The 122,088-nt window shown below is 39.4% G+C and overlaps 1 protein-coding gene across 1 annotated transcript; it reads left to right on the top strand.

Annotated features, from left to right (window-relative positions):
• The first annotated feature begins 13,233 nt into the window (after positions 1–13,233).
• LOC134211394 (organic cation transporter protein-like) lies at positions 13,234–118,463 on the top strand. The gene is made up of 7 exons (XM_062688201.1): positions 13,234–14,039; positions 71,072–71,285; positions 71,444–71,702; positions 116,024–116,216; positions 116,278–116,711; positions 116,774–117,122; positions 117,247–118,463. The coding sequence occupies exons 1-7, from the start codon at positions 13,582–13,584 to the stop codon at positions 117,446–117,448; spliced, it is 2,109 nt and encodes a 702-aa protein (XP_062544185.1). The 5' UTR covers positions 13,234–13,581; the 3' UTR covers positions 117,449–118,463.
• Positions 118,464–122,088: the final 3,625 nt, after the last annotated feature.

Raw genomic sequence — 122,088 nt, 5'->3', positions numbered from 1 at the left:
TGACCGAACACCATTTGGCCGAATAGTTGGAATATGTTTCCGTATTAAGTTTGTGGAGTGAGAAGTGAGATGTTCGAAGTAAGAAATGAGATGTCAGTAATGAGTAGTGAGAAGTTAGAAGTGTGTAGTGGGAAGTAAAAAGTGAGAAGTAACAAGTGAGAAATGAGAAATGAGAAGTGTGAAGTGATTAGTAAGAAGTGATGTTAAGCCAGTAGAAAAATTTAAAGCGAGAGGTAAGAATTGAGAATGAACAAGGAAGAAGGAAGGAAGTAAAAGGAAAAGAAAAACCCTAATTGATCCACCTAGCGGTGTTTGTGCCTTTTTCGTACATTAGATATACTAAAAAAATCGAGTGAGAATTTCTCAGCGTGTTTTGCCTTTCTCGTATACTGCCGTTCTACGCATGCTTGTACCAAATTCAAAAAACGACAAATGAGAAAATGGCATTTAAAATAAACACTAATTTTCATTGCTGGCGTATAACCATAATGCAATATAAGATTATTACATCACAGAACCATTCAGAAGACTTCATTTCATAGAAATCATTCTTATTTTTCACTCACAAATAGAATATGCGACAACGATCATGAAAATAGTTTGGTGGGACAGTTATGCCGAGAAATAGAGCACTTGTTTTATGGTTTCTACGCATATCAGCCTCGTTCAATGCATGATTTCGTGAATGACTACTGCGATTGACATATGTCTCCACATGCTTTATCTATGGAAGTGAACCTTCCACGTGGTTGAAGTGATTATGTCGCTTAGAATGAGTATTGTACAAATTTCCCCCATTAAACCAATGCAACAGGCTAAGATTGCAAGATCTAAACAGAAAATGCTATTTCAATGTGTGTTGCTCCATCAAATAACAGAATCCACCATAATGATGAATTTAATCACTGCGAGACAATTATGCGTAGAAATTAAGCAATGGGACAAATAGACTTGATGTTGTTTTCAATGATTTTCCGAACAAAGTTCGAAATTTGTTAGAGTTTTCTAAAAGTATACATCATAATAGACAGCTCTATGGTGAAAAGTCAAAATCCACAAAAACTAACATGGGACAACTATGCGTAGAAGGGCAGTATACCAATGTAAATAAATACTAAGGTATGGAAATCCATATATTGTGTACGTGCCTTTCGTGTATGGCGAAAAAGCTTTCACTACTACATTCGAACGAGCTCCCATAAGAAGCCGTGCAAATATGTACGTCACCATTTGCTGTTTACATTTTCCATCATCCACTAATACATTTGCATTTGGTCTTCTTCCTCACCTTCTATCTATCCTCATTGCTCGTATACTAAGTATACGTAAAGGCTATATGATCGCTCCAAAAACAAACATTTTATAGAAGGCCCGGAGACCCATAGTGTTATATACCGATCGACTCAGCTCGACGAATTGAGATGATGTCTGTGTGTATGTGTGTGTGTGTCTGTGCGCACCCACCAAAAAAATGTCACTCATTTTTCAGGCACTTATCCTTAACCGATTTACTCGCAACAAGTTGCATTCGACGCAGAATACTTTCCCATTGTTTTCTATTGAAAATTGGCCAGATCGGACCATGGGCTCAGGAGTAATAGCCAAAATACTATTTTTATAATGCACGAGAAAGGCACCATCACTGCTAGGTGGATTAATCAGGGTTTTTTGTATATAAATCGTATTTTGGCCATAACTTTTGATCCCATAGTCCGATCTGGCAAATTTTCAATTCCCCGTCGAATGCATTTTATTGCAAACAAATCGGATCAAGATAAATACCTAAAAGATGAATAAGTTTTATTCTGCGCACATACATACACACACGCACACACAGACAGGCATCATCTCAATTCGTCGAGCTGAGTCGAAATAGTCTTGGATGTGAATATATAGCCTTTTAGGTACACCTTGGTATACGAGAAAGGCAAAAAGTGAAGACATAGAGTGCTTTGAAATGCGCGGCACGAGAGGCATCCGTAGGACTGTCAGGTTGGCTTCAATGGTCAAATGGCAGCGTGCGTGGGACATTTCCACTAAGGGTAGATGGACATATAGGTTGATACCGGAGATAGGTACGTGGGTCAAGAGGCGCCATGGGGAAATCACTTTCCACCTGACCCAGGTCCTTACAGGCCATGGTTACTTCAGACAGTATCTACACCGGTTCGGACACTTGGCCTCGCCCGAGTGGTCAACCGGGCGGGTTCCGAGCCCGAGGACGGAAAGGGGTCCTCGTTAAGGCTGGGGCAGGCGTTGGCACCGCGTCGGCAAGTCCCTCTGTCGCAAGTTGACCTTTCCCACCTTCCGAGGACATAGGGCGTGGTAAGGCCACCTGGAAAGCCGACAATGCGCTGGCACGATACCATGGTGTTCTTCTAGAAAAGCGAGTCACGAAGTTTGATGCTGCAAGGACACGCAGCTAACCTCGAGGGTGCGTTGTGCACTGCCCCCCCTTTGAAGCATTACTTTCTGCTTGTACCGAAGGGACGATGGGCTTGGTGGCAATGGAAACGGTTTCGCGGGTCGGGGATGTAGTCCTGCCTCCCTCGTTTGCCGTTGGAGGTGGCTCCTAACCTCGCAATTCCTGGACAACCCAGGATGTCTGTTGAGCAGATTCCCCTCTATTGCTTAGGAAGAAAGAAAAACAGACAAACATCATCTCAATTCGTCGAGCTGAGTCGATTGATATATAGCACTATGGGCACTATATAGCACTATGAACCTTCGATCACAAAATCGTCTTGTATGTGAATATATAGCCTTTTAGGTACACCTTGGTGTACGAGAAAGGCAAAAAGTTATTAACGAAGGAGAAAGATTTTTCCGAAGCACTCATGATAGGTCGAACTCTCGAATACGTGCAGAAACAAGCCAAAAAGTATAGCAATCCTTTGCCCTCCGGACTAGAAGGAACCTCTTTGGTTCAGAGAGTTGCTGATCGACAAATGCCTTCCACATCTTCCAAAACTTTTTCGAGCAATGAAAATAAATGTTATAATTGCGGCCGATATGGTCACATCGCAAAGAACATTTACAAATATGCTGCAAAAGATGCAAAATGTCACAATTGCGGAACTAAAGACCACTTTAAAATGTGCTGTCATGAAAGGAAGTCGACGGAGCCACGAGAATATACGAATCCCAAACGTAAAGTTCACGCAGTTCTGAAAGAAAAATCGGAAGAGGTACCGGAAAAGGGATTTTTTTGTAAGCTCAGAAGCCAAGGACGTCGTATCCGAGATCTTAACTTTCTATGTCGGGGGTGTGTCTACAAAAATGGTTGTGGATTCTGGATCGCCCGCTAATATCATGTAAGAGTCTACATATAAACAGCTCAAGATATCTGGGGTACAATTTTTAACCGACCCTCAGTTTGAAGCATTTGCGTCAACGGAGAAAATTTGTTTTTTCTAGTACATTCGAAGCAGAGATCAAAACACCGTAAGATGAAACCGGAGTATGGGTCCGTTTCCTTGTAGCACCCGGAGGACAAACTGATCTGTTGAATAAGTCGCATTTGCACTTGGAGTTCTCAAGATTGGATACAATGTAAACAAAATCGAATAAGCTGGCCTGAGGGCGACTGAAGAATTTCCGAAAATAAACGAGGTACAACTGAGGATCCAAATTGATTCGTCCGTCTCTCCCGTAGCACAGGCTGGAAGCTGAGGTAGTGAAGGTAAGTGTTCTATAACATTAACGCTCTATTTATTTTATTAATAAAATAATAAAAAAATCAATCAAATAGATCATTGAAGAATTGGTATAAGTGAACGAACGGACGGTCCGCTGACATCGGTTTCCCTATTAGTTCTTATTCGACAATTACACTTTGTGTCGATATGCAAGAAGTGTTACAAGAAGTTTTGAATCTACTCAATGACTTGAATTTAAAAAAAAAAATCAATAATGAAAAATCATTGATTGGTGTAAGCGAATTGACGTTTTTAGGTAATTTCTTATCGACTGAGGGAATAAGACCAACTGACGATAAAGTAGAGGCAGTACCAGTTTTGCGACCATCATACAACTTGACATCCTATGGGTATGATCAACTTTGTTGGAAAATTTATACCTAATCTGTCCATATTGACAGCAAACATCCGGAAGCTTATTATGATTAAGGATACCTAATATGCTTGGCAACAAAACGCAATCACAACAATACTGGGTAAAGTTGGATCTCTGGGGTTTTACGATCCTAAGGACGAAACTCTTTTGGTCACGGATGCTAGTCCATTCGGGGTTGAGCCGTCTTATTGCAAGTGGAAAATGGTGCTTCTCGACCAGTAGGGACACGGCAGGTATTTCCGTCCATCGTCGTAGGGGCTAAAACCAACGAAAGCAACGTACATTTGCTAGAACTACACTATAGCAGAACGTTTCTCCTGAGCCACAGAGAACAGACTTTCATCTTCATTCGCGTGCTTGTGTAAAGTTTTTACTGGTCATTTTGAAGTATGTCGTTATGCCCCCGTTGCGCGGTGCTAGTGTGCTGATAAGTATGGTTAAAATTTGCCGTGTTTTACTTTATAGCGCTAGTGTTCATTCCGAATTGCTCCTAGGTGGAAGCACTACATTGCTTATGTAGTGTATGCCAACGCCGTCACTTAGTGAGATTGAGTTTTTATGTCGGGCAGCCTGCGTTGGCGGCGCTGAAGTGCGATTTAAATCTTTACACACGTTTTTACCGAAAATTTGTTCGAGCATCCATGTCTGTTCTCTGTGATTTAAGTTTGGTTCGTGAAGCTATTTTACCAGGAACGTGGGATAACGTCCCATTGCAGTACAGAACAACTACGATCAAAGATGATTTAAGTGAGTACGGTAATATGATATTGAGAGGAGATAGAATAGTGATTCCACGGAGCCTACAGGAAAAGACTGTTCAGTTAGCTCATTTAGGACATCAGGGTACTACAGGAATAAAAGCTGACCTCAGATTAAAAGTGTGGTTCCTTGAAATGGACAAGCTGATCGAAAAAGAGGTGAATAATCGCAAACCTTGTAAAATGACTCCACTACCGGATAAACCAAACCCAACTATTCGACGAATTCTAACGCAGCCCTGGCAAGATCTACCAATGGATTTCAAAGAAGGGTTACCTTTCGACAAATCCGTGTTTGTTGTAGCGTGTTACACGAGCCGATTCATTCGAATAGAGGCAATGAAACCAGCAACACCTCAGTGGGCAAGTGGGTGCAAATCTTATTGAGCGTCTGTTCTCCATGTCAGCATCGGCTCACAACAGCGTCTGTTCTCCATGTTAGGGGCGGCTGATCATCGTCCGAGTGCCAGCGAGAGACTCTAAGTGAAACTGTGCACCATGGTCCACCGGAAATAAGGAGGAATGGTCCTCCGGAAATTTAGGGGGTTTGGTGTCAGGCCCTGCAAGCCAGCCTTTAAAAAATCATAAGCAACGAACAATCAACAAGAGAGTACGGACCGGAACCATCGGCGAAGACCACTGCGACGAAAAGGGACTAGCGATTGGAAACTCGGTTCGTGGAACTGCAAATCTCTCAACTTCATCGGGAACACACGCATACTCGCCGATGTGCTCAAGGACCGTGGATTCGGCATCGTAGCGCTGCAGGAGGTTTGTTGGAAGGGATCAATGGTGCGAACGTTTAGAGGTAATCATACCATCTACCAGAGCTGCGGCAACACACACGAGCTGGGAACAGCTTTCATAGTGATGGGCGATATGCAAAGGCGCGTGATCGGGTGGTGGCCGATCAATGAAAGAATGTGCAGGTTGAGGATCAAAGGCCGGTTCTTCAACTTCAGCATAATCAACGTCCATAGCCCACACTCCGGAAGCACTGATGATGATAAGGACGCATTCTACGCGCAACTGGAACGTGAGTACGACAGCTGCCCAAGCCACGACGTCAAAATCATCATAGGAGATTTGAACGCTCAGGTTGGCCAAGAGGAGGAGCTTAGAACGACTATTGGAAAGTTCAGCGCTCACCGGCTGACGAACGAAAACGGCCTACGACTAATTGATTTCGCCGCCTCCAAGAATATGGCCATTCGCAGCACCTACTTCCAACACAGCCTCCCGTATCGGTACACCTGGAGATCACCACTGCAGACCACGTTCTGATTGATGGACGGCACTTCTCCGACATTATCGACGTCAGGACATTTCGTGGCGCTAACATCGACTCTGACCACTATCTGGTGATGGTTAAACTGCGCCCAAAACTATCCGTCATCAACAATGTTCGGTACCGACGACCGCGGTACGACCTAGAGCGACTGAAGCAAACTGATGTCGCCACTGCATACGCGCAGCATCTCGAGGCAGCGTTGCCGGAAGAGGGTGAGCTCGAAGGGGCCCCTCTTGAGGACTGCTGGAATACAGTCAAAGCAGCCATTAACGACGCAGCGGAGAACAACGTCGGGTATATGGGTCGAAGTCGACGGAACGATTGGTTCGACGAAGAGTGCAGACAGATTCTGGAGGAGAAGGACGCAGCGCGGGCGGTCGCGCTGCAGCAAGGTACTCGGCAGAACGTGGAACGTTATAGACGGAAGCGGAGACAGCAGACCCGCCTTTTTCAGGAGAAGAAACGCCGCCTGGAAGAAGCGGAGTGCGAGGAGATGGAACAGCTGTGCTGTTCTCAAGATACACGCAAGTTCTATCAGAAGCTCAACGCATCCCGCAAAGGCTTCGTGCCGCGAGCCGAAATGTGCCGGGATAAGGATGGGAGCATCTTGACGGACGAACGTGTGGTGATCGAAAGGTGGAAGCAGCACTACGAGGAACATCTGAATGGCGCTGAGAGTACAGGCAGTGAAAGTCAAGGCAGCGGAGGAGATGACTACGTCAGTTCAGCGGACGATGGAAGCCAACCAGCCCCCACTTTGAGGGAAGTTAAGGATGCCATTCAACAGCTAAAGACCAATAAAGCAGCTGGTAAGGATGGTATCGGAGCTGAGCTCATCAAGATGGCCCCGGAAAAGCTGGTCATTTGCCTGCACAAACTGATAGTCAGAATCTGGGAAACCGAACAGCTACCGGAGGAGTGGAAGGAAGGGGTTATATGCCCCATCTACAAGAAAGGCGACAAACTGGAGTGTGAGAACTTTCGAGCGATCACCATCCTTAATGCCGCCTACAAAGTGATATCCCAGATCATCTTCCGTCGTCTGTCACCATTAGTGAACGAGTTCGTGGGAAGTTATCAAGCCGGCTTCGTTGACGGCCGCTCGACAACGGACCAGATCTTTACTGTACGGCAAATCCTTCAAAAATGCCGTGAATACCAGGTCCCAACGCACCATCTGTTCGTTGATTTCAAGGCGGCATACGACAGTATAGACCGCGTAGAGCTATGGAAAATTATGGACGAGAACAGCTTCCCTGGGAAGCTTACCAGACTGATCAAAGCAACGGTGGATGGTGTGCAAAACTGTGAGAAGATTTCGGGCGAACACTCCAGTTCGTTCGAATCGCGCCGGAGACTAAGACAATGTGATGGACTTTCGTGCCTGTTGTTCAACATTGCGCTAGAAGGTGTCATGCGGAGAGCCGGGTGTAACAGCCGGGGTACGATTTTCAACAGATCCAGTTAATTTATTTGCTTCGCGGGTGACATGGACATTGTCGGCCGAACATTTGCAAAGGTGGCAGAACTGTACACCCGCCTGAAACGTGAAGCAACAAAAGTTGGACTGGTGGTGAATGCGTCTAAGACAAAGTACATGCTTGTGGGCGGAACCGAGCGCGACAGGGCCCGCCTAGGAAGCAGTGTTACGATAGACGGGGATACCTTCGAGGTGGTCGAGGAATTCGTCTACCTCGGATCCTTGCTAACGGCTGATAACAACGTTAGTCGTGAAATACGAAAGCGCATCATCTGTGGAAGTCGAGCCTACTACAGGCTCCAGAAGAAACTGCGGTCGAAAAAGATTCGCCACCGCACCAAATGTGTCATGTACAAGACGCTTATAAGACCGGTTGTCCTCTACAGACATGAAACATGGACAATGCTCGAGGAGGACTTGCAAGCACTCGGAGTATTTGAGAGACGGGTGCTTAGGACCATCTTTGGCGGTGTGCAAGAAGACGGTGTGTGGCGGCGAAGAATGAACCATGAGCTCGCCCAACTCTACGGCGAACCCAGTATCCAGAAGGTAGCTAAAGCCGGAAGGGTACGATGGGCAGGACATGTTGCAAGAATGCCGGACAGCAACCCTGCAAAGATGGTGTTCGCTTCCGATCCGGCAGGTACGAGACGGCGTGGAGCGCAGCGAGCGAGATGGGCAGACCAGGTGCAAAACGACTTGGCGAGCGTGGGGCGTATCCGAGGATGGAGAGATGCGACCTCGAACCGTGTATTGTGGCGTCAAATTGTTGATTCAGTGTTATCTGTTTAGATGTAAACTAAATAAATGAATAAATGAATCTCAGTGGGCGATTTGTGCATTACTTAAAATGTTTGCCATTTTAGGTGTACCGCGCTCTAAGATAATGGCCCGCAATTCAGGTTGACAGAAATGGAACAATTCTGCAAAAGTTACGGCATCCATTTGAATCTCTTTATTCCTTACTGGCCGGAACAGAATGTAGCAGCAAAGCGCCAGATGAGGAATTTGGGGAAACGTGTGAAAATTAGTGTGAACCAGGGCACAGACTGGGAATCTAATCTGCTGTTTATTTGTTAATGTACCACTCTACACATCAGGAAACAACAGGTGTCTCACCAGGCCACATATTGTTTGACCGAGAGTTGAGAAATGCAATTCGTACTGTGGAAAAATCCAATGTTTTGGAATGGGAGGAGACGAACGACCGTGATATGATTACGAAAGAGAGAATCAAGCAGTATAGTGATGAGCATCGTGCTGCAAAACACCATTCTTTAATGCAAGGAGATACTGTCATTTTGAAGGATTGTAAATTCTCACCTTCCGAGGACATAGGACGTGGTAAGGCCACCTGGAAAGCCGGCAATGCGCTGGCACTATACCACGGTGTTCTTCCAAAAGTCACGATGTTCGATGCTGCAAGGACACGCAGCTAACCTCGAGGGTGCGTTGTGCACTGGTCCCCCTTTGAAGCATTACTTTCTGGTTGTACCGAAGAAGGTTGAGCAGATTCCCCCTCCATTGCTTAGGAAGAAAAAAACACATACACACACAAAGACATCACCTCAATTCGTCGAGCTGAGTCGATCGGTATACAACACTATGGGTCTCCTGGCCTCCTATAAAAAGTTCGTTTTTTGGAGCGAACATATAGCCTTTACGTATACTTTTTATACGAGAAAGGCAAAAAGGAAGAAGATGGCAGGAAGAGGGAAGAGGAACGAAAGAAGAAGAAAGATGGAAACAGGAGGAAGGGAAAGAAAGAATTAAGAAATAAAAAGGAAGAAGGAAGTAGTAAGAATGAGGAAGGTAGAAGAAATAATGTAGAAAGAAGAGAGATAAGAATAGGAAGAAAGAGAAGGACGAAGAATGAAGGAAGAAGGAAAAAGAGAGAAGGAAGAAAGAAGTAGGAAGAAGGAAAAAGGAAGAAGGAAGAAGAAAGTAGGAAGAAGGAAAAAGGAGGAGAAGGAAAAATCAAGAAGGAAAAGGGAAGAAGAAAAAAGGAAAATTGAAGAAGGGAGAAAGATGAAGGTATAGAGAAGAAGCATGTTGGAAACAGGAGGAAGGAAGAAGGAGAGAGGAAGAAGAAAGAATGAGGAAGCGAGGAGGAAGAGGAAGAAGGAAAAAGAAAGAAATAAAAAGGTAGAAAGAAGAAAAAAGAATGAAGAAGGAAAAAGGAAGAAGGTAGAAGAAAGATGGAAACAGCAAGAAGAAAGAGGGAAAAGAGCGAAGTAAGAAGGAATGAGGTATCAAATCTAATAAAAAATCAGAATTATTCAGAACTAATTAGAACAAATCACTTCCCCCGGTTTAGGGTCATTTGAAAGAAGAAAGTTGGAAACATGAGGAAAGAAGAAGGAGGGAGAAGGAAGAAAGAATGAAGAAGGAAGGAGAAAGAGGAGGAAGGATGGTAAACAGAAGAAAAAAGAATGAAGAAGGAATAAGGACTAAGGTAGAAGAAAGATTGAAACAGCAAGAAGAAAGAAGAAGAAGGGCGAAGTAAGAAGGATTTCTTATTCCTTCTTATTAGAGAGAAAGAAGAGTGAAAAAGGAAGAATGTACAGCTTTGTTCTTTATATGCACCAAAAAACCGGGGAGACAAAAAGCTCTACGCTATCAAAGTTGAAATAAGCATTTTTTTAAAAAATGCTTATGGTAGCTGCATCTTTAAAAAAATCGCTGTGGTACCGTCATCTGGGGGGAAGATGATCACTTTTAAGACAAAACATGCAATGACAATGTGTGTTTACATTTTAAATCGAAATAAATCACCTGTCATAAGACGAGTTTATACAATCCCATTGAATTCCACCACTTAATTGTATCTTGACAGATACGTATTTCGACCTCAAAAGTAAGGCCGTCTTCAGTGTCTCGTACTTGACTCGACTCGAGTCGACTCGGCCTTACTTTTGAGGTCGAAATACGTATCTGTCAAGATACAATTAAGTGGTGGAATTCAATGGGATTGTATAAACTCGTCTTATGACAGGTGAAAACATTCCACTAAAAAGCTCAAAATAATTTTCTTATCGAAATAAATATTTTAAAATCATGTAGTGCTATACGTTGCAATAATCAACATATTTAGTTTCCTGAAATGCGTTCGCATTTATTAAAATAAATTAAATGATCACAATTTTTTTAGTAATCTGGTTTGGGGTGAAGTTGATCAAGACAACTCAACTAAAATTATTCTGACCTAGCCGTCAAAATACACTATATTATTTAAATACATGTTGAATTTACCACGTAAAGAAGTCTACTAAGTCAATATTAACGAAAATAGCGTCATTACAGCGAACTACACTTTCATGATTATATTCGAAATACTCGTATTTCTACCTAGCGGTAACATCATTTGAACAGATAATATGGTTGACCTACTAGAACACCGTTTCATAAAAAAAGGCAATTTCGACTGACATATCAAATCTCGTTTAACTTTTTAAAAGGACCTAACTAACATTTTTTCATGAATTAATTTGAATATTGCAATCAACAGACTAGCTTGAACTGCTGCCTCCTTGAGTAAATAAATAAATAAATAAATAACAGCTACACGTTATTTTGTTCGTTAATTGGACAATTTTTCAATTGTGAGTTGTTCTAAGTGATATTATAGAAGCAATGAAGAGCCTTCTAAAAAAAGACAAATGGACAAAGCATGTATATGAATGAGTTTATCATCCGCCGGTCACCCCTATTTCAAAGTAAGTGAAAGATCAATTTGATACGTACCTCACGAATATAAAATCGTGCTTCCGGTCGGAGACACGGTAAACGACCTTTTGAATGTCGAAGTGTTTCAACTTTGACCACCGCAAATAGCACATAGGAAATGATTGTCCCCTTACTGAATTCGTTTATGATTAATATTTATTTCGACAAATATAAAATTCACATTGTTCCCAGTCTGATGGTTAGAAAGGTGTAGTGCTAAAGTCATGTCACCCATGAGCAACCTTGCCGAAAGATAATCTTCGAGGAGATGGTTGGTCTTTAAAACAAACCTATGCTTTTGAATTTTTATTTTGTTTTTTTTTTTTTTTTTTAAATCGTCAGTTGCAGCCAAATTTGCGTGTAGAACACCGTAAAATATTGAATTGGTTACGGTGTATGTAATGCAAAAGTACGACTTATAAAGCGGTGATCATGACGTTCAAATTTAAACGGTGGCGATGGGTGTCTTCCAAGTACCAAACCAACAGGAAAGAAAGGCTCAACCCACCTGGGGTCATTAGTCCTTTTTTCATGTAGGGTAAATCTGTATAAAATGTTGGGGAAATCTGTATAAAATTTTATCACCTAATTTTTTTGTAGAATCGAAAGCGGCTTCTGGCTAAAGATTTCTTCTCCATTTTAATCACTTAGACTGACGCATATCCAAGCAATTATGATATTTCTGTTTCGACATCATCCATTGACTTATCACCATTGGATTGACATTTTAAAACGGTCGTCGTACGTAATGTGTTTCGTTTATCTGTTTCAATTCAAGGTTTATTTGTTATAGTGAGATAGAAATTGGAACAGTCGCCTTATTTTGTTTATCATAATTTTTTTTTTCACTTTTGCTAAATAAGAGTAAATCAAAATGTACAAACGCAGTCCTTCGTTACCAAGCGTTGTTTAAACAAGCTCACTCTTAACTACTTCCCGGCCCGCTGATTTGTACCTTGCATAATGAAAATACATTTTTAACGACTCATCTTCCAATTTTAATCGAAGGTCGTTCAGTTTTTGGCAATATAACTTTGCATTGGATGAAAATACTACACGAAATATAAACAACGCATCATTGGGGGTGAGATAGCACCAAAGTCTCATCTTCATAATTCGGCACGTGTGTAAAATAGTTCCGAGATGCTCAATAGACGTGTCGGGTCTAATCGACTCAGAAGCGCTGAATCACAGTACAACGTATAGCCTGTTCTATATATAAAATGATCCTATAGTCACTATCATTATTATCGAAAGTTCTGAAGAGTGCAATGCAATTCAACTTATTTGTTCCACCGAAAAGCTCACTTCACTGAAAGCTTTGAAGAAAATTTTCTTGCTGCTTGAGAAGAACGACTGAGAAACAAAGAGCATAAAAGCTCTCTGAAACTTTTCGTGAGAGACGCGTCTGAGAGCTCCAGCACGTGGGCATTCAACCGACGCGACGCCATGCAACGGCCGATCCGCACCGCACGAACACGATCACTTCTGGTCTGGCAAGAAGGTGCAATTTTCCTACGACACAGGTAATCACAACATAAACTAATAAGTAACCAGTGCCGATCAATGGTGGAACGAGTGAAGAAGCATATACTTGGTCGTCTTCAGCGTGTAATCGATCGATATATTATAGTGAATTCATGTTCGAGACGAACGCGTGGCTTTCGCCGCACAAGAGGTCCTGTGAAAATAGTTCCCTCTCTCACTGATCGAGGCGACCGGACCCTCCTTCTCACCTGGGGAGCGATCTAAGTTGTTGGCGCCGTTCCTGCGACTTTGTCACCTAATTATTCTCACGAACGGATGCTGTGATGGGAGAAAATCTCAGTAGGCGAGATCTGCTCTCCTGAAGCCGTGCGGGCGCGCGTGATCGTATCTATCCCTGGCTCCTAGATTTTATTATATATTGATGTGATCGACGACGGAGGACTTCAATCTAGCGCGAACAGTAGTTTAGGACCGTTGAGTTCTTTTTTGAGAAGAACAAGGAAACCGGCGCTTGCGTCCTCCTGGAGAGTGGAACGAAAAGCAGCCATCTGTGTTTAACTTGCAGAAAAGTTTCAAACGGTACAATTTGTCAGGGAACATGTGCTCAATCCAACAAGTATAATAGAAATCTAAATTGGCAAATCCTGGGTAATCAGTGTGTCGTGTGTTACTAAGTCAGTGTCAGTGAACCAGAAGTGATTACTACAATTGAAAAAGTGAAACAATCGATTCATCAGAAAAAGAAGAACATAATTAATATCGCCATGACACCGAAGCCACAGGAAAGTATCCCAGTGGTGCACGCTGGAGAAGACCAAGATATTCCGGGTTCGTTGAATAACGCCACCAGCTTGGGTAACCTGAGCAGCAACCTCAAACTGAACGGGTTGATCAATAATGGTTTCGTATCGGACTGTCCGGTCCAGTCCGCCAGCAAATCCAACCAAACAAAGGAACTAGAGCTGAAAGGGAAGAATAATGTCGAGAACACCAGCTTGAACTCTAGCGGTGCATCGGTGCAGGAAAAACCGATCGTTGACTTCGATGATCTACTGCCGCATGTAGGCGAGTTTGGACGATATCAGAAGATCCTCTTTCTGCTCATGATCCCGTTCGCGTTCTTTGTGGCGTTCGTGTACTTTTCGCAAATTTTCATCACTATCACACCCGAAGAGCACTGGTGTTGGGTTCCCGAGCTTGAACACTTGTCCGTAGAGGAAAGGTAAGTCCGTCACGTAGTTTGCTATTGAACATGCGCTATCGTCGATCAATGTGTTTTTCGAGCTTTTGTCTGTAAACTAAATGCATCATTGTTTCTCAACTTGGAATCGGAAATTTACATTTGATTTTTTCTACGAGGTTTTTAGAAGTGCTATTTTGTTGAAACCAATACATATTTAAGGTTGAATATTTTATTTAAAGGTTTTCTTATTATGTGATTGGTTATGAAACAAATTAGTATCTCAATAAAGTTTCAATATTGCACTAAAGATCCATTTTCCATTTACAGAATGTCGGTGTGTTCCCCTCTAGCAGAAAATATCACAAAGATAAAAAAATACAACAACCGGCTTTTTATTTCTTTGTTTTCAAAGAACGTGGAATATATATTATGAAGAATCGGAACAGTTATCTTATATGGTTCGATAGATTAATTTTCTGTAGAAAACTTTTATGGATCAATATCAATATAATTTGATTAAAATATTTCGAAGCTGCGTTTATTAACGCATTTGCCTAAAATTACACGCGGGAAACGACGCACCGCACTTTTTGCTGCCAGTATACTCGATTCTTATGGGGAGATAACACTGCGGCGTTTCCTAAGGTGCGGTTGTTCCTTTCGACTATGGAACGCCGCGTGGAATTTGCGCTTTTGGAAACATTACAACAGCCGCGCGGTGTATCGTATTGACAGCACCCTACAATAACGTTTTTCCATGCTTTTACCTTTCTTGTACACCAAGGGCAAGGTAGAGTAAACGCAGTTTTAATTGAAGCGTGTAGCCTTTTTTGATAGCTAACCGAAGTGATCGCAAAAAATTTTGTTCGACCCGTCATCACGATAAGATGCGATCCCTTGCGCTATTTTTCGTATAAACATATATAAATAGGGGTGATCGGGGCAATATAGCCCACTTAAGGAAATCGTTCTGAAAAATGCTGAATAGCTAAAAAAATCATCATTCAAATGTAGCTTACTTATATGGCGTAGCCAGAAAACTGGTGTGGGCGGGAGTTTTCTGAACATTTTTTTAATTTGAGGGAGTTCAAAAAAAATTTCTTCTGGAAATTTTGTCTTGGGGGAGGGGGGGGGTTTGGTTTCTAGGTCCAAACCCACACTTTTGCAAATGCATTGCACTTTTAAAATGCATTGATTTCAATTTGTGTTCCCAACCATACGGGGCAATATGAGCCATTATTATTTAATGTGACCAGATGTCCCGCGTTTCCACTATTTGTCCCGCGCTGAAAAGCGTCCCGTGAAACGTCCCGCATTTAACTTATTCCTAGATAATGCCCCGCGAAATAGAGAAAAATAGAATACATAATCAACTATTTCTCAGTATTTTAAAGAAATATTAGATTTTTTAAAAATATACGATTTTGACTAAAGCATACGTTTTGTATGGATCAAGTCAAGTCAGAAGTCAAGATTAAAATGTGGATCTGTGAGGTAGACAAAATTATATCTATAGTTTGTTTTACTCAAGCCTTGTAGCAGTGTTGGGAAAATTCAAATTCTCTAATTTCATCCATGATTCAAATCAGGTGCGAGTCAAACCTCACCCCACTCATAGCCCAGAGAATCGGTAATCGTTCATGTTCGACTGTGTTCATCAAATTAACTTTCATTGCTTAAAACAATGGATAGTAAATCTATACCTAAACATAAAATACTCTTCGATTGGGTTTTGACGCTTTTTGGAGCGAAAGCATTTTTCGGCAAATAAGCGAAACGATGCAATTTTGTGTGGAAAACTCAAGCTCGATGCTGATTGGATATTGTGACTGTGAGGCATGACGAGCTCGGTGGTCTAGAGGCTACCGCTTCTGCCTTATAAGCAGGAGGTCGTGGGTTCAATTCCAGGCTCGTCCCTTTCCTACTTTGTATTTCTATCCTAGTTCTTTCTGTGTTTCACGTTCTACCAAAACGATTCCTACTGTTATAACCTCCCACACAATCCCAAAAACCTCCCGTGGCACCTATGAGAGGTCGTAGAGTTCTCTGCATCTTTCTTAAGTAGATGTCCAACTAACCATCCTTCCCCTTCCTCAGCATTCGCAAGGACGTGGCCAGGACAGATCTCGACTATTGGAGAGTGCATTGCTTCCATCTAAGAGATAGTGATTAGTCCCAAATCAATATCTGTGGTAACGGATGAAAGTGATGCTACTCTCATACAATAGTCTTGGCTTGTACCACCTACGAATTTGTGCGAATTGCTCAATGCTAATGCTAATGCTAATGCTAAAACTCAAGCTCGATGCTGCCTACATATCACAAGCGTAGCCACAGGGGTGGTTTTGGGTATAACCCCCCCCCCCAAGACAAAATTTTTGGAAGAATTTTTTTTGAAAAAAAAAATGTTCAGGACCCCCCCCCCCCAGACCTATTTTCTGGCTACGCCACTGGTGTGGATTGTTTTTGTTTGAAGAAAAAACAACTTACGAAAATGTTGCTTTGACAGCAGCGCTAAACTTTGTTCCAAAGGGGGTATCAATAGATTATGTACTGAAGCGACGATTTTATTACTGGGTACCGAAGACCGTTCATGGCTAACGAAACTGGAACCACAAAAAAATCTCCAGTTTCATATTGATTGTTGCTTATACCATGAGAATCTTTTCATTAGATTTTGTTTCCATTTTTTTCTTGCTGCCTGATGGCTTGGATTTCGGCACGGAACGTCCAAAATCCCACTCCATTTAAATTTCATGCGGACCAAAATCTTGCGGAAAATTTACCCCAGAGTGCTGATTCATTCATTTCATTTATTTAGTCTGCATCTAAACAGATAACACTGAATCAACAATTTGACGCCACAATACACGGTTCGAGGCCGCATCTCTCCATCCTCGAATACGCCCCACGCTCGCCAAGTCGTTCTGCACCTGGTCTGCCCATCTCGCTCGATGCGATTCACGTCGTCTCGTACCTGCCGGATAGGGAGCGAACACCATCTTTGCAGGGTTGCTGTCCGGCATTCTTGCAACATGCCCTGCCCATCGTACCCTTCCGGCTTTAGCTACCTTCTAGATACTGGGTTCCCCGTAGAGCTGGGCGAGCTCATGGTTCGTTCTTCACCGCCACACACCGTCTTCTTGCACACCGCCAAAGATGGTCCTAAGCACCCGTCTCTCGAATACTCCGAGTGCTTGCAAGTCCTCCTCGAGCATTGTCCATGTTTCATGTCCGTAGAGGACAACCGGTCTTATTAGCGTCTTGTACATGACACATTTGGCGAATCTTTTTTGACCGCAGTTTCTTCTGGAGCCCGTAGCAGGCCCGACTTCCACAGATGATGCGCCTTCGTATTTCACGACTGACATTGTTATCAGCCGTTAGCAAGGATCCGAGGTAGACGAATTCCTCGACCACCTCGAAGGTATCCCCGTCTATCGTAACACTGCTTCCCAGGCCGGCCCTGTCGCGCTCTGTTCCGCCCACAAGCATGTACTTTGTCTTTGAGGCATTCACCACCAGTCCAACTTTTGTTGCTTCACGTTTCAGGCGGGTGTACAGTTCTGCCACCTTTGCAAATGTTCGGCCGACAATATCCATGTCATCCGCGAAACAAATAAATTAACTGGATCTGTTGAAAATCGTACCCCGGCTGTTACACCCGGCTCTCTGCATGACACCTTCTAGCGCAATGTTGAACAACAGGCACGAGAGTCCATCACCTTGTCTTAGTCCCCGGCGCGATTCGAACGAACTGGAGTGTTCGCCCGAAATCTTCACACAGTTTTGCACACCATCCACCGTTGCTTTGATCAGTCGGGTAAGCTTCCCAGGGAAGCTGTTCTCGTCCATAATTTTCCATAGCTCTACGCGGTCTACACTGTCGTATGCCGCCTTGAAATCAACGAACAGAAGATGCGTTGGGACCTGGTATTCACGGCATTTTTGAAGGATTTGCCGTACAGTAAAGATTTGGTCCCAGAGTGTTGATATTGGATATCAATAGTAATAGATCCGACCTTTTGATTTCGGAACTTTTATCCCTAACCCGCATATTTCTATACGTGTGATCATTTGACCAAAAATGCCATTTGGTAAAAATGGTCGTTTGGCCGAAAAAGTCGTTTGGACGAATGAGCATTTTCCCGGAAATGCCGTTTTGTAGAAATGTTCGTTTGGAACAAAACCATTTGGTTTCTGCAAAACAAACATTTCGGTTAAACGGCATTTTCTGCCAAATAACCTATCCGGCTCAACGTTTTTTTTCGGCAAAATGACCAATTCAGCAGAACGACACTTTCGGCTGAATGTCCATTTCGGCCACATGCCCCTTTCTACCAAATGAGCGTTTTCGACCAATTGAGTTACTCGGCCTACAGATTTTCTAAGCCAAATGAACTGTTCGAACAAATAACATTTTCGGCCAAATAACTTTTGGCTGTTTACTCGGTAAAACGACATATTCGCCCTAATAATATTTCGGCCTTTTGGCCTATAGCTAATTATGGCTACTGCCAAACTTAGTTCAAAAATTGCATTTCAACGAGAACTTCTTTGGATTTAAACGGGAAATCTCTCGGAATTTCCAGTCGAAGTTTTTTTTGCCTTTCTCGTACACCAAGGTGTAACGAAAAGGCTATATTTTCACTTACAAGACGATTTTGTGATAAAAAGTTCGGAGACCCATAGTGTTATTTACCAATCGACTCAGCTCGACGAATTGAGATGTCTGTCTGTGTGTATGTGTGTGCGTGTGTGTATGTGCGCAAAATAAAACTCACTCATCTTTTAGGCACTTATCTTAATCCGATTTGTTTGCATAATTTCGACGGGGAATCCTGTCCTATTGTGTTTTAGTATATCTAATGTACGGGAAAGGCACAAACACCGCTAGGTGGATCAATCAGGCTTTTTTTTTGAGGAGAGCTTTTAGACATTTCAATGGAAAATTGTATGTAATATTTAGAGAAATCATTGGGTTTTTCAACAAAAAAGATCTATGGAGTTTCAAAATGATGTTGTGGGGTACAATAGGGGAAAAAATAAATCTGCGAACTGTCGTTTTGAAATTTGGTATTGAGCCAATAAGTTGGAAATTGGGAATATGATTCAAATCTATTAATGAGCCTATCATAGGCTAATCCATTGTCGGTCAGTGTCCAAGTAAGGAGAACGTAGGGACGCATTCTGCCTTGCCAAACAAAGCTACCAGGTAGCTCCAACTGAATACCTTAAAGAAATACTAAGAAAAATTCTGTGGACTTCCTCAAATTTAAATCGGGGAGGAAAATTATAGAACAGCAGGTATAATTTTTAAACGGTGGCGCGCCGATATAAACATGTTGGCGGCAGCGCACACCTCTACACTGGGCGACCAGAAGCAGCCCAGTTGATTACTAATATCTAAACGACTATTTTTTCGGTCGCCCAGTCACCTACTCGGACATCCACTTGTGATACTTGCCCGAAGGCTAATCGTACGCAACATACGTAGCTCAGGCACAACTGAGGCTCGTGCGCTGCAACACTACTGGTCTGAGTGGCAAATTTTTGCAATTCCACTCAGCCACTCCACCGCCATCCATTATGATGCGAAGTACGGTATCGCTTTTGATTGATCGTTCATATCTTGCTTGCTCAACCATTTACCATCGTCGTCATCTGATGATTCTACAAGGTGGAAAAATATAAACTATGAACCATTCAACTTCTTAAAAGCGAAGCCTTTTACTACACTGATACTAAGGACTATGGCGATGGCGACAATGGCTCGGTATGCTCAACTGGACTGCAAGTATGTATTCAATCATTGATTTGATACGATTGCACACGCGAGCTTCCCAACGATTAAATTCAACACTATACTCACCGCACGCAGATCGCGATCGAAGCCTTGGCAAGGAACTGACCAGTCTTGATCCGACCGGGCAAGGCAAAAAAAGCGATGATGCATTCCTTTGCATATGATGCAAAAAAAAAAAAAGCAATTCAAGTAGATCAGGACGGTTTTATTTGTGACGTCAAAACATAATTTTATATGGTTTAGTGGGCCTTCGGGGACCCTGCCTATGTGCTTACTAAACGGGCTGGTTAGTCACGAAAAACTACACTAATTAATTTTAGCGGGTCAATGGAACTTCTACTCGAACCAAACTCACGAAACCATTCACTACCCACCTAAGCCGGTCGCGTTGAATGTATCTAGATAATGCTTTGCACCGTTGATAGAGGAAGCTAAATCAGTTCTAGAATAGCTTTGAGCCAGACGCAACAATACGGGAAGGCAAGGTTTTCGATGTCATGCTTCGTCGAGTTGTCAGAAGCAGAACTTTTGATGAGGTGTGTGATCGCTCAGAATATTGTTCTTTTGTATTTCCGCATGGTAGATCTAGAATGGAAGATATGATCAGCAGATAAAAACTATGTGTGATCCTATAAAATAGAGTGGACACTTGGATCGTGAAGCCTTGCACCTAGGTACGATTAGAATATGTGTGATGTGGTTTAATATTAATTGTGTCGCACGGTTGGCAAATGGGGCACTACTGTTGACACGCTTACTAAGAGGTTTAAAACGAGATTTTCTTCCTAAATTTGAAACATCTTTAGGACACATTTTGTCACATGGACTCTGGTTTCAAAATATTGATAAGTGTATTGCCTTTCTCGCCAAAATTTTTGGAACTTGGCATTGTCCGGATTACTCGCAACAGGTTTTATATGACGGGGAATCCTGTTCCATTGTTTGCCATTGAAAATTGTTCAGATCGGACTATGATACAGAAGTTATGGCCAAAACAAAAAACACTTATTCATATTTTTTGTATTTTTGTGGGGTCCGCGACGTGCCTAATGCCTTTCTCCAGAACTCATGAAAACGCCATGCATTTTGATAATTTTCCATCTTTTCCAGTCAAATTTAACAGCTCTTAGTGTATATAAACACAGCTGAGCTCAATGCGAATCGATTTGTGAGAAAATCTTGCAAATTGATCCATCCGTTCGTGAGTTATATTGCCTCAAAGGAAATGTAAACTCTAGAAGATATACATCCTGTCATTTAGTGATGATTGGGGCTGTATAAAATAAGCACTGGATCAGTATTTAAAACATATTTATAGATACATGTTAAACAATCAACTAAAAATCAGCTGACTCAATCAACTCAATCAGATAACTAATATAGTTTTTTGCACTATTGATCAAGATGGAAAAATAATGAACAAAAAGTTCTATTAAAAATGAGCTTTTGAAAATTGTTTTAAAAATTTATTATTTTTAGCTTGATTTTTGAAAATATGCTAAGCTAAATTTCCAATGTGTTCATCAAGCGCTTCCATAGTTATAACTCCAGGCTTCTAAGCCAAGTTACAATTTTTGCATTCGTATATCACGACGATACCAGAGGGAAATCGAGCCTATTTCTTGTCTTGGTCTTTGTAGCAGCGCATCGGACCACTACTAGGCTAAGAAGGACGACAGAGTAGACGCGATTGAAAGTAGGGGAGAACGGTCCAAAATGCACTCCTTAAGATTTTTCGATGTTTTCGCCCATATAAACAAAAATACCCAACCATTTCAATGTATAGGTGCGAAATTTACAAACCCAGCTACATTTTACAATGATCTCCTGTTCAAAACAATAACGTTTTTTTTATGGCTTTCTAACGCATTTAAAAATGTTTTAAAAATAGGCCTGGTGCAAAACACTCGAATGGTGGTCTAAAATGGCTCAATTGCATGTAAAATGATGGTGAACGCATGGTTGTTTGTTTTTTCTTAATGGATACATCAATTTTGTTAATTTAAGTAACGATGTTGTAGATGTAAATTCATTGAACTTTCACTTGGACGTTAATTTTTAAATTTGTAAACTCTTTTAACTGTTAATGAACTGACAAATAAACTGAATTTTAAAACACACAAAAAGTGGGTTGAACTACAATCTTACGGATGTGGTGGTAGAGTAAATCGTTAAATTTGAGTGAATATGAAGGGATTTTGGTATTTTTTTTCCAATGGAGCTCAATGATGGATAAATAATTATTCATTGTAATTTTATGAGTGAGGCCATTTTGCATTTATAGTTATTTTATGAGTGAGGCCATTTTGCCCCAGTGCACAGTGTGCAAATTCGAGCCAAAAAACGGACGCAATTCAACCACGGTATGTACATATCTGGAGATTACCTTAAAAAAATCTCAAAAATACAAAGAATCTGATGGTGCCGACCCCTTTGCCGTTAGAATACTGGAAGTGTCCTATTTTGTCCAATTTCCCCTACAAATAGAGAATTTTGCTAATGCATATGTTCACATCAATCGAAAAGACAGGGAAAACCTTGACTTGTGTTACGGAAATATCATAGTGGGCCTCCCATATATTGTTAAACACGGATAAGTGTCTAATTTTGTCTAATACCCCCTATAAAATGATTCAGATGATACAAATTTAAAATTCGAGGAGATCATCAAATGAGTTACTGTCAGTTATGGAATTCCGGACAATGAAATAGTGTTATCCTCGGACTATTCACTGGGAATATGTTTAGTGTCTGTTTTTGTCTGATGTCCCCTATAATTTAAAAATATTTTCAAACAAATCAATTTCCATTTTAGGAAAATGTACTGAGATCCTTGAAGACTATTGTGGGCATATCAAAAGGCTATTCCTTTTTTGAAGTGTCCCTCCAGTGTCTCGATTTGTCCAATATCCCTTATACGTTGAACCGTTTTTATTCAATTTATCAGAACACACAAATTGAAAGCTCGAGCAAATTTTGAGAAAATCGGCGAATTATCTGGAGAATGAAATGTGACTTTTCCTAGGGGGTTGAATAGTATCTGATTTTGCCAAATATCCCCTATAGTTAAATGAAATTTTAAAATAACATAGAGCAAATCAATTTATAACTCTGAAAATTATATTAATTGGGAAAGCTTCGATCACCGCGTGACTTTATCGAAATTAATTTATTGGTTTTTTTCGGTGATAATTATACTACTCAAAGCGAAAGGAGTAGATGAAAGTAATGAATGTTCTCTCATATGGTCGTTTGCTAATCTTCAGTCTCTATTCATTTCACCTTTGCCGCTCGCTTGCGGTGTCAATCGAATTTGTATTGTCATTACTTTCATCTACTCATTTTCGTTATGAGTAGTATAATTATCAACGAAAAAAGCCAATAAATTAATTTCGATAAAGTCACGCGGTGATCAAAGCTTTCCTAATTATAGAATCCAATTGGCGAAAAATTGATGAAATACAGTTCGAATAAGATTCAATTTGGGCGAAGTATGGGCTTGCGAGAGTTATGCGTGAAGAGATTTATGGCCCGTTTACATATGAGCTAGTTCTGGCGGACAATGCACTATCGGACAATACTAGCGCAAAATTAGATTAATGTAAACGCTTATTAGCTAGGACAATTCCTGTTTACATGATGCTAATATCGTGCTAGTATTGTCGGACAGTGCGCTATCCGCTAGAACTAGCTCATATGTAAACAGGCCATTAGCGCGCTCTTGTATGAATTTCGAAAATATGCCACGAATCAATAGAACTATTTACGCTTGCCGAACCGCATATTAGCGGGTTGAAATCGCTGCTATTTTGCCTGTCTTGGTACAGTGATCACTACGTCACTATCCAAGCCGTTCTCGGGTGGACGTTATGCAGCATAACAGCGGCTTCAACAATGTTTCATTCTCTCATATGGTCCTCTGCTAATCTCCAGTTTCTATCCATTTCACACTTGCCGCTCGCTTGCGGTGTCAATCGAATCTGTATCTTCATTACTTTCATCTACTCCCTTTCGCTTTAAGTAGTATAATTATCACCAAAAAAAGCCAATAAATTAATTTCGAGAAAATTATATTAGCATCCTTGCTTACTTAGTGGACATATTAAAGAGAGTTTGAAGGTGTGAACGATGGATGGTTCTCCCAACAGCTGATGCAACTCGTGGTTCATTCGCCTCCTCCACGTACCGTCCGCCATAGATGGCACGCAGCACTTTCCTTTCGAAAACTCCCAGTGCGCATTGGTCCTCCACGAGCATCGTTCAGGTCTCGTGTCCGTAGAGGACTACCGGTCTAATGAGCATTTTGTAGATTGTCAGTTTGGTACGGCGGCGAACTCTATTCAATCGGAGCGTCTTGCGGAGTCCAAAGTATGTACGATTTCCAGCCATTATGCGTCTCCGGATTTCTCTGCTGGTATCGTTTTCGGCAGTCACACAAATTCGTGTACCTCCTCGATTTCGTCACCACCGATGCAAACTCGCGGTGGGTGGATCACATTGTCTTCTCTTGAACCTCTTTCTATCATGTACTTCGTCTTCGACGTGTTGATGACTAGTTCGATCCGCTTGGCTTCCCTCTTCAGTCTGATGTAGACTTACTCCATCTTCTCAAAGTTACGTGCCATAATATCTATGTCGTCGGCGAAGCCAAATAGCTGAACGGACCTTTTGAAAATTGAACCACTCGAACCACTCGAGCCGGAATTAATGCTCTTCGTATTACCGCTTCCAAAGCGATGTTGAATAGCAGACACGAAAGACCATCACCTTGCCGTAACCCTCTGCGGGTTTCGAAGGGACTCGATAATGCCCCTGAAACTCGAACTATGCACATCACCCGATCCATCGTCGCTTTGATTAACCGTGTCAGTTTATCCGGAAATCCGTGTTCGTGCATTAGCTGCCATAGCTGGTCCCGATCGATTGTATCATATGCGGCTTTGAAGTCGATGAATAGATGATGTGTGGGCACGTTGTATTCGCGGCATTTCTGCAGTACCTGGCGAATGGCGAACACCTGGTCTGTGGTGGAGCGTTCGTCCATAAAATCCGCCTGGTACTGCCCCACGAACTCCCTTGCAATTGGTGCTAGTCGATGGTCACCTTTGGATCACCTCACGCTCGTTCGTAAGAAGGTTCCCGTTTATGTCCTTACACATATCAGGCTGTGACACGTGGCCCTTACGTGAACGGTTTAACTTCTCATAGAACTTTCGTGTGTTATTAGCGTGGTACAGTTGCTCCGTCTCTTCACGGTCTCGATCTTCCTGTTGACGCTTTTTCCTCCGGAAAATCGAGTTTTGTCTGTTCCGCGCCTGTTTATATCGTGCCTCGTTCGCCCTCGTGCGGTGTTGCAGCAATCTCGCCCATGCTGCATTCTTCTCTTCTACTAACTGCTCACATTCGCCGTCATACCAGTCGTTTTTCTGATCCGGGGGCACCGTGCCAAGTGCAGCGATAGCGGTGCTACCAATGGCAGATCGAATATCTCTCCAGCCATCTTCAAGAGACGCTGCGCCTAGCTGCTCTTCCGTTGGGAGTGCCACTTCCAGCTGCTGCGCGTATTCTTGGGCTAGTCTTGTAGCCGCCCAATGTTAAGCCGCGGCGTTCGACTTCGACGCGTGTTGTATACCGTTAAGAGTTTTGAGCGCAGGCATACTGCAACGAGGTAGTGGTCGGATTCAATATTCGCACTGCGGTAAGTGCGGACGTTCGTGATGTCGGAGAAGAATTTACTGTCGATTAGAACGTGGTCGATTTGGTTTTTCGTTTCTTGGTTAGGTGATCCCATGTGGCCTTGTGGATATTTTTGCGGGGAAAAAAGGTGCTTCGGACTACCATTCCGCGGGAGGCTGCGAAGTTTATGCATCGTTGGCCGTTGTCATTCGATACGGTGTGCAGACTGTCCGGTCCGATGGCCCGTCTATACATTTCCTCCCTTCCTACCTGTGCGTTCATGTCACCGATGACGTCCCGCAGTGGGCATTCATCGTATGTCTGCGCCAGCTGTGCGTAGAACGCTTCTTTCCCGTCGTCGGGTCTCCCTTCTTGTGGGAAGTGCACGTTGATGATGCTATAGTTGAAGAAACGGCCTTTAATCCTCAGCTTGCACATCCTTGCGTTGATTGGCTGCCACCCAATCACGCGTTGGCGCATCTTACCCAGCACTATGAAGCCGGTTCCCAGCTCGTTGGTGGTGCCACAGCTTTGGTAGAAGGTAGCCGCTCGATGCCCGCTTTTCCACACTTTCTGTCCTGTCCAGCAAATCTCCTGCAGTGCCACGACGTCGAAGTTGCGGAGATGTAATACATCGTAGATCATCCTGTCGCAACCTGCGAAACCTAGTTCCATGTTCCAAGCTTCCAATCGTGATCCTTTATTCGTCGCCTAGGTCTTTGCCGATTATATCGAGTCGCATTATCTCTTACATTGTTCGTAATTATTTGTTTTCTAGGCGGCTTATTGGGCTTGCGCAAACCTCCTGTCTCGTCGGAGGGCCGTCGTGTCAGGGCTGTTTAGCGTCCCACCTAACACCAGGACTTGGGCTTGTGCTCTTTGAGCGGCACACGGTCGCTTTGGTGGGGTCTATTTGCGGATACATGCAGCTTTTTATAGGAATTTAACAGGGCCCACTGTCAAACCCCACCACATCCTAGGCAAGTCCCACAACTCGCAGATGGCCTGGGGATGGATCGTCAAGCCCTTGGACATAGTCCCTGCTGCCCGCAACTTAGTATACGAGAAAGGCAAAAATACGAATGAGATGAAGGCCATATTTTTTTAATTTCTTTATTAAGAGCAGGAAAAGCTCGATTGACTACAGAAGTAATTGCTCTTCATTTAACGGGAGACAAAACCTCCTCAGTATTTTAGTATCAAATCAATAGATTACAATTGAATCGTTTGATTGACAAACTGCATATATCCATTTTACACAATTTAGAGAAAACAACAAAAAACTGGTTTTAAACAAATTGGCACCGAATCTTTTGATGTCTTCGATACAGATCAATAGTTTTTGGCAAAACTCAACACCCCGGGGCACCTCCAGAACGAAATCTGTAAGCAGTACTCCATAATTGCTCTTCAAAGTGCGTGCACATATGTAGTTTCTCAAACAAACATATTTTTCATACATTCCCGAACAAAAATGTTCGTTTTTCTTTTTTTTTTTGCCAGAATACGTATGTTTGGACGAGGATTCAGAATATGTATATAATAATCTTATTTTGGCCAAAAGTGTTTCTCAGTTTCTCAAACAAACGCTTCAATTGTATCCTAATGACATATACAATTTAGTCCTAAATTTCGTCTAACTCTTATACTAAATTCCCTATGGATAGATCCATTAATTACATTACGAAAAAAAAACCCCTTCCCCGTATGTCACGCTTTTTGTATGAAAAATTTGAATTTTTTGATTGTAACACTTTGGACAACCCTCCTCCCTCCTCAAAGCGTTACGTAATTTATGGATGCTCCCTATGCTAATGTTAAAATTGTAATTCATGCACAGACAAGAAACGTGCCAAGAATAGTTCGAGAAATATGGAAGTCGAATTCGAGTGGACAGATTTCGTTTCCGCCCCTACGTAGAGTGTGGTCGACCCAGCCCCACTTCCGATCCCGAATTTCTGTTGCTATCGGCCTCTGGTGAGAACGACGATGGAGCTCGTTGTTTGAGATCCAGTTGTGAGGCCACCAGGCCCGAATTATATACCGCAGGCATCTGTTAATGAACACCTGCAGCCGTTGAGTGTTCTCCACTGATACACACCATGTTTCGCTAGCGTAGAACAGCACAGATTTCACGTTAGAGTTGAAAATTGTATTTGTATTGTATCTGCCTGTTTTTCCCGATATGTCTTAAACTCGCAAAGGCAGCCCTTGCTTTCTTTATCCGTGCGCCTATGTCGATCTTGGTACCGCCGTCTGACGCCATTTGGCTACCAAGATATTGGAAGCTTTCAACATTCTCCACTGGTTGCCCGGCTACTGTGAAACTGGAAGGAGTCACCGTGTTTACATCCAACGATTTGGTTTTGTTGACGTTGTAGACTAAACCTGCCGAAGAGGAGCGCTCGGCAAGGTCGTTAAGCTTACTATGCATATCAGAGCACCGTTGCGCGAGGAGTGCAACGTCATCAGCCAATTCGAAGTCGTTTAGGTGCTCCATGGTTATAGGCTGCAGCCCGCGGTTTGGTTCACTGTCAATCGCATCTACCAGAATCTCGTCGATTACGATGAGGAACAGTAACGGTGATAGAATACATCCTTGCCTCACACCAGCTACAACCCGGATAGGGTTGGACAGGACCCCATTGTGCAGCACTCTACACGAAAAGGCCTCGTACTGTGCTTCGATGAGGCCGATGATTTTCTCAGGAACCCCTTGCGTCTCAGGGCACTCCACATATTATCGTGATTGAGACGGCCGAAAGCTTTTTCGTAGTCAATGAATACCAAGTAAAGGGATTCTTGGAATTCGTTGACCTGCTCCAGAATGATGCGGATTTCGACTCGAAGCCTTTGCGGGATGCGTTGAGCTTCTTGAACTTGCGTGTTTCTGGAAAGCAGCACAGCTGTTCCCTCTCCTCGCACTCTGCTTCTTCCAGACGGCGTTTCTTCTTTCGAAAAAGACGGGTCTGCTATCTCCGCTTGTAGCAGTGATGCTCAACAGTTTGGGCGTTTTTTTCCTTCTATCTATAAGCTGATGGTATTAAAACAATTATTGGTGTTAAAATCGCTCTAGACTTGATGAAAGTTATATTACAGTGCACCTTTTTTTTGCTTTGATCGTTTCGTGATTTTAGCACCAATATCCGTTTTAATACTAATTTAGTTGAAATCAGTCCAGGGAGTTGACAGTTACACCGAATTCTCCGTCTTTTTAACAAAAACGCCACGATATGTCCTGACGTCGATAATGTCGGAGAAGTGCCGTGGTCGATTTGTCATTCTGTCACGCCTTTGCATATCACCCGTCACTATGAAAGCTGTTCCCAGCTCGTATGTGCTCTGGTGGATGGTATGATTACCACTTACCAGTTTTATGGTTTTTTTTCGTATTTGGAAATTTTCTTATTTTATTATTGCTCTTTATTGATTATTTTGTGGAAATTTTTAATTTTTTATGGAATAAAAATTGTAGAAAATTTTCTTATTGTTTATTGATAATATTGATTTATTTATGGTAATTTTGTATTTTTTTCGTGGAACATTTTGATTTCTTTATGGAAAATTCTTCTTTTATAATTGCAATGCTTACTTTTAAAATTAATTTATTCTAGCTTTTTGGAAAATTTTCAATTGTTTGTGGAAGTTTTGCATTATATGTGAAAATTTTATATTTTTTCATCGCTCATACCCTGATTTCTTTATTGGAAATTTCCTAATTTTGACATTTTTTCGTGAAAATGTAGTCGAATTTCCCATAAAAATCCATTCGAATTTCCGTGGAAGTTCAATAGTTTACTCTGTTTTCCCGAATTTTCAGTGGAAGTCAAATACAATTAGTGGAAGAGGCTCCAAAACGCCGTCCGAGTATTACCTTATATTTACCGTGTTTGTGATAGCAGTGATAAAAATAGACCTCAAATTATATAGGTTAAAAGTGTAAAAATAATATAGAAAGGTAGGAAAAACCGAAATATTCCACATTTTGATTGAACATCTAACAGTTTGGCGAGGCAATGTACTACGCGTTTTCACGCACTGTCCATACCAGAATGCTGATTCGTCCACGCATGGTGCGTTGTTCCCTGAGAGCTGCCAGCTAAAAGGTATTTTGCCTCATGAGTATTCCGACAAAGAAATATCACCACTTTTTTAAATGTGAATATCATCATATTGGCATCCGCTAGCTATATTGTTACAGCTAAGACAATAATGCGGTCTTTGCTTAGCATATTGCCCCCCCCCCTTTCTCCTAATCATTCAAATACAATTGAAATTCGCATGGAACTAGTTTCCCATGGGAATTCAATCGAATTCTTCACGGAAATTCAAAAAATTGAAACGACATTCAAGATCAATCGGTACAACTAATTTAAATTTTTCACTTTCTAATATCTTCTTCAATCGATAATTTTCTCTTCAACCTCAACACTACACATTGATAAAAAAATTACTTACATTGACTGAGGACTCCAAGGTCGAACCGGTTGTATAAAAACTGTAGATATCTTTTACCGTTTCGATCCACACGCCAATTAAATTGTTAGTCGACACATGGTACATAGTTGGTGAAGTTGACTGTGGAAATCCTAACCAACAGCTCTAACAACTCGACCATTAGTTTACGGTTGAACGATTGGTGGACGGACGTGGGTCACCTGCTACACACCAGTGCGGTCAATCCATGCAAAGACCACTTATTCAGGTTCAAGAAGTGTGCCGAAGCGTGGTTTGTCGCACTTGCCGACCATCTATAATTGCGTTAAAGTATTTATACATACTTTGGCAGCATTGCTACGTCAGAACTAGGCTAGGCGTTTACTCGCTTGTTAATTTGCGGTGGTTGTCACTAGAACAGCATTGCAAGCTAAATAGGTAAGATAGACAGATGTGCATTGTCTATGTAACCATATAATCAGTAATCTTCGAGCTCAATGCTGGATTTGCAAGCGTTGAAAATTGAAATATACCAAATAATCAACAAATGCCTATATAATAAATTCCATGGATCGAAGGTTTATAAATGATCGCCAGTTTTGACATTCCGTTCCAAGCTGGTAGCGCAATGTACACCAGTAACACAAGTTCCACAAGCTAACAACATACTAATGGACCTGTCTCCTGTACGCTTGAAATTGTGGGTTTCATGCTGAGCTGATGAAGTAGGACCAATAAGAATATAACCGTTACCAGATACAGAGCATGGGTTCAAACAGTCTAATTGAAAGAACTTTTATAAGGTAGCCTCACGTCGTCATAAATAAGATATTTACATGGGGGTATCAAAATTTACATGAGCGCCGGTATTGTAAATATTCGTACCACAACCATTTGAATGGACACTGAAGATCTGTTTCTAAACTGTTGTAGCGATGAGTAGATTACTCCTGTCAAAAAAAAAAAAAAAAAACAAAAAGCATGATTGAAAAAATATCTAACTGTGCTATGTTTTCTTCTTTCAGGTAATTATTGTATTCAGCTCTACAAAAACTGGATGGTAATCGTGAGTATTTATTTGTTTTGCAAATCATGCCAATTGCATGATTAGATGATTCTATTTAAATACATATAGTAATTAATTATTCTACGGTTGGAAGATTCCATTGGAAGTTCATCAGTATAGACAAAAAACGTTTGTATTTTCGCACTAGACATGACATTTTTCCACTCATGCACCCATCTCGGAAAAGGCCAATGTCAGTGTTCATTAGACCACATCAAACCGACACTTCGGGGCAAACATCACGAAGGTGATGCGCCAACCGTGCAAGGCTCGATGACCACAATGTTGATATATGGGAGCTCAATAAAATAGCTCCATCGCATCTATCGGGAAAGTATCCTCAGTGTCAGTGCGGATGCCCATCGAATCGATTCTCGCACTGTCATGCCGTGATGAGCCGAGTGCATCATGACTTTACTTATTTTAATTGCTAACTTTTACGCATCGTGTTGATATCAACCTTCTTTTGAGACTTATGAAGGCTTGAAGGTGGCCGCTGGTCGATGTGATTGAGTGGTATATTCGCATTATAGGTTGCTTCTGCTTCTAATTCGCACCAATGCACAATGGTTCAGTAGCCATATCTGAGGTGACAAAAACATGTGCGCTAAATTGTTAGTTTTGGATGTGTAGGAATTGTCTATCAGAAAAATATCTATGAGCATTGAGCAATGTGCAGTATGTACATTATTTGAAAAACAGTTATAGTATTGTTTTCAGAATATGTAAAAATGTTATTTTGCCATAAATATGGTATTTGTATTAAAAAAATGCGCAAACATGTGCCGACAAATTAATTTGAAATAAATATTTTTAATAAAATAGTGATTCTCCTATCCTTGTATATATGTGCAGTGTGAACTCTTCCAGCTCCAATGTATTTTACACAAAGCATTATTCTATGCATTTTAAACATTATTTTAAACAACATTTCCAAGAATTTATGTAATTAAATTCATACATCTAAGTGAAACGTGAACCAATGTTGGTTCATTCATATCGTGTCAGCACACCAACCAATGATGCTCGTCACTCCGCATTAGCGACATTCTAGTTTAAACCGTTTTCGCAGCATGGAACTGGTTACCAACTCACTCACTATCAATGCACCGGAGTGTGCAGCGACATGACGCATAGATGACTTGTTGTCTGCTGGTTGGTAAGGCGGGCGTATTCTCGATCATAGTCAGCTAGCTCCGTTGATTTGGGTCAAGTAGAAGTGCGATCACTCCATGAGGTGTAGAAGGGTCCGCGCGACGGCCAACTCAGTGGTAGCAGTCGCTCGTTGTAAAGCACCCCACTGATAGGCGCGCGACCAAGTAGAATTGGATGTGCTTCGCCGTTTGTGCAAAAGGTGCATTTTACCGCTACCTTATACCCACCTATCTAACTACCTTTATGCAAGGCACAATTCGTAAACGTAATTAGTCTGACCACTACCAACCGGCTCACATAGAGCAATCCCTGGAGAATAATAATTGCCATCGTTGGAATAACATTGCAGAAAACCTTGCACGGGTGTTGCATGCATCGAATCCTGGTTCATTTGATGAGTGGGTTAAATATAAGTAGGCAATAGCGACGTTCCGATACTTCCGATATATCGGAATATCGATATTTTTGTTTCGATCTTTTGCTTTCAATATATCGGTCATATCGATATTTATGCTTTCGATATCGATATATTGAATCAGAACAAAATAACACGAAAATAACAATTGCATTGTATTTCGTGAAAAAAAAAATACTTCCAAATGGATCTGAAATGCCGTATTTTTTATGGCTAAGATGATTTTTCTCTATAGCGCAGATGGTGTTTGATGTGCGCTGCCCAGTGGCGTGGCCGCGGGGGTGGTTTTGGACACAACCCCCCCCCCCCAGGGACAAAATTTTTAGAAGAATTTTTTTTTCGGATGAAAAATGTTCAGAAAACCTTCCCCAGACCAATTTTCTGGCTACGCCACTGGCGCTGCCACAAATAGTTTTGGCAACTCGACGCTTTGCATTGGCACGCCGTTGTGCAACATCGGTCATGCCGCTGGTCCTTAAATCCTTACCCGAATTCAAATTAACCGTTTGTTTGAGTAGGTATAGTAGGGTAAAATGCCCAATAGTGGACCCTCAACCAATAGTGAACCCTCCAGGCATTTTTCCATTATTACAGCACAATGGAAACATTTTGCTATGAAATTCCATCGGGAGAACCTACCTTACAGTCCTATGATTTGATTACATGCATTGAAAATGCTATGGAAAGTAAAATTAGATGATTTTTTACCATTCTATAAAAATAAACACGAGAGTGTCCATTGAAGGAATATTTTGGGGGGTCCATAATAGGGAAGAAGAACGTCCCGAAACGAAACATGAAAATCAAATGAAGTGCCGACTATAGGGGAGCAATTTCCTATTATGGACCCTCAGGGGGTCTACTATAGGGCAAATTCAGTCCGACTTTACAATGTTAATTTCAAAGAATAACGTCGAGTATTTGAGTGTTTTATGTATGTATCGTGAAGAGGAGATGCAGAGCTTGATATTAGATATCACGCAAAATTAATATTTTGAAAATTTCCACTCCTTATGCCAGGAAGAGCAAAATTTCGCTACTAGGGGGTCCACTATTGGGCATTTTACCCTAAATTAGATAAATTAACTTTAGAAATTAGGAAGAGATTTGTGGAAATGAGAACTTTGAGTGAAGAAGAATTGGAAAACATATGAAAATTTCCTTCAGAAATTAAAAAGAATTTCCTTAAAATAATTCTACGGGTTTGATTGAAATTTTTGCGTAAATTTTGAAGAATGCCCGTGAAAATCGAAAAAAATTTCCAGCCGGAATTCCAGGGAATTCCATGTGAAACATAAAGATATTTTTTTATGAAATTTTATGAGAATTTCCTTTGTATAGAACATTCCAATGGTTTTTTTCGTGAAAATTCTGAATTTTATTTGAAAATATAATTTAAAAAATACTTCCGTGTAAATTCTGAAGAGATAATTGTCTTCTCCAGTCGATTTTTTCGTGCAAACAAAAAAAAAACGCCGCCGCTACAGGTTGAAACTACGACGAACGCCACCGCCGATGACTGCTGGACTGGTATGTAGCAGATTGGAGTAAGTAATAGGAAAAAAGTAATTTCCAATCATTATTGTAGAGGGGTAATACGGCAATACGATAGTAATTGAATAACTACAACTAATATATTCCAAATATTCTCATTTCTGAAATATCATATGATTTTCCGATATATCGATATTTTCATTCCAATATATCGGAGATATCGATACTTTGATTCGATAATCGTATCGAATCAAATATCGATATTTTGAAGTATCGGAACGTCCCTAGTAGGCAATTGCTTCATATGCCGGTAGAGCGCTGATCTTCAGAATCGTGCGAATTGTAATTGATTCAAAGCCCCTCAATAAAGGGCAAAGTTATGTCCCAATGGAGTTTTTAGTTCCATATGACAACCATGATCTGCGAAAAATATATAGAATTATAAATCGAAGCGCAAATATGTAACGAAGACGGCCGGCGACTTGGTTCGCACAAGGCAAACAATTAAACGGCGCTTCCTGGATAAGCGGTTGAAGGAACTTAAGGGCCTTACACTAATTACCTTACTAGTAACGGTACAGATTAGGAATAGTAATCCTTATGCTTTTGTCATTTTCGTCCTAGTTTTTCGTCTAGTCTACGAAGTAGACCTGTGCGCCGCCGTGCCGCGCCGCCAATGGTTTTACACATGCCGCCGCCGACAAATTTGGGTCATAATTTTTCCACGCCGATGACTAATCGCAATAAAAAAGTTTAGTTAACTTGAGTCGAGTCGAGTCAAATATGAGACACTGAAGACGGCCTTACAGTTAGCATTAGCATTAAGCAATTCGCACAAATTCGTAGGTGGTACACGCCAAGACTATTGTATGAGAGTAGCATCACTTTCATCCGTTACAACAGATATTGATTTGGAACTAATCACCATCTCTTACATGGAAACAATGCACTCTCCAATGGTCGAGATCTGTCCTGGCCACGTCCTTCCGAATGCTGAGGAAGGGGAAGGATGGTTAGTTGGACACCTACTTAATAAAGATGCAGAGAACTCTACGACCTCTCATAGGTGCCACTGAAGGTTTTGGAATAGTTAGTGTGGAAGGGAAAATCCTTCGCAAACCACAAAACTTCTTAAACTTGGTTGTGAAGTGCACAACAATCAATTAAGAATGTTCATTTTTAACCATAATTATAAGAAAATTCTAGGAACAACTAATGTTCCCCTAACGCGCGCTAATGGAAGCCGAACATTCGAGTTCGCGTTTCTAGAAATTGGGAAAATCCTCAAGAAATACGGAAGAAATATTATTGCATTGTCGACAGAGGACATTTTATTCAAAAACTTATCCCTGCATGCTATAAAGGAAATCGTTAACACAACCATTTCCAGTTATCAGTTAATCATATTCAAACCTCCAACAATTTTGTCGAAGCAGGAAGATATAAATCACATATTGCACCAACACCATGCTACTCCGGTAGGTGGACATGTTGGACAACATCGTTTGTATTTGAAAATTAGAGAGTTATATAAATGGAAAAACATGAAAAACGACATCGCAACGTATGTTAGGAATTGCGAGAAATGTAAATTAAATAAAGTAATTAGACATACTAAAGAGGCAGAAGTCGTTACCACGACTCCTTCCAAGTCTTTTGAAGTACTATCAGCGGATACAGCTAGTCCCTTTACAAAAACTCACAACGGAAATAGATATATCCTTACCATTCAATGCAACCTGAGCAAATATTTAGTGCTCATACCGATAGTTAATAAGGAAGCTAATACAATTGCCAAGGCACTTGTAGAAAATTTTATTTTGAAATATGGACATTTTCTTGAATTGAGAACAGATCAAGGAACGGAATACAACAACCAGGTACTGGAACAAATTTGTAGGATACTTGAAATTAAACAAACCTTCAGTACAGCCTATCATCCACAGACTATCGGTGCGCTTGAACGAAATCACAGATGTCTCAACGAGTATCTGCGTTGTTTCGTTAATGCTCACCAATCGGACTGGGATGATTGGGTGAAATATTATGAATTTTGCTTTAACACCACTCAGCATACAAAACATGGTCTAACTCCATTTGAATTAATTTTTGGACACAAAGCTAATCTCCCACAAAATATACATAATAACTCTGTGATTGAACCTGTCTATGATATCGAACAATATTTCAATGAATTAAAATTTAAAATTCAAAATTCCAATGCAATTGCGAAACAAAATCTAATCGATAATAAATCAAAACGACAAAGTATAGCTAATAGAACAATAAATCCGATTTCACTAAATGTAGGAGATAGAGTTTATATTAAAAACGAAAATAGAAAGAAGTTAGATTCATTTTATATAAGACCTTTCATAGTAGAAAAAGTTGAAGATGTAAATTGCACCATAATACACCCGAACACAAACAAAGTATCAATCTTCTATCTTCTTCTTCTTCTTCTATATATATAAAAACCAATCTATGTATGTATGTTCGCTAACTACTTCTGAACCACTTGGCCGATTTCAACCAAATTTGGTACAGACATTCTCTATCCTCAGAGGAAGTTAACAAAGGGGTGGGATGGTCATGTAGAAAAGGGGAGGGTGGTGGGAGGGTTTTGTTCAGAAAACGAACAATTCTGTGTAACTTTCAACTCCCAGGACCGATTTCAACCAAATTTGGTACAGACATTCTCTATCCTCAGAGGAAGTTAACAAAGGGGTGGGATGGTCATGTAGAAAAGGGGAGGGGTGGTGGGAGGGTTTTGTTCAGAAAACGAACAATTCTGTGTAACTTTCAACTCCCATGACCGATTTCAACCAAATTTGATACACACATTCTCTATCCTCAGGGGAAGTTAACAAAGGGGGTGGGATGGTGATTTGGAAAAGGGGGAGGGTGTGGGAGCGGTTTTGTTTGGAAAACCAACAATTTGTGTAACTTCCAACTCCCAGGACCGATTTAAACCAAATTTTGTACACATATTCACTATGAGGAGACGATCATATGGGAGGGTAATTTGGAAAAGGGGAAGGGGTCTGGAAGGAGGAGTATTGTTCAAAAAACGGGTAATTCAGTGTAATTTATGAATCCCTCTACCGATTTCAACCAAATTTGGTACACACATTCTACATCATAAGGAAAAGATAACAAAGGGGATGGGATGGTCATTGGAAAAAGGAGGGTATAGGGGAGGTGTTGTCTTTGGAAAACGAGCAATTCAGTTGAACTCCCAACCCCCAGGACCGATTTCAACCAAATTTTGTACACATATTCACTATGAGAAGTCGATCATATGGGAGGATAATTTGGGAAAGGGGAGAGGGGTCTGAAGGGAGGGGCATTGTTTAGAAAACGGGCAATTTAGTGTAACTTCTGATCTAGCCGATTTCAGCCAAATTTGGAACACACATTCTCTATCCCTAGGAGAAGATAACAAAGGGGTGAAATGGCCGTTGAGAAAAGAGGAAGGGTAAAGGGAAAGCGGTTGTCTTTAGAAAACGGGCAATTCAGTGTAACTCCTGACCCCAGGACCAATTCTAAGCAGATTAAATGATTAAATCATTCAACTCTATGCTTAAAGCTTATGATTGATGAATTATAATTTTTTGAAAATGATGACTGATAATGATTAATGATTAAATTCATTTTTGACAATAATTAACGATTATGAATAATAGATGAAAAAAACCGTTGGATTATGATTAACGATTACCGATCGTGATTAAATGTTGACACACTATGTGTATGGTTAATGATTAACGATCGATATGATTAATGATTGATGATTATGAATGATCAAATTGCATAGTGATCCATAATCGAGTAACCTTTATTCCAAATTTTAAAAGGTATGATAATTATATGATAATGATTCAAGATTAATAAATAAAAGCAAGGTATGCAATGATCCAATGTTCCAGCATAACTTCTGTACCCTTGCCCGATTTCAACCAAATTTGGAACAAACATTCTTTTTCTTAAGAAGGCGAAGATGACAGGGATCGATCAACTCAACACTTCATCGAAATCATGGTTTGCCCAGAGAAAAGCAATGATTAAAGTGTTTCCTTCTGGACGGTAAATGTGATCATTTCTTTAAAAATAGACGTTTTTCCGGAATAAGGCATCGGTGTATGTTTTTCCTTCTTTAGAAATAGACGTTTGCCCGGAATAAAGCGATTTTGGGTTTGATCCCATTTTCAAAATCAGTCAATGTTTTCAAATGTAATCTACCTTCTTTTAATCAAATGATGAAATATCAATAAGAAAACACAATTATCCTTTTGACCTATTCCAATTCCGATGGTGAAAAAAACTGCGAATTAAACTGGCAACTCCGAGCAAGGCCGGGTACATAAAGCTAGTAGTACATAAAAATAGAATAGTAAAATCAGAATAGTCCTGTAGCATTTAAATCTTATTAAACGAATGGTTACACCATTCTTCCAAAAGGAGGGAGGTGTAGTATCCCACAATTAGCAATTATCCTTTATACGAAAATATCCATATAACACACCCGTCATTAAACAATAAATCAGCATCTAGCAGAAAAACCCAAAAACAGCATTTAGTAGGAAAACCCACTTAACCTTTCTATAGCACAATAAACAAATAAAGATCTGCCATGTCAGGCAGAAATCTCACCTTTCTTCATGACCGTCCTAAACGGTAAAACCCAAGCTCAGCGGCATCCAATGCCAAGAACAGTAAAACACTAACATCACGCGAACAGGCACAAATTATTATACATCAGAAGTAAACAAAACATCTACCTAGCGTAAGAGAAGACTGTAAACTTACTATATAAGAAAGAAAGGTAAATAAAGACAGAGGAGTATTTTATCAACCTCACGACACGGTCAATGTCTCTTTAACCGAAAGTTACCCCCTGCATACCTCAACAGTAGGAATCGTTTTTGGTAGAACGTGAAACACAGAAAGAACTAAGATAGAACTACAAAGTAGGATAGGGACCTGGAATTGAACGCACGACCTCCTGCTCATAAGGCAGAAGCGGTAGCCACTAGACCACCGTGCTCGTCCACTTAAGACGGCCTTACAGTTGATGCCAAAATACGTAATACATCGTGGTGGAATGAATTGGAATAATACTATACTCGTCATAAGACAGTTCATAAATGTTGTTAAGGTGGAACTCGTCAGAATTCAATTTCAAATCTAGCTCTAGTGATGGCGTCTCTAAGTCGGTGTACTGACATACATTGTCTTGGTTAATAAATAGATTGCTTGATTAGTTAGAGATTTTGAATGAGGCTTTATCTAGTAAAATAATACTATACCTCGCGTTTAGTTTCATAGGAGCGTAACTGTATTGATCGATTTCTGTTAATCGATTTTATATTTTGTTAATAACTCAATTGTTTCAAAAGCTACAACCGTTATTATTTATTCTGGTGCAAGACACAAACATCCTTTATCACACCAAACCATTAAATCATCGACAAACTAGCCCAATTCGGTACAATAATAAAAAGAAAACATCGACGAGAAGAAATTGATCTATACAGTTACGCCCCTATGAAACTAAGCGCGAAGTACATTGTTTAACTGAACTTTGGGATTCGTCTAAAACAGGGTCTCATTCAGTCGGAATTCTCAACTTATTGGTGACTCGAAAAATATGTTTGTTGTGGTACATAAGCCTTTGAGGGGGCCCGCTCCCATTCTTATAGGATCTGGCATTGGTTTGGGCAAATCATTGTAATTCAGAAATTTCAAGTTTCTTAAAGATTTCCTTAGAAAATCTACCGAAAATTGATCAGGAAAAAAATAGATATTAAATATTTTGAAATTCCTCCAAAAATTCAAAGAAGTGATTCTAAGAACTATTTCAGAATTCCCTTTAGAAATCACTTAAGATTTCCTCTAGGAATTCTTAAGGAAATTCCTTTAGAAATTGCTTAGGTAATCCCTTTGGGAATTGCTTCATAAAATCCTTTAGGAATTCTCTCGAAATTCTTTCGGATATACTTTCCGAAAATTCAGTAAATTCTTTCCTAAATTTAGGAAGAATTATTAATTATCTTGAATTCTTGGATGTTTCCCTCACAAGTTACTTCACAGCATTCTCCATCACTTTTGATTTTTTTTTCGGGAAGTTATTCAGAAATTCATTCAAATCTTCTTTGAAAATTCCTTCGAAAATTGCTTCTGGGATGCATTCGGAAATTCTGTTCGGAATTCCTTTGAAAATGTCTGTAGGGATTTCTTAAAAACTTTCCCTCAAAGGTTCTTTCTGATTTTTCTTTGGAATTCTTTCCGTTCCTCAAATTTTTCCGAAATTTCCTTAAAATTTTTGGCCGGAAATGCCTTCAGAAACTCTTTCCGACATTAATACCAAAGTCCTTTAGGAATCTTTAAGAAATTCATTTAGAAATTCTTTGGCTAATTTAGGTATATTCATTTCCTTCTTCTATTTACGAGAAAAAATGTTATGATGTAACTGAAATACTTTGAACATCAGTGCCCAATCTTTTCGATGAAATGGTTTTTCGTACAATTTGCATGAAATTCCTGATTTGACCTCGGAATAGACGGTCTGAAAAGGGTCACTGGAGCTGCAGTAGAGCTAACACCTTCTAATCCTTATAATCCTTATTAAAGACAGCTTTTTTCCATAATACCACTGACGGACAGTGGGGGTTAGATTGAAGATACACACACACACACACACACACACACACACACACACACACACACACACACACACACACACACACACACACACACACACACACACACACACACACACACACACACACACACACACACACACACACACACACACACACACACACACACACACACACACACACACACACACACACACACACACACACACACACACACACACACACACACACACACACACACACACACACACAATTTGCATGAAATTCCTAATTTTGATCATACATATATACATATATATATATATATATATATATATATATATATTATGTATTATATATATAATAATCGCTAGAACTTGAAATGAAATCCGATTTTTTTAGGAGTTATTGCCATGCATTGAAATAAATACAAATGAACGTAAATTTACTGCTGAAAAATAGGATCTATTCACAAGATGCTATTTTAACCTTCCTGATGTGAGTTAATCGTTTATAGACTATTCAGATTACGCCAAGCGGGCTTGGTAGTCATATGGCTACTGCTTCTGCCTCATACGCAGGAGGTCGTGGGTTCAATCCCAGGTCCGTTCCATTCTCCTACTTTGTATCTTTCTCTATATTTCTCATGTTCTAGCAATCGCTAGAACTGGGAATGGACTTCCAAACCGTTTCCATTACTATTCTAATACCTTCAACTTGAGTATTCTAACAGTAATCTGCTAGAATTGGAAATGAACTATAGAGCTCGTTTCCTACATCCAATTAGAAATTCCATCAGTTGCTTTCTCCTATCTATCACATTGGCAGCTCGTTAACCAAGACGGACCTCTGCCTCTCGAACCTAACCCTAAAATTCCAACAAATTCCGCATGAACTCGTGGCAAATGCAGAGGTATATTCGGTTTGCAGTGGGCGAGTGATTGCAACATCATTTCCTCCCCCTTCCCTACATTGACTTGCATTCTGACGTGGCAGGCGCCAGTATGACCTAACAAATGAGATCACCAGTACTTATACATTGAAGATCTAATCCCAAGCAAACATCTGTTGGTTCCCTGTGCAAGAACAGCTGATCTGGTCATAATGGAGTAGCAACTACGAGCAGTCAATCAAGCTCAAGCTCAAGCTTAACTGTCACTGTCACAAACATGTTATTACAAAACTGTAACAAAAAATAAAATCATTTTGAAGAACCAATTTGTTTTCTAGATAAATTATGTATACGCAACAAATTGAATAAAAAAAAGATCAATTTTTGGCGAGACAAAGCCGGTCAGCTAGTTTTATATATATATATATATATATATATATATATATATATATATATATATATATATATATATTCATTTTTGCATAGGGGAAGTGCACCGATTTTGTCCACCTTAGTGCCTAATTTGGCCAACCCTGGAAAATACATATTTTTCCAAAATAATCGATCAGTTTTAAACAGCGTAGAAGCATGAGAGATATATCTCTTGTTGGAACTAATAAAACCGTCGCGAATTGCTTTATTTTTGGTGTTATTCGCAAAATTGGCCAAATTAGGAACATGGCCAAAACTGGTACAGTTCCTCTATTTCTACATTTTCATATTTTTATAATTAGGTATTTTATACTTTCATAATTTTACAACTTGATGTTCTAGTACTTTTCTATCTTCAAATTTTCATATTGTTATGTTTTTCTATTGTCGTATTTTTATTTTACCATATTTTCATATAAGATTCGTACTATATATTTAATATTTTTTGTTTCAATATTTTCAAACTATGTTGTTTTCATATTTTCGTATCTTCATATTTTAAAAATGTTACGCCTTCATATTATTATATTTTACACCTTCATATTATTTTAACTTAATACTTCACATTTTCGCATTTTTATATTTTCAAATTTCATATTTTCGAACTTTTGTATTTTTTTTGGAATAGGTATATGTTTATCGTTATTTTTTCCTGTTATCGTATTTTCATAATGTTATATTTTAATTTTTTTCGTATTTTCTTCTTTTCATTTCATTTCTTTTTTTAAACTTTTATATTTTTTATTCTAATTTTTTATATTTTTATACATGCATACTCGCATATTCGCATATTTTATTATTTTTATTTAATTTATATTCAGTACAATCAAAATTATTTCCATATATTCCGGGCATTAGCCACCTGGAGTGGAAATTGATTACTATGTCTAAAACTCGATTTGTAGAATTGCACAACATGTAAAGATTTAGTTCGAAAAATGTATTGGAGGGTAACCACTTCCTTCGGTGGGGTTTGATCCCACGAAACCAGAACGCTAGGTAGGTGCTTTCCCTACTAAGCTACGAAGGACCTCCATCGCCCTCCGCAGCTCAGAAGGCTACTGATTGTGCTTTTCTATCTTCTATCTATATAATAAAAATGAAATGACCTGTGTTCGTATCCGCATAACCCGAAAACGGCTGGATGGATTTTCTTCATTCCTTCAGCAGATACGTTCGTTATAGTTTCCGACGGGTTTATAAGATATTTCCTTATGTAAGAATTACGAGTAGGGTTGAGAAAATAGTGAAAAACTAAAATAAAGATTCGTATGGAAAAATCGAATGCAGTTCACAACCAGAATTTTCGCCTACTATGCAGGACAACGTCTGCCGGGTCGACTAGTATTTTATAATTTTCAAATTTACAAACTTTCCAATATGTTCATGCTTTTATGTCTTTAAGTACACCCGATTCTTTTTTACACGAGGGATGCGTTCCGTGTAAAAAAAGTTTTCAGTTCAAAATTCGAAAATCCGTGTAAAAAAAGTTTCATAATTTCTCGACGAATCATGCAAAATGGAATAACTTTGCAAAAAATTTGTATGAGATTTTTTTTACACGGCCGTGTAAAAAAATCCATCTAAAAACAGAATCGGGTGTATTCACATTTTTGTATTTTCATGTTTCCATATTTTTTAAATTTTCATATTGCCATATTTTTATACTTTTATTACACCTTTTTGGTTTCCATATTTTCATGCTTTTATATATTTATCTTGTTGTAGCTTTGTATTTGTATCAAACCTGAAAGCTTCACAACATGCTATGTTACTTTTATGCAGACGATGTCCTGGCACATGCCCTGCTTTCTGATACTAATAACATTCTAAATAATAATTAAATTCTTTACATAATTTCCAGCTTCTTCTTCAAGAGATGTACATCCCGGCTTAACTTCGCCTCCAAGTTGATGTTACTTCCAAGTTCCATCAAATAGTCTCATGTTTGCTAGGATTCCCTATATACATGGGACAGTTATGCGTATAACAGCAGTATACTGCCGTTAACCGCATGTCGAGCACATCTGTATATGGGTCTCCATATACATATGTGCTCGGCTTGCGGTTAGCGGCAGTATAGGTATATCAAATTTGAAATAATTTCCTATTAGGGGTGATTCAAATATGGCGTCCACTACTTTTTGAGATTTTTAGAACCCCCCTTCCTTTGTCACGCTTTTTTGTATACCGAGTGTACGCACTGTCACAAAATAATGACCCCTCCCCCTTTAAACTGTGGACTTCATTTTTGAACGACCTCTTATTTTTTTAAATTTTGTTGTTTATTTTGGAGGCTCAATTGCCGTGAAGCGTTACGGAGCCGAAATCAACCGTCTAAGACGAATTAAGTACTGTCCATTTAATTCCACCAGTCGATTTTCGTTATCTTTGCAGATACGTATTTCGACCACAACTGTGTGGTCGTCTTCAGTGTCTCGTACTTGACTTGACATTCCTCGACATTGACTCGACGGTTGAATACATTCCACTAAAAGAGCTTAATATATTTTTGCCGAAATCAAGTTTAACGACTACTTGAGCACGATACATCTCGAAGATTCATCTATGCGGAAAACACAATGCAGTGGGCCTGGCCGCTTTGACGTTTATTACATAACACTGGTATGCTGTAATCCTCAACATTGATAAGAAAAAAATGTTGGTCTTCATTTAACTCAATTATTTTCTAGGATGCTTTCTTTGTTTTGGCTGCGTTTGTGTTCGATTAGATCAGATAAGGTTAGTAAGTAGAAGAAGAAAACGACATTAGCAAAAGTTGGGCTGTCTATTCTTGAGTGATGCACTATCGTACAAATGCCAACTTTGTTTCACATACAGACCCCATTCGTTTTTGGCAACATTCGATCTTAAGAAAACAAAATTTTTGATTTTGCTTATAGGTAAAAGTATCGTAATCCTCGTAAAAAAATTGGTTAGACTCCTAAACCGACGAAAAAACCGCATAACAAATTTTAGTGTAATCGTTTAGATTTCAAAATTCGCGTAAAAAAGGGTCACAGTGTGTCTAGCATCACAAAAAGTGAAGAAATATTGAAGTATCATGAGAAAACAAAAACCATTCGATTTTGGCAACATAAATGTTCCGAACGTGTTACCAAAATCGAATGGGGTCTGTATATAGAAAAGAGGTCCATGCAAAACCATGAAAATTTTACGAAAAACCATTTCATCGGAAAGATTTAGTTTTGATTTTCAAAGAATTCAAATTATGAGGACAACATTTTTCCTCGTAAATAGGAAAAGAAAACGCATATAAATTAGCAAAAATAGGGCTGTCCATTCTTGATTGATGCGCGGTTGTACAAATGCCAACTTTATAAATATAATAATGATAGATAGATAGATAGATAGATTGATAATGACATTCCAGCCCTGTACTGCTAACCGTTTTTTTACCAAATTGCTTCCAAATTAAAAAAAAATCTTCTCTCTTCCTTTCTTCTTCTTCCTACAACCTTTATTCATCAATTGACGAGTCAAATCTCGCACGATTCTTTGGGCCATAAATCCGGCGGGTTTTTACTCGCACCTGACTCGAATTGTCACTGCAGTGTTTGGTGTCGAAGCTCCATGACTTTCAACATAGCACGCGCTCTGAGTCGGCAAGGCCTAGTGTGAAGGGATGTGGGTGCATAAAACATCATCTTTACGCGGGTTTTTACCTCGTTGACGTGACTAATTAGAAATGTAAGTCACATGTTCAATTAACAAAACACCTGGCGCTGCGAACAGTAGTGATCAAATCATGATCAAATTTACAATCGATATTTCTTCTTGTATTCTGCACAATTAGGGTAACGGTACCGATAGTGGAGGTATTAGTAGATCAACAAAAGAAAATATTTTTTAAAATTTGATAATTAAGGGAAATTTACTGCTCTAATATCTTAGTCAATAGATAAACTAATAAACTTGCTAACAAAAATGAGATAGATGTCATATAACATCAACAATTACCAAATATTGCTTGCACCACTATGGGCACACTGTTCCTTTAGTGGCGGTAAAAATTAATTTTGGTTCCTATAGTGGTGCTATCCATTGATTTCTTATGAGACTCGCCACTATTGGTACAGTTGCACCACTATAGGTGCAAGGGAGTCAATTTTGTTAAGGAAAATAATTGTTTTCATAAGTTTTTCAAGCAAAATCGTAAGATAAGTTGCATTTAACATGATATTTAAGCACGACGCATCAACTGAAACCATCGTTAAGTGTATAATTATGATAAATCTCATTAAAACCCCACTAAGTCCACTATTGGTGCTACCTCCACTAAGGGTACGGTTACCCTACCTAGGAACATTTTTTAAAATTTTTTTTTCATCATAAATTTTTAAGACCATGAAAATAAACACGGAATTCAATTGCGTATTGTTATTGCAATTAGTGTTACCAGATGTACTATTTTAATAGTACACTACCCCCACGGTTATGAAACGCTTAACGACTTTCTCAGTATTCAATTACTTCTAACACGCCACAAAATCGACCAATTGTAGATATTAATACATACAATTATTCCTACAATTATTCCTTACGATGGTGGATGTCGACACAAAAAATGATTGAGAAGCGATTAATACAAGAAATGCTAAACTGTTTCATAACTGTGGGAAAATTTGGCCGTGGTCACAATTATGTAACACTAATCATTCAATTGTTTTCGAACAAATCAAATTTAGAGCATTTTGAGCATGTGAAGCAGTCAAAATCATGATGGATTGCTAGGTAGATATCTAATATTGCTGATAGAAATTCATTTTCCATTGGAAGTAGTGAATTTGATTGGGAAATTATTACTTTTTGGCAAAAGTGGTCCATAATTGTGGGGGAGTGTACGTACATGTACTCTTTTCGAGGCAGAAAAGTCACTCTTTTTTTCTCAAAGAAAAGGGTTATTTGTACATTTCACAATATTGATTAAGGTGGCTCAAAAAACATTTTTTTCAAATTTTTTTATGGGTTGGGTAAAATCTTCTCGTGGTTTTCAGCATAACAATTCTGCAAGACCTGAATGAGTATCATAGTTCTTCGTCTTCGTGGGAACATCTAGCTCCAAATTACTGTTTTCCAAAGTTTCACCATACATTTTTCTATATAAACTTCGAATGAGTTTAGCACCGCCCAAGCGTTAACCGATTTGGCTGAAATCTTGTCCCAAGCATCAGGGCATTAAAAAGAACGGAAAGGGGGGATGGCACATTAAAAAATTTGAAAATAGTTTTTTTTTTCATACTAATTTGATATTAGCAATTTGATTTTCAATCTTAAAATTGATTAGTTAGTTGATTAATCTAAGAGTATGTTAAGATTTAATGTCGTGACACATTACTTTTAAGCTTACCTTTCGAATGTGAATTGATTGGCTGCCAGATATTTTAATTTGAAAAATTTGTAATTTTGTTTGTGAATCTCGAATTTCCTTCTAACAATTGAAAATATTGAAAATATTTAGTAGTTGAATGCTGTATTTTTATGTGCTGAATAAGTTTCTAGAACATTGTTACCCTCAAAAATTCGACCATGCAAAGTTATTCATTGTATACCAGTTTTTATAGGGTTAAATGATCTATTATCTAAAATTGAGTCATATTTTGTTAGTTTCAATAGTTAGTTCAATAGTTTTTCTGTACATTATTTCTGACAACTTTCCCAAAGACGCCTTTTTGTTTCCACAAATTTTGAAAAAAAAAAATAAAATTCCTATCTCACTTTTAGGTGAATTAATCAAAAATAAAATTTTCTCAAATGATACCCCATGATGTATGCAACATACTTGCTGAACATACTATGCCATTTAAAACACGATTTCATACCGAAAAAGCTGACGATCACGGTTTTCGGGATTTCAACCACTGCGAAATGGTCCTTTCTGCCAAATGACCAAATGGAAATTTCGGTCACAGACCGGTTGGGGCAAACGGTTTTTCGGCTAAATTACCAGTTCGGCCGTATGACGCTTCCGGCCGCATGACATTTTCGGCAGAATCTCGACCTAATAACCGTTTCGGCCACATGACTTGGCTTAATGTATTGTTTGGCCAAATTCAAGCAAATGGTGTTCCGCCGAATGAACTTCCCTTCCTCTTTTTTGAATAATTTTCCGGGAAACTTCCTGGAGATTCTGTGAAGTTTTAAAATTTCACATAGAAAGTCTGAATATTTCCAGTGGAAATTCCGGAAAAATCCCCATGAAAATTCCGAAGATCTCCTCATAGAAATTAACGAAAAAATCCCGCGCAAATTGCAAGGAATGTGCAACTTCAAAATATTTTTCTTGGAAATTATGAACAATTTTCCTTAGAAATCAAAAAAAAATCTTCAGGACATTGTCGTGAGAGAGTTTGGCTTAGCTTAGCTTTAAGGAGAAGCCTCTCGGAATCCAAAATTAATTTCACTCGCGTTTTCAAGGGCACCACACTCAATACAGAAGCAACACCAACTGTCATTTTTATTTGATTCAGCTGTGTTGCACCGCAACGCAAGAAAAAATAGTTTTGGATTCTGGGAGGCTTGTCCTTAACTGAATACACATATATATGATTGTTACTCTGTGACTGATCAGAATCGGAGAAATTGCATAAATAATCAAGTGCATGGATGACTGGGATTGGTCAAACATTCTCATTTTGAAGTTTCAGTGACTCAAACGTTCAAATGATCAATAACGGCGCCGGACACGTCCTTGTAGTCTGCTAGGAAGATGGAAGGAATAATAGTACGTGATTTTTGCTGTTTGAAGACGTGTTTACCTCTGCGTCTGCACAACAACCCCACGGAAACAAATGCATACCCGCAGGCATAAATAAAAAATAATGAAATCTTGAATCAGGTCAGTTCATGAAACCATGATTATAATTCATGATTTCAGGAACATTATTCATGGTACTAGGCAATCCTCATCAGTCGACAGTATGCATAACCGGTTATGCTTTGAACACTCCATTTCCAAGAAATAAGAACGGCGAAGAGGTAGCACGCCGGACTCTCGCTCAGTGTACTCGAGTTCATATCCCCTGTTGAACTTTTTTTTATTTTGTCGATTTTAACAATCAATTTGTAACGCATTGCTTGCGTTACGCGAAAATAAATCATGAAATAGTGATTTATATTCATGGTGTATTTTCATAGCATAGGAATCATGAATTATTTTCTCATTTCTGGGAACGGATTTTTACCCGTGACTGGAAGGCATATTTGTTAGGCATCACCATGATAAGTGTGATGCCAGTTTATTTCTCTACTACGATTTTAACGAAGGGGCTGTCCATAAACCACGTAGACTCTTGAGGGGGGAGTTTCGAAAAAGTCTACGAAGAAGGACGGGGGGGTATACCAAATGTCTACGTAGACTATTTTTTATTTATTTTTTGAAAACGATATATACAGCAGCTTTGAGCGGAGTTCACTAGCTTGATTTTTTTTTAGGATTTTCCGTTATTTTTGCATGGCTTGACCGAAATAATCTCTTGCGTTTCTCCATAAAAATGTTATGAATTTCACTAAAGTAAAAGTCTGAACTACGGCTTAAAACTATCAAGAATTTCACAAGGAAGTTCTTCTGTGTTGAGCAGAAAAAATCTCCAAAGTATTCTATAAAAACTTGGAAATTATATCGTACTTCCACGGATTTTTTTTTAATTTACAAAGGAAGCATTTTGGAATATCCCAGAAAAAGTCTTTAGAATGCCCAAAAGATATTATTTGGAGCTTGTAAAGGGAATTCTCCGAAATTTCCGCTAGAAACCCTTCAGAATATTCACTGGAAATTTTCTGGGAAGTCCTCGATTTTTTTTCTTGATTTAGGAATTTTTCGGAATTTTCGCGGGGAATTCTATTTTAAATTATTCAAATGCCCGTGGAAAATTCTTCGTAAATTTCTTCGGCAGTCATGATGCAAATTCTTTAGAATTATCGATGGAAAATTTCCGGAGTTTCTAAATAAATTTTTGAAAACTTCTACGAGAAATTATTTTAATTTCTCACCAAAAACAATTTCCACAAAAAAAAATGCAGTTTTTGTAAAAAAGCCTTTCTTGTTTTCATGAAAATTTATTCGATTTTTTACGAGATGTTCACAAAAATTTCAACTGAAAATTCTCCAGAATTTCCGCACAAAAATTTTTCAGAAAATTCTTTTGAATGCCCATAAGATTTATTTAAATATCCTAAAGAAATTGCTTCAAATTTGCAAGAGAGATTAAAAAATATCGTAGAAAACCATTCTAAATTCAGAATGTCCGTTTAAACTTAAAATTTTCTCGGTAAATAATTCTTAATTTTCAGGGAAAATTACTCGGGGTTTTTTAACGGGGAAACTTCTGGAATTTAGAAGAAAAATCTTGGGATTTCAACAGATGAATATTCAGCGGGTTATTGCATTGAATTTTCAAGAAAAGCATCGGAATTATCACAGAGAGTTCTTTGGAGTATCTCAAGGTCCCTTTCGTTCCAATTTGGAAAATTTTACGAAATTTCCACGCAAAACTTATTGTAATGTAGAATTGACATTGTCGGAATTTCAACTCGAAATTTTTCCAAATTCTGAAAATTCTTCGTTTTTCCCAATTTTGAGCCGGCGCGGCGTTGAGAATTATAGGTTATAGGTCAGATGCGTGACAGATTTTGTCAGTGGCGCGCCGATGCACAAGTGTTGGTGATGGTGGCGCACACCTCTAGGAGGAATTGAGTTCAACAGTAATTAAATTAATTGGCTTTGAGATTTGATTTCAGAAGTTATGGACAGAGGATTAAATTTGATTTCGTTTCAATTTGATTTTTGTTTTGTTGGATTTTGTTCAGTTTGATTTTATTATGTTTGAAATACGAACTTTGTTGTAATGTTTACATGGAAATAAAATTGAATAGCTGAAATGCTTAAAACGTGGTTGATTACCATATTTTTCCAATCACATGAGGTTTTGTAAAATTTGGAAAAGTCTACGTAGACTTCAAGGGGTGGGGTGAGGGGTTTCGGAAAAGTCTACGAAAGTCTACTAGGGGGAGCGGAGGGTTTGAAAAGGTGAAATTTCGGTCTACGTGGTTTGTGGACAGCCCCGAACTACTTTGAATTCGCGTTGCCTGGTTGTTTCTGAAAACTGCGAAGAATCGCGCTTCTATCGATCGAAACGACGCGCAATGCAATCGCAGGGTCCAACAAGCACAGAATAATAACTTTCACTAACCCGTGACGAGAAAAAAAACCCACATCACGCATGCCGGATGGCGTAGGCAAACTAATCGTGCTTCTTCTCGCAAAAAGGCACGATCCAACAATCACTGAAAAATTACCTTCACTCGATGGCTCGGGCAAACTCTCTGCAGGACTTTGTCGTGAGAGAGCGAGAAAACAGCTTTGTTCATCGTTCATCAACCGGATCGGTTCCGATAATGCGTAAATTGGTAACTCTGGAAAGATGGTTCAAATTTTCTTATCAGAAAACACGTCGTTCTGATCCTTGTTCCAAAAAATAAATAAACACTAGACAGATTACAGTGATTTTCGTAGGAGTATAATCCCCGACTTGAAAATATTGTTATCAAATCAATTTACCAACACACTACAATCAAGCTTACTTGAGAATTTACGATGTGATTAATTAAAATCGATCTTTACTTTAACATAGTTCTTTTTGAAAAGTATGCCGAAGCTCACTCCATACATATATCCATATCAAACTATTGTAGATATCGTCGTCGGGGGTGACAATGGGTCAAATGGGGGTGAGAATGTGTCACTGTTTCAGCTACTTAGAATCCATGTAGTATAGATTGAATGTATCTGAGGGCAAGAAAACTAAAATATAAGAGACCTTTTTGAACGATTTTGTTATCCGACCTCCAGGCTGTCAGTGAGAGCGATGACCCATTCTCACCCCCAGACCCATTGTCACCCCCGACGGCGGTACATTAAAATACCGTAAGTTGAGCAGGTGCTGCGTATAATGAATATCTTTCCTGATTTACCGCACCAAGTAGTTCATTGAGCAGCTCAGAATTGTTTCCTGGTTTTGACTACCAAGCCGAATTAACTATATCGTGCACTCAATTAGCTCCATTCACACCCTGGCGCCGCGAACATGAATTAGATTCAATCGATACTATTGAATGGGTTTCCAACCGGACGCCTTTATTTTGACAAACGTCACGCTTCCATCCAACATTTCGAAGAAATAGAAAAAAAAGCTCACTGGTCATCTAAAGTGGATAATTCCTTCCTCGTGATACGTCAAAGTATACATCCGTGTGGCCAAAGCCCAGGCAGCGTTCTTTGTGATACTTTTTTGTTTTCAAATGTAGAAATGTAGCACATGCATACGCACTCACAGACAGTTGTTCAGTTTTAGTGGAAGGGAAGTGGAAGTCCCTCGAATCAGTGTTCCCTCCTTAGCATTATATTGAAAATTATTATTGGGGTAATCATACAGCCTTTCAGTGTGACCCAAGAATAAAACAAAAGTAGCTAAGCAATTGATTCGGATTGCGGATTTGCATGCAGCTATTGCCATGGTGCCAAGCTGATACATTCTGCTCACACTGACTGGTGGCGAAGCCATTGATGATGGTGGCAGTGATTGGTGATAGCCTTGAGTTGGTAATCCGTTCTCGATTTCTTGCCGTTTACCGACCGGTGCAAACTCGATAGGTACGCGCACAAGCAACTCCTGAAGCAGCTACTCGTGTTTGGTGGACATCAAATAGCGGTCCGGATACGCTTGCGCTGTTGCTGCCCAAGTGGATGTTTGTACACGCCTTCGCGCGCGGTCGGTTAGGCTGCGAAGTGCAGCAGATCTCGCAAAAGGTGGTAATTGAGCATGTACGGCAACGACAATTTTTATGTTTTGGTCTGGTGGTAAAACAGATGCATATAGTGTTACATATTTATCAAATTTAGACATTTTGTTCGGCATCGCAATTTTAAAAATATGCTCAACTTTTTATTTTATTTTTGTATTCACTTTCTTCATTTTCATCCATCTTTTTTCCTTTTTATTGTGTTAAACAAAAAAAAACTTACTAATGATTGAAATTTTGTTATCATTTAGTATAAGTTACTAGTAGAATTCAAACGCCACAAAACTTTTCGAAATTTAGTTTCTGTTAACGATAAACTATAAAATAATCAAACTCAAATTACTAAATGATTGAAACGATCCTTGTGACAATATAGACACTATATTCTCCTAAGTAATTCGCAAATATTTATATTGTAGAACCTGTATAGTATATGACATATTAACTGCTAAAGATCGCTCAGATCAATTAGACTCACTGTTCTTTTCATTGCCATCATCCGGTAAAATGCACCGCAAGTAGCGGTGTATCCGGAGTTCATTAATTTGTTAATTAGAACGCGGAAAATCAATTCAGCAATCGAAGAACACAGACACCGCTCTATACTCAATGTGTGGCGAGTGCAAGGAGATCATTAGGATCAGCACATCGAATTGACAGCTCATTCATGATTCGTCACTGCAATTATCGTCAACCCCCCAGCACGATCGGGTGGGTCGATCGCACCATCATGTTGGAGATTTGTTTATTGCTTTTTATTTTGTTTCCAGACTATTGATCGCTATGAACTATGGCATAATTAAATATTATTATAAAAATAGATCATCCCAAACATCAAAATCGTTACTGGAAGCTGCATTGGAAGAACATGAAGGTTGATATTTAGTCTAACAAAAGAAAAATTCAAAGTGTTCGGGGACGCATGTTTTAGCCTTGTATCATCTGTTCCTTAACTATCAACTGATATACTTCCTAATCAATATGTTACTAATGAATTTGGTTACTGTGTATTTGAGAGGAAAACACTCGTTCCAGATAATTTCTCATTTGAGCTTGCAACCATAAAAGCAAATAAAAAACTCCGGAAGAATGAAGAGCGCTAATGATATGTGTGTCAACGATTCAACTACTGAAATAATAACGTTCAAGGGCTTCCATGCCGAACAAAGTAACAGCTGAAGATGGAAGGAGATAGGGCAGAGATAAAAATAGAGTTCTACTGTCTACTTCCATTAGAGACGGATGCGGAAGCTGAGGCACGGGCAAATTCCTATAAATTTAATGATCTGATCATAAGGCAGAGGCGTTAAAATCACCACTGATTGAAGTTACATAAGCCAACACATTACTGCTCTACGGTGCGAAGTGATAACCGTTGCCACCTCATACGAGGAGTTGTCCCCTGTTTGTCACCCTGTTGGACATTGTTTAGGTGGCTCTCAACGACTGCCAGTGGTAATTAAATCCTCAATTAGGCCCTTATACAATGCTATCGTGCGAGTAATTGATTAGATCTCTATGAGCGTGCGGCAGTAAATATAGGCGGCCAGATGTTGACAAATGGTTAGACTGATATATGATTAGTCTTCGAACAGTGTAGTTTGTAGTGTGTTGAACACGTTCGGTTTTTAATGCACCAAATGAATTTGACGTCAATCTATGTACTCTATTATATTTATAAATTTGACAAACTTTTAGTTCAATGAGATCTAGGATCAATAAGGTCTTAGACAATTGATAGAATGCACGGCTACATAACAAGATCATAATTTCATCCGGAAAAGCCGATATTCTACAAAAAAAAACTTGAATAGTTCTAACTTCTTCTAGAAAAGTCTGAAATAGCATTGTTAGGTGGATTCACCTGTTATTCATATCTAATTAAACTCATCTCATAAATTCTCGTCGAATGTACCTTGTTGCGAGCAAATCTGATGAGTTTAAGTGCCAAAACAGCTATTTTGCCTTTCTCGTATACTATATGTTCGTGGGCTATATGCTCGCTACAAAACATACTTTTTATAGAACGGCTCTATTGTCAATATGTATCAAAATTAAACATCTTTTCCAAAAAAATAGAAATCCCATTGCTTTCTCCCATCTATCACATTGGCAGCTCGTTAATCAAAACGAGCCTCTGTCCCTCGCATATGACCCAAAAAAATCCAATAAGTTGCGCGTGACATGAACTCGTGGCAAGTGCAGAGGTATATTCGGCTTGCAGTGGGCGTGTGATTGCATCATAATTTCCTCTCCCTTTCCTATATTGACTTGCATTCTGACGAGGCAGGCGCCAGTGTGACCTAATAAATGAGATCACCAGTAGCTGTACATTGCAGGTGAGTGCTAGTTCCAAGCAAACATCTGTTGGTTTTTGCAAGAGCAGCTAATCCGTTTATAATGGAGTAGTAACTACGGGTGGTCAATCAATCTCAAGCTTGCTTGCACTAAGTTGCATTCGACGCAGAATCATTCCCATTGTTTCTTAATGAAAACTAACCAGATATAACTCAGATAAGCACAGAAACTATAGCCAAAATATTTTTTTTGCAATATGCATTACAAAAATTCATTCATTTTTCCGGCACTCATCCTTAACAAATTTCTCTCAACAAGCTACTAGGTACGTGATGAATTTATATACCAAATAAAAAATGACAAAAATAAAGCGTTAGGGCATCATTAATGGGCGCGAGTATTTTGATCACCCAGCGCTGTCATTTTAGTTTAGTAACTCTTTTTCGCATCGGTAAATATTTTCGTTTATTATTTGATGGGTCAAATATGGGTGAGAATGGGTCACTGTTTCAACAACTTTTAATGCTTGTAGAATAGATTAAATGTATCTCAGGTCAAGAGGACTAAAATATAAGAGACCTTTTTAATTATTAAAAGGTTTAATTGTTAAAAAGTGGCGAGATTAAAACGTTTAATTGTTTAAAAGTGCTTCGAATAACAGCCCATGAACGTTGAATCGATCCTCATAAAGACTAGAAATGGAATTTTCCTAAATTTCTTCACGGCCGGGTAGGGGAAGTGCGGGTAGCACGTGACACCCTTGAGTGAGACTAAATATCCACATTGTGATGATTTTCAATCGTCTGTATGATAAAACATTGAAAAATATTGCTACTAGATACATATATTTTATGATTTTACATGATAACTCGAAAAAAAAAGGTTTTTGCATGTTTTGATGCCTTTTTGGCTCGGTGAATTTTAAATATTTTAATCACTGTAACACATTTATAAATTGAAAAATTAAGTTATGAACCAAGCTGTTAACTCGTGTTTTTTGTGTTCCACGTGAAATCGTCGTCAAAATTGGTCTCGGAGATACGACAATAGGACCTCGAACTTCTCTCACACTGAACACACAGAGTGGAACATTTCGTTATTATTGCATAAATAAACGAATTTTATCGACAGGTGCAAAGATCAAAGGCATCGTTATTGTCCAACAATGAGATAACGTTGAAATTTTGCATTTAAGTGCATTTAATGTGGTGTTCGGAATTTGAATAAAAAAATCGGAATTTGAAACAATTTTTGCTATGCGTATTCGGCATTTGAGACAAAGCTTGGCAGAATAAAATCAGTAAGTATTGATAGTTACACTCAACTAAATAAAATAAAATAAATTCATTACGATGACCACATACGCATTTTAACTCAACTACTGACGCGTCTTTCCCTACACGGTTTTATAATCATTTTTTTTGGGTGCTTTTTAGAAATGAATTGATTCAGGTTAATAACTGTTATCGGCAGTCAGTAAGAGATATGTTGGTTTTCAGTTTGCGCAGGTGAAAACATGCTGAAATGGTGGTTTTCATTCATAAAAACGGCATTTTCCTTAACGTGAGCGTCTTACTTCCAGTTCCCCTAAACAGTACATCACGGAAAATGGTGGTTTGAGAAGCATGACAATTTACATGACGTGAAAGAAAAATAAAACGATTAACGAGGAATCAACGATTGTTGCGTGATGCACCTAATGAATAATTTCTCTATTAATTATGTTACTTTTTTTTTTTTTTTTTTTTTTTTTAACTAATTTTATTTGCTAATTATCTAATACATGCATTAGGGTGGCTCAAAAAACACTTTTTCAAATTTTTTGATGTTATGATGTTAAAATACAGAATGTTATGCTGAAAACCGCGAGAAGATTAGAGTTTTTTAGGCAAAGATATTAGCATTTTACTGGAGTGTTGTAGGGGTGAATTTATTTCTTTTCAAAGGTAAAAGAAACGAAATTTTCTCAAACCCCACTTCAGAGAAATGCTAATAACTTAGCCGGGCAAACTCTAATCTTCTCGCGGTTTTCTGCATAGCATTCTGTATTAAATTCTCCAAGATCTGAGTGAGTATCATAGTTCTTCATCGTAAATTGTGCCGTCCAACTGCAATTCACTGTTTTGGGATGTTTCTGCATACATTTTTCCATATAAACTTCCAACGAGTTTAGCACTGCCCAAACGTTGACCGATTTGGCTGAAATTTTGTCCAGAGCATCAGGGCATCAAATAGAACCGAATAAGAGGGCGGCCCATCAGAAAAATTGAAAAAAGTTTTTCCCATACTAATTTGAGCCACCCTAACATGCATTCATCTCTTAGACTAGGTGTTCCGTGTTTTCTTAACACTATCATCCTTATTTGCTATGTTACGCTTTTAGTTATTATTAATACATTTCAATTGCCTCTGGCAGTTAGAATTTTTCCTCTGGTTGAATTGAACCATGTAGGAATTACAATGTTTTCAACTTAAACTAAACTTAACCTATTTTACACTAAGGGTACAAGGAGTTAATCGTTGCAATAGTAGATTGCAACGATTTGTGTCTAAAATTGGAAATTATTTTGTTGGACATTTGTTGCAATGTCTCAATATTAGAAATTCTATGAAGTTCATTGGTACTATACCACGGAGGCAACTTCAGAATCATTTTCAGAATTTTATTTTGAATCCTCTGAAGTGCCTTCTTTCTGGTATTGCAGCAACTAGTCCATATTGGCACAGCATACAACATGGCAGGTCTAAAAATTTGTTTGTAAATCAAAAGTTTGTTCTTAAGACAAAGTTTTGATTTTCTGTTTATAAGTGGATATAGACACTTAATATATTTGTTACATTTGGCTTGAAGGCCTTTAATTTTTGATCTAGCAGAAGTCCTAAATATTTAGCTTCGCTAGACCAATCAATTGGAACTCCATTCATAGTGAAAATAACTGTCTACTACAAGGTTTCAAATAAGAAGCTCTCGGCTTATGTGGGAAAACTATAAACTGAGTCTTGAAAGCATTCAGGAAATTTTCCATTTTGCAAGTAAGTGGAGAAAATATCCAAACTTTTTGCAATCTACTACAAATGACACGAAGGCTACGCCCTTTGGCTGAGAGACCTGTGTCATCTGCAAACAAAGATTTTTGACACCCTGGTGGTAAATCAGGTAAGTCAGAAGTAAAAATGTTATACAAAATGGGCCCCAGTATACTGCCTTGGGGGACACCAGCCCTTACAGGTAATCTATCAGATTTAGAATTCTGATAGTTTACCTGCAGTGAGCGATCTGATAAATAATTTTGGATCAGTTTAATAATGTACAGAGGAAAATTAAAATTCATCAATTTTACAATCAAACCTTCATGCCAAACACTGTCAAATGCTTTCTCTATATCAAGAAGAGCAACTCCAGTCGAATATCCTTCAGATTTGTTGAGCCGAATTAAGTTCGTAACTCTTAATAACTGATGAGTGGTTGAATGCCCATGGCGAAAACCAAATTGCTCATCAGCAAAAATAGAATTGTCATTAATATGAACCATCATTCTATTTAAAATAATCTTTTCAAACAGTTTGCTTATTGAAGAAAGCAAACTGATTGGGCGATAACTAGAAGCCTCAGCTGGATTTTTGTCCAGCTTCAAAATTGGAACAACTTTGGCGTTTTCCATTTATCTGGGAAGTATGCTAATTGAAAACATTTGTTAAATAAATTAACCAAAAAGGATAAAGAGCTCTCAGGAAGTTTTTTGATAAGTATGTAGAAAATACCATCATCACCCGGGGCTTTCATATTTTTAAATTTTCTAGTAATAGATCTCACTTCATCCAAATTAGTTCCCAACGAAGGGTCAAAAACATTATCTTGATCGAGAATGTCTTCGAAGCTTCGTGTAACCTGATCCTCAATTGGACTAGTGAGACCTAGACTAAAATTATGGGCACTCTCGAACTGCTGAGCAAGTCTTTGAGCCTTTTCGCCATTTGTTAATAAAATTTTATTTCCCTCTTTAAGCGCTGGAATTGGCTTTTGAGGTTTTTTAAGAATTTTCGTTAATTTCCAAAAGGGTTTCGAACTGGGATCCAACTTCGAGACATTATTCTCAAAGTTGGTATTTCTCAGAATAGCGAAACGTTTTTTAATTTCATTTTGTAAATCTCGCCAAATAACTTTCAACGCGGGATCGCGAGTTCTTTGGTATTGCCTTCGCCTCACATTTTTAAGACGGATCAGTAGCTGAAGATCGTCGTTAATAATAATGGAGTTGAATTTAACTTCACATTTCGCAATTGCAATGCCTCTGGCTTCGACAATTAAATTTGTCAAAGATACGAGAGCACTATCAATATCACTTTTGGTATCGAGAGGAATATCAACATCAAAATTCCTATCGATATACGTTTTATATAAATCCCAATCAGCTGTATGATAATTAAAAGTAGAGCTGATTGGATTATAAATGGCTTCTTGTGAGATTTCAAACGTCACAGGAAGGTGATCAGAGTCAAAGTCAGCATGAGTTACCAATTGGCCACACAGCTGACTTGAATCCGTTAAAACTAAATCAATTGTAGAAGGATTTCGACTGGAAGAAAAACAAGTAGGACCATTGGGATATTGAATAGTATAATATCCCGCAGAACAATCTTCAAATAAAATTTTGCCATTGGAATTGCTTTGAGCATTATTCCATGAACGGTGTTTGGCATTGAAGTCACCAATTACGAAGAATTTTGATTTGTTGCGAGTCAGAATTTGAAGATCAGCTTTCAACAAATTCTTTTGCTGCCCATTGCATTGAAAAGGCAAATAGGCTGCAATGAAGGAAAATTGACCAAAATTTGTTTCAACAGAAACTCCCAAGGTTTCAAAAACTTTGGTTTCAAACGAAGAAAATAATTTATGTTTGATACGTCTATTAATGACAATGGCGACCCCACCACAGGCGCTGTCAAGACGATCATTTCTGTAGATAAAATAATTTGGATCTCTTTTAATGGAGAGTCCTGGTTTTAAATAGGTTTCAGTTATAATGGCAATATGCACATTATGAACTGTTAGGAAGTTGAATAATTCATCTTCCTTACCCTTTAAAGAGCGGGCATTCCAATTTAGAACTTTCACACATTTATTTGGATCCATTAAAACGGAGTCCGATAACAATTTTTTTGTGTATTTTATACCAACCTGAACAGCTTCAGGTATGGTATTTGCTTTGAACATTGCATCAATCATGCAATTGCTCAGTTAAAAAATAAAAATCCGAAGCAGACATGCTACCTGAATCGGCAACATGACCGTTATTTTCCGTTGAGACATGGGTATAAACCTCATTTTGAGAAGAGAAATTTTGTCTACCAGCAGCGATGTTTGCATACGTAGGTACATTGGAAAAATTGGAATTTACTGAAGTGCTTGCTACCCGTTGACGAGCGGCAAAATTTGTTTGTGAATTGTGGTGGGTATGAATTGCTCGACCGGTAACTGGTTTCGAAATTAGAGCGTTTGAAAAATTTCTACCCGTCGAATCTGGGATCCGATTGGAATTTCCCGTCATCAATTTTGCACGGGAATTCAAAACTTTTTTGCGTGAAGGGCATTCCCAGAAATTGGATTTATGATTGCCCCCACAATTTGCACATTTAAATTTATTGGAATCTTCTCTCACAGGACATGCGTCCTTGGCGTGAGAGGTTCCACCACAAATCATGCATTTAGCATCCATGTGACAATGTTTGGTTCCATGACCCCACTTTGGCACTTACGGCACTGGGTGGGGTTTTGGAAATTTCCCCCAGGCCTGCGGAAATGTTCCCATGTAACACGGACATGAGACATAATACAGGCCTTTTCCAAACTTTTCATATTATTTAGTTCACTTGTGTTAAAATGAACTAAATAAATGTGGGATTTCTTTTTCATCTTAATTACTTGGACTGGTGAAAATCCAAGTAATTGAGAAATTTCAATTTTAATCTCATCCAGTGATTTATCATCACTGGGGAGACCTTTCAAGACGACTTTGAACAATCGCTCAGTTTTGTCGTCGTATGTGAAGAATTTATGGCGCTTCTCAGTTAAATACTGAAGAAGACGTTTGCGATCGTCAAAGGATCCCGGCAAAACGCGGCAGTCACCCTTCCTAGCAATCTGAAATGAAACCTTGATCCCCTGAAGGTTACTCAAAATCTCATTCCGGAAGCCAGAAAACTCGGCAACATATACCACAATTGGCGGAATCCTTTGCTTTTTCGCATGAATCGAATCACCTGGGCTAGAGGTATATTCGATTTGCTCAATTTCATCATTAATCAAATCGAACTGATTGCTCAGTTCGATTGGAGAAGAATTATTTCCGATATTAGAGTTAGAAGAAATATCTGAATTCTCCAGCTTCCTTCTATTTTTTCCGCGCTTTGGCAGGACGGTCTTGAAACCTTGTTTCTTTGAAGGAAGTGGAGAATTCAGAGACTCCCCCTTCCTCTTGTTTTTATTAATGCTCATGGCTGAGCGTGGAGACGTGACCTTCTAAGAGGTTTTTCCCAGAACGGTGTCCCTGCAGGATTACCACCGCTTGTCGGAATTTTACTTCCGCAAACGGGTCCAACGTAAAACGAAGGCACGGGTCCTTGCAAAGATCGTAATGGGATCAGTGGGTACAAATAGCGCTAAGAAGCACCGTTGAAATTAAAATAGCTTCGGGCAGTATTAAAAACTTCCTTCCGCAAAGAGAGAAAGAACCGCACAGCACGAAAGCACGATGCGGTCTGAATTATGTAACCTTATATAACCTATATTCGATATGATTAGAATTAAGGATTACCAAATATCTATAAAAAATCTAGAATATTTGTTAAATTCTGAACTTTTTCTTCAAAGTAGTCGACTTGTTAGTTATCGGCTTCTCAATCAATTGTTAAAAATTGCTCTAGGCGCCCTGTAATGGCTGGCACACTTGACAGGGGTCAACCTGGCCGAAACCGTACGCTACTTTGGTTGGAAATTCAATCATTTGATAGCTCTCTTTCTTGTAACCTAATGATGAGGGTGAGAATAAACGACCTCTCTTAATTGCTACAGAAGGTTTTCGAATTCTTAGTGTGGTAAAATTACCCATTTTGTTTAGTATTTACCCTCAACCGATTTGGTGAATCTTGTAACATTGTTTCCTATTGAGGATGGGCTAGGTCGGACTGTGGTCTCAAAAGTTATTAGCATTGAACAGTTTGCACAAACTCGTAGGTGGTACAAGCCTAGTTGCCGAGAGTAGTATCACTTTCACCCGTTACCGCAGATATTGATTTGGGACTAATCACTATCTCTTAGATGGAAGCATTTCACTCTCCAATAGTCGAGATCTGTCCTGGCCACGTCCTTGCGAATGCTGAGGAAGGGGAAGGATGGTTAGTTAGACATCTACTTAGGAAAGATGCAGAGAACTACTCTGCCATAATTGCTAAAGCCAACGGAAATCTCGGATTCATTATAAACTGTAAAAATTTTGCTTCCTGGTCTTTTCTTATGTTTCCGATGAGTTGAAAAAATGAATCAAGTGACGTCTCATTAATCCCTTCATACGTGCTGCTATTTTTATCAGTTGACTATTTAATCATAAGAGAAAATATTGTATTAGTATATTATGTTTTATTTACTATGACAACTCAATTTATGTAAAATTGTATTTAAGAAAAGATATGTGGTTTTTGTGCCCTTTTTAAGGAGATTTTTCTCATCAAAAGGGCTTTTCCCATCCTTCATACTCATTGCGATAATTTTCAAATGAGGTATAAATAAATAAATAAACAAATAAGCTAAGCTGCGAGGCAGCAATGTCACAGCGGGGGATGTAATGCCAATAAGAAGAAGAAGAAGAAGTATTGCTATATTAACCCTCTAGTGCCCAAGACCGCCTTTAGACGGGGTAGTTTGTTTATTTTTTGTAATTTTCAAATGATCATATTTCGAAAAGTTTTTGATGTTGATCAATAATATAAACTTCATTGCATGTTTAAATGTGGTAATATTTTGTATATTTTGTGAGTAATATTTTGTTCTTCCGTGTTTTCGCTCGTATACCTTTGAAGAGTGAAATATTTGTAGTTTAGTATTTTTCTACAACTAACCTTAGTCAATAGAAGGTTATAGTGGTGTATGTTACACTCTAAAATATTTATCCAACTCGTTACACGGAAAATGAAAAAATAACTCTGAAAATTTAAAAATTGCAATAAGTCAGACAATAGATAGGAATTTTCAAACTCTTGAAAAATCAAAAAAAGATCAAAAGATTCAAGAAATTATTTGATTGGATAAAACAACTTGTAAAACAAAATTCTAAAAAATCAAAGTGTGAAATTGATAAAACCGCGAATTAAAATTCGTTTATGCCCAAACCGTGTTTAGATCGATTTTGGGCTGTAGAGGGTTAATACAATAGCATATCATAGTAAAGCATATGTGATTGTACAAATCGTGGGTGGCTATACAATGCTCAATTGATCAATATTCGTATATTGTCGCAAATCGATACTTGGGATTAATACTTTTTTCCTATACAGAAGCAGTTGTATACCTGGCCACGTCCTTACAATCACGAAATGATGGGAAGGAATGTTAGTTCAACATCTACTAGTGAAGATGCAGGGAACCCATACTACCTTCATAGATGTCTCAGGAAGGAAATTTGTGTTAGTGGGTTGGGTAAATAATGGGGAACTCTATTCGACAATATAGAGCGTGTGCCAAAAAAATAAATGGTACACATTATTAAAATAAATATGTTTATTCTATTGTATTATAAATGTTACCTTTCCTTTGTCTCTTGTCAGCTCCTCCCGTTTTTTCAAAAGTTTGATCACCGTACCTATCATTTTTTTTGTCAGATAATAACGACCTAGGTAGATGATGGCATCTCAATCTTTTCGTAACTTTATTTTAGTAAGTAAGTTAGTTAGTAAGTTTTTAATAACAAAATATATGAAAATATGGGAAAAGATATTTGAAAACATGACAATATGAAGGGATCAACATCTGTATATATGAAAATATGAAAATATAAAAAATGATAATATGAAAAAAAGAAAATATTAATAACTAGTCAAACCTGCCCGATCTTGCTTGGGTTGTTTGTTTTTTCGTCCTAACTGTCAATCGTTTAGGTAGTTGATTGCAGCGTCGCCCTCTAGATCGATTTCAGTCCAAGCTTGATGTTTCCTTCAGAACTCGTGCAATCGTAGTATTTTTACATTTGTTATACTTTTCCAGCACAATGTTCTATCCTTTCATACACATAAACACAGCTGAGCCCAAGACAAAGCGATTAGTGAGGAAATCTTGCAAAATCGGTCCATTCGTTCGTGAGTTATTATATTGCCTCAAAGGAAATGCAAACTCATTTTTATATATAGACTAGACAAACCTGCCCGATCTCGCTCGGGTTGAGTTTTTTTTCTTTCGGTCAAACTGTCAATCCTTTTGTTGATTGCAGCGTCGCACTCTAGATCGATTTCAGTTCGAGTTTGATGGTTTTCTTCAGAAATCATTAAAAAGGTTGTATTTTGATAATTATCCAACTTTTCCCGTCGAACTAACCAATTCTTAGTTATAGATAGTGGAATATATAGATGAGCGAAGATAAATCCTCTGTCTCCAAACGAACTGTCAAACGTGTCTCCAAACGAGCATGACGTCACGATTTCAATGGAAACGTTAAGGGCTGTGACGTCATATGCGCGTGTGCACGGGCAAAAAACTCAACTCAGCCATGCTTTCGCTCATCTATAGATTCTACTATCTATATTCTTAGTATATATAAACAAAGCGGACCGCAAGACAAATCGATTAGTGAGAAAAGCGGTCAACCCGTTCGTGAGTTATATTGCCTCAAAGGAAATGTCAACTCATTTTTATATAGATAGATAGGAGATAAGAAAGAAGAAGATAATGAATATAAAAGTATGAAAAAATAAATATATGATAAAAATAACAATACAAATGTAAAGCACCAAGAAAAGAAAATGTCAACATATTGCAGCATGATGATATGAAGACATGAATATATGAAAATATAAAAAATATATTTGAAAAAAACTTGCACGTTTATAAGGCCGATACAAATATTTAAATACTATTTTGTCTCCCCCTCCTTCGAATTTTTTTTGCCAAAAAATAATATTTTAAGGGGACAACAAAATAAAGTTCGGATAATTTTGAGGATTTTCAAAACACTCTTTAACAAATCCGAGGAGTTATTTTTTTCATTTTAATATTTATTTTTTATTATCCTCCCTTGACCTTTCGGCATAATAAAAATTAATATAAAAGAATGAAAACATAAAGATATGAATATATAACAAAATGAAGATATGAAAATATAAGGGTAAAACCCAGATTAATCCACCTACAGTGAGATTTTGACCCTTCCTTATTTATAAGGAAATAATATTTTCAGACTCCAGTATTTAAAACGAGATAAAACTACTCAACTTCCCACGGCGATTGAACGTGTAAAATGACAAATTAATTGCCTACCGAAAGGCGGATTTCATGGGTTGAGTGACAACAAAACGAATGATAACGCACTGTACGTCAGGCTGCCTATCTATAAGGCGCTCGCCGGATTAAATAGCTATTGTAACATGGTTAGTAACTATTGTAACGCTGGTAAATACTCGTAATTTCCAGAGACCTCGATCCTCGATATTAATAATTCAGAACTAACTAAATCAGTCATTGATCTGAATGAAACTCAATAGCGTTCAACAATAGCATATATTTTGCCTTATTAATGCCTAATTTTGTAAAACTAATCTTGTTTAGTACCTTAAAAATGAGTGAGATTTCTATGGTAGTAAATTTCAGAATTTGCACACATACGCACACCTACTAGGGTGTCCCAAAAAAAATCGATGTTCGAAAAGTCATGGTGCTCAACCCTGAAATGAAAGATATACCTGTCTGGATAATTTTTGTAGAACAAACCGAATTTCTAAAAAATCGTTTAGAGGTCGCGCCAGATCGATTTTGAAAAATGAGCTTTTTTAGGTAAAAAATCAAATATTGGGTCCTTTCACAATTTTTCTCAGGATCACCCATTCGTTTTATATTTTTTATTTTCTGTGGATCTTTGCCCGTATTCTCCATAAATTAGTTTTTGGTATTTTCCGTTTTTACAGTCTGCAGAACATTTTAAATATCGAAAATAACACATTTTTTTGACTAATTTTCGAAGTTACTTCATCCTTACACAAAAAATAATTTTTACTCGTGCAGAAAAACTTACATACTACAAAGAGCTATTTATAAGGAGTATTTTCATAAATAAAGATCCAAGAAATGTTGTTCTGGGGCTGAGATATTGCAGTTTTAGTAAAGACGTCAAATTCATGTGGTACACTGTTAAAAAACGGGAAAATACAGTAAATCGAAATTACTCAACCGTGTCTCCGCTTGTCTATGGAACCTATAGTGTCTATAGTAGTGACGACACATGTTTACGTTCAAACTGAATGTTTACATACGTGCTGAGCTTGCCTTGTTTTTTGAATGCCGTGAAAAGCATCCTATGATTGAATCAAAACTAATAAAGAGATCATGGTAAACCTGATTACTTGTATATTGCTACATATTAACTGATGGATGTGATATCATTTTATTACTGGCTCCATTTACTTACTCCGACCAAATCCTGTGATTCAGGTAACCAACTCCATTGGAAAGAAAAGCTATGTTACCTAGAAAATATTCCCATTTATCTGCTTTTGAATTGTTTTTAATTTAAATTAAAATATTGGTGCAATTTTGATGAAATTATAACATGTAGAGAAAAAGTACCGAATTTGAACACTTTTTGACTATTTACTAAAACTGCAATATCTCAGCCCCAGAACAACATTTCTTGGATCTTTATTTATGAAAATACTCCTTATAAATAGCTCTTTGTAGTATGTAAGTTTTTCTGCACGAGTAAAAATTATTTTTTGTGTAAGGATGAAGTAACTTCGAAAATTAGTCAAAAAAATGTGTTATTTTCGATATTTAAAATGTTCTGCAGACTGTAAAAACGGAAAATACCAAAAACTAATTCATGGAGAATACGGGCAAAGATCCACAGAAAAATAAAAAAATATAAAACGAATGGGTGACCCTGAGAAAAAATTGTGAAAGGACCCAATATTTGATTTTTCACCTAAAAAAAGCTCATTTTTCAAAAATCGATCTGGCGCGACCTCTAAACGATTTTTTAGAAATTCGGTTTGTTCTACAAAAATTATCCAGACAGGTATATCTTTCATTTCAGGGTTGAGCACCATGACTTTTCGAACATCGATTTTTTTTGGGACACCCTAACCTACATGCATATAAGTGGTCTATTAGTGTCTCAAAACATGATCACATTTGCTATCTAGCTTCCTTCGAAGAAATTTTTGAAATCAATTTAAATTTTTACGTTTTTGCTTTTCTGAGAAGATTTTTTGGTTCATGCTTCTATACGTACCTTTATAAAAATCAATTGTTTCTTTGAAACAAATAAGAAAAATCAACATATTTCCATATCATATCATTTGTTACAATTATATTTTGAATATTAAAATGAATTTGTTTCAAATACCATATATTTTATTTTATAATTTAGGAAATTTATTGATAGATTATTGCGTAACCCGCCTGCGTAACGCATACAAAGTGAAAAGGGTCAAAAGACATAAAAATATATAAATTTGAAAATATAAAAATAAAAAAGTAAAAATTAATATATCAGAATCTGACAATATGGATGTGTGAAAATATAAATCATGAATATATAGAAATGTGGTATATAAGTGAAATACGAAAAATAAAAAGTAAACATTTAAACAACCAAAATTGTGAGAATAATAAACCTAAAAGCAAAATAATAAAAAAGTATAAAAAATTAAAATTACTGCACACTTTCACACTATTATATTTTCATACTATAAAAATAAAATTACGAAAATATAAATGTACGTGAAAAAATAAATGTATGCAGTGGCGTCGCGTAACCTCACTTTTTACCTGTGCACTGACCCAAAAAATGGAAATTTTGATATTTTGGCAGTCCAAATGGAAAATAAAATTATCAGAGTCGTTTAAACTAATCAAAATCTATTAATTCTATGCGTTTCCGCACACCATTTTCTTAAATTTAAGTCCAGTGCACAGGTAGATTGAGGTTAGGGAAACGCTACTGAATGTATGAAAATATAAATATATGAGAACATAAATATTATTATTATTTATTCAGACTAAGGCCGAAGTGGCCTGTGCGGTATATAAGAGTCTTCTCCATTCGGCTCGGTCCATGGCTACACGTCGGCAACCACGCAGTCTACGAAGGGTCCGCAAGTCATCTTCCACCTTGCCCGCTGCCCACACCTTGCCAGCTGTAGTCGATAATCATTTTCAGAACATAAATATATGAAAACATAAACATATGACAATATGAACGCACGAAGAAAAGAAAACATGAAAATAAGATAAATGAAAATTGAAAAATACGAACATAAAAAAACATGGAAATGAGATAATGATAAAATGAGAACGTATATAAAAATAAGTTTGCATTTTCTTTGAGGCAATATAACTCACGAGCGGGCTGACCGATTTGCAAGATTTACTCACCAATCGTATCGTTTCGGGCTCTTCTGTGTTTATGTATATGAAAAAAATGAACATTTTGCTGGAAAAGTTGAACAAATGTAAAAATGATGCGTTTCCATGAATTCCGAAGAAAACCATTAAGCTCAAACTAAAATCGATCTAGAGGGAGACGACTAAACGATTGACATTTAAATTGTAGAAAAAAAAAACAACCCAAGCAAGATCGGGTAAGTTCGACTATAAATAAAATATGCAGACATAAATTATGAAAAAATATAATTAAAAAATATAGTTCCTTAACAGCAGTGTATGGCAGCATAAGAATACAACATTATGAAATTATGAAAGCATAAAAAAATTAATTAAAAAAATATGAAGATAAAAAATAGCAAAATTTGGAAATATGAGTTGTATGAAAATATGAAATTAAGTAAATATAAAACATATGAATATGGAAATGTGAGGAAATAAGTATACGAAAATAAAAAAAAACATTCAAATACAAATATCTGAAAAAATGAAAGTGAAGTAAAACTCATATTTCTTTTGAAATTTCTGTCCAGATTGCTATCAAAAATCAACGTAGGTATAGTCCTTGATTTCAATCTAAGATAAAAATGACAAAAGCGTGAGGATTACTACTCCGGACTACGCCTATCTGTACCACAACTAAGGGAGTGGAAGAAAATGTTGATGTGATACTTAAAGAGAGGCTCTCGACTCAGCGACACCCTCATAAGTACCACGAAGTTGGATACTGAGAAGGTATTCGTTGGGTCAGGATTTGCCTGTAGCTGGCAATGTGACCATCTACTCACCCCGTAACACCCCACGTAAAGGTGTCTACCCAGCATTATGTATTGCTTTATTAATACAATGTGCGAATTTGCAAACGTAATCAATCGGACTTGTGAATATTGCGTGGTACCTATTTCATACTTCAAGCAGAATAACCTTCATTGATCACGATTTGGCTTGTTTTGACAAACAATGTTAAATCTATAGGAACTATTAGTGCTGTCCAATGAGCAGCTCGAAGTAGCTCGAAGTTGTTCTCGTCCTGCTCGTTCTTTTATGTCAACAAATGGGCATGAGCAGGACAAGGAGAAACGAGCTACTTCAAGCTTTCATTGGACAGCACTATTGTTATTAATTCGTGTCTCTTCCTAATGGGGTATTGAATGAAAATAGGAAATGTCCACTTATGAATTTATAAAAAATAAAAGGAAATAAAGTCAATGATCCATATGATGGATAATCGTGGCGATGACAAGAGATTAGTTCGCATCACCCATACCCAAAGTGAAGGGACGTGAGCGTAATCTGGATCACGAACCATCAACCCCCACAGCACCAAGCAGTTACTGATGTTTGCTGACCCGAAAAACCTGACCGCCCTTGAATGGCTGCTCATATCTATTCTGCAAATTAGTCAGCCAGCAAAAGTGTAATTGGAAAAGATTAAGACGCAAACTTCCTGATGGCGCATGCGAAGCTTTCATGACAACAGCGATGGTCGCTGGTACGTGGAGGAGGGTGTAGCGTGCGTGCATGATAACTTCACTACAAATCATGCCTTCGTTAAGTAGATCACGAACAAACAACGGGGATTTGAATTTAAAGTCGTAGAGCTCAAGCTAAAGCTGTGCGGCAATTATGTTGTACAACAATTGACTCATGTAAACATAGTGGTTTTTGAAGAACATCGTTCTGAAGCTTGGCCATTACAAGTTGACATGAGGAAATTGCTATTCTTCCTAATATGTTGTACAAGAGGCTTTCCGTTTTCTTTTCCAATTTGACATTTGTTTTTATCTATACATTTTGTCCACAAGCAACACAAATCAATGCAAAACCCAAATTTACGATAGCTGTTTGAATTTTATCTCGAATTCTACATTGAATTGAAATACCAGTTCAAGTAGAATATGCCTATAACTAGAACCTGTTGTGGAAGTAAGCATAACCCATTTTAACCATATCAAAGGTACAAATCCTGAAAGCAAGTCATTATGTGGCCTTGAAAGTATTATGCATACTTGGTCTTTACTTTACTTACGTCAATTTAAAGAGCTGTTTATCTACTTTCCGTTTTTATTTTAATCACCAATTTGAGACTTGGAATGAGGATGTAAAGGATATTAATTAACGCCAAAAAAGGAGATATGTAAGACCATTAATTCCTCCATTACGTAACAATCAGGTTATGTCTTACTGCTGATAAATCGTGCGTTTGTGAAATTCAGATATAATGGAAGTATTACAGTAAAAAACCAGTAAATTGAAAAATGTACAATTAACAAATTTATTTTTTCTTTAATTTCAGACGCGCCTTAGCGATTCCTGTTGAGTATGAACATGGAACTGAGTTTGACGATGGAATGGCTTCCTACAGCAAGTGCTCCATGTATGCAGTTAACTATACCGAAGTGTTAGCCAACAATATCCGCAAGGCTGATCCGTCCTGGCCGACGCAGCCTTGCAAGCACGGTTGGGAGTACAACTTTACCGATGTGCCGTACCGGACAGCGGCCACCGATGTAAGTATCTGTTACCTATTAATTAACCTATTTTCGGCCATCGTTTTCACTATTAACCCTATTTATCACAATATGCACATACTTTAGGTTATCAATATTTGAGAGGTCTTCCTCTGTTCGTCCATGCATGTAAAAAGTTCAAACCACTTTCTTTTCAGCTCGAATGGGTCTGCGAAAACGCCTACCTTGCGACCCTGTCCCAGTCGATTTTCTTCGTTGGTGCCATAGTCGGTGGGCTGCTGTTCGGTTGGATCGCCGATCGATACGGACGCATCCCAGCCCTGGCCGGCTGCAACTTGATAGGATTCGTTGCCGGCGTGGCCACCGTTCTCTCCGGCAACTTTTGGCAGTTCGCGCTGTGCCGGTTTCTGGTGGGATTCGCCTTCGACAACTGCTTCACCATGATGTACATTTTGGGTAAGTGAAAAAAAAAACTAAATGACGTAGCAGCTTGTAAGCCATAAACAAGGATTGCACAACATTAGAAATATATCAAATTCTAGTGACTCATAAATCACAATTGAAACCGGTCGGTAACCGCATTTAATGCGAAAAGTCAATCGAGCGATGGATGTCAAGCTGATTTCGGTTGGTGCCTATAAACCGCAACTCAAATAGCCCAAATTAGCGGAATGAAAATAAAAACCGAAAAATTCGGATTAGCAAAGTGATCGCGGCATTTGAGGAAGAACTCACCAAGCAAATCAATTATCGTTTGGTGAGTTGAATGCGTGTTAAATCTAGCACGAACCTTAGAGATTTAAAGTGCAGATCAAATTTGATTTCGACTTTAAAAAGCCGAGACAAAGAACCGGGAAATTTGACTCCAAAAATAAGAAGGAAGTAGGTAAGCCAAGAACAAATTGGAGGGTCAAGTCAACCTATGGTTTTACATCATTACATTAGAGTTTTTTCTTTAAATTTTGGATAAAAAAACAATGCATCTCTTCCTGAATTTGTATGTGAAACATTCAAACATACAAACCTAGATCTCCGCTTTGCGTAGCTTCTCAGTATTCTTCAGACGTTGATACTAATTGAGACATAAACTGATTAGCATGCAACATATAAATTCCATTGATCACGTCGCACAAGTAAATACGCTTGTTAGCCCTTTTCCATTGAGACAATACAGTCGGTGGCTGGCGGGTACCGTGCTAGATTAGATTATCAGAATCGGCTGTCACCTGGTACTTACTGAACCACACAGTATAGCTAATGTGACAAACCACCTTCCATTTTGAGAGACGTGTTCCCACTCATTAGCATATGTGTGAGAACACGTTCTCGGGAGGTGCTGCGTTACACACCTGCTTTTTATCGTTGATCCTGATGCAAGTGCAATGTGCACTGGGCAAGTGCAGCTAGCCTGTCAGCTCTTCTAACTCTATCCACGCGACTACTAAATGATCGGCTTTCGGACAAAGCATTGGATGTTGAACATCGTGTAAATCGTGACTGTGGGAAAATAATATATGTAAGGCACTAACAACAATTGCAAACATAAGTTTCTTCGCAAGTTTGCGGTGTGTAATATGTTTTGCCCTTGAAGGTCAAATAATACGGCTGCTAATTGCTTTGAGATAACATGACGGAGAGACAATTATCGGATTAGCAATTAACATCAGACGCGGTGTGATCAAAAAGTCACGCAGATTGTTATACTAGCAAAAATTTCATGTATTTTCATATAATAGTATTTATTTGCATTACAGTTGAGATTTTGATAAATAAACGTAAATGAGAGGGTCAAATGCAAAGGGGTGTAAGTGACAAAAAGTTAGTTTTGAGAAAAATGGGTTCAATTTTTTTTAATATTAATATATATTCGCTTCATACAAATAGGATGAAAGTTCAAATAATTACTAATTTTCTGTGAATTTTTACATTTTTTATAAACATTGTGCAAACTATATCAAAATATTGCCGCAAAGCAAAGAACCAAAGCATTTTTGGCTGTAGTCAACTCAATTTTGACCAAAATGTCACTTACACCCCTCTGCTTCTAATCCCCTCAATTATAGACCCACTGACACTTCTATAGTAATGTATACAGATAATGAGCCAAAGTTTCGAGAAGATTGTAGCTTTAATTGATTTATTCGATTTTTTCACATTTCACTATTTTAAACTTCAACCACGAATTCTTTCGGGAGGCTATGTCTCATGATAAATTTCTTTTAAAAAGCTCCAAACGTGGGGAACACTGGTTCTGATGATGCATTTCCACTTGTTCTACACAGCTGTGCAATCCCCAACACAAAATGAGCAAGAACAAAGCGAGAATCATCACTACTCTGTGAGAGCTGCTTATCCGATGTTGATTTTTCGCACTTGTGTAGGTACAATAAGGTGGCTCAAAAAACACTTTTTTAATTTTTTTGATGGGCCGCCCTGATGCTCTGGACAAAATTTTAGCCAAATCAGTCAACGTTTGGGCGGTGCTAAACTCGTTGAAAGTTTACATGGGAAAATGTATGCAGAAACATCGAAAAACAGTGATTTGCAGTTAGACGGCACAATTTACGATGAAGAACCATGACACTCATTCAGTTCTTGTAGAATTAAATACAGAATGTTTTGCTGAAAACCATGAGAAGATTAGAGTTCATTAGGCTAAGATATTGGCTTTTACTAGAGTGTTGTATGGGTGAATTTCTTTCTTTTCAAAGGTAAAAGAAACGAAATTTGCTCTAACCCCACTTCAGAGAAACGCTAATAACTTCACCGGGCGAACACTAATCTTCTCGCGGTTTTCAGCATAACATTCTGTATTAAATTCTTCAAGACCTGAATGAGTATCATAGTTCTTCATCGTAAACTGTGTTGTCTAACTGCAAATCACTGTTTTTGGATGTTTCTGCATACATTTTTGCATATAAACTTCTAACGAGTTTAACAACTAAACTTTAGCCGATTTGGCTGAAATTTTGTCCAGAGCATCAGGACATCAAATAAATCCGAATAAAAGGGCGGCCCATCAAAAAATTTGAAAAAAGTTTGTCCCATACTAATTTGAGCCACCCTAAGGTACAAGTTTCATAAATTTGTTTTGATGGGTTGTCATGATTCGGAACAGTTTTGAGTTTGCAGTATCTATCGAGCAAGTAAGTGAAAACAAGCGCGATCTTCAATAGTGTGCTGTAGCTATTGTTTATTTATTTATTCAGACTAATGCCTGAGTGGCCTATGCGGTATATAAGAGTCTTCTCCATTCGGCTCGGTCCATGGCTACACGTCGGCAACCACGCAGTCTACGGAGGGTCCGCAAGTCATCTTCCACCTGTTCGATCCTCCTTGCCCGCTGCGCACCTCGCCGTCTTGTGCCCGTCGGATCGTTGCCAAGAACCATTTTCACCAAGTTACTGTCCAACATTCTGGCTACATGCCCGGCCCACCGCAGTCGTCCGTTTCGCGGTGTGAACGATGGATGGTTTTCCCAGCAGCTCATGCAACTCGTGGTTCATTCGCCTCCTCCACATATCGTCTGCCATCTGCACCCCACCATGGAAGGTACGCAGCACTTTCCTGTTGAAAACTCCAAGTGCGCGTTGGTCCTCTACGAGCATCGTCCAGGTCTCGTGTCCGTAGAGGACTGCCGGTCTAATGAGCGTTTTGTAGATTGTCAGTTTGGTACGGCGGCGAACTCTATTCGATCTTGCGGAGTCCAAATTACGTACGATTTCCAACCACTATGCGTCTCCGAATTTCTCTGCTGGTATCATTTTCGGCAATCACCAGTGAGCCCAAGTACACAAATTCTTCTACCACCTGGATTTCGTCACCACCGATGCAAACTCGAGGTGGATGGCTCACATTGTCTTCTCTTGAACCCCTTCCTATCATGTACTTCGTCTTCGACGTGTTGATGACTAGTCCAATCCGCTTAGCTTCCATTTTCAGTCTGATGTTGCTTCCTCTATCTTCTCAAAGCTATGTACCATAATATCAATGTCATCGGCGAAGCCAAATAGCTGGACGGAATTATTTAAAACACTCGTGTTAATCCCTGCTCTTTGTATTACCCCTTCCAGGTATCAGAACGTCGGCTCCAGGGGCACGTTCACCTCAATTTGGGAGATTTGTGCCATTTCCTTCCAAAGCAATGTTGAATAGCAGACACGAAAGACCATCACCTTGCCGTAACCCTCTCCGCGTTTCGAAGGGACTCGAGAATGCCCCTGAAACTCGAACTACGCACATCCCCAATCCATCGTCGCCTTCATCAACCGTATCAGTTTATCCAGAAATCCGTTTTCGTGCATTAGCTACCATAGCTGTTCCCGATCGATTGTATCATATGCGGCTTTGAAGTCGATGAATAAATGATGTGTGGGCACGTTGTATTCGCGGCATTTCTGCAATTTCTGACGTACGGCGAACACTTGATCTGTATTAGAGCGTTCACCCATAAATCCCGCCTGGTACTGCCCCACGAACTCTCTTGCAATTGGTGTTAGTCGGCGGCATAGAATTTGGAAGAGTAACTTGCAGGCGGCGTTCAGCAATGTGATTGCGCTGTAGTTGCTACAATCCAGCTTATCGCCCTTTTTGTAGACCGTGTTTAAATAGCTCTCCTGGTAGTTGGTCAACCCCAGGGGCTTTGTTGTTCTTCAGCCGGCCAATCTCCTCCTGGATTTCCTGGAGATCCAAAGCCGGTAAAATTGTGTCCTGTGCGCGTTCTCCCAGGTCCATCACCATACCGCCATCTTCGTCTGCCACATCGCCATTCAGGTGTTCTTCGTAGTGCTGCCGCCAACTTTGGAACACCTCACGCTGGTTCGCGAGAAGGTTCCCGTTTATGTCCTTACACATATCAGGCTGTGGCACGTGGCCCTTACGTGAACCTTTTTTTTTCTTTTTTTTATATTACTTTCGGATGTTAATAGCGCGGTACAGTTGCTCCGTCTCTTCACGGTCTCGATCTTCTTGCTGGCGCTTTTTCATCCGGAAAATCGAGTTTTGTCTGTTTCGCGCCCGTCTATATCGTGCCTCGTTCTCCTCAAGTAACTGATCACATTCGCCGTCATACCAGTCGTTTCTCTGATCCGGGGGCACCATGCCTAGTGCAGCGGCTGCGGTGCTTCCAATGGCGGATCGAATATCTCTCCAGCCATCTTCTAGAGACGCTGCGCCTAGCTACTCTTCCGTTGGGAGTGCCACTTCCAGCTGCTACGAGTTGTCCTGGGCTAGTCTACCGTCTTGTAGCCGCCCAAAGGCGGCGTTTGATTACGACGCGTGTTGTACACCGTCGAGAGTTTTGAGCGCAGGCATACTGCAACGAGGTCGTGGTCGGATTCAATATTTGCACTGCGGTAAGTGCGGACGTTCGTCATGTCGGAGAAGAATTTACCGTCGATTGGAACGTGGTCGATTTGGTTGATGGTCAACTGTGAGGTCGTCTTTAGTGTCTAGTCACTCAGCGAACTTGACTAACGAAATTCATAACTGGCGCGTAATAACTCTTCGACTAATTATTCCACCAACAGTGCTTCTTATACGCAGTTACCTTCCCGAATATACAAGCGTCGATGGGCGTGTGGTCTACATATCGGCCTCCCGACCCCGACGTCCATGGTTCGAACCCAGTCTGCCGCACTTTACTTTTTTTTAAATGAAAATCATCATTCATAAGGCAACATATTGAAATTCATATCGATTACTTGAGGCAAATTTTCATAAGGCGTTTGATTGAAAATCATACGTCCATTTTCCTCAGTGTACTTGACTCGACTCGATAGAAAGTACCAAACTCGTCTTAGACGGATGAATACATTCCACTAAAAAAAGCTTTATTTTTTCTAAAAAAGTCATATTTTTTTCAAATTAGTTGGTTTTTCAAAAATAGTCGGAATATTTTTTTATACGTTTTGATCGACCCGATTTTAAGAAAGTACGTTAAATTTCCAATGGAAAAGGTGCACAGTATTTTTTTTCTAAGTGCTACCGTTTCTGAGATACAGCAGTTATAAGATAAAATATACCGATTTTTTAAATGTAAAGTAGGGAGCGGGACCATTTGGGCAGCACCCCCTATTCCCGTCCACAACGTTAATAACTCAACCGAGTTCCAACCAAATGGCTTGATTTTTTGTAAATCACTAGATATCGACAGAAACTAACCATGTACTCAAAAACTAGTAATTCGATTGTAATGCGATCGAGTAATGAACGTTGCGGACGGGAATAGGGGGTACTGCCCAAATGGTTCTCTACCCTAATTTTCGATTTTTTTTTCAAATCTATTCAACCAAATTATACTGAACCGTCGATATTTATTGACAAATGCTAGTAATGGAGTAGTGGTTGGCCATTTTCAGGGTATTTTCAATGTTTAAACAATTTTTTTCGCAGTGTATATTTTTTCACATAGCCCCATTGATTAGGGTTTAGGCAGGTATTTTCGTCTTTTCGTCATAGTCTCGAAAACCAATAAAAGAGAAACTTTTTTGACAAACTCATCCGTATCAAATCGTAAGCTCAGGAGATACGTTCTGCTATAGTGGAGTTTCAGCTAAAGGACGTTCCTTTCGATGGTTTTAGCCCCTATGACGATGGACGGAAATACCTGCCGTGTCCCTACCTAAAATTTTGCCGAAGACATCAAAACGATCGGTCAGCCCGTTTTCAAGTGATTTTTTTTAAGTGTTCAAGGTGCTTATGCTTAGGCACTTGTCAAAAGTTTGGCTAGAGTCAAAATGGCAAACCAATGATGCAGATTATGTTTTTAGATCACAAAGAATGTATATGCAAATTTTCAGAGAAATCAAAATATACAAAATTGAAATCTCGAAAAAAAAATCATGATTGTGTAAAGATATTATAAATCTATTGGAAATCACGTTCATTTTTTTTTTTTAGGTAATTCGTTTGACAATGATTTTGACCAAATGATTTGGCACTATAACAATTTTCTTCAAGATAATCATAAGAGAACTAATAAGCTTAAGAAACATTTCACAATAATGGTTTTATCGAACTATTTGTTACGGGTTTGAAGATAGCCATGAAGACTTGATTTTTTTTATTTTAGATTAGCTTGTCACCATCAATATCATATTATTGCGAAATTTCAAGCAAACATCAATTCGTATCACATCATCATCATTTCACTGTTGGCCTTAGTAATTTACAACTACTATCTGAATCATATTGAACGATTTTCATATTTTTGATCTATACCTCAAAAAGATTCGCGTTGATGGTTTCTCGATCCCTTCAATAAGTATACATTTTTGTATTAATTCCAATATCTTGTCATCTTGTTTTTCTATAATTTTACAGATTATAATTTCAAGATATTAACCAGTTGTTGGAAGGTATTTTAATGTATTCTCCGCTTGGGAAAAATAATATCAATAATCTAGAAAATCATGTCAATTAAGCGATAATGATTTCTCTTATAAAACAATTATAATATTATGTAATCTAATGTGACCAGCAAGCGTTCTGCGAAACGCGGGACGCCTATCTGTATTGCGTCACTGGTTTGAAAATGGATCTTCCAAAAGTGCATTTCACATATATTTTGACCAAAAAAAATTGGAAAAATATTTGTAAGGCTGTATGAATTGTAATAAATTTGTAAAACGAAGTTGAAAAATGCAGGGACGTCTGGTCACATTAATGTAATCAGTAGGGTGATTTTTTCGCGATATTTTAGTGATCTAGTTGCATAAACTTGACAGGGTAAGTGCGAAACATAAGTGTCAATAATGTGACAGACAGCGTAATTCACACCGTCTCACTTTTTCAACAATCATCAGTTATATAGCTATATCATAACTAGATTGTGTACAATTTATATTTAACTGAGTGACTCATTCCATACTATACAGATGTCAATTATGCTGACAAGTGTTTAACTCCATTCCGACATTTATTGAGTATGACGAACCCTCATATACGATTGCGCCCAGTCTCACTTGTTTGTTGAGTTTTTTCCTCAATAGACAAAACGCATCCATGACCAAACGCGATCGAAAAGTGCATCCATAAATCGCGATTAATGGGCGACCTTTTCTGTTACAATGTTTATGCGGTCCTTAAATGGAAAATGAAGGTGTTCGTGTGCAACGTACAGTTGAAGTCACTTTACTAGACACATCGGAGACATGCCAGTGAGTGTGCAGATGATGCGGTAATGTGAGATCTATGTACGATCGCTTCGGAACGGTTGTTTTCAAACAATTGGATCCTTGAGGAGCAAGCACGAGTATCATTCGATCTCGTTTCTATGACTATGACATTGAGTTTGTGGAAAAGATGATGCCAAATCACTCGATGGGGTCTCGACACCGTATTAAAAAATATAAATCAATAAAATTAAAGCAATATTGAGCCATTTATGTTGTTCTGTCAGTTCTGGATGACATGGATAACATACACAATAACCTATTCAGATTACGAGGTTTCATAAGTGATATTACGGTATCATAAAAGACAGAGCTGGCTAGCAACGTCTGGTTTATTGAGCGTCTCGAGGTTATCTAATTGACAATAGACGATTTCTTCTTTCTGCATTCCCTCTGAAACTGTCCACTGGTTTGAACAACAATTTTCGAAGCGTAATAACATTTTGTATAGACCTTCCAGCTACGTACCTTCTTTGGCAAAGTGTTTCAGCATCTTTCAGACTATATGCTATCGTATTGAGTCACGTGATTTACGATAAATGGAAGCCGCTAAAAGTACGTTTTCCCATACTAATCTACATACGAATTTAAAACGCGATGCGGAAAGCGAAGACGCAACCAATCGAGCCCACATTCTGCACAGTTGATTCGGAAAAAACCTTGATCTAACTTGATTAGATGAAGTTTGCATTTCTCCATACATCTGCGCCCCACTCTAGTGAACACGAACAGGAACAGATGAAAATTGTGACTCATTATCTTGTCTTGAGAATAGATGAATATTATTACGTAGGATGGAAAAGGCTAGATTTTCCATATCAAAATTGTCTTAACTTGTATACAGTCGAAGCAATCTGTCAACGTGTTCAGCTTATTTTAGAAGTTACTCATTCACCGGATTTAGCGTGATTTTTTTTTGATCCAAAAGAACCGCAAATCATGCCACCAAGGTTATCCTGAACCCATGGACTATCTCAAACGCCGAAGGTTTCGCGAAGCGTTTTGTAGGTTACTTCCTGATAAACCTGAATCCATGGGGCTTTGTCTTGCATTTTATACCGCTTTGTTTAATCAATCTGTCGAAATAATGATTCGGTTTTGCAGAAGGCCTTTAGACTGCCAGCTAATTTCAAGTTCAAGTAGTTTTTTTTCTTTTGTCCAGATGACTTTCGATCGAGAACCAAATGGTACTCCAACTTGTGAGAAAGTGAAAGGGGACTTGTTGTTTTTTTCATGTTCCGCTTTTTCACCTACATTCTCATACAGTCTGGATTCGAATGAGCCGGCTAGATATTGCCATGCAGGAAGTTGCTATTCCCTTGGTAACCAGCACTGCAAAAGAAGTAGTCATTGAACTTGAACTACGCGTGCAGCTGCATTGCGGAGGCGAGGCAAATTTATGAGCCCATAGCAAAACTGTTGCGGAATAGAAATAAAAAGAGAATGGTTCGACAAGCAATGGCACTGGTAGGCGATACATACTTTTGGCTTTGAGTGTAGGTCTATCAACAGCATAAAATGTTGTACACTCGTTGGGTCCAAGCACGGGGCTGCACTGCGTTGGGTTGAACGCCCCGTCAATGCGGACTTTGAAAAGAATTGGCCAATTGCAATGCGATGGCGGCGAGTGACTTAATGGTAAACGAACGTTTATTGTCAATCAGGTGTGTTCTACAAGGTCGAAGCTTTATGTATCGCGCAATGAACACCTACGATTGAAACGGTGATGCTTAGGATTTAAGTCAATGAACTTCACACTCTATGCTACGTGACGAATGTCTACTATTAGTAATATGTAGAATTGTGGAGCACATCCCAACAAACAACTTAAGCTGTGTGAGCTAGAATTATTGCTGTAGAAGCTTATTTTTATCGATATAAGCCGTTTATCTACCTCATTGTTTATAAATAAAATATAAATTAAATAAATAAATAAATAAAATCCAATCCAAATTCAATTCAAATCCAATCCAAATCCAATCCAAATCCAAGCCAAATCCAATCCAAATCCAATCCAAATCCAATCCAAATCCAATCCAAATCCAAGCCAAATCCAATCCAAATTCATACCAATCCAAATCCAATCCAAATCCAATCCAAATCCAATCCAAACCAATCCAAACCAATCCAAATCCAATCCAAACCAATCCAACCAATCCAAACCAATCCAAACCAATCCAAACCAATCCAAACCAATCCAAACCAATCCAAACCAATCCAACCAAACCAACCAAACCAATCCAAACCAATCCAAACCAATCCAAACCAACCAAACCAATCCAAACCAACCAAACCAATCCAAACCAATCCAAACCAATCCAAACCAATCCAAACCAATCCAAACCAATCCAAACCAACCAAACCAATCCAAACCAATCCAAACCAACCAAACCAATCCAAACCAATCCAAACCAATCCAAACCAACCAAACCAATCCAAACCAATCCAAACCAATCCAAACCAATCCAAACCAATCCAAACCAATCCAAACCAAACCAATCCAAACCAATCCAAACCAACCAAACCAATCCAAACCAATCCAAACCAACCCAAACCAATCCAAACCAATCCAAACCAATCCAAACCAATCCAAACCAATCCAAACCAATCCAAACCAATCCAAACCAACCAACCAACCAAACCATCCAAACCAATCCAAACCAATCCAAACCAACCAAACCAATCCAAACCATTCCAAACCAATCCAAACACAATCCAAACCAAACCAATCCAAATCCAATCCAAACCAAACCAAATCCAATCCAAACCAATCCAAACCAATCCAAACCAATCCAAACCAATCCAAACCAATCCAAACCAATCCAAACCAATCCAAACCAATCCAAACCAATCCAAACCAATCCAACCAAACCCAAACCAATCCAAATCCAATCCAAACCATCCAAACCATCCAAACCAATCCAAACCAATCCAAACCAACCCAACCAAACCAATCCAAACCAATCCAAACCAATCCAAACCAATCCAAACCAATCCAAACCAAATCCAATCCAAACCAATCCAAACCAATCCAAACCATTCCAAACCAACCCAAATCCAACCCAAACCAATCCAAACCAACGCAAACCAATCCAAACCAATCCAAACCAATCCAAACCAATCCAAACCAATCCAAACCAACCCAAACCAATCCAAACCAATCCAAACCATTCCAAACCATTCCAAACCAATCCAAACCAATCCAAACCAATCCAAACCAATCCAAACCATTCCAAATCCAAACCAATCCAAACCAATCCAAACCAACCCAAACCAATCCAAACCAATCCAAACCAATCCACATCCAATCCAAACCAATCCAAACCAATCCAAACCAATCCAAACCAATCCAAACCAATCCAAACCAACCAAACCAATCCAAACCAATCCAAACCAATCCAAACCAATCCAAACCAATCCAAACCAATCCAAACCATCCAAACCAATCCAAACCAATCCAATCCAAACCAATCCAATCCAAACCAATCCAATCCAAACCAATCCAATCCAAACCAATCCAAACCAAACCAAACCAAACCAAACCAATCCAAACCAATCCAAACCAAATCAAAACCAATCCAAACCAATCCAAACCAATCCAAACCAATCCAAACCAATCCAAACCAACCAAACCAATCCAAACCAATCCAAACCATTCCAAACCAATCCAAACCAATCCAATCCAAACCATTCCAAACCAACCAAACCAATCCAATCCAAACCAATCCAATCCAAACCAATCCAATCCAAACCAATCCAATCCAAACCAATCCAATCCAAACCAATCCAAACCAAACCAAACCAAACCAACCAATCCAAACCAATCCAAACCAAACCAAACCAATCCAAATCCAAACCAAACCAAACCAAACCAATCCAAACCAATCCAAATCCAAATCAAATTCAATCCAACCAATCCAAACCAATCCAACCAACCCAAACCAATCCAAACCAACCCAAATCCAACCCAAACCAACCCAAACCAATCCAAATCCAATGCAAACCAATCCAAACCAATCCAAACCAATCCAAATCCAATCCAAACCAATCCAAACCAATCCAAACCAATCCAAACCAATCCAAACCAATCCAAACCAATCCAAACCAATCCAAACCAACCCAAACCAATCCAAACCAATCCAAACCATCCAAACCAATCCAAACCAATCCAAACCAATCCAAACCAAACCAATCCAAACCAATCCAAACCAATCCAAACCAATCCAAACCAATCCAAACCAATCCAAACCAATCCAAACCAATCCAAACCAATCCAAACCAATCCAAACCAATCCAAACCAATCCAAACCAATCCAAACCAATCCAAACCAATCCAAACCAATCCAAACCAATTCAAACCAATCCAAACCAATCCAAACCAATTCATATCCAATCCAAACCAAACCAAACCAATCCAAACCATTCCAAACCAATCCAAACCAATCCAATCCAAACCAATCCAATCCAAACCAATCCAATCCAAACCAATCCAAACCAACCTAATCCAATCCAAACCAAACCAAATCCAAACCAAATCCAATCCAAACCAATCCAAACCAAATCAAACCAATCCAAACCAATCAAACCAATCCAAATTCAATCCAAATTCAATCCAAACCAATCCAAACCAAACAAATTCAATCCAACCAATCCAAATTCAATCCAAATTCAATCCAAACCAATCCAAACCAATCCAATCCAAACATAATCCAATCCAAACCAAATCTAAACCATTAAAACCAATCCAAACCAAATCTAAACCATTAAAACCAATCCAAACCAAATCAAACCAAACCAATCCAAATCTAATCCAAACCAATCTAAACCAAGCCAAATCTTATCCAAATCCAATCTAAACCAAATTCAAATCCAACCAAACATAAATCCAATAAACCAAACCAAATCCAATCCAAACCAATCCAAACCAAACCAAACCAAACAAAATTCAATCCAAACCAATCCAGATTCAATCCAAACCAATCCAAACCAAGCCAAATCTAATCCAAATCCAATCCAAATCCAATCTAAAGACAATGCAAATCCAATCCAAATCCAATCCAAATCCAATCCAAATCCAATCCAAATCCAATCCAAATCCAATCCAAATCCAATCCAAATCTAATCCAAATCCAATCCAAGTCCAATTCAATTAAGATACAATCCAAATCAAATTCAAATCGAATATAATCCAAATCCAATCCAAGTCCAATCCAAATCAATCCCAAATCTATTTCAAATCCAATCCAAATTCAATCCGAATCCAATCCCAATCAAATTCTAATCCAATCCAAATCCAATCCAAATCCAATCCAAATCCAATCCAAATCCAATCCAAATCCAATCCAAATCCAATCCAAATCCAATCCAAATCCAATCCAAATCCAATCCAAATCCAATCCAAATCCAATCCAAATCCAATCCAAACCAATCCAAACCAATCCAAACCAATCCAAACCATCCAAACCAATCCAAACCAATCCAAACCAATCCAAACCAATCTAATCCAATCCAAACCCAATCCAAACCAATCCAAATCCAATCCAAACCAATCCAAACCAATCCAAACCAATCCAAATCCAATCCAAACCAATTCAAACCAATCCAAACCAATCCAAACCAATTCAAACCAATCCAAACCAAACCAAACCAATCCAAATTCATTCCAAACCAATCCAAACCAATCCAATCCAAACCAATCCAATCCAAATCCAATCCAATCCAAATCCAAATCCAATCCAAATCCAAACCAAATCCAAACCAAATCCAATCCAAATCCAATCCAAATCCAATCCAAATCCAAATCAAATTCAATCCAAATCCAATCAAAATCCAATCCAAATTCAATCCAAATTCAATCCAAATCCAATCCAAATCCAAACAAATTCAATCCAAATCCAATCCAAATTCAATCCAAATTCAATCCAAATCCAATCCAAATCCAATCCAATCCAAATATAATCCAATCCAAATCCAAATCTAAATCCATTAAAATCCAATCCAAATCCAAATCTAAATCCATTGAAATCCAATCCAAATCCAAACCAAATCAAATCCAAATCCAATCCAAATCTAATCCAAATCCAATCTAAATCCAAGCCAAATCTAATCCAAATCCAATCCAAATCCGAATCTAATCCAAATTCAAATCTAAATCCAAATATAAATCCAATAAAATCCAATCCAAATCCAATCCAAATCCAAACCAAATCCAATCCAAATTCAATCCAAATCCAATCCAGATTCAATCCAAATCCAATCCAAATCCAATCCAAATCCAATCCAAATCCAATCCAAATCCAATCCAAATCCAATCCAAATCCAATCCAAATCCAATCCAAATCCAATCCAAATCCAATCCAAATCTAATCCAAATCCAATCCAAGTCCAATTCAATTAAGATACAATCCAAATCAAATTCAAATCGAATATAATCCAAATCCAATCCAAGTCCAATCCAAATCAATCCCAAATCTATTTCAAATCCAATCCAAACCAATCCAAACCAATCCAAACCAATCCAAACCAATCCAAACCAATCCAAACCAATCCAAACCAATCCAAACCAATCCAAACCAACCAAACCAATCCAAACCAATCAAACCAATCCAAACCAATCCAAACCAATCCAAACCAATCCAAACCAATCCAAACCAATCCAAACCAATCCAAACCAATCCAAACCAATCAAATCCAATCCAAACCAACCAAACCAATCCAAATCCAATCCAAACCATCCAAACCAATAATCCAATCCAATCCAAATCCAATCCAAATCCAATCCAAATCCAATCTAATCCAATCCAAACCCAATCCAAATCCAATCCAAATCCAAATCCAAAACCAAATCCAATCATAATCCAATCCAAATCCAAAACAAAATCCAATCCAAATCCAATCCAAATCCTATCTAATTCAAATTCAATCCAAATCCAAATCAAAAACCAAATCCAATCATAATCAAATCCAAATCCAAAACAAAATCCAATCCAAATCCAATCCAAATCCAATCCAAATCCAATCCAAATCCAATCCAATCCAAATCCAATCCAAATCCAATTCAAATCCAATCCTATCCAATTCCAATCCAAATCCAAACATAATCCAATCCAAATCCAAATCCAAATCGAAATCCAAATCCAAATCCAATCCAAATCCAATCCAAATTCAATCTAAATCCAATCCAAATCCAATCTTAATCCATTCCAAATCCAATCCAAATCCAATCCAAATCCAATCCAAATCCAATCTTAATCCATTCCAAATCCAATCCAAATCCAATCCAAATCCAATCCAAATTCAATCCAAATTCAATCCAAATCCAATCCAAATCCAATCCAAATCCAATCCAAATCCAATTCAAATCCAATCCAAATCCAATCCAAATCCAATCCAAATCCAATCACAATCCAATACAAATCCAATGCCTTTCCAATTCCAAGCCAATTCAGACCCAATTCAAATCTGAATCCAATCCAAATACAATCGAATCCATATCCAATCCATCTTTTCAAACCCAAGGAAATCCAATCGAAATCTTTTGCAAATTTTATCTAACTACAATATAAATCCAAAATGTTATACCTACTCGGGTTATTTGAGAGTTGTGCTCCGAAAAACGTAAGGTGAGGACTAGGGTGCACATAGTGTTCAATTTCATCAACATTGAATAAATTTCAAACCCTTGATTTAGGACGTTTGGTGTCTTCTACAAAGTTTTCAGACATAAAACATCTTTTGATGTAATGAGTTTGATGATTAATCCACCTAGAAGTGAGATGAAAACTTTCTTTCCGTCAAACACATAAATAGAGAGTTGGTTTCCCCAGAAAAAAGTGTGGAGTTCGATATTGCGAGGAACTTTGTAAAAGATTGCGAAGCTCCATCTATATAACTTTTCAATACGATTTTTATTCCTTTTTGTGGTCTTCTACAAAGTTATTGGGGCCAACAAAATACGCATTGATCAATAGGGGAGACTGGGTAGATCTGATCCCCTTTTCTCATTTCCGTTTTATCAAAGTCAAAAATAAATAAATATACCTACTCAGATTTCGCACAGATTCTCTAAGAAACATCTAATTTAACTTTACCGATGTACAACAGTATGTAAATGACTGAAATAAAAACTCCCTCTTAATGAAAAGAAATTTTCCATGAAAAAAAATAGAAAACTGCCAACAAAGAAATCTGGGTATGAGCAATAAATAAATATAAAATTTCCACAAATAAAGCGAAATTTCCATAAACAATCAAGAATTTTATACAAAACAAAAATAAATTGACACTTTTAAAAGAAAAAAATTGCAATTATAAAAGAAGAATTTTCCATAAAGAAATCAAAATGTTCGACGGAAAAAAATTCAAAATTTCCATAAATAAATCAATATTAGCATTAAAAAACTAAAAAAAATTTCCACAAAAAAAAACTTTTAACGAAAAAAATAAAAGGAGCAATAAAAAAATATGAAAATTTCCATAAAGAAATATAAAAAGCAATAAAACTGAACATTTTTCCGTAGATGACTCCTTCTTTAAAAGCGTTTGAAGTTCATGGAAAATTTCATCAATTTTATTGCTTTCATATTTTTTATGGAAATTTTCTTATTTTTTATTGCTCTTTATTGACTTGTGGAAAGTTTTTAATTTTTCGTGGAAAAAAAAATATTTATTTTGTGGAAAATTTTACAATTGTTCAATGCTAATATTAATTTATTTATGGAAATTTTGTATTTTTTCCGTGGAACATTTTGATTTCTTTATGGAAAATTCTTCTTCTATAATTGCATTTTTTGCTTCTGCACTTGATATTAATTTGCTTTTACCACTTGAATTTATTTTTGTTTTGTGGAACATTCTTGATTGTTTATGGAAATTTTGATTTATTTGTGGAAATTTTATATTTATTAATTGCTCATACCCTGATTTCTTTATTGGCAGTTTTCTATTTTTTATTGAATATTTCCAATTATTTATGGAAATTTTATTTTGCTGCCGTATGTAAATTGTTGTTGTTATTGATAAATAATCGTTTTTTTTGGGTGCTGTCAAAAATCGAATTTCAAAATATTCCGGGGAAATTGAACCATCTCCAAGAAAAGTAGAAAAGTGCAATCTGATTTTTGCTGAGTGTATTCATGAACGAGTGGCGCAAAATGGTGCATTTGGTTCAGGTGGCATCTGAAAGTCCTAGCTTTCTGCTATAATTGACATGTGAAACCCCTTGTAGGCTAGAGTGGGTAAGGTATGTTTCATTCAGAAGGTGTGTCCAATGTATTGGAACTCGAAACTCTCGATTTCACGATCAAAATTGAACAGCGTTTAAACTTTTTATTTCAAAGGTTCGGTTACTTCTAAGAAGTTCTTAGGCATGAAGAGACGCATCTTTTGAAATGAAAAGATTAGTAAGTTTAGTTAGTCTGACCAAAGTGTTGAGATATGATGCGTTTTTGAGGAGGGTGCCTTCAAAACAATTTTTTTCAAATACTTATTATAACTTATTAAGATAAATACATTTTTATGATCGTCTCCAAAGTTGTTTAAAATGTTGAGATAACAAAAAACACATTTACTAAAGATAGTAAGCCTCTATCTTTTAAAATAAAAAAAGTGGAAGGTTGTATCAGAGACATGACCGCAAAATCAACGTAGAATTAGGTATTAGAGTGCAGCGACTCAGAACAGTAATTATAGGTTTCTTGCCTTTAATCATTTTTCGAATTTGATTTTTCACATTTTATCAATTCACGTGCCGAATGACTAATAGCCGAAATGTAGGCAATTAACTGCGTATAACAAGTTTTCAACAATGTCTGATGAAATTCAATTTTTCAATAGTTTAGCGCCTTTGCTCAATTGTTTTTAATAGTTGTGCAAAATCTTAAAGAGTTTGTCGATCGATTGATATAAAAATCATCAAAATTGCTTGGAAGATGGCTGAGTTATTAGCCCATACTTCCTGACCACTTTTCGCGACGGTCTCAAATTTGATTCTGCAGAATGACCCCCCTATGTTTTTCCGAAGGTCGATTCTACGTAAAAAAATTCGTCGCAATTTTTAATTTAATTTTAGGTGAACATAATTGAACCACAACTTTCTTATCGTTCCATCTCCCATATTACGTATTCTATACCTAGTTTGGATTTGAATTGGATTTAATTTAGAATTTGAATTCGTATTACACTGGGGTCACTTTTACGCGGTATTCTCCTCTAAGTTGTTTTGAAAGGTAGTGCATAGTTATTACATATATAGCAAAATATCTCTAAGGGTATATGTATTAAAAATTGATAACTGCGAATCAAGCGTGATCGCGATCAATAATATCAAATTTGCCAATGTGCGCCTTTGAAAGAAAAGTGTAGGTGTGAAATTATGATTTGAGCACATCGGGTACCAGATTGTGAATGTTGTAGCGCTATTTGCGTTGTTATTCTCAGTTTATGCAACTATAGCTGGTCGTGCTTTATGAGTAATATAAATCATTAGTATAACGATCATTAGTTTAACGATCGTTTCGCGTCACAGGTGACATATTTTAGTATGTGCAAGAATTTATGGGCCTGCTGCTGGGGATGGAAAACGCATTCCACAGAGCAAAATCGGTCAAAACCTTCATCATTGGACTAATGGGAGAATAGGAAGCACGAGTCGTAGTTGTATGAGGAAGTTAATTTTACAAACAAATGAATAAATATGACAATTTGAACAGTTCCGTGATGTTCTTTCTGATGTCATTAATTTGAAATAAATTGCATTTGTAACGATTGGATACTTGCACATTAGACATTTGCATGCATTTCTTGTTTGCCCGTGAATGGCTATCGTAAAATGTTTTATTGCTTTACCTCTGGAGACAACCAGTTCCATCTATATTTATCGCATTTCAAACAAATCTAGAGCAGGAATTAAAGTTAATACTACATGTCATTTGCTATTTTTTTTTTATAAAGTGCACCTGTTTGGCATCGTAATCCTCCCTCGATGTTATTTGTCTCGGAATATTAATCTCTGTAATTGAACAAATTATCATTCATTTATGACAGCTTGGAACCCTGATGCGTCCAGTTCACATGGAAAATAACTAGGAAGATATCAAACGGCACCTGTTTTGAAAACATGTGAATAATTCACGCATACCTAACTTGCAGTGAGTGCCTAAGTTTACAGCCGACGCGACGCTGATCGATGTTGCTGACCTGAGGCGTCAAGTGGCACAGCCCACATTATTGCGAACAGAGGTAGCGTCCGTGATATTGGCCAGAAATTGCCATCAATATGCATTCTAATTGGCAAGGCACGAACCAACGTATACGGACCCGCTCGTGAATAATTGATAAAGTTGTCCGCGAATGACGGGTTGGGGCTAGTACAGAATACATTTTTTTCTCGCCAATAAGTCAAAGTAGTTGCGTATTGCAGGCTGAAAACGCCTTCTGTGTTGACATACGAGATCGAACATACGTCAAAGCTGAAATATGAATGATTAATTTGTTTGTGTTCCGTAAATTCTTAATTTTGTAATATTTCCAGAGAAACATTGATATCTACAATCCACATTCCATAACCGTATCTCTTTTTAAATTTCGAAGAGATAAAAACATGAAACTGTTTTTTGCAGAACATTCACTACTCAAAGAAAATCAAAATATTTTACTCAAATGTCAGTTATCACTGGAAGGTAGATAGATCTGGGTTGCACCTAGTGGCTAATTGTAGTTGTAAATCAAAGCAAATTACCCATGAGATTGCACCTGTTGTTATATCACTGTCCGGAACGGTTAAATTCTAATCCGTTTAAGGTGCCGCCCCATCCGCATCCAGATGTCTCACTTCGACTGAACGCTAGGATCAGGTCTGAGCACAAACTGGTCACATTTTAATCGGGCAACGATTAGAATGACTTATTTATGCACGGTACGTCGAAAATAAGATATACGAGAAGGCGAGTGTGCCTCCCCTGACGTCCATTGGTGCTGGAGCGTTTGATGTCCGGGACCCTCCACATGGCTCGAGACCTGTGAACCGATGATTGATATGGTGCTGGACTTCTACTGATGCAAATGCATGACAGTATGAAAACCGGTAGCATAAAGGTAATGACATATTGTGATTGATTTGGGTAGACAATATATGCTAGACAAAGCCATATCGAATGACAAATTCAAAAATAGAAAAATGTTAATAGTAAAAACTGTCCCTAGATTTTGGAAAGTTTTTGTTGGATTTTGTTAATACTTGTATGGTTGATTTGTGTCCAAATAATTAGATTTGCATCTTATTTTCGCAACTATTTTCTGAAAGAGTGATAAATCGCTTAGTAATCTAGCTAGCGGTGTTGATCCCTTGACCTATCTTGTGCCCTTGAGAATTGAAAACTAATAAGAAAACTCTAAAATATTACTGATATGATGTTAGGCTCAATTTCTCACTTTCATATATTACTGCCTTTAATCACATATCTGTCCCATGTGACTAGAAAGCCCAGCAAATATGGGATGGATGCTTTCACAGGCAAATGCTCAATGTAAAATTCTCCATCGAACACATCTTTATGCTAGCAATTCGGATAAATATCGTAAAAGTGGTTTTAAATACGTTTCTAAATTAGTATTTTGGCCAGAGTTTGCAGAAATCGCTCCCAGTAGATAACGAACAACAATAAAAGAGAAGCAAAAACTGTTCCGAATCATAACAAGCCATGATAACAAATTTATCAAACTTGTATACAAGTGCGACAAACATAATCGGATAGGCAGCCCCCAAAAAAAATGGTGATTCTCGATTTGTTTTCGCTCCTTTCGTGTTGGTTACTGCACAGCTGTGTAGAACAAGTTGAAATGCATCATCAGAGCCAGTGCTCCCCGCATTTGGAGCTTTCTAAAAGAAATTGATCATGGGGTATTGCATCCCGAATCAGTTCTCTATCATGACAGCTTGCGAAAAAAGTGTCTCGCGGTATGCTATAGGTACATATCGTATATTTATACAGAGATGATAAGTGAGAGACTTGTTCTTTCTCTTTAGGATTCAATCCCTGATTTTGGCCATAACTTTTAAGCCCAGGATAAGTTCCAAAAATAGATAAGGATAAATAGGCTGAAAAAAAAATATTCGCTGTGCTTACTATTCATATTTAAATGTTCAACTTCAACGTGAAACCTGTGTTGTTGTATGCTAGCGAGAAAAGTCGTGCAAAAGGTAGAGATGTAAACCAATGCCTGGGGTTCAAAATTCAGGTTTATAATTCGGGTCTGGTGGCCTCACACTCCATTTTCCGACACTTTTTCTTGTCCCGGGACTCGGAGTATAACATGTCGCATATACCGGGATTTTTTTTGTAATATTGAACTGCATTCTGTTAACGGGAGAATCCTGACAACAATGGATAAATTAAGCAAGTTTTAAAACACGCGTAAATCCGCGTAAATAGCGGTTTTGATGCACTGTGCAGATGTTTTTTTTTTTATAGCATTATGAATTGTTGGCACTAATATTTACATTAACATCTAATCTCCATATTGTTAAAATATCCTCCCATCAGCTCTGTATGAATATTTACATTATGTATTTCACTCGCACCGTTGTAAAAAGTTCAACACTAGCGAAAGAAGTAAGGTACACTGGGGGAAGTGGAAAAGGAAAAATCGATAGTGCATGTTTGAATTAGTGTAAAACCAGTTTAAATGGTTTAAATGCGTTCAATCAAAATGGGCTATCAAAAACAGTCAATTTTGCACCAACTGGTGATTCATACTATTTTGGTCACTTGAAATTTATGGAAATTGATTTTAAAATTAGGAGTTGTTTTTCCACTTTCCCTAGTGGGATGGGGTAAGTGGAAAACCCATGTTACCTTGACCTTCAATAGTGATGAGTAGGTACAAATAACTAAAATCAATACGATAATTGCTCTGAGTATTTTTTGTGGAATAATTTCATTACCCTAACGGAATAGATCCTCAAGCAATTCTCGTAATAGCTAGGAGAGGGCTGGTTTTGCCTTCTCGAACACTAAGTGTACGTAAAGTCTATATGTTCGCCTCAAAGATGAACTTTTTAAAGGAAAAATGGGACTCACAGGGTTATAAACTAATCAACTTAGTTTAACGAATTGATATGATGTCTGTATGTGCGTATTTGTATGTATGCGTGTGCACAAAGCAAAATTATCAGCTATTCTTAAGCACTTGTCCTTAACCAATTTGTTCGCAAAAAAATTGCATTCAACGGCGAAACTTGTTATGAATAAAAATAATTGTGAATTATACAATATATTTACCTATCAGTGCTATTTTTAACTTTTTTATACATTTTTTTTTCATATGTAAAACATGTGAAAGGCATCAATACCGATAGGTGGATTAATCAGGCATTTTCTCATTTATATGAGTCCAATCACCACTGGAATCGCAATGATAACAAAGAAGGAACATATTAAGGTTCACAGCTATCGAAATAAACCCTGGAAGGAAGAAAAAAATTGCGTAATTAGAACATTATCCACTTCCCCCGCAGTGTTTGATACCTGGGGTAAGTGTAAAATCTTTGAATTATTTGCTTTATTGGTACAAACCACTACCCATTGAATGGGATTAGCTTAATTGTATTCTAATGGTCACCTGTGATATAAGTTCACTTGAAAAAAGAACAATTGGTGCAAATAAGAACTGATTTTATGAATGCAAAAATCAACTTTTCGCGAAACCTAAAATTACAGTTCAAGCGTTAACCGTGTTAGTGTATGTATTATACAAATTTCAACATAGTATTAGTGTGAGCATCAAAGCATATTCTTGCATAATGTTATGATGTGGTAAAAACTGCAAAGTAGGGGAACTGCTCCTTGAATTCATACCATGTACCCAAATCAATACCATTCGAAAACAAAGAATTGGTGCGCTAATTGTTTTATTTCTCATTTTTGTGATTTTTTTCAGCAGTGAGCACGCCGGAAAACAACAAAACACGACACAAATTGAGCCTAAATTGCCTGTTTTGCGAATGTTATTGATATAGGAGCATGTTATTAATAATGGAACAGATACCCTATGTACAATTCCAATTTTTCGAGTCGATTTTTCCACTTACCCCCTTTTTCCACTTCCCCCAGTGTACCTTACGCCTGTCGTTTACAACGGAGGCGAGACTGCATGAGTGATTCATGACTAAGCGAGTTGTGGAAGGTAAAAAATTGAAAAATCCAGTTTTTATTTGAAAAAGTATTACAAAGCCTCCCTCCAACCAAAATGGCATTTGTTGCAAATTTTTTGAACAGTTATGGAACATATCTTATGATTTTTGAACGACATCAACGTCCGTTTTCGGTTAACTTGTATTCTTCGTCCATATTTTGAGCTATTTTAATTGAGTCGCTCCGTCTGTAGGTAGGGTAAATCACTACTTGGGCCTATGGACCCGGTTCCCGGCTCACTACACAGAAAACTAATGATTTATACTGTTTGGAAGCCGCAGGTTTATGATTGATAATTTTTAAAAAGTCTCCCATTTATTTTTCACAATATTCAATATCTTTCGATCACTTGTTTTACTCCTAATTGATCCAATTGTAGAAAATAAAAATGTAGATTTCAAAACCTCGCTCTCCGATGCCACACCACTGAGCCGGAGTGATTCTTCCACTTTTACAAAACGGTATCATCAAATAAACACCTACCTGAAAATCGTCCTAGTGCTCGTTACAATCATTGCTTCAAGCTTTTAATCACCACACCATGATGCTTCACACACGCACTTCAATCTAATCACTAGAACGTATCACTAGAACTTATATAAATATAATTAGAATACATTTAAAAATGTATTCTCAAACCGAACAAAAAATCACCTCGGCCCAAAAACTTCTAGCCGCACCGTGCTGCCAAAAGGCCAGGAGAATGAAAATGATCCTTCATCGTTGATAGGAAAACTGTTTAATACGTTGACGCTATCATGTTATTTATAATTTTCTCGATTTCAAAAGGTGAAAAAAATATTGTTTTTAAGTAGGTATTTAGAACAAATTTTGATGAGTAAATATATCTTCTCAACCAAATAAAAATGATTATGAATGATACCATCTGGCATCTTGTTGTCGTGGAACGTGCATATTTTTGTTTACGTCGCATTTTCTACCGTCCCGAGAGAGAATGAGAGATTGGGTGAAATTTTGCTTAGGCCGGGAACTGGTTTTATGATATGCCGAATGGAAATCGCTATGACTGAAATGAGTGCTGCACCTCGTTAATTTAAATCAAATAAAAGCTTTTTTGAACGATATTTAGCACGAATAGTTATTTTTTAAGCAGAAGTGAACCCCAATGCAGTATTATACAGCCCACAAAATTCAGGAAAAGTTGCTTCCTGTCATAAATATCAATTGAATAATGCAGTCGTACGCATGTTAGGCCGGGAATGGGGTAAGAAACCCTATTACGAACCGTACGACTTGGTACATCACATCCAGGGTTTGAATCCAACGGAGAATGAGAAAATCTCTCACTTATCATGTCTACACTCTCTGTATCCACTCTCGATAGGTAGCATACCGTGAGAGACGTTTTTGGTAGCTGTTACGATAATGAACTGATTCTGGGCGCTACAACCCCAATTGCGGGGGGCACCGGTTCTGATAATCCATTTTATCTTGTTTTACACAGCTGTGTGAAAAAATATGGTTCCCAACATAAAATGAGCGAGAACAACGCGTTTTATTAAACTACCTCGGTGGGGCCGCCTATCGGATTTTTTTTTTCAACTTGTATGCAAGTGCGATAGTTTTGTTTTCATTGGTTAGTCTGATTCGAAGAGGTTTTTGCCACTCTTTTATCGTTTTTTGTTATCTATTGAGAGCGATTTCAGCAAATCAAGGATGTTATCGATCATTTAGTTATTCGCGTTCCATCATTTAGTAGTTTGTCAATAGATCATTCCAGAGGCTAAATTTCAAAATGTGTTGTATGGTAGACTTCTAGTGCAAAGGTTTATCTACAACTCTGCATAACAGTTCGTTGTTTGAATTTCACTAATAACGGAGCTATAACCCTAGAAGCAGTAACTTGTCTTATACTAAATTATTGAAATTTTGTTATCATTCAGTATGAGTTACTGCAACTAGCATCTTAATTCCTTCAATAATGAACCTGTCAGGCAGAGTTGTAGAAAAACCTTCGCACTAGAAGTCCGCCATACAAAACATTTTGAAATTTAGCCTCTGGAACGAGCTATTGACAAACTACTAAATGATCGAACGCAGATTACTAAATGATCGATAACATCCTTGCTGCAAACTCTGATCACATCACTTATTGTGGGTTCGTGGCCGTGCGGTTAGCGACGTCAATCGTCTGTGCTGTGGAGTGTGGGTTCGGTTCCCGCCCAGTAAGGAGAAAACTTTTCATAAAGCGAATAATTCTACACTTGTTCACTGGGTGTTGTGTAAATGTCCTGTCCGTTGTATCATGCTAGATGTTAAGTGTTCAGTCTGTGTGTCCTCTGGTCGAAGACGGTTAAATTATGAAAAAAAATGTCTTGCTTCAAGATGAAATCAAAAATTAACTGAGGTTTAAGGTCTCTAGTAACCCCTGGAGAAAGATTTTTTGAAAAAAAAAAATGGGTTGCGGCTTCAAAATGCAAGACGCAAGTTTGCATGGAAAATTAGGGATGTTCAAGCCAACAGGGCAGCAGGGACTATGTCCAAGGGCTTGACGATCCCTCCCCAGGCCATCTGCGAGTTGTGGCGCCTGCCTAGGATGTGGTGGGGTTTGACAGTGGGCCCTGTTAAACCTCTATAAAAAGCTGCATGTATCCGCAAGTAGGCTCCGCCAAAGCGACCGTGTGCCGCTCAAAGCGCACAAGCCCAAGTCCTGGTGTTAGGTGGGATGCTAAACAGCCCTGACACGACGGCCCTCCAACGAGACAGGAGGTTTGCGCAGGCCCAATAAGCCGCCTTTAAAAACAACCATTACGAACAACATAGAAGATAATACGACTCGATACAATCGGTAACGACCTAGGCGACGAATAAAGGATCACGATTGGAAGCTTGGAACATGGAACTGCAAGTCGCTAGGCTTCGCAGGTTGCGACAGGATAATCTACGACGAATTACATCCCCGAAACTTCGATGTCGTAGCGCTGCAGGAATTCTGCTGGACAGGACAGAAAGTGTGGAAAAAGTGGAAAGTGCGGGCATCGAGCGGCTACCTTCTACCAAAGCACCACCACCACCAACGAGCTGGGAACCGGCTTCATAGTGCTGGGCAAGATGCGCCAACGCGTGATTTGGTGGCAGCCTATCAACGCAAGGATGTGCAAGCTGAGGATAAAAGACCGTTTTATCAACTATAGCATCATCAACGTGCACTGCCCACAAGAAGGGAGATCCGACGACGATAAAGAAGCGTTCTATGCGCAGCTGGAGCAGACATACGATGGATGCCCACTGCGGGACGTCAAATTCGTCATCGGTGACATGGACGCTCAGGTAGGAAGGGAGGAAATGTATAGACCGGTCATCGGACCGGATAGTCTGCATACCGTATCGAACGACAACGGCCAACGATGCATAAACTTTGCTGCCTCCCGCGGAATGGTAGTCCGAAGCACTTTCTTCCCCCGCAAGAATATCCACAAGGCCACATGGAAATCACCTAATCAAGTAACGGAAAACCAGATCGACCACGTTCTAATCGACGGTAAATTCTTCTCCGACATCACGAACGTACGCACTTACCGCAGTGCGAATATTGAATCCGACCACTACCTCGTTGCAGTATGTCTGCGCTCAAAACTCTCGACGGTGATCAACACGCGTCGGAGTCGTCCGCCGCAGCTAAACATTGGGCGGGTACAAGACGGTATACTAGCCCAAGACTATACGCAGCAGCTGGAAGAGTCACCCGCAACGGAAGAGGAGCTAGGCGCAGCTTCTCTTGAAGATGGCTGGAGAGGTATTCGATCAGCCATTGGGAGCACCGCAACCGCTGCTCTAGGCACGGTGGCTCCGGATCAGAGAAACGACTGGTATGACGGCGAATGTGAGCAGTTAGTTGAGGAGAAGAATGCAGCATGGGCGAGATTGCTGCAACACCGCACGAGGGCGAACGAGGCACGATACAAACGGGCGCGAAACAGACAAAACTCGATTTTCCGGAGGAAAAAGCGCCAGCAGGAAGATCGAGACCGTGAGGAGACGGAGGAACTGTACCGCGCTAATAACGCACGAAAGTTCTATGAGAAGTTGAACCGTTCACGTAAGGGCCACGTGCCACAGCCCGATATGTGTAAGGACATAAACGGGAACTTTCTTACAAACGAGCGTGAGGTGATCCAAAGGTGGCGGCAGCACTACGAAGAGCACCTGAATAGCGATATGGCAGACAACGGTGGCGGTATGGTAATGAACCTAGGAGCACGAGCGCAGGGCATGCGACTTCCGGCTCCGAATCTCCAGGAAATCCAGGAGGAGATCGGCCGGCTGAAAAACAATAAAGCCCCTGGAGTTGACCACTACCAGGAGAGCTGTTTAAATACGGTGATGAAGCACTGGCTAGAGCGCTGCACTGGGTGATTACCAAGGTTTGAGAGGATGAGGTTCTGCCGCAGGAGTGGATGGAAGGTGTCGTGTGTCCCATCTACAAAAAGGGCGATAAGCTGGATTGTAGCAACTACCGCGCGATCACATTGCTCAACGCCGCCTACAAGATACTCTCCCAAATGTTATGCCACCGACTAACACCAATCGCAATAGAGTTCATGGGATAGTACCAGGCAGGTTTTATGGGCGAACGCTCCACCACGGACCACGTGTTGGCCATTCACCAAGCATTGCAGAAATACCGCGAATACAACGTGCCCACACATCATCTATTCATCGACTTCAAAGCCGCATATGATACAATCGATCGGGACCAGCTATGGCAGCTAATGCACGAACACGGTTTTCCGGATAAACTGACACGGTTGATCAATGCGACGATGGATCGGGTGATATGCGTAGTTCGAGTTTCAGGGGCATTCTCGAGTCCCTTCGAAACCCGAAGAGAGTTACGGCAAGGTGATGGTCTTTCGTGTCTGCTATTCAACATCGCTTTGGAAGGGGTAATACGAAGAGCAGGGATTAACACGAGTGGTACAATTTTCAATAAGTCCGTCCAGCTATTTGGCTTCGCCGACGACATAGATATTATGGCATGTAACTTTGAGAAGATGGAGGAAGCCTACATCAGACTGAAGAGGGAAGCTAAGCGGATCGGACTAGTCATCAATACGTCGAAAACGAAGTACATGATAGGAAGAGGTTCAAGAGAAGACAATGTGAGCCACCCACCACGAGTTTGCATCGGTGGTGACGAAATCGAGGTGGTAGAAGAATTTGTGTACTTGGGCTCACTGGTGACTGCCGAAAATGACACCAGCAGAGAAATTCGGAGACGCATAGTGGCTGGAAATCGTACGTACTTTGGACTCCGCAAGACGCTCCGATCGAATAGAGTTCGCCGCCGTACCAAACTGACCATCTACAAAACGCTCATTAGACCGGTAGTCCTCTACGGACACGAGACCTGGACGATGCTCGTGGAGGACCAACGCGCACTTGGAGTTTTCGAAAGGAAAGTGCTGCGTACCATCTATGGTGGGGTGCAGATGGCGGACGGTACGTGGAGGAGGCGAATGAACCACGAGTTGCATGAGCTGTTGGGAGAACCATCCATCGTCCACACCGCGAAAATCGGACGACTGCGGTGGGCCGGGCACGTAGCCAGAATGTCGGACAGTAACCCGGTGAAAATGGTTCTCGACAACGATCCGACGGGCACAAGAAGGCGAGGTGCGCAGCGGGCAAGGTGGATCGATCAGGTGGAAGATGACTTGCGGACCCTCCGTAGACTGCGTGGTTGGCGACGTGTAGCCATGGACCGAGCCGAATGGAGAAGACTCTTATATACCGCACAGGCCACTTCGGCCTTAGTCTGAATAAATAATAATAAAATTATACCTAGTTGGTTATGGTTATGAATGCCCAAAAAAAACCGAGAAAATGTATTTTGAAGAAAATAAATCGATCATATGAAAAATGGGAGGATATGATCTCTGCCTGGTATTGGAAGATCGAGACAGCTGATACAGCTGGTGATAAATTTGCGCAAATGGAGTTTCCATATATGGGGTAGGATAACTGTCCTATTTTGGACCCCTAGAGGAAGTGCATCCCATACAATATATGCTTATATCTATTGAAATACAGGTTCTATATGGGCGGAAATGACACCATTTCAAAGATGATAGTTTTATTTATGAAATAGAAATTCGAAATGAGCTTCAGTTTTTGATAAATCAATGAAATTTGCCATTTTCTGAAATGAAAATATTCTTCGTTTTGGACAGTGTAACATATTTTGGCCCCCCAATTGTACACATTTTGGACACCCCCAATTTAGTCTCTTCAAAGTCGAATTTCTAATTTACCCTGGTAAATTGAGTCGAAGCCAAGTCTTATCTTTCGATTGGCATGCATCAATGAGAAGATTCCTGCGTTTTAAATTCACAATTTCGACAAAAACTTATTGTGTACGTTCTAAATTTACATTATTTTTGCGTTCCTAAATTTACATTATTTTTGCCTTTGATTCACTAGTTTTTAATTTTTACATTTATTTGTGTCCAATTTGTTTGTTTTGATGTATTCTTCAACAAGAGAACTTTCTCCCAATCAAAACCACATAGTTTTAAGGAAGTTTTATAATGGCATTCTCAAGATCGTTCTTTCTTAATGGAGAGTACCATAAAACTTTCTCAAAAGTATTTGGTTTCAATTGGGATAAAGTGCTCTTGCTGAATAATTTATTTAATTATTAATATTAATTTAAATTATTAATTAATTAATTATTAATTTAAATAAGCAGCTTATGGTGGACCTGGAGCATATCATAAAACTATTATAAGATAATTTAGCGTTGAGGTAACTTGGACTAGACGAAAACTATGATAAAACTCTACAGTTTATGCGAAGCCTTGATAAAACTGCAATAAAACTTGAATAAATCCAAATAGGGTTCAAAATGTTACTTGGGGAGGGCAATATATTTTCATATATATTCTCTAATATTCTCACGACCTTCCTTCTGCCAAGCTCCCGTGCGAAGAGGGAGGAAAGAATATCAGTGTGGAAGCTGATATCTCTCTACTGGCAAAAGGAAGATGATTTGATTTGCTCATATACCATCGAATAGGATTTTTATCGCGCAGAAAAAAAAAATCTAGGCCATCAAAGAATTCCAAGAATTGGAGTACAGGCCTTAAGGTCAATATGCGTAACGAAAGATCTACTTGCTCCATTTAGAAGTGCAACATGCTATTAGTGATCATTTGAACCAAATTGGATATGACTTTAACGCATGTCCATTTCAGGCCATCCAAGAATTAGAATTCAGGCCTTAAGCCCCAAACGCAATACAACGGAACGGCGACGGAAACGGCAAATTTGACAGAAAATATATGGGCTAACTGTCAAATTTTCCGTTTCCGTCGCCGTTCCGTTGTATTGCGTTTGGGGCTTTAAGGTCAGAACGCATAACGAAAGATCTATTTGCTTTTTTACCCTTCTTTTTATAATTTAAGCATGCTTTTAGTAATCATTTGAACCAAAATGAATAATAATTGAGTACATGATCCATTCCAGACATCCAGACAATCCACAAATTTTTTGAATGAACTGAAAAACAATAATATTGTTGAATGCTTATCCAAATTAATTCTATGGATTACAATTCAACTCTAACGTGAAATCTGTGCTGTTATACGCTAGCGAAACATGGTGTGTATCAGTGGAGAACACTCAACGGCTGCAGGTGTTCATTAACAGATGCCTGCGATATATAATTCGGGCCTGGTGGCCTCACAACTGGATCTCAAACAACGAGCTCCATCGTCGTTGTCACCAGAGGCCGATAACAACAGAAATTCGGGATCGGAAGTGGGGCTGGGTCGGCCACACTCTACGTAGGGGCGGAAACGAAATCTGTAAGCAAGCATTAGACTGGAACCCAGCGGGACATCGCAGCAGAGGCAGACCCAGAGGCTCATGGCGGCGAAGCCTCAATAAAGAAATAAAAGAAGTCGACCGAAATCTAACCTGGCAACAGGTTAAAGCGATAGCCGGGCATCGCTCAGGATGGAGATCTTTCAAGTCGGCCCTTTGCACCACCGGAGGTGTACAAGATCCATAAAGAATTACAATCAGCATAAACGATCAAAAAAGGCTAACAGCTCTCAAGGAGCTGAAGGCCTATACTTCAGGTGATTCTTGGTTGAATCTGGAATGCAACAATAGTTGAAGCTGTATCCATTTTTTGTACGGGTCACAAGGGCATCAATCATTTTCAAAAAGTTATTAGAGACTTCTGGTTATGCATGAAGAACTTGAAACATGTCTAGAGCAATATTTGAAAAGGGCGTAACTGACAACATAGCTATTTATGTAGACGAAGAATCAGAAGGAATAAATTTTGGCTGTTACGCCCTTTTCAAATGTTGGTCTAGATATGTGCTCCAGGGCTATTGAAGGCGAGAAACATTTTCAAAAAGAGGTAACAGCCCTTTGTTTGCCCGTGTAAACCAGGCCTATGCTAAGAGCTAATGTTTAGCGTAGCCAACACCAACACCAACGCCGAGCAACGTACATCAAATCTAAAAAAGCTTAACATCATAAAACATCCAAATTCAGCTTTCTTCAATATGCAACTTTAATCGGGAATATTCATTAAATATGACTAATGAGTTTAATTGAGCATGAGCATGAGCATGAGCATGAGATGACCGTACAATTCGTAGTTGCTACTCCGAGATTGACCTGAACTAGCGGAATTACACAGGGAACCAACAGATGGGACTTGGGATTAGCACTCCATCCTCAATGTGCACGTTCCGAAAGCTCAACTTTTAATGGGTCAATAACGGCGCCGGCCACGTCCTTACGATCATCGAGGAAAGGGAAAGAATGTTAGTGTAACAACCGTTGTTTTAGAGACAAACGAATCGTCTGCATCTCTACGGTTGTTACGGGAAGGAGTATTGTAAGTAGGGAGAGGAAGTGTCATTACTTAGATCAGGATTCACTTTGGTAAGTGATGTAATCCAAGTAACTAGCATGTTAATGTTGACGCGAGAACAAAGTATAGATGAGTTACGGTCAGTTTTGTCAGTCAGTCAGTTTTGTCATTGTTCACCCAACGTAAGGGCAGACAATCAATTGCTCCCGTAGAGCTATTGTTAATTTATCTTTTACCTGTTCGCGATATTCAGCTAGCGTGATTGTTTTATATTCATCTAACGCGAAGAAAAATAATCAATATCTTAGCGATAGACTTGTTTATTTGTACTTTAGGTTGACCACCAACAATGATTATGAATTACATCTATGTGTTTCCAACGTGATTTCAAACAATCTATCCTTCGTGGCGAGTGCTTGTTTATTAGTGATTCTGTTAAACTGCGGCGATGTTTTTCATGTACTCGATAGTTATTTTCTCAACTCGAACGCAAATAATCAATCGTTCACGGAAAGCTATTGTATATGCCTATTCTGAACTAATCGATTTGTATTTGACAATATAAAGTTAATAATTACGACGATATTACGCGATATTCCAACACTGTTTAATTCGTTGTTAGGAGCTGGAAAGTTATGGTAAAATGAAAATTGAGAATTGTCAATATTTTAATAACATACAACCAACCAGCGGACGGTAGATTTTAACACAATTATGCACCAAAATCCGCACAAAACCCCGGCATACACAAATCTGGAAGACTCCAATACAAACGCCGCACCAAAATTTTTAAATATGACTAATGAGTTTAATTGATTCAAAACTTATTTACATGATCAATTTTGATTTTACTTACATAGAGAACAACAATTTGTCTTTTATTTCACCGTGAAAAGCTTGAGCAGAATTTAAAAATAAATCATGCTCTTTTATTGTTGCGGATATTTTTAATTATCAAGCTACAACCATTGGTGTTGTTGATGATTGTTGACATCTCATGCAACTGACAGCGGTCTATCTGCACACTGTGCCCGGGACATGGTGGCTTTTTTTAGGCTAAGGGAGTTAGATAGGGATTTCTATAGCCTGGTGTAAACCTTAACGTTTATACTCCAAGAAATGCTTGGATGACCTAGAACAAATCAGTTGTTAAATTGGTATCCAATTTAGTCATCCTGTAGACCACAAGGCCTATACTACAGGAAATTATTGGATGACCTGGGACAAAGCATTTATTAAAGGTTGCGCGTGTAGAACTTAAGGCCTATACTCCAGGGAATTCTAGGACGATCTAGGATGAAACAGTTATTGAAGGCGTAGGGCAAATGATCCGATAGTTGTGGTATTGTCTTCTACGCAGAAAATACGAATTAAAATCCGATAGTTGCGGTATTGTCTTCTACGCAGAAAATACGAAAATTAAACGTAGCAACCTACATTGTTGTTCTGTAACATTACGTGTCATAACACAAATCGACAGCAAACAGCTTCGGAATTACTCGAAACTGGTAAAGTATCGTTAATTTTCATTAGTATTTTATTGTAGTGTTCCTATAGTTGCGAGTCCCATATGAAAATAATGGGATTCGCAACTATGGGAACAAAAATTAACAAGTATCGCAACTATTGGCACAGTGTACCAGTAATTGGAGGTGTAATTTTAGAGCACACCGACGAATTTTTCTGCAATGGAAACGCTATTGATGTATTGCAAACAAGAGACGCCAAGAGCTACCGGATGCATCCTTTAGGTAAGCTTGATAAATCATATATTGTGTGAAATCAAGTGAATAGTGTCGAGACTGGCTTAGTTCCTCCACTATTGGGTCTTTGACCCTATACAGTTTTATTCGACGGATTGAAAAAGGCATGAAATAGAGCTTTTGAAGAGGTATCCAGTTTGGCTCACTAGATCGAATAGGACATGAACCATTTAAAAAAGAGATAACAGCCCTTTGGGGGCCCTTCTTAGCCGTGCGGTAAGATGCACTGCTATAAAGCAAAACCATGCTGAGGGTGGCTGGGTTCGATTCCATGTGCCGATATAGACAATTTTCGGATTAGAAACTGTTTCGACTTCCCTTGGCATAAAAGTATCATCGTGTTAGCCTCATGATATACGAGTGCAGAAATGTAAACTTGGCTTAGACATCTCGCAGTTAATAACTGTAGAAGTGCTTAATGAATACTAAGCTGCGAGGCGGCAATGTCCCAGTGGGGGATGTAATGCCAATGAAGAAGTAGCCCTGTGGTTACGCGTGTAAACCTTAAGGCTTATACTCCAGGGAATTCTTGGATGACCCGGAATGAAACGCCTGTGGAAGGCAAATGTTGATGACAATAATGGTTGGAATTCTTTCTACGTCACGTGCCGTAAAAAGAGGGACTTAAAACGAAGTGACGCATAAAAAAGTAAAAAGAGGGTTGAGTGTATTTTGTGAATATTTAGCGCAGTTTGAGTTTTAGGTCAATGTAGTCAACTCGGATTATGTTTGAGGTCGCGCGAAATTGGTAAAGCTTCATTTTTTTTCAGCGTGGAAAATATGGCAGTTCTCACGACGTGCGTGCCTTGCCTTAAAACTCTCAATGTTTTTATCGCAAGTAACGAACAAATTCGAAAAGTTGCGTTAATCGCCCGTAAACATCATTTGGAACTGTTTCTAAATGGTTTTCATCTGTTTCCATAAATTTCCGTAAAGCTTGCTTTGTTTCAATTGTGCAAAAAATGCAGCTTGCTTAAAAAAGTTATTTGTACCGGTTTGATTTATGATGTGTGATCCCGGGAATCCAGTGATTTTCGAGATTTAGAGAAAATATTTCCCGAGATTTGGGAACTTGTATTCCGCTTTTTTGTCCCGGAATGGACTTTTTCAAATATACATATTATACCGTGCCACTGGTTTGATGCGGTGCGTGCAATGTGAGCTACCATGATTGATCCATTCAAAAATATTGTTTAACAGAAGGCTGGGACCTCGGCATCTATGGACCAAGAGCGGACATGTCTGCAGGGAATTGAACACAACGCAACGCATGGCGTCGGTGAACCTTCTGCATCGGTTGTGGTCGTCTGAGATAATTGCTGCAGAAAATTCATTCGGAACGATGCCGACGCCCGCGGTCCAAGAGAGAAATAATTTTGTGATTTTATAAAGAATAAAATATTAATGTATTAAAGATACACAAACTAAAATTACAAATAATCCATAACATACAGTATGGCCCTAAAAAAAGGCGAGAAAATGGTTCTGAAATTAACCTGACTAAAATGTAATAAAGTCATACATATTAATAATGTGGCGTTATAGCTATGTTATTATTTCCACTCCACCAGTGACATTTTCAATAGAGTGATAATTATAACATCCACTAAGTAGCTATTGTGAACGCACTTATTTTGAACACCCATATCAACTGAAACAAGCAAACTCATTCAGTGGATGTTAAATATAATTCTCTAATCTTCAAGAGGTACATTACTGTCCTATATTACCAGCACAGAAGTCCCATATTTGCCTGAATTCCTATCTATATGGGACAACTAGGCGTTCATGAGTAGATTGCACCGAAGCTAGTTAACAGAAGATCGTTGAAGTCCTTGCGAATGTTAATTATATAGCTAAGCGCTCTCAGTTTCACCTACGCTGACTACAAACGGTAGCGCGCCGATGAAATAGAAGTTCCTTGTTCATTATATGTACTGATTGGTGTGGGCAGTATCCTAATGCCCATGTGTGATGGAGAATTAACCTAACTACATGCCAGCCATGCAATAATTCACGACCCTTGGTTAAAATGCCGCTATAAACGCTAGTAATCATCATAGTTTAAAATTGCAATAATGGACGAGAAAACTGAACCCTTGAAATTAAACACAATCCCTGCGTTCTGAATCGTTCTAATGAACTTGCTATGCATCCAGATCTAACGCAACCAAGTGCCAACTTATATACAACTTGTACCACTCTGATTAGCTATTCGTTTTTTGTGCACTTGGCGTTGATCCATTACCGCATTATTCGATCAATTTCTATATCCCATATCGCAATTGAGCGACTTGTCCCCCTCTGCTGGGGCCACTATTGGAATACCCATACCTCCGGTTGCAAGTTTCAAAGTGTGTAAAATTCATGGCATCCACATGCCTGACCAACCTAGCCAACATTGTTGTTGAACATTTTACACTGTTTGACGAATAAATAATGAAAATTCGAATGTTTTCCAAGTATGAATTTTCTCGTCAATGTCCCCTATTTTAAAAGATTTGGATTGACTCGAATAAATAAATGAGTTGATCAGTTCGGAAATTCCAAACTCCTGGGATACCGTGTTGTAAGCTAAGGTATTACATAGAGACCAACCTGTTCGCTGCATCTACAGACTAACCAACATCATGGGGCGGGCAAGCCAGGAAGTGTTGTTTGAGGCTCTTGTTTGCAATACTTTACAATGAATCATTAGCTCTCCTTTGGTATGCCGCATAGCAGAACATAGGAGTAATCAAATTATGTTGTTTTTGCTGTTTTCTTGGGATTGAGCTATCGCAACTATGCCGCAGCGGGCAGAAAACAAGTGGCAATAATGTGATGTTTCTTGCAAGGAATCCAATCAGATGTTAGAAATTTTTGCATATTTATCTATGATTTACATTCCCTTAGCTTGTATGGTTCTGGTTGAATAATCTTATGAAAATAACAGCAACCATCCTGACCACCAATGCATTGTTGGAGTTTTACCGCTCCGTTTAGTCTTAAACAAAATGACGCGTGGAATTCTGTGTTTCTACCCAAACTTTCGGTTAGCATATTCAATTGATCACAAATCGTATCGTACCTCAACCTCATAACTATGGATATCCTTCAACAAATGTACGACTGAATTGATATGAAAGGATGTCCTCTTTCTTTTTGCGAACAAATTACCGTAAGGCAGTCAAAAAGGTTTGCCCAAATGTTTTGTCCAATACTGTAGGTGGCATCTACGAACAGAGACCGTATGTCGCCTTCTGGGAGCTCAGGATCGGAGGGGAACAGATTCAACAGCAGGAAGTACCTTGGAGGGAAAGTCCTACGATGATGCCGTGCGTATCAGAAGTAACTCCGCTGAGAGAGACCCGGCAAGCAGCTGGGAAGATTGTACCTTTGTACACCAGACCACAGTGCCAGAAGTTGTCGAAGACCTGTGCCGACTGAGGATGTTCTTGACTCTGGTCATTTTGAGAACGATGGAACAACCGTTGCAAAAATCGAACTGTTCCTTGAGAAGGATGTTGCTTTGTTCGGCAGACTAATGCAGTGCCAGTGGGATGTAGATCGTTTTTTCTGAAAGCTTGGATGGAGAATTTTGATTAATTTACCGAATGGCTTACCACAGTCTTGGAGAACGCGGATCTTGTTGGAGTAAGGGAAGATCCTTTAATTGTCCCTATTAATCCCTATGTCACACTTTTTGTATGAATCATTGAGCATTTTTGTATGGATTGTCACACTTCGGTCAACCCCCCTCACTCGATGATAATTTCGCCGGGACTGCTGATGCTGATTAACCGAGGAACCCACTTCCGCCACCACCGGATAGTGATACGAGCTATGCTTCTGGTAGACAACCAGTTGCGAGATGGGGTCGTTCATGTTGGTGCCGTACAGGTCGATTATTGCATGGACTCTGGATCGACTCATCCGGGCTCAGGATTGTGTAGTAGCCTTCCTCCATGTCGTTGCCCAAGATGGTGCCGTGACTATTACCTCAGGCTTGATGTTTGGCATTCAGGTCGCCGGCAATGATATACTTACCTTGCCTCCACGTTAGCTTGACAATGGTCCTCCAAAGAACGGCCGATTATCTATCGCCGACTTTGGCTTGAGTTGGGTAGTACGCTGTGATGAGCTCAAGCTGCGCCGACGAAGGTGGTAACTTCGAAACCAATAGCCTCGATGACACTCATCTGGGCGGCAGCCGGTGGCTGTTGATGTTATAGCAAAGAGCGATGGCCACACCACCTCCCCTGGTCGGCCGGTTTAGTCTAACGAACGCCACGTCTATTTCCTTCTTTTCAAGGAAGTCCATCAATTCAATACGATCTTAAGCGAGCAAACATTCTAGTTGACCATTTTCTATGAAGAACATGCCAAGAGAAGATCTGGTTGAATCGGGTTATGCAACCAACCATCTGTGGAAGTCGGGCCTACTACGGGCTCCAAAAGAAACTGCGGTCAAAAAAGATTCGCCACCGCACCAAATGTGTCATGTACAAGACGCTAATAAGACCGGTTGTCCTCTACGGCCATGAAACATGGACAATGCTCGAGGAGGACTTGCAAGCACTCGGAGTATTCGAGAGACGTGTGCTTAGGACCATCTTTGGCGGTGTGCAGGAAGACGGTGTGTGGCGACAAAGAATGAATCACTAGCTCGCCCAGCTCTACGGCGAAACCAGTATCTAGAAGGTAGCTAAAGCCGGAAGGGTACGATGGGCAGGACATGTTGCAAGAATGCCGGACAGCAACCCTGCAAAGATGGTGTTCGCTTCCGATCCGGCAGGTACGAGACGTCGTGGAGCGCAGCGAGCGAGATGGGCAGACCAGGTGCAAAACGACTTGGCGAGCGTGGGGCGTATTCGAGGATGGAGAGATGCGGTCTTGAACCATGTATTGTGGCGTCAAATTGTTGATTCAGTGTTATCTGTTTAGATGTAGACTAAATAAATGAATGAAATGAACCACGCCGCCAAATGGCGAGCTGCGAAAAATCGGAATGAGTTCTCCACCTGTCGACGGAATCCAGGAGGAGAGAGCTGGGGGTTATTCGCTGGAAGATGGAGCAGGTCAGTCGTTTATGCGTTTGTAACGGTAAAAGGATTAGAATCGCTGGAAGAGGAGCCGCGTTGGACGGATAGTTCACCTCGTTGAGTGCAGGAATGCGGGTTTTCTTCGGGAAAGTTCAGATGGAAGCCTCCTTTCGCTTCGGACAACCCTTGGTGGTAGTGCTCCGATGTTTGTCACCGCAGTTGGTGCACTTGAGATTGGCCATCTCCATCTTGTCGTATACGTCCGTGGGGTTCGCCATACTTATTGCATTAGGGCGTCATGCGGCAGTTCCGGTTGCCGTATCCATAGTTGAAGCAGTTAGTGCACTACGTAATGTCGCGGTGGTGCACAGGACCGATACCGCTCCCAGTGAATGACAGTATGGTGGATTACCCCGAACAGGTCAAGCTGGTATGACTTGAATTCAGGTCCTTAAAGATGGTGGAGATGGACCAGATAAAGCTGGTCGCGATACTTTCTCGTCTAGCCGTGGCGAGCGATTTTGTGCACCGCAACTGGCTTGATTCGCTGCTTTCCAATTCCTGGATGAGCTTCTTTTCTGCCATGTCATGGAGCCGTAGTGGTCTACCCACGCCGGGAGGATTGTTGTCATGGTAAGGTGCTTAGCAACCAGGGTATCAGCCATGTACACATCCTCTCTGGATGGGTGGACAAGTAGGGTTCTCTAGTGCAGGACTAGAGAACCACTACATTGAGTGAGGTCAATCTGGACAGCGGGGCACCAGACTGGGGTATCTCCTGTAAGATACCTTTACCTCCTGACCGGTGCCGAGGTATCGCTGCCTGGGTTGATGGGTGATTGGTCTGCCTCGTAGCTGAGGTAAGACTGGCATAGGATTCACTGCCCTAGGGTCGCCTCCGGTTTGGCAGACAGGTGGTACCACCCTGTTGCAGGACGGAGTGGATACCACCCTGAATGAGGACTGTCTGTGTTGTGGGATATCATCAAGAGGTGCCTATAAAATATTCATCTTCATGAAGCAACTTCGGTCCGAATTTTGACACACATCGCATGAATATTCAAAACATAGAATGACATAGTCAGACGACTACTCCACGAACTCATTCATTCGACTGTCACTGAGTGTGTTTACTATGTGCAGAAAAAAACATAATTAACATTGTTTATGTTGATGTTTACCGTTGAAAGTGCCTCGCGGATGAAAATCGGATTCAGTCCTGTGTGATAAATCACTTTACTCATTTGAAACGTGTTCAGATTTCAGATAATTTATCAATTTGTAAAATGTGCATAAATATTCAATGACTAATATTCAACTGAATATTGACTTCCAGAGCCGACTATGAATGTGTCGGAAGTGAACTGACAAATGAAGAAAAAAGGACTTCACCAAAAATTTTCGATTATTTTACACTCTGCCCGTAGCACAGGCAGGTGAGTGTTGGGGCACATTTGGTGCCAGTGTGTCGTTGTGCACAGGTGGTGCATGGGACGTTAAGGAGAGTTGAGGCGCCAAGGAGGCAGGGGCAGCAGGGACTTTGTCATCGAAGCATAATATCAGCAAGGACCTCAAGAGGAGCTTGCAGAAACTTCGAAAGTCGATACTGGACGCCAAGCTGGAGAGGGCGGTCGGGACGGCCAAGTGTAAACCCGTGAAATCGGTGGAGTCGAGGTCTACCCAGACTGAGGCCCAAGGATTCGCGGACTCGGGCAAGGTCGAATCGACCGAAGGCGTGTCAGCGAAGACGGTGGTGCCAAAGTCTACCCAGACTGAGGCTCAAGTATTTGCGGGTACGTCGGGGGTGACTGCTCCAATGGAGCAGACACAAAACGGGGGAGACAGTCTGCAGGGGATGATCTCCCTGGGGGCCGCTCCAAAACGCGGAGGGTTACTACCTCGAACAAGGGGCTGGGAAGCTGAACCCCGGTCAGGTACCTCCAAAACCGGGGGAGGAAGGACCTGGAAAGGTCCGTCCACTCAGGAAAGACGGTGGTAAGGGGTTACGGCAGGCTGAAAGTTCTCAGCCGCACCAGACCAGGGAAATAGAGGGGGATGACGCCTCCTGGACCCTGGTCAAGAACAAGAGGAAACCGAAGACGTCAAGGGCCGAAAAGAAGGCCCAGGCGAATGAGGGTAGCAGGAAGTCTAGGGTAGGCACCAATCGCTCCAGGGGCGATGCCCTAGTCATCACGGCGGACGAGGCTAAGTACTCGGATGTTTTGAAGGCAATGAGGAGTGACGTCAAGCTCGGTGAACTCGGCGCCGACGTACGTCGAATAAGACGTACCCAGATGGGCGAGATGATACTCGAGCTGAAGCGGGGCGTCTCGCAAAAGGGCGCCGCCTACAAGAAGTTGGCGGAGGAGGTCCTAGGCGAGACGGTCAAGGTGAGGGCACTCACGACGAAGGTGAATCTAAGGGTTAAAGACCTGGACGAGATCACTGAAGTCGAAGAGCTCGTCACGGCACTGCGGCGACAGTGTCAAGTGGAGACGCCCACCGCAGCCGTTCGGCTACGGAAAGGTCCGGCAGGGACGCAGGTAGCATTGGTTCGGCTATCTGCAGCGGACGCCTCCAAGGTAGTCAAGTTAGGGAGCGTCAAGCTGGGATGGTCGGTATGCCCTGTGCGCATATACGAGCAACCCGAAGTTTGCTTCAAGTGCCTGTAACCGGGGCACAAGCAATGGGACTGCAAAGGCCCTGACAGAAGCAATCTCTGCCGACGCTGCGGATTGGAGGGACATAAGGCACAATGCTGCACGAACCCTCCCAATTGTTTGATTTGTTCCAGCAAAGCTGTGAACAGCAAGCACCCCATGGGGGGTTCGATGTGCCCAGCGTTCAAGCGTGCTGCAAAATCAAAGTGCAGGTAACGCTGGCTTGCTCGGCCTCGCCCGAGTGTTTGGTGTGCGCATGTTTAGAGGAAACGGCGGAACACGTGTTGTTCGTGTGCTCACGTTTTCGCGCAAAGCGTGACCACATGCTTGCCACATGTGGTCTGGACACTACCCCGGACGACCTAGTTCGGAGGATGTGTAAAGATGAAGTTGGCTGGAACGCCGTTTTATCGGCTATCGCCCAAATCGTCTCGGAGCTACACAGAAGGTGGCGCGTGGACTCAAGGATGACTAGTTCAGGCGCAAATAAGAGGTGGTCCAAGGGATCGGAGTCGGCTTTATGGGTCATACCGGTGGTCATGCTCTGTGGCCGAACTCGATCCTTTTATCGAACAAGTGGCCGCGCGAAGAACAACATGGTATCGTCGCTTTCGCGGCGTCGGTCAACCGGGCGGGTTCCGAGCCCGAGTACGCAAAGGGGTCCTCGTCAAGGCTGGGGCAGGCGTAGGCCTCGCGTCGGCAAGTCCCTCTGTGTGCTGGCGAATAGGCCCTATCGCAGAAAGGTCAATTTGGGGTGCACGCGGCATCATCATTCTTGATACCAGTCGTGCAGAGGGAAGCAGGCGCGAAGTCGACCCTTCCCACCTTCCGAGGACATAGGGCGTGGTAAGACCACCTGGAAAGCCGGCAACGCGCTGGCACGATACCATGGTGTTCATCTAAAAAAGCGAGTTACGATGTTCGGTGCTGCAAGGACACGCAGCTAACCTCGAGGGTGCGTTGTGCACTGGCCCCCCTTTGAAGCATTACTTTCTGGTTGTACCGAAGGGACTATGAGCTTGGCGGCCATGGAAACGGTTTAGCGGGTCGGGTATGTAGTCCTGCCTCCCTCGGTGATCCCTAACCCCGCACTTCCTGGTCAACCCAGGATGTCTGTTGAGCAGATTCCCCCTCCATTGTTTAGGAAGAAAACAAAAAAAGGCGTCAAGGAGAGAGCGCAATGCTCAAATAGTCGCAGCCCTGATGTATTGCTTAATTGCGGGCCGGGGGTGTGACTGGAGAAGAAGGAGTTGGTTTTAGTGGGTCGGGAGTAGTGATCCCATCCCCACACTACCTGGGTTCGCCTTCCCAGGTGTCCGATAGCAGATTTCCGTTACCTTCTATAAAAAAAATGTCATGGAGCCGTTGCAGCAAAGCCTTGAGCGACTTCGTGCCGGGGATGTCATGAGTGTACATAGAGCTCATACTTGTGGACCACGAGGAACTTCATGACCGACTTGGGATAGTCCGTATAGGTCCGTATAGTAGGCATCCACTGCGGTTTCGATATGTGCACGGTTAGTTATACCCAATAAGCGCATCGCAAGATCGGAAACCGATATTTATTTATTTATTTATTTATTATAATTCATCTGATCTGATCTAATCTTAATGAATAACCTGAAACATTACTAATCTATATGTAATTTTCTTATCCTATTACAAAATGAGATGTAGTCAACCCAAAATCAAACACAGATTCAACTGATTTGAAAGCTTGTATCATCGCGCAAATGGGCTGATTATATGCATAACGAATTCGGTGAAATCCATGCTGCATCAAAGTGTGTTGCCTTAAAAGTCTTCCTGATGCACGAAAGTTCAGCAAAGATAAAAGATGTGGGCAGTCGACGTCTCCGTTGAGTAATTTGACGATGAACGATGCTTGCTGAATCTTGCGCCGCCGATCGAGAGTTTCGAGACCAAGCAGTTGGCATCTATCGGGATAAGCTGGTAGGTTCAATGGGTCACGCCACGGTAGACTCCTCAAAGCAAGCCGCACAAACCGTTTTTGGACTCGCTCAATTCGCAAATTCCATGCCACGTCATTTGGAGCCCAGACAATTGCAGCATTTTCCAGGATGGGTCGTACAAGCGAGCAATAAAGCGCTTTGAGGCAGTGCGGGTCTGTAAATTCTCTGGCGATTTTAGAGATGAAACCGAGCTGACGGTTTGCCTTGCTAATTATTGCAGCATAATGCGAGTTGAAGGAAAGTTTTGTGTCCAATGTAACGCCAAGATCTATTGCTTGATCAACTCTGCTTAGTAGAATGTTATCTATGTAATATTCAAAAATAATCGGGTTCTTCAAACGATGAAAAGTCATTACTTCACATTTACCGACGCTGATCATAAGCTTATTTTTGCTACACCAGTTGACAAACACATTGAGGAGACTCTGCAAATGATAGCAGTCCTCGATGCAACGGACTACTACATACATTTTCAGATCATCAGCGTAAATAAGCTTGCACCTGTAGCCAAGTGAAGATGCCACGTCGTTGAAAAATATTACGAACAATAAAGGTCCCAGATTACTGCCTTGGGGCACACCCGAAGAACTATGGAACGGAGAAGAGACACAGGTTCCATGCTTTACGCGTAACGTTCTCCTGTTAGATACGAAGAAAGCCAAGATACTAATCTATTAGAGGCACCTAAACGTGAGAGTTTATTGAGTAGCACTTTATGATCGATTTTATCGAAAGCCGCTTTCAGATCCGTATAGATGACATCTACTTGCGCTTTTTGCTCCATTGCCGACAAACAAGTGGTAGTTAGTTCCAGTAAGTTGGTAGCTACAGACCTTCCAGGAAGAAATCCGTGTTGCTCGTTCGAGATATGTAATTTTACAGCTTGTAGGATATGCAAATGATGTCCTAATAGTCAGACATTCATCCACGCTCAGGAATCAGTTATCCGACGTACGTTTACGTACGTACATCTATTCATTATTGCATAGTATTGGGAAGGCTATGCAAATTCGATTTTAAAAATGTGAATTTTTTTCTGTGTTACAATTTTACACCTGCAATAAGTTTAACTGACTGTCATTCTTCCTACAGTTACTGGTCGCAATATCTAATCTACTATTTTCTTCTATTTCAGTTTTGGAATACGTTGGTCCGAAATGGCGAACCTTCGTAGCGAACATGTCGATCGCCCTGTTCTTCACTGCTGCTTCTTGTGCCCTCCCATGGATCGCCTACTATCTGGCCAACTGGAAACTGTTTGCCGTTGTTACCTCCGCTCCACTGGCCTTGGCCATTCTCACTCCATGGCTCGTTCCCGAGTCCGCGAGGTTCGGCACTTTCATACTATTTTTTGTACTTGAAACGATTTCATATTTTCTCCTCGTTTAGATGGCTCGTCGCTCAAGGCAAAGTGGACAAAGCTGTCAGCATCCTGAAGAAGTTCGAGAGGATCAACAAGAAAAACGTTGACGCCAGAGTGTATCAGGATTTTACCGAAAGCTGCGTCCGCATGCAGGAGGAAGAAGCTGCCAACAAAAGTTACTCCGTACTGGATCTATTTAAGACCCCACGCCTTCGCAAAATCACCCTTCTGCTTATTGTCATCTGGATGGCCATCTCGTTGGTATTCGACGGTCACGTGCGTAATGTCGGTTCGCTCGGATTGGATCTGTTCTTCACGTTCACCGTTGCTGCGGCCACTGAACTGCCGGCTGACACTTTCCTCACCTTTACCCTGGATCGGTGGGGTCGCCGTTGGTTGGCCTGTGGATCAATGGTTTTCAGCGGTGTGTTCAGCCTACTCGCCACCACCTTTCCAATTGGTAAGTTTCCGTTGAAGATCGTTCTGAGTTCTGAGATAGTCACGTATTTGCTTCTCTCGTAGGTCCTTACTCTGCTACTTTGGCTATGATGGGCCGATTCAGTGTCAACATTTCATACAACATTGGTCTTCAGTATGCGGCCGAATTGCTGCCTACCGTGGTCCGCGCACAAGGTGTGGCCTTCATTCACATTATGGGCTATGTGGCCAGCATTGTCGCTCCATTCGTTGTATATCTTTCGCACATTTCGCCATCGATGCCATTGATTGTGCTTGGAATCATCGGTATCTTTGGAGGAGTCCTGTCCCTGATGCTGCCCGAAACTCTCGGACACGATCTGCCGCAAACGCTGGTAGATGGAGAAGAATTCGGACGTGGGCAGAAGATCTGGGATTTCCCGTGCATGGCCAAGTAAGTATAATCTTTTGTTTGAAGTCTCCTGTACATATACTCTAGGAAGTTTGGTTAATGAAAAAATGATGATACAAATAACTCGTCAACTGATCAATAATTCATTCCTTTCTACTCGCTCTAGGAAAATCAATGACGATGTGGTGGGCGACCTTCCAGTCGAGCGTTTCACTCGGGCTACCTCAAAGCACTCCATCGGTGCTTCCCTGCGTGCGTCGACGCGTGGAGAATTGCGCTCCAGTATGCTGAACCGTTCGATTCGATCCCGCATCTCGGTGCGATCTCTCCAGCAACGTTCACCGGATCAAATAACGGCTATGGTATAAGCGGTACCGGTGATGTTCCACGCTTCCCCGAGAAGGACATCACTGATCAGACACAACTAGTACCTTGTAGCCGAAAGTCAGGAGATAGAACCGATAGACTTTTGTCTCTGGAGCCGTGGCCCAGGGACACATTTAGTCCAACCTGCAGTCAACCGTATCGGGTGACGTATTAGTTTAATTACTTGTACATTATGAACACATTATTCTGGAGCACCCGTCGCTGTAAGGTTTTTATGAAGTAAAATCCATAGAAAAATGAAGATAGGTTGAACGTTTGATCGAAATGAGCGCCAGGTTAGCGAGTTAGCAAGCATAAGGAGAGCCTAAGCCAAAAACATAAAAATAACCAATGTGAGGACGCAATAGTCGGATTCCACAACTTCGACACCGAAATACGTTTTCTAAATACGGAACAGTGCAACATAAAAGATCAGCCATAGTGCATTTGATTAGAACAAAATCAAATTTGCCACAAGTATTAACAACAAACATATAAAAACCACTGAAAAACCAATAGCAGTTCCTCAGTCTGTGTTAGTCAATCAAGACGTGTGATAGTGCCTTCATCCAATCAATTTTAAAATTATAGATTTTAGTTTAGTTGTAGATTGTAGGAATCATACATTGTCAAAACAGTGATATCAGAAAAGATGTATGATTTTCTAACGTTATTTCAAATTTCATAAGGTAGGAACGGAAATAGTCCAACCAAAACAACAATTTGACGTGATCGTATCTGTGCTGGTTACTGTTGGTAAAACGATTTAATACATGAAATTTGTAAGAAGTTCGAGTAGCGATCGTTTGTGCGCTAGACTTATATTCTATTTTTAATTTATTACAGTATTTATTTAAAACGACTATTCGTACCGCTAGATTGGAATCTTATGAACAAGTGTACGTAGAAACTTAAACTAAACAGACAATCGAATGCAGGAACGTTTGGCTTTTGAATGTAGTGATTTGTAATTTCATTACAGTATAAATATAGTAAAATAAAGACAAAATTTTAAGACTTGTGATGTTCATTCTAATTTTATATTTACTACACACTAAAACACCAACATTGAGCCCGAGCAAAGCCTTACATTGACTGACGGCGCCAGAGATCTGGTAATGGTGGGGCACCAGCATTTTTGGCGTAATTGGTTCATTTATAATTTGACGTCAGTAGCAGAGTGTAAAATAATCGAAATTTTTTGGTGAAGTCCATTTTTCTTCATTTGTCAGTTCACTTCCGATACATTCATAGTCGGCTCTGGACAGTCAATATTCAGTTGAATATTAGTCATTGAATATTTATGCACATTTTACAGATTGATAAATTATCTGAAATCTGAACACGTTTCGAATGAGTAAAGTGATTTATCACACAGGATTGAATCCGATTTTCATCCGCGAGGCACTTTCAGCGGTAAACATCAACATAAACAATGCTAATTATGTTTTTTTCTGCACATAGTAAACACATTCAGTGACAGTCGAATGAATGAGTTCGTGGAGTAGTCGTCTGACTATGTCATACTATGTTTTGAATATTCATGCGATGTTTGTCAAAATTCGGACCGAAGTTGCTTCATGAGGATGAATATTTTAAGCTCTGGTCAGTAGTAAGAACTATAATTGGAGGCGTAAATCAATTTAAAAATGTCAGGCAGTTTCAAGTATAACGAAATTTTAGTGTATTTTATTGTCTGCAATTGAAACTAGGAATTGTTTGGAATATGTTTCCAAAAATGTCCAATTCCTGTGTAATAATGGATTCGACACTTGTCGAATTAAATGTGCTGGAGCACATGCTCAGCTGTCACATTCCCTAGTAACATTGTGGTTTTATGCTGGTTTTAAAACACTCTTGAAGAGTAAACTATGGTCTTCAAGAGCGTTATAAAACCTAAAACGTTACTTGGGATTTCGTTCTCACCGAACCAACACTTTCTCAATAGGCGCAAAACGCACTACAACACAATGGGAAGAGCCAAAACAAAAAAGCAAATAGAGTTGCAAAACACGTATGAAACGCATAGTGTAGGGTAGCCAGTTTGTCGAATTAAAACGTTACCCCGTTCACTCGACACCATTCATTGTCGAATGACGGGGTTTTACTGCCAGAACTCTTTCGAAAATTATTCCAGGAATTCCTTCGTATACCATCGGAAATTCAATTCCCGCGGAAGTTTATCCAATAATTTCTTCGAAATATTCAAAAGAACTTCTCTAGACATTTCCGAAATTCCTAATTTTCTTTAAGAATATCTATGTACATTCCTCCAAGAACCTATTCCATGGATTTCCCCAGGAAATCAACCAAAAATAATTTCGGAGATACATCCAGAAATTCCTTTGGAAATTCAAAGAAAGAATTCCAAGAAAATTTCGAAAAATTTCTCGGAAAATACTTTACGAAATCTGTTAGGAAATTCTTCGGATATTTTTTTAGACATTCCTTTGGAAAGTTCTTTATGAATTCCTTTAAAATAACTTTGAAAATTTCTTCGGAAATAACTATGGAAAATCCTTCGGATATTCTTTTAGGAATATCTACAGAAAATGTTTTAGCAAATCCTTCAAAAATTGCTTTAGGAGAAATCCTTCGTAAATTAATTTGGCAATTCCTTTCGGAATTTCTTCGGGATATGTTTTAGAAAATCCTTCAGACATTCTTTTGAGAACTCCTCCAGAAATAAATTCAAGGAATAATTAAGAAAATTATGACAGGAATTCCTTTTAACATTCGTCCAGGAAATGCTTCTGAAAATTCTTTGAAAAGGCCTTTGTAATTTTTTCCGGAAATTCCTTAAAAACTTTCTCCAGGAAATCCTTCGAAAATCATTTTATGAAGCCACGCGGAATTCCTGCAGTAATTATTCCGGAAATTTTGTTTGAAGAATTTTTCTGGAAATTTATTAAAGAATGATACACGAAATACTAAAGGAATTTCGAAAGAGTTTTTAATGAAAATTGCAATGAAATTTCCAGATAAAATTTCCGAAAAAAAACTCTTATAGTAATTACCGAATTATTCTTAAAAATCATTCTGAACGTATTTTTGAAGAGATTTTCAAAAATAAAAATAAAAGGAATGTCCGAAGGTTTGAGACTAATTAAATTTCCGGAGGAATATCCGAAAGAATTCCGAAAGAATAGAGGACTTCCGGTCTTATTAGCGTCTTGTACATGACACATTTGGTGCAGTGGTGAGTCTTTTTTGACCGCAGTTTCTTCTGGAGCCCGTAGTAGGCCCGACTTCCACAGATGATGCGCATACGTATTTCACGACTAACGTTATTATCAGCAGTTAGCAAGGACCAAGGTAGACGAATTCCACAACCACCTCGAAGATATCCCCGTCTATCGTAACACTGCTTCCCAGGCGGGCCCTGTCGCGCTCGGTTCCGCCCACAGGCATGTACTTTGTCTTCGATGCATTCACCACCAGTCCAACTGTTGTTGCTTCACGTTTCAGGCGGATGTACAGTTCTGCCACCTTTACAAATGTTCGGCAGACAATGTCCATGTCATCCGCGAAACAAATAAATTGACTGGATCTGTTGAAATACGTACCCCGGCTGTTACACCCGGCTCTCCGCATGGCACCTTCTAGCGCAATGTTGAGCAACAGGCACGTAAGTCCATCACCTTGTCTTAGTCCCCGGCGCGATTTAAACGAACTGGAGTGTTCACCCGAAATCTTCACACTGTTTTGCACACTGTAGTATGTCGCCTTGAAATCAATGAACAGATGGTGCGTTGGGACCTGGTATTCACGGCATTTTTGAAGGATTTGCCGTACAATAACCACGATGTAGTCATGCGAGCAGCAACAGTGAAAAAACAACAAACAGCGGACCGAGAAAGTGAACCGGATTTTACGGACAGAAGAAAAGTATCAACCACTCAGTTGGACTGTACACGAACGATTATACAATTTATTCAGAACATAAACAAATATAAACAGCTCATTTCGATAAGCAACAACACAACAACCATGGAGTATCCGTTCCACTACAACATAAATGTTGTCTCGATTTGAGGGATGGCGATTGCACTTCAAAATTATTTCAACACCCCTCCTCAAGTCGACAACTCGAGTTTCAGTCCTTAAAATATATATATCACAAAATAATATCACAGATCATTCATAAAACAAATTTCGACAACTTGATTTCAAATTCAAGTTCAATCTCAGAAATCTCCATTCGGATATATCTTTTTCCACTTGCTAACGGAGCACTTGCTAACATTTGATCGGCTAATTCGTGAATTGCACCACTTTCTTTCAATTCACGAATTAGCCGATCAAATGTTAGCAAGTGCTCCGACAAATTTTCACAGGCATCATCCACAAATTTCAATGTGAGGAGCGGTTTCCGGATGAACAACTGTCCGGATGAACAACTACCACGGCGCACGCTATGTTTAAAGGCGACTATTAAGGTAACTGTCCTATTTTGGACCCCTAGAGGAAGTGCATTCCAATATATGCTTATATCTATTGAGATACCGGTTCGATATGGGCGGAAATGACACCATTTCAAAGATGAAAGTCTTATTTATGAAATAGAAATTCGAAATGGGCTTCAGTTATTGATAAATAACTGAAATTTGCCATTTTCTGAAATGAAAATATGCTTCGTTTT

This window comes from Armigeres subalbatus, chromosome 2 (genome assembly GCF_024139115.2).
Source record: "Armigeres subalbatus isolate Guangzhou_Male chromosome 2, GZ_Asu_2, whole genome shotgun sequence".
Taxonomy (NCBI): Eukaryota; Metazoa; Arthropoda; class Insecta; order Diptera; family Culicidae; genus Armigeres; species Armigeres subalbatus.
The sequence above is the reverse complement of the archived record's forward strand: the minus strand, read 5'-3'. Positions and strand labels throughout refer to the sequence as shown.

Coding starts and splice junctions, on each gene's coding strand:
- LOC134211394 (XM_062688201.1), top strand. CDS start 13,582: ATGACACCGAAGCCACAGGAAAGTATCCCAGTGGTGCACGCTGGAGAA. Junction 14,040..71,071: donor CACTTGTCCGTAGAGGAAAG/GTAAGTCCGTCA, acceptor CTTTAATTTCAG/ACGCGCCTTAGCGATTCCTG. Junction 71,703..116,023: donor CACCATGATGTACATTTTGG/GTAAGTGAAAAA, acceptor CTTCTATTTCAG/TTTTGGAATACGTTGGTCCG.